Genomic DNA, 144179 nt, shown 5'->3' with positions numbered 1-144179 from the left:
GACTAAGGTGGAAAAAGCAAGAGAACTTAATGTTTATTTGCTAATTAATAACATTGCATGTAATGAACTAACCACTGCATGTCTTGGTTGGTAGTCTCGAGTCATTGAAAACATGCACGCCCACATCTCTTATTGGTTGATATGTCAAGAAACAAGGTGGGAGTTAATGCACCGTGCCTAAGTGTTTTGGGATTATTTGGTTTTCGTAAAGTGACTTATACACTTAGATGGAGGGAGTATTTAACTAATAAAATGATAATGCATTTCACCAAAAATCATATCATTGGATTTGTATTTGAACATAGTTTTTAATGGTATAGTTTTTTATGACATGCATTGACACTTTGTTAGTTAAATTTACAGTCAAAATTTTACACTAAGTACGAAGGGGACCATTAAACTAGGACGGAGGTTTATATACAGGTCAATAAAAAATCATCAACTAATGTAGTTGTAAATGATGAGTGCCCGAAGATTTTTTTCTGAAAGTACTCAATAATGGGCTCGTTTTCCTCAAGAAAATTGTGTTTATGAATGTATTAATTGGAATGCATGCATGAGGAACAAATGACCAGAACTTTTACATGCATTGGTGAGTTATCTCTTAATTCTTGCATGTAATGTTTTAATGAAGCTTGAAATATGAACATGTCAATGGGAGGGAGTAAAAGCCTCATGCATGCATGCAACATGCAACACTCACACGTACACATGGACGCACGCAACACTCACGCACCCATGCGGCACACATCACATGACGCAACACACACGCTCAAGTGCTCAACCTACTCCCTATGTTCGTGAAAGACCGTACATTTAGAGATTTACACATTGACCAGGGCATAATTAATGTCCAAAAGTAGGAGACTTATGTGTGCATGCGACCATTGAGAGAAGAAGATTAAATGAAGGTTGTTGCATGCTGTAACTAAGGATAGACATGTAGCCTATAGAGCACAAGTTGGTGCATTAGTCAATCAATATAGATTTAGATTAAAGGCTAAATGCATTGGAAGTGTAGATGTACACTCTTTGTTTTTTATCTGATGTACACTCTTTGTTGGAAGACCGAGGGAGTACACGTGCATGCACTCACATACAGAGCCAGGGTGGTTCGCACACAAGGGTTGGACTCCTGTGGCGCCTGCGTAAAGTTTTGTTTAACTGATTTTTTTGCTCTGCCAACTGACAGGTGGGACCCAGAAACCAGGTGAGAATTTAACCAGTCAACAAAGTGCCACGTTGACTATGTGGCCGGTCAGTAGGGTGCAATACGGTGCTCTACGATGAGCTAGTGATCGTATAATCACCGCAAAACAATATAGTTATCGTAAAGAGCGTATTGTTACATACGTTGACTGCCAGTGTATTTTTCTCGTTTCAAATTAAGCCATGTTAACCGGAAAGGACGCAATATGGACTAGTACTAGTACCGCTTTGATGTGTCCCGTCAACATGCCGAACGAGGAGAAGCTTGCTTACTATGCCTCTCCCTCGCCCACGCGCGAGGTGGCTCACAGGACGAGGAGAGGGTTTTGACTACATCGCCCTCTCCCCTCCCTCTCGCTCGCCCTCGCGGTGGACGTGCAACAGTTAAATCGGTGTCAAATTGCCAGAAGCATATTGTACTATAGTATCATCATTGTTGGACCTTCCGAAGCGGCGAAGAGCCAAGTGCAAGGTTCACACGAGTACTAACTGTTGAACCTCCTGAAGAGGCAAACATCCAAGCGCAAGGTTTTATAGGAGTTTTCGTCCTAGTAGGAGTATACTACAAGTATAGCGAATGATGCTACTGTATGATGCCGCCACGCCACCTATATCCAAAGCTATGCCACTTTTTTTTCTCAAAGAGCGTGTTAGAGCTCGTGCAACAACCACACAATTTGCACGCACACATAACACATTTACTAGTAATAAATTCTAAAGGACAAATGCCAGTATGCCACACAAATTCATCTCCACTTCATGTGATAAATTTGTGCATGACTAGTCTACATATATTCACAGCGCTACCGTTCACAATTTACCATACTCCACTTACATGTTATAGATGGGCTACATGTCCTCCTCCAGGTTCCAGTCCCAGGTGTTCTTCATGGATGGCATGATCCATAGCAGTGGGCAACGGGAATCATTGTCGCAGCTTTCTAGTCTGGTTCCACATGATGGAGACTCATCCAAGCTGAAGCGGCATAAATCAAGGATAGCGTTTCCCAGCATGTCATTCATCCGGCGGTGCGCACTGAAGACACAACCATGCTTCATGAACGGCAGGCCTTCGGTGTCATGCACAGAAGGTGGCATCCACTTCACAATGGGGTAGCTATCCCCAATGAAAAGCGAGTACTCTCGAAGAGTGTTCCTTGGCACCCACGTAGCATCACGGGGATCGAACTCGACGGCGTTCATCTGGTACACGGGGCATCTCAGATCGGGACACATGGTGACATACATAGTCAAGGTCCATGCATAATAATGTTGTGCTCAAATATGGCGGTCAGTAATACTATGTAGCAAATAGTACTACTCCGGTATAGAGGAAGTAAAATAACCGGCTTATTATATATAGCCACTCTTGGCTACATGGATGAGATAGTAAGACATGGAAAAACAAAAATGGTGGGAGCTAGTGGGTTCAAGTCTTCAAGGGCCTAGCTAGCTATACGCGTCCTCCAAGGTAAAAGTACTCCTACTAGTACTAGTAAGTAGTACAATAATGAAAGAGAAGGCGAGAGGGTTAAAAAATATAATACTAAATGGAATACCTAGGTAGATGGTGACGGTCCGGTCGTTGTAAATTGTGTGACCATGTTGCACATCAATGGTACCATGGGTAATGAATGCTAAGATAGTTGATCCCAATATGCCAAAGTCAGCTACAAGGTTCCAGGTTAGATCGAATAGCAGATGCAAATGCACATCCAGGATCGGTGATCTTATTTTGATCGGGGGATGACTGGTCCCTGCAAAATAATGGAGTACCGTTAGGGATGCAAATGATGGTTTATGCATTCCGTTTGTAATCTCCGTACCGTAGGATGGCAACCAGATGAAACAAGTCTCCTAGCTTGTCATCGCGAAGATGCGGCCTAGATGGCGCACGGTGTTTTCGAATGTGTAGGGGTACAAATCTGCCGCGGCCAACATGCGCCAGCTTCTGCAATTACCGCCTCTTGCATTGATGGCAATCCTTATGTCGAACACCGTGATGAGATAGTAATCGTCGTAGCCACATCGCTTTGTCGGCTGGTCCGCGATTGCTATCTTTGTCAATCTCATGTAGGCATCATCATACGTATTCAAGCCTAGTCAGTTCGGAAGGACGATTCCAATGGTGGAGAAGGGGTCTACGGGAATGGCCACACTGCTGTTGATGTTGTGCAAAATGATGGTGGTATCCGGCCAGAGGTATGCAAGACAATCTTCGTTGGCACCGACCCGGACCTATATATAAGACAGTGGGCAGTGAAGAAATTACGGGATGGAAATGGAATAACTAAGTACTGCATGATCAAACTCCATGTCTGACCTGCTCATCGGACAAAATCCGACTACCTCTCAACATCGGCAACTCTAGCGGAGTCAACATGCAACCATGGCCCGGGAGCGGTGGACTGTTCGAAGGATTGTCCCATAGAAGAACCTTCTCCTCGAGGACGCATGGAAGACCAGCAAGCATGGCCTTTTCCCAAGCCTGTTTCGAAGGAAATATGCCCTAGAGGCAATAATAAAGTTATTATTTATTTCCTTGTATCATGATAAATGTTTATTATTCATGCTAGAATTGTATTAACCGGAAACATAATACATGTGTGAATACATAGACAAACAGAGTGTCACTAGTATGCCTCTACTTGACCAACTCGTCGATCAAAGATGGTTATGTTTCCTAACCATAGACATGAGTTGTTATTTGGTTAACGGGATCACATCATTAGGAGAATGATGTGATTGACTTGACCCATTCCATTAGCTTAGCACTTGATCGTTTAGTTTGTTGCTATTGCTTTCTTCATAACTTATATATGTTCCTATGACTATGAGATTATGCAACTCCCGTTTACCAGAGGAACACTTTGTGTGCTACCAAACGTCACAACGTAACTGGGTGATTATAAAGGTGCTCTACAGGTGTCTCCGAAGGTATTTGTTCGGTTGGCGTATTTCGAGATTAGGATTTGTCACTCCGATTGTCGGAGAGGTATCTCTGGGCCCTCTCAGTAATGCACATCACTCAAGACTTGCAAGCATTGCAATTAATAAGTTAGTTGCGGGATGATGTATTACGGAACGAGTAAAGAGACTTGTCGGTAACGAGATTGAACTAGGTATTGAGATACCGACGATCAAATCTCGGGCAAGTAACATACCGATGACAAAGGGAACAACGTATATTGTTATGCGGTCTGACCGATAAAGATCTTCGTAGAATATGTAGGAGCCAATATCAGCATCTAGGTTCCACTATTGGTTATTGACCGGAGACGTGTCTTGGTCATGTCTACATAGTACTCGAACCCGTAGGGTCCGCACGCTTAAAGTTCGGTGACGGTCGTAATTAGGGTTTTTGTGTTTTGATGTACCGAAGGTTGTTCAGTGTCCCGGATGTGATCACGGACATGACGAGGAGTCTCAAAATGGTCGAGACATAAAGATTGATATATTGGAAGCCTATATTTGGATATCGGAAACATTCCGGGTGAAATCGGGATTTTACCGGAGTACCGGGGGGTTACCGGAACCCCCCGGGGGTTATTGGGCCTACATGGTCCCTAAGGGAGAAGAGGAGGGTCGTCCAGGGCAGGCCGCGCGCCCCTCCCCCTAGTCCGAATAGGACAAGGAAGGGGGGGGGGCGCCCCCTTTCCTCTTTCTCCCTTCCCCCTTCCTTTTCCAACAAGGCAAGAGGGGGGAGTCTGTTAGGGATCGTAGCAGAAATTTAAAATTTTCTACGCATCACCAAGATCAATCTATGGAGTAATCTAGCAACAAGGGAAAGGGGAGTGCATCTACATACCCTTGTAGATCTCTAAGCGGAAGCGTTGCAAGAACGCGGATGAAGGAGTCATACTCGCAGCGATTCAGATCGCAGTTGATTCCGATCTAGCGCCGAACGGACGGCGCCTCCGTGTTCAACACACGTACAGCCCGGGGACGTCTCCTCCTTCTTGATCCAGCAAGGGGAGAGGAGAAGTTGAGGGAGAACTCTAGCATCACGATGGCGTGGTGGTGGAGCTTGTGGTATTCCTGCAGGGCTTCGCCAAGCTCTACGGAGGAGGAGCAAGAGTTGGAGGAGGGAGGGCTGCGCCAGGGAAGAGGTCACGGCTGCCCTCCCACCCCTCCACTATATATAGGGGCAAGGCGAGAGGGGGAGGCACCCTAGGGTTTCCCCTAGGGGGCGGCGGCTAGGCAGATTGGATCTCCCTAGGGAAAATCCTAGGGAGGCTTGCCCCCCAAGCCAAGCAGGTGGAGGCTTGCCTCCCAAGCCAGGTGGAGGCGCCCCAACCCCCCAAGTAACGTGGGAAAGGGTGTGGGGGGCGCACCACCCCTTAGTGGGCTGGTTTGCCCCTTCCACTTTGGCCCATGAGGCCCTCCCACACTTGTCGGGGCTCCCGAAACACCTTTCGGTCATGCTGGCCATAGCCTGATACCCCCGGAACACTTCCGGACTCCAATACCCTTCGTCCAATATACCGATCTTCACCTATGGACCATTCCGGAGCTCCTCGTCATGTCCGGGATCTCATCCGGGACTCCGAACAACCTTCGGTGACCACATACTATTTCCCATAACAACTCTAGCGTCACCGAACCTTAAGTGTGTAGACCCTACGGGTTCGGGAACCATGCAGACATGACCGAGACAACTCTCCGGCCAATAACCAATAGCGTGATCTGGATACCCATGTTGGCTCCCACATGTTCCATGATGATTGAGGGAGTCCTGGATTAGGGGGTGTTCGGGTCGCCGGACTATACCTTCAGCCGGACTCCCGGACTATGAAGATACAAGATTGAAGACTTCGTCCCGTGTCCGGATGGGACTTTCCTTGGCGTGGAAGGCAAGCTTGGCGATGCGGATATTCAAGATCTCCTACCATTATAACCGACTTTGTGTAACCCTAACCCTATTCGGTGTCTATATAAACCGGAGGGTTGTAGTCCATAGGACATCAACTCCATATACAACAATCATACCATAGGCTAGCTTCTAGGGTTTAGCCTCCTTGATCTCGTGGTAGATCTACTCTTGTACTACCCATATCATCAATATTAATCAAGTAGGAGTAGGGTATTACCTCCATCGAGAGGGCCCGAACCTGGGTAAAAACATCGTGTCCCTTGTCTCCTGTTACCATCCGGCCTTGACGCACAGTTTGGCACCCCCTACCCGAGATCCGCCGGTTTTGACACCGACATTGGTGCTTTCATTGAGAGTTCCTCTGTGCCGTCGCAATCAGGAAGGATGCCTCCTCCCGTCTTTAAAGACGGCGCCATTGCTAAGGGAGCCTTGGCTGTCGGCCAAACTCTCTGGCTAGGTGTTTTCCTCATGACCGCCTGTTCGGCTGTTGCGCCGACGGTGACCTCTCGGGTCATCAAAAGCAACCTACACGTCAGCTCGGAGCTCGTCGAGCAGCTAGATCCAATGGAGCTCTCTTCCGTAAACGAGCTCTTGGATCGCATCGCCGCCCTGGGGGTCACTACGGATTACGACCAGGTTGGGCTTAAACTCGATCTAAGAGAAATTAACTCTCCCCAAGTCACCCACCATGTTGCCGTGGTAGAGGCGCAGTGCGGCGACCCTTCATCTATTTTAAGGACTAGCTACGTCCAAATTCCCGACCCTTCCAAGCCGGATACCCGCGGAGAGGAGGATGTAACTCAAGACCTGAGCTTAGGATCAGGCAACGGGATAGATTTGTTGGACAACATCCAAGAATCCGAACTTCAGAGTTCGGAAACTCTTAGGCCTCCGAATCTTGGATTGGGTGAGGTTTCAGATTCAACGACACCCGCCCACCCGAACATAAGCGATCTCTCCCAAATCAGGCAGAGGCCCGAGGAAACAGTACATCATTACTGGGCCAGATTCCTCCTGGTTATGAACATGATAAAGGATTGCCGCGAGGGAGACGCAATCTCAATTTTCTGCAGTAATTGCACGGACGAGGGAATCCTTAACGCCGTAAGTCGTCGTGATATTACACGCTTCGCTGACTTGGCGTCCATAGTACAAAAATACTGTGCGATGGAAAGCGCTTGGAAAACCGAAATAAAATTTTGGGATAATCCGGCCTTGAAGAGTAATCCCGTCCGAACTAAGAGGGTGCATCATCATAGGACACCCGGGATAAACACCAAAAAGCCAAAACCCTCTACAGGGCATGGAACCATACTGGAAAGGTGGCTTGATGGACCCTGTAGAATTCACAGTACAGATGACGCTGCACCAACTCACAACCTTAGAGCATGTTGGATACTCCGGCAGGTGTCCAAAATTGGCGAGGACCTCTTAATTCTGGAGGCCGCAGAAAGCCAGCCCGAGGACACCAGTACCGTTCTCACAGTCTTCGAGACTTTCGCATCAAACAATATGCGAAAAAGAACACTCCGCAGCCTCGCCGAAGTCTATCAAGTTGCAACAATAAATCCATGGAGCGACATTGCTATTACCTTCAACGCAAGTGATGAACCTAGATTCCGAATAGCCCGAGCACCAGCCGCATTGGTCCTCAGTCCCATAGTGGACGGCTTTCGCCTTACCAAGGTGCTCATGGATGGAGGCAGCGGACTAAACCTCATTTATGAGGAAACCCTTCAAAAAATGGAAATAGACTGGAACCGCATCGAGCGAAGCAGCACAACCTTTAGAGGAATAATCCCCAGTCGGGAAGCGCGCTGCACAGGAAAAATCACACTAGATGTGGTGTTCGGCACGCCGGATAATTAAAGGTCCGAAGAAGTCACGTTTCAGGTGGCCCCGTTCAAAAGCGGATATCACGCTTTACTAGGGCGGGAAGCATTCACAATCTTCCAAGCAATACCCCATTACGGGTACATGAAGCTTAAGATGCCCGGGTCGAACGGAATTATCACTCTAGCTAGTGATCCGGACATAGCACTCCGCGCCGAAAACAAGACGGCCGCATTAGCCCTTGAGGCACTATCCGAAGCCTTAGCGGCCGAGGAACTGACTGCGCTGCGCTCCGCGGTTAACAGGGATGATGTGATACTCGACAAGAGATCCAAATCCACATCCTTCAAGCCAGCTGACGAAATAGTCAAATTCCAGGTCCATCCAACGGACCACAATAAAACAGCTTCCATCGGGGCACGACTGAACCCTGATGTAGACGCCGCACTGCGAGAGTTCCTATGAGAGAACTGGGACATTTTCGCTTGGCACCCTTCAGACATGCCAGGGATCCCACGCAGGCTGGCCGAACACAGCTTAAATATCCTAAAAGGATTCAAACCTGTCAAACAAGCCCTTCGGCGTTTTTCCGAACCCAAGAGACAGGCTATGGGAGAGGAGCTAGCCAAGCTATTGGAGGCCAGATTCATTAGAGACATAAAACATCCGGACTGGCTAGCAAACCTGGTGATGGTACCAAAGAAGGATAAATCCTGGCGCCTGTGTGTCGATTTTAAAGACCTTAACAAGGCTTGCCCAAAGGATCCCTTCCCCCTCCCCCGTATCGATCAAATTATCGATGCCACCGCAGGACACGATTCGTTGTGTTTCCTCGACGCATACTCCGGTTACCATCAAATCAAGATGGCAGAATCATACCAAGCCGCAATAGCATTCATCACACCATACGGCCCATTCTGCTTCAACACAATGCCCTTCGGGCTGAAAAACGCCGGCGCAACATATCAGCGCATGATCCAGACATGTCTGGAAAACCAGATCGGCAAAACAGTGGAGGCGTATGTGGATGATGTGGTCGTCAAATCAAGATATGTCAAATCTCTAGTAGACGACTTGAGGCTTACATTCGATAACCTCCGAAAATATGACATCAAGCTCAACCCGGAAAATGCGTCTTCGGTGTTCCAGCCGGAAAGCTCTTGGGCTTCATTGTATCCGGTAGAGGAATTGAAGCAAATCCAGCCAAGATCCGAGCTTTGTCACAATTGGATATCCCAAAGGACCTCAAACAAATACAAAAATTAACCGGATGCGTGACGACTTTAAGCCGCTTGGGAGAAAAGGCACTACCCCTCTATCGCCTCCTTCAGCGTACCGAACACTTCGAGTGGACGGATGCCGCCACGGCCGGACTTGATGAAATAAAAGCCATATTGGCAACAAACCCAGTCCTGGCCGCGCCGAACACCGGCGAACCAATGTTATTGTACATTGCAGCAACACATCAAGTTGTCAGCGTAGTGCTCGTTGTCGAGCGGGAAAAGGATGGACACAAATTCCCCCTTCAAAGGCCATCTACTACGTGTCCACTGTCCTCACTCCATGCAAATCACGGTACCTGCATTATCAAAAGATTGCATACGCGGTATTCATGGCATCCCGGAAGCTACGACACAACTTTCAAGAGTGTTCCATAACAGTAGCCTCGGAAGTACCACTCAATGATATTATCAACAACCGCGATGCAACGGGCCGGATTGCAAAATGGGCCATCGAGCTTCTCCCGTTCGATATAACCTATAAGCCATGGCGAGCTATTAAATCGCAAGTTTTGGCTGACTTCGTCGCAGAATGGACGGAGGCCGAGCTCCCTAAAGAGTACGGCACATATTCAAACTGGATTATGCATTTCGACGGCTCCAAAATGTTGGCCGGACTGGGGGCTGGCGTCGTCTCGACGTCCCCCACAGGAGACACAGTCCAATATGTGCTCCAGATCATGTACACGGATTCCAACAATGCAGCCGAATATGAGGCCCTCCTACATGGTCTCCGGATAGCAGTATCCATGGGTATCTAGCGCCTAGAGGTACGCGGGGATTCAAACCTCACGATATCCCAAATAAATGGAGACTTCAATGCCAAGGACCTAAAAATGGCAGCTTATCGCAACGCCGTCCTAAAAATATCAGCTCGGTTCGAAGGGCTGGAGTTTCACCATATAGCCCGAGAAAACAATCAAGCAGCGGACGTCCTGGCATGCATCGGAGCAAAACGCGATGCAGTCCCCTCAACATTTTTTTGGAAAGATTGTTCAAGCCATCCGTAGCATGGGAGGGGGAACCCACAAATAACAGCCCGGACCCAGCCGCACCACTCGTCGCCAAACAATCTAACACAATTGGAGGCTCTGCCAATGAAATTACACCTTCAGCCCACGTAATAATGGCGGTTATCGCCCCATGGACAGAACCACTCCTAGCCTACCTTACTAGGCAGGAACTCCCGGAAGACCAAAACGAGGCCCGCTGCATAGTGCGGCGATCTAAAGCCTATAGAGTCCATGAGGGAGAGCTTTATAAGAAAAGCACTACCGGAGTGCTTCAAAGGTGCATCTCCGAAGAGGAAGGGCGGAACCTTCTGGCTGAAATTCATGCCGGACTCGGTGGTCACCACGCCGCTGCTCGGTCCCTTGTTAGCAAGGCTTTCCATACAGGCTTTTATTGGCCGACGGCCCGGGCAGACACTCAGGACCTAGTCCAACGATGCGCTGGTTGCCAACTTTTTGCCAACCAAAGCCATATGCCACCCACCGCACTCCAAACTATACCCATCACCTGGCCTTTTGCGGTCTGGGGGCTTGACATGGTCGGACCCCTTAAAGGTGGGACCGATAGGAAAAAATACTTACTGGTCATGGTGGATAAGTTCACCAAATGGATAGAAGCCAAGCCTGTTAAAACGGCCGAATCCGGACCTGTGATAGACTTCATATCCGGGGTTGTACACCATTATGGCGTCCCCCACAGCATCATAACCGATAACGGTACAAACTTTACCGCCGGCGAGGTAAAACTCTGGTGCAAAAACATGGGCATCAAGCTCTATTATGCTTCCATCTATCACCCACAAACCAACGGCCAGGTCGAACACGCAAATGGTCTTATCATGAGCGGCATTAAACCCAGACTGGTGCGGTCCCTCAAGGAATCTAACACACATTGGGTAGAGGAGCTCGACTCCGTGCTATGGGGGCTGCGGACCACGCCAAATCGCACCACCGGATACACACCATTTTTTATGGTGTACGGCGCAGAGGCAGTTCTGCCCTGCGACATAATTCATGACTCACCTAGAGTGCGCATGTACAAAGAAAGAGAAGCGGAGCTCGATCGGCAGGACAACTTGGACGCCTTGGAGGAGGAGCGTGACGTGGCAAAAGCCCATTCCGCATTTTATCAACAGCAGGCCCGAAGATATCAAAGCAGAGAAGTACGGGCCAAAATTACAATGTTGGCGAACTAGTTCTACGCCTGCCGGATAAGAGAAAGGACAAACTCAAGCCCAAGTGGGAAGGTCCATTCATAATCGACCAAGTCCTGACTGGTGGGGCGTACCACCTGCGAGATGCGTTGGATAACCGACTCGAGCCAAACCCGTGGAACGCCACCCGTCTCCGAAGATTCTATGCCTAGCGCCGGACTCTGTGTTCGTCTCCTTCCTCTGTCCATTTTTTGCATTTTTCTGTCTTACATTTCTCTCCTTCCCCTCTTTTCTTTTATAGCCCTTAAAGGCTCATCTAGTGACACGCCACTCGCGCTCATTAAACCTGGGGGCTTCTTTAACAGAAGCTTATTTATACGGGCTTCACGCCCAACACATGCGTCAAACTTCTGCATGTACCTTTTTCTTCACCATTATATGCATCGATATGACTTAAGTTTTGGCCAAGCTGGGTTGCCTGGCTCCTGTGCTTACCCCTACATTCCCGATTGTTCGGCTAGGCGGTAAAGGGAGCACCTCTGCGATTGTTACCGTCGGGTCAGCCGGATGTGTACCTCGGACTGGGTGAAGCCGAAAGCTAGCGTTCTTAAGGGAATATTCGGTCGATGAAATAAAAGATGATCTTTTTACTCATTTTATGCGCCCCCAGATGCTTTTTTCTGCGTCTTCACGCAGTCCGGACATGCACTTTAGGGCATGCCTCCCAGCGAAAGGAACCCCTAACGGAACTATTCTCTCTGGAAGATGTTTCTTACTAACCATGTAATATAACATAACTAGTTGGGCACTTGTCTGATAAAGCACTAATGACCCCTACGCCTGGTCTCCACGCATACCCCGGTTCTTTTATAACCGCTATGGTATTCGGACACACTCCGGACCGTCAGGTCCCGAGGTTGAAGCGAAAAGGTCGGCAACGACAAACGATCTACAATCCGGCTAGAAGGCTGTCTAATTTACAGTCCTGCTGGGAATACTTTGTGGCCAACTCTACTTGGCCATATACTAAGCTTACAGGGATCTCCTTCCCGTCAGGCCCCACTGGTCCGACCTCGGCCATGTGGTTTGGGTCAGACTTCGTAAAACGGGTCTTCACCATGGCCCAGGCCTCCCTAGCGCCTTGTCGGCAGGCCGATATCTTCCACAACCGGAAGCGCCGCCGAGCTCCCTTCAGCTTCTCCGCAAGCTCTCCAAGGCCCTCGGGCATGGAGTGGGCAGGCCATAAGGCTTGGGCAATGCTTCACATCACCTGCCGAATTCGCTCGTGCAGTTGCAAGAGTTCAGGAAGAAGGTCACCCGTAGAACTGGGCATCTCCTCTGCAGGACGACCTGTGAGCATACCTACAGACATTACTCTGTTAGTCGACTTCCTCGCCGAACTCTTTTTTCAAAGTTCGTTCAAGCACTTATTAAATATGCCGCGTCGAAGCCGCCGATTCTCCTTCGTGGAGTCCGACAGCTGGCCACGAACATCTTTAAGTTCGACGTCCAGCTTGGTGTTGGCGTCCTGAAGATCATTCTTCTCTCGCCTCACCTTTGTCAATGTACTCTCACCGGCCTTTAGCCGGCATAAGAGTTGTTGCTTTTCCGGATCAAGTCCGGCGCCATCTGCAATATGATTTGTCAGATTTGCACCCACACCGCACAATACTAATCTTTCAAAGTGTATCTTACCTGAGAGGGTCTCTTTGGGCTCCCCTGCTGTGGCTAGTGCGGCCTCTAGTTGGGCCTTGCACTTTTCCAGCTCCTGGGACAGTACGGTATTCTTCTCTGTAAGAACCTTCATATTAAATGATCCTTAAATCAATTGCTCTAACTGTTTCAAGTCTCGGGGGCTACTGGTATATATATATTTGACCAAAAATTTCTTACCCGTATGTCTTTTACATACTGCTCCGTGGCTCTGGCTAAACCATTTTGAGCGGCACGGAGGTACGCATCTCCCGAATTAAAGGCATCTAAAGCCTCTTGGGAGAAACCAGCGTCGCGTAGAACTGTCCGGCGACGCCTGTGGTTCATGGCACTCTCCACTTTAGAATTTGTGGCAGACAGCCTGTCTGCATCCTCTGTCGGAGGAGCATCCGGTGCGTGCCTTGTGCTCGCCTCCGCTTCCTGGCCAGACGTTTGAGCCTGGCTGGTGGAGGCGCGTTTGGCAACCTCTTCGGATGTAGTCCGACGAGGTCTCTTTGTTCTGAAGATAGCACGAACGTTAATATGCCCTGACAGAATAACACCAGGGAAACAGAGGGTGCGCTATACCTTTGCGCCGGCATCTCAGTCCGGACTACATTCCTTTTTGCCCCACGGGGCCCTGCGGCCCCTCGTTGGCTAGCCACCGCAGGTTTGGCCTCTCGCCTCGGAAATCTCCCCTGCAAAACACGGTTGTCGTCAGAAACACCGGAATACGTGAGAATGGAATCTCTCTCAAGGGAATGAGACTCCGGTTCCTGTCACCTGGGAGGCTGGGATTAACCCTGGGTAATCAGCCGTAATGGCTACCAAGGTATTGTCCTTGCTTAGCTGATGGAACACACCATCGATAAGCGCCACCGATATGTCCGGATCCTCTTCGGAGTTCGGATCGAGGGACCGTTCTGGGTTCTCGGGCTGTGGATGGCGGCTGTTTATATCCTTTACCTCCTGTCGAAGTTCCTGCATTGAAGTCGTTAGACTACATATCTAACCATGGGAGTATAAAACAAACGGGCAAGCGCAATTGTTCACTTACCCAACTTGGAGGATCGTACATAGTAAATCCGGCCCGCGGGTTGACGCGGAGGAATTCCTCCTTTTCTCCCTTGTACAAAGAGGATAAAATCTTTACTAGGGCGGCGGCTGAGGCCGGCCCCTTACGACCGTAACGGGTGGTGTCATCCTCCCCGTTGAAATCCCACATAGGGTGGCCTCTATATTGAAGCGGCTGCACCCCCCGCATAATGCATGCGGCCATGACTCCAATCATGGTTAGTCCGGAATGAGCCAACAGTCTTATCCGGCCCATCAGGTAAAGGACGTCTCTGTCACTTTCTCTCTGAGAGCTCCGCGGACGCCAGCTCAAGCGTTTCTTCAATGGAGCACTGTTGAACTCAGGGAGACCGACCCGGATAGGGTCCGGTAGCGGGACGTCATCTATGTAAAACCATTCCGAAGGCCAGTCCTCGGACGCCTTCTTTGGGGTTCCGGATAGGTATCCGGTCCCGGCGATGCGCCATACTTCGGCTCCGCCCACTTGGTATATAGACCTCTCTTGAGAACGGGGCACCAGGCAGAATAACCTCTTCCACAACGCCAAATGAGCCTCAACACCTAAAAATAGCTCGCAAAGGGCGACGAAACCCGCAATATGTAATACGGAGGCGGGCGTGAGATTGTGCAGTTGGAGGCCGTAGAACTCTAGAAGCCCGTGGAGAAATGGATGAATTGGAAATCCCAGTCCCCTTATTAGATAGGGGACGAGGCACACCCGCTCTCCTTTAGAAGGATTGGGGGTGCTCTCTACTTGTTTTCCGCCATTGTAGGTGGCGAGACCGGCTCGGACCGGGACCATGTATGCCTGAGGGAGAAATCCCTTGGCCTGAAGCGACACTAACTCGCTATGCGGGATGGTGCAACTCTCCCAGTCCCCGGGTTTGGGACCGGAGGGGCAAGGGGAGGAGCTACGACGGCTGGCCATGCTGGAATGGACCTTTGCTGGAAGCGCTCTGATGATAACTCACGGAGAGGAGAAGATGTGGTTTGGACCTAAATCCCCATCCCGTTAAATAGGCGGATCGTTTATACGGCTGGGGGTGTCGATGTGAAAACGCCCCGGCTTTTCGCATTCGTTTGACGCGTGGAAGACGGCCATTATTGGGCGTGGAAGCCGAGGAGCACTACATTACAAAAATCGGACATTATTCCTACAGGTACACAGGATTTGGAGAAGAACCCGCCTTGCAATGCCGAACAATCTGTGCGCCGGACTCATCGTCATTGAAGCCTGGTTCGGGGGCTACTGAGGGAGTCCTGGATTAGGGGGTGTTCGGGTAGCCGGACTATACCTTCAGCCGGACTCCTGTACTATGAAGATACAAGATTCAAGACTTCGTCCCGTGTCTGGATGGGACTTTCCTTGGCGTGGAAGGCAAGCTTGGTGATGCGGACATTCAAGATCTCCTACCATTATAACTGACTCTGTGTAACCCTAACCCTATCCGATGTCTATATAAACCGGAGGGTTGTAGTCCGTAGGACATCAACTCCATATATAACAATCATACCATAGGCTAGCTTCTAGGGTTTAGCCTCCTTGATCTCGTGGTAGATCTACTCTTGTACTACCCATATCATCAATATTAATCAAGAAGGAGTAGGGTATTACCTCCATCGAGAGGGCTCGAACCTGGGTAAAAACATCGTGTCCCTTGTCTCCTGTTACCATCCGGCCTTGACGCACAGTTCGGGGCCCCCTACCTGAGATCCGCCGATTTTGACACCGACAATGATCTCATCGGATGAACCACGATGTCGAGGATTCAATCAATCCCGTATACAATTCCCTTTGTCCAGCGGTATTGTACTTGCCCGAGATTCGATCGTCGGTATCCCGATACCTTGTTAAATCTCGTTACCGGCAAGTCTCTTTACTCATTCCGTAACACATCATCCCATGATCAACTCCTTGGTCACATTGTGCACATTATGATGATGTCCTACTGAGTGGGCCCAGACATACCTCTCTATTTACATGGAGTGACAAATCCCAGTCTCGATTCGTGCCAACCCAACAGACACTTTCGGAGATACCTGTAGTGTACCTTTATAGCCACCCAGTTACGTTGTGACGTTTGGCACACCCAAAGCACTCCTACGGTATCCGGGAGTTGCACAATCTCATGGTCTAAGGAAATGATACTTGACATTAGAAAAGCTTTAGCAAACGAACTACACGATCTTGTGCTAGGATTAGGATTGGGTCTTGTCCATCACATCATTCTCCTAATGATGTGATCTCGTTATCAACGACATCCAATGTCCATGGTCAGGAAACCGTAACCATCTATTGATCAACGAGCTAGTCAACTAGAGGCTTATTAGGGACATGGTGTTGTCTATGTATCCACACATGTATCTGAGTTTCCTATCAATACAATTCTAGCATGGATAATAAACGATTATCATGAACAAGGAAATATAATAATAACCAATTTATTATTGCCTCTAGGGCATATTTCCAACAGTCTCCCACTTGCACTAGAGTCAATAATCTAGTTCACATCGCCATGTGATTAACACTCATAGGTCACATCGCCATATGACCAACATCCAAGAGTCTACTAGACTCAATGATCTAGTTCAGATCACTGTGTGATAAAAACTCAAACAGTTCTGGGTTTGATCATGTTATGCTTGTGAGAGAGGTTGTAGTCAACGGATCTTGCCATATTCAGATCCCTATGTATTTCGCAAAACTTTATATCATAGATGCTGCTACCATGTTCCACTTGGAGCTATTCCAAATTATTGCTCCATTGTACATATCCGGTATCTCTACTCAGAGCTATCCGGATAGGTGTTAAGCTTGCATCAATGTAACTCTTTATGTCGAACTCTTTATCACCTCCATAACCGAGAAACATTTCCTTATTCCTCTAAGGATAATTTTGACTGCTATCTAGTGATCCAGTCCTAGATCACCTTTGTACCTTCTTGCCAGACATGTGGCAAGGCACACATCAGGTGCGGTACTCAGCATGGCATACCGTATAGAGCCTATGACAAGAGCATAGGGGACGACCTTCGTCCTTCCTCTTTCTTCTGCCGTGGTCAATCTTTGAGTCTTACTCAACTTCACACCATACAACTCAGGTAAGAACCCCTTCTTTGACTGATCTATTTTGAACTCCTTCAAAAACATGTCAAGGTGTGTGTTCTTTGAAAGTATCATCAGGCATCTTGATCCATCTCTATAGATCTTGATGCCCAATTTGTAAGCAGCTTTATCCAGGTCTTCCTTTGAAAAACACTCTTCAAACAACCATTTATGCTTTCCAGAAATTCTACATTATTTCGGATCTTACAATATGTCATCCACATATACTTATCAGAAATGTTGTAGTGCTCCCACTCACTTTCTTGTAAATACAAGTTTCTAGCAAACATTGTATAAACCTAAAAGCTTTGATCACTCCATCAAAGCATGTATTCTGACTCTGAGATGCTTGCTCTAGTCCATAGAAGGATTGCTGGAGCAAGCATACCTTTTAGCATCCTTAGGATTGACAAAACCTTTTATTGTATCACATACAAACTTTTCTTACGGAAACTGGTAAGAAAACTTGTTTTGGCATCCATCTGTCAGATTTCATAATCGAAAAATACAGCTAATGCTAACATGATTCCGACGGACTTAAGCATCGCTACGGGTGAGAAATTCTCATCGTAGTCAACTCCTTGAACTTGTGAAAAGACTCTTTCCCACAAGTCGCACTTCATAGAAGGTAACATTACCGTCCATGTCCGTCTTCTTCTTAAAGATCCATTTATTCTCAATGGCTTGCCGATCATCGACCAAGTCCACCAAAGTCCATACTTTGTTCTGATACATAGATCCTATCTCGGATTTCATGGCTTCTAACCATTTGTCAGAATACGGGCCCACCATCGCTTCTCCATAGTTCATAGGTTCATTGTTGTCTAACAACATGATATCTAAGACAGGATTACCATACCACTCAGGAGTAGTACATATCCTTGTCGACCTACGAGGTTCGATAGCAACTTGATCTGAAGCTTCATGATCACTATCATTAACTTCCTATTCAACAGATGTAGGTGCCACAGAAAACATCTTTCTGTGTTGCATCATTCTCTGGTTGAAATAAAGGTTCGACAACCTCATCAAGTTCTATCTTCCTCCCACTCAATTCTTTCGAGAGAAACTCCTTCTCGAGAAAGGACCCGTTCTTAGCGACAAACAATTTGCCCTCGGATCTGAGATAGAAGGTATACCCAACTGTCACCTTTGGGTATCCTATGAAGATGTGTTTTTCCGCTTTGGGTTCGAGCTTCTCTGGCTGAAGCCTTAAGCATCGCAGCCCCAAACATTAAGAAACGGCAACTTTGGTTTCTTGCCAAACCAATGTTCATACGATGTCGTCTCAACGGACTTAGATGGTGTCCTATCTAAAGTGAATGCAGTTGTCTCTAACGCATAACCTCAAAATGAAAACGGTAGATCGGTAAGAGACATCATAGATCGCACCATATCTCATAAGGTTCGATTACGATGTCCGGACACACCATTACCCTATGGTGTTCCAGGTGGCTTCAACTATGAAACAATTACACAATGTCTTAAGTGATTGCCAAACTCATAACTCAGAAAATCCCCTTTTGATCAGATCGTAGGAACATGATCTTTTTGTTATGATGATTCTTAACTTCACTCTGAAATCGCTTGAACTTTTCAAACGTTTCAGACTTGTGCTTCATTAAGTAAATATACCTATATCTACTCAAATCATTAGTGAAGATGAGAAAATAGCGATATCCACTGCACGCTTCAATTCTCATTGGATCACACACATCTGCATGTATGATTTCCAACAAGTCACTTGCCCGTTTCATTGTACCTGAAAACGAGGTCTTAGTCATCCTGCCCATGAGGCATGGCTCGCATGTGTCAAGTGATTCAAAATCAAGTGACTCCAAACATCCATCGACATGGAGTTTCTTCATGCATTTTACGCCAATATGACCTAAGCGGCAGTGCCACGAGAAAGTGGTACTATCATTAGTAACTCTACATCTTTTGGCGTGAACATGTGTATTACCACGACCAAGATTCAATTAACCATTCACATAGGGTGCATGACCATGAAAGGTATCATTCATGTAAACAGAATGACCATTATTCTCTAACTTAAATGAATGACCGTATTGTAATGAACATGATCTAATCATATTTATGCTCAACGTAGATACCTGATAACATTTATCTAGGTTCAATACTAATCCCGAAGGCAGATGGAGCGTGCGATGGCGATCTCATCAACTTTGGAAACACTTCCAACACACATCGTCACCTCGCCCTCAGCCAGTCTCCATTTAGTCCGTAGCTTTTGCTTCAACTCACCAATAATAGCAACTGAACCAGTATCCAATACCCAGGTGCTACCAGGAGTACTAGTGAGGTACACATTAATAACACGTATATACTTTGTTGAAGTTTCCAGCCTTCTTATCTACCATGCATTTGGGGTAATCCCGCTACCAGTGACCGTTCCCTTTACAATAGAAGCACTTAGTCTCGGGTTTGGGTTCAACCTTGGGTTCCTTCACTAGAGCGGCAACTGGTTTGCCATCCATGAAGTTTCCCTTCTAGCCCTTTCCCTTCTTGAAACTAGTGGTCTTGTTAAACCATCAACACCTGATGCTCCTTCTTGATTTCTACCTTTTGCGGTCTTAAGCACCGCGAACAGCTTCGGGATCAACTCCATCCCTTGCATGTCATAGTTCATCACGAAGATCTAGTAGCTTAGTGATAGTGGCTAGAGAACTCTATCAATCACTATCTTATCTGGAAGTTTAACTCCCACTTGATTTAAGTGATTGTAGCACCCAGACATTCTGAGCACATGCTCACTAGTTGAGCTATTCTCCTCCATCTTGTCGGCTAAAGAACTTGTCAGAGGTCTCACACCTCTCAACACGGGCATGAGCCTAAAATCCCAATTTCAGCTCTTAGAACATCTCATATGTCTTATGGCGTTCAAAACGTCATTGGAATCCCGATTCTAAGCCGTAAAGTATGGTGCACTAAACTATCAAGTAGTCATCAGGATGTGTCTGTCAGGTGTTCACAACATCCACAGACGACATTGTACGGGTTTGCACATCGAGCGGTGCATCAAAGACGTAAGCCTTCTGTGTAGCAGTGAGGACACTCCTTGGACTACGGACCTAGTCCGCATCATTGCTTACAATATCTTTCAACTTGGTCTTTCTCTAGGAACGTATTGAAACAGGGAGCTACAACGTGAGCTATTTATCTACAACATATTTGCAAAGACAATTTAGACTATGTTCATGATAATTAAGTTCATGTAATCAAATTATTTAATGAACTCCCACTCAGATAGACATCCCTCTAGTCATCTAAGTGAAACATGATCTGAGTCAACTAGGCCGTGTCCGATCATCACGTGAGACGGACTAGTCAACATCGGTGAACATATTCATGTTGATCGTATCTTCTATACGACTCATGCTCGACCTTTCGGTCTTCTGTGTTCCGAGGCCATGTCTGTACATGCTAGGCTCGTCAAGTCAACCTAAGTGTATTGCGTGTGTAAATTTGGCTTACACCTGTTGTATTCGAACGTTAGAATCTATCACACCCGATCATCATGTGGTGCTTCGAAACAACGAACCTTCGCAACGGTGCACAGTTAGGGGGAACGCTTTTCTTGAAATTTTAGTGAGGTATCATCTTATTTAAGCTACTGTCGTTCTAAGAAAATAAGATTTAAAACATGATAAACATCACATGCAATCAAATAGTGACATGATATGGCCAATATCATTTTGCTCCTTTTGGTCTCCATCTTCGGGGCTCCATGATCATCATTGTCACCGGCATGACACCATGATCTCCATCATCATGATCTCCATCATCGTGTCTTCTTGAAGTTGTCTCGTCATCTATTACTTCTACTACTATGGCTAACGCTTTAGCAATAAAGTAAAGTAATTACATGACGTTTATGTTGACACGCAGGTCATAAATAAATTAAGACAATCCTATGGCTCCTGCCGGTTTTCATACTCATCGACATGCAAGTCGTGATTCCTATTACAAGAACATGATCAATCTCATACATCACATATACCATTCATCACATCCTTTTGGCCATATCACATTACACGGCATATGCTGCAAAAACAAGTTAGACGTCCTCTAATTGTTGTTGCAAGTTTTTACGTGGCTGCTATAGGTTTCTAGCAAGAACGTTTCTTACCTACGCGAAAACCACAACGTGATATGCCAATTTCTATTTACCCTTCATAAGGATCCTTTTCATCGAATCCGATCCGACTAAAGTGGGAGAGACAGACACCGGCTAGCCACCTTATGCAACTAGTGCATGTCAGTCGGTGGAACCAGTCTCACGTAAGAGTACGTGTAAGGTCGGTCCAGACCGCTTCATCCCACGCCCAGAACTGCTTTGTGTTCTACTCGTGCATAGAAACTACGCATAGACCTAGCTCATGATGCCACTGTTGGGGATCGTAGCAGAAATTTAAAATTTCCTAAGCATCACCAAGATCAATATATGGAGTAATCTAGCAACAAGGGAAAGGGGAGTGCATCTACATACCCTTGTAGATCGCTAAGCGGAAGCGTTGCAAGAACGCGGATGAAGGAGTCGTACTCGCAGCGATTCAGATCGCGGTTGATTCCGATCTAGCGCCGAACGGACGGCGCCTCCGCGTTCAACACACGTACAGCCCAGGGAAGTCTCCTCCTTCTTGATCCAGCAAGGGGAGAGGAGATGTTGAGGGAGAACTCCAGCATCACGACGGCGTGGTGGTGGAGCTTGTGGTATTCCTGCAGGGCTTCGCCAAGCTCTACGGAGGAGGAGGAAGAGTTGGAGGAGGGAGGGCTGCGCCAGGGAAGAGGTCACGGCTGCCCTTCCACCCCTCCACTATATATAGGGGCAAGGGGAGAGGGGGAGGCGCCCTAGGGTTTCCCCTAGGGGGCGGCGGCTAGGCAGATTGGATCTCCCTAGGGAAAATCCTAGGGAGACTTGCCCCCAAAGCCAAGCAGGTGGAGGCTTGCCTCCCAAGCCAGGTGGAGGCGCCCCAACCCCCCAAGTAACATGGGAAAGGGTGTGGGGGGCGCACCACCCCTTAGTGTGCTGGTTTTCCCCTTTCCCTTTGGTCCGTGAGGCCCTCCCACACTTGCCGGGGCTCCCGAAACACCTTTCAGTCATGCTGGCCATAGCCTGATACCCCCGGAACACTTCCGGACTCCAATACCCTTCGTCCAATATACCGATCTTAACCTCCGGAGCTCCTCGTCATGTCCGGGATCTCATCTGGGACTCCGAACAACCTTCGGTAACCACATACTATTTCCCATAACAACTCTAGAGTCACCGAACCTTAAGTGTGTAGACCCTACGGGTTCGGGAACCATGCAGACATGATCGAGACAACTCTCTGGCCAATAACCAACAGCGGGATCTGGATACCCATGTTGGCTCCCACATGTTCCATGATGATCTCATCGGATGAACCACGATGTCGAGGATTCAATCAATCCCGTATACAATTCCCTTTGTCTAGCGGTATTGTACTTGCCCGAGATTCGGTCGTCGGTATCCCGATACCTTGTTCAATCTCGTTACCGGCAAGTCTCTTTACTCGTTCCGTAACACATCATCCCATGATCAACTCCTTGGTCACATTGTGCACATTATGATGATGTCCTACCGAGTGGGCCCAGAGATACCTCTCCGTTTACACGGAGTGACAAATCCCAGTCTCGATTTGTGCCAACCCAACAGACACTTTCGGAAATACCTGTAGTGTACCTTTATAGCCACCCAGTTACGTTGTGACGTTTGGCACACCCAAAGCACTCCTACAGTATCCGGGAGTTACACAATCTCATGGTCTAAGGAAATGATACTTGACATTAGAAAAGCTTTAGCAAACGAACTACGCGATCTTGTGCTAGGCTTAGGATTGGGTCTTGTCCATCACATCATTCTCCTAATGATGTGATCCCATTATCAACGACATCCAATGTCCATGGTCAGGAAACCGTAACCATCTATTGATCAACGAGCTAGTCAACTAGAGGCTTACTAGGGACATGGTGTTGTCTATGTATCCACACATGTATCTGAGTTTCCTATCAATACAATTCTAGCATGGATAATAAACGATTATCATGAACAAGGAAATATAATATTACCCAATTTATTATTGCCTCTAGGGCATATTTCCAACAGAGTCCTACTCCCAGTGGGAGTAGGACTCCTCCAGGCGCACCCCTTGGGCCGGCCGCACCTCCCCCTCTCCCTTCTTTATATACGAGGGCAAGGGGGCACCCCATGACACACAAGTTGATCTTCGTGATCGTTCCTTAGCCGTGTGCGGTGCCCCCTTCCACCATATTCCACCTCGGTCATATCGTAGCGGTGCTTAGGCGAAGCCCTGCGTCGGTAGAACATCATCACCATCATCACGCCGTCGTGCTGACAAAACTCTCCCTCAACACTCAACTGGATCAGAGCTCGAGGGACATCACCGAGTTGAACGTGTGCAGAACTGGAGGTGCCGTGCGTTCGGTACTTGGATCGGTCGGATCGGGAAGACGTACGACTACTTCCTCTATGTTGTGTCAACGCTTCCGTTGCCGGTCTACGAGGGTACGTAGACAACACTCTCCCCTCTTGTTGCTATGCATCACCATGATCTTGCCTGTGCGTAGGATTTTTTTTGAAATTACTACGTTCCCCAACAGTGGCATCCGAGCCTAGGTTTTATGCGTTGATGTTATGCACGTGTAGAACACAAGTGAGTTGTGGGCGATATAAGTCATACTGCTTACCAGCATGTCATACTTTGGTTTGGCGGTATTGTTGGATGAAGCGGCCTGGACCGACATTACGCGTACGCTTACGCGAGACTGGTTCTACCGACGTGCTTTGCACACAGGTGGCTAGCGGGTGTCAGTTTCTCCAACTTTAGTTGAACCAAGTGTGGCTACGCCCGGTCCTTGCGAAGGTTAAAACAGCACCAACTTGACAAACTATCGTTGTGGTTTTGATGCATAGGTAAGAACGGTTCTCGCTAAGCCCGTAGCAGCCACGTAAAACTTGCAACAACAAAGTAGAGGACGTCTAACTTGTTTTAGCAGGGCATGTTGTGATGTGATATGGTCAAGACATGATGCTAAATTTTATTGTATGAGATGATCATTTTTTGTAACCGAGTTATCGGCAACTGGCAGGAGCCATATGGTTGTCGCTTTATTGTATGCAATACAATCGCGCTGTAATGCTTTACTTTATCACTAAGCGGTAGCGATAGTCGTGGAAGCATAAGATTGGCGAGACGACAACGATGCTACGATGGAGATCAAGGTGTCGCGCCGGTGACGATGGTGATCATGATGGTACTTCGGAGATGGATATCACAAGTACAAGATGATGATGGCCATATCATATCACTTATATTGATTGCATGTGATGTTTATCTTTTATGCATCTTATCTTGCTTTGATTGATGGTAGCATTCTAAGATGATCCCTCACTAAATTATCAAAGTATAAGTGTTCTCCCTGAGTATGCACCGTTGTGAAAGTTCTTCATGCTGAGACACCACGTGATGATCGGGTGTGATAGGCTCTACGTTCAAATACAACGGGTGCAAAACAATTGCACATGCGGAATACTCAGGTTAAACTTGACGAGCCTAGCATATACCAGATATGGCCTCGGAACACGGAGACCGAAAGGTCGAGCGTGAATCATATAGTAGATATGATCAACATATTGATGTTCACCATTGATACTACTCCATCTCACGTGATGATCGGACATGGTTTAGTTGATTTGGATCACGTGATCACTTAGAGGATTAGAGGGATATCTTTCTAAGTGGGAGTTCTTAAGTAATATGATTAATTGAACTTAAATTTATCATGAACTTAGTACCTGATAGTATCTTGCTTGTCTATGTTTAATTGTAGATAGATGGCTCGTGTTGTTGTTCCGTTGTATTTTAATGCGTTCCTTGAGAAAGCAAAGTTGAAAGGTGATGGTAGCAATTACACGGACTGGGTCCGTAACTTGAGGATTATCCTCATTGCTGCACAGAAGAATTACATCCTGGAAGCACCGCTAAGTGCCAAGCCTGCTGCAGGAGCAACACTAGATGTTATGAACGTCTGGCAGAGCAAAGCTGATGACTACTCGATAGTTCAGTGTGCCATGCTTTACGGCTTAGAACCGGGTCTTCAACGACATTTTAAACGTCATGGAGCATATGAGATGGTCCAGGAGTTGAAGTTAATATTTCAAGCAAATGCCCGGATTGAGAGATATGAAGTCTCCAATAAGTTCTATAGCTGCAAGATGGAGGAGAATAGTTCTGTCAGTAAACATATACTCAAAATGTCTGGGTATCATAATCACTTGACTCAACTAGGGGTTAATCTTCCTATTGATAGTGTCATTGACAGAGTTCTTCAATCACTGCCACCAAGCTACAAAATCTTCGTGATGAACTATAATATGCAAGGGATGAATAAGACTATTCCTGAGCTCTTCGCAATGCTAAAAGCCGCGGAGGTAGAAATCAAGAAGGAGCATCAAGTGTTGATGGTCAATAAGACCACCAGTTTCAAGAAAAAGGGCAAAGGGAAGAAGAAAGGGAACTTCAAGAAGAACATCAAACAAGTTGCTGCTCAGGAGAAGAAACCAAGTCTGGACCTAAGCCTGAGACTGAGTGCTTCTACTGCAAGCAGACTGGTCACTGGAAGCGGAACTGCCCCAAGTATTTGGCGGATAAGAAGGATGGCAAAGTGAACAAAGGTATATGTGATATACATGTTATTGATGTGTACCTTACTAATGCTCGCAGTAGCACCTGGGTATTTGATACTGGCTCTGTTGCTAACATTTGCAACTCGAAACAGGGGCTACAGATTAAGCGAAGATTGGCTAAGGACGAGGTAACGATGCGCGTGGCAAATGGTTCCAAAGTCGATGTGATCGCGGTCGGCACGCAACCTCTACATCTACCTTCGGGATTAGTATTAGACCTAAATAATTGTTATTTGGTGCCAGCGTTGAGCATGAACATTATATCTGGATCTTGTTTGATGCGAGACTGTTATTCATTTAAATCAGAGTATAATGGTTGTTCTATTTATATGAGTAATATCTTTTATGGTCATGCACCCTTGAAGAGTGGTCTATTTTGATGAATCTCGATAGTAGTGATACACATATTCATAATGTTGAAATCAAAAGATGCAGAGTTGATAATGATAGTGCAACTTATTTGTGGCACTGCCGTTTAGGTCATATCGGTGTAAAGCGCATGAAGAAACTCCATACTGATGGACTTTTGGAACCACTTGATTATGAATCACTTGGTACTTGCGAACCGTGCCTCATGGGTAAGATGACTAAAACGCCGTTCTCCGGTACTATGGAGAGAGCAACAGATTTGTTGGAAATCATACATACAGATGTATGTGGTCCAATGAATGTTGAGGCTCATGGCGGATATCATTATTTTCTCACCTTCACAGATGATTTAAGCAGATATGGGTATATCTACTTAATGAAACATAAGTCTGAAACATTTGAAAAGTTCAAAGAATTTCATAGTGAAGTTGAAAATCATCGTAACAAGAAAATAAAGTTTCTATGATCTGATCGTGGAGGAGAATATTTGAGTTACGAGTTTGGTCTACATTTGAAACAATGTGGAATAGTTTCGCAACTCACGCCACCCGGAACACCACAACATAATGGTGTGTCTGAACATCGTAATCGCACTTTATTAGATATGGTGCGATCTATGATGTCTCTTACTGATTTACCGCTATCGTTTTGGGGTTATGCTTTAGAGACGGATGCATTCATGTTAAATAGGACACCATCGAAATCCGTTGAGACGACGCCTTATGAACTGTGGTTTGGCAAGAAACCAAAGTTGTCATTTCTGAAAGTTTGGGGCTGCGATGCTTATGTGAAAAAGCTTCAACCTGATAAGCTCGAACCCAAATCGGAGAAATTTGTCTTCATAGGATACCCAAAGGAGACTGTTGGGTACACCTTCTATCACAGATCCGAAGGCAAGACTTTTGTTGCTAAATTCAGAGTTTTTCTAGAGAAGGAGTTTCTCTCGAAAGAAGTGAGTGGGAGAAAAGTAGACCTTGATGAGGTAACTGTACCTGCTCCCTTATTGGAAAGTAGTACATCACAGAAACCAGTTTCTGTGACACCTACACCAATTAGTGAGGAAGCTAATGATAATGATCATGAAACTTCAGATCAAGTTACTACCGAACTTCGTAGATCAATCAGAGTAAGATCCGCACCAGAGTGGTAGGGTAATCCTGTTCTGGAAGTCATGCTACTAGATCATGATGAACCTACGAACTATGAAGAAGCGATGGTGAGCCCAGATTCCGCAAAATGGCTAGAAGCCATGAAATCTGAGATGGGATCCATGTATGAGAACAAAGTGTGGAGTTTGGTTGACTTGCCCGTTGATCGGCAAGCAATTGAGAATAAATGGATCTTCAAGAAGAAGACTGACGCTGACGGTAATGTTACTGTTTACAAAGCTCGACTTGTTGCGAAAGGTTTTCGACAAGTTCAAGGGATTGACTACGATGAGACCTTCTCACCCGTAGCGATGCTTAAGTCTGTCCGAATCATGTTAGCAACTGCCGCATTTTATGATTATGAAATTTGGCAAATGGATGTCAAAACTGCATTCCTGAATGGATTTCTGGAAGAAGAGTTGTATATGATGCAACCAGAAGGTTTTGTCGATCCAAAGGGAGCTAACAAAGTGTGCAAGCTCCAGCAATCCATTTATGGACTGGTGCAAGCCTCTCGAAGTTGGAATAAACGCTTTGATAGTGTGATCAAAGCATTTGGTTTTATGTAGACTTTTGGAGAAGCCTGTATTTACAAGAAAGTGAGTGGGAGCTCTGTAGCATTTCTGATATTATATGTGGATGACATATTATTGGTTGGAAATAATATAGAATTTCTGGATAGCATAAAGGGATACTTGAATAAGAGTTTTTCAATGAAAGACCTCGATGAAGCTGCTTACATATTGGGCATTAAGATCTATAAAGATAGATCAAGATGCTTAATTGGACTTTCACAAAGCACATACCTTGACAAAGTTTTGAAGAAGTTCAAAATGGATCAAGCAAAGAAAGGGTTCTTGCCTGTGTTACAAGGTGTGAAGTTGAGTAAGACTCAATGCCCGACCACTGCAGAAGATAGAGAGAAAATGAAAGATGTTCCCTATGCTTCAGCCATAGGCTCTATCATGTATGCAATGCTGTGTACCAGACCTGATGTGTGCCTTGCTATAAGTTTAGCAGGGAGGTACCAAAGTAATCCAGGAGTGGATCACTGGACAGCGGTCAAGAACATCCTGAAGTACCTGAAAAGAACTAAGGATATGTTTCTCATATATGGAGGTGACAAAGAGCTCATCGTAAATGGTTATGTTGATGCAAGCTTTGACACTGATCCGAACGATTCTAAATCGCAAACCGGATACGTGTTTACATTAAACGGTGGAGCTGTTAGTTGGTGCAGTTCTAAAACAAAGCGTCGTGGCGAGATCTACATGTGAAGCGGAGTACATAGCTGCTTCAGAAGCAGCAAATGAAGGAGTCTGGATGAAGGAGTTCATATCCGATCTAGGTGTCATACCTAGTGCATCGGGTCCAATGAAAATCTTTTGTGACAATACTGGTGCAATTGCCTTGGCAAAGGAATCCAGATTTCACAAGAGAACCAAGCACATCAAGAGACGCTTCAATTCCATTCGGGATTTAGTCCAAGTGGGAGACATTTAAATTTGCAAGATACATACGGATCTGAATGTTGCAGACCCGCTGACTAAGCCTCTTCCACGAGCAAAACATGATCAGCACCAAGGCTCCATGGGTGTTAGAATCATTACTGTGTAATCTAGATTATTGACTCTAGTGCAAGTGGGAGACTGAAGGAAATATGCCCTAGAGGCAATAATAAAGTTATTATTTATTTCCTTGTATCATGATAAATGTTTATTATTCATGCTAGAATTGTATTAACCGGAAACATAATATATGTGTGAATACATAGACAAACAGAGTGTCACTAGTATGCCTCTACTTGACTAGCTCGTTGATCAAAGATGGTTATGTTTCCTAACCATAGACATGAGTTGTTATTTGGTTAACGGGATCACATCATTAGGAGAATGATGTGATTGACTTGACCCATTCCATTAGCTTAGCACTTGATCGTTTAGTTTGTTGCTATTGCTTCCTTCATAACTTATATATGTTCCTATGACTATGAGATTATGCAACTCCCATTTACCGGAGGAATACTTTGTGTGCTACCAAACGTCACAACGTAACTGGGTGATTATAAAGGTGCTCTACAAGTGTATTCGAAGGTATTTGTTGGGTTGGCGTATTTCGAGATTAGGATTTGTCACTTCGATTGTCGGAGCGGTATCTCTGGGCCCTCTCGGTAATGCACATCACTCAAGCCTTACAAGCATTGCAATTAATAAGTTAGTTGCGGGATGATGTCTTACGGAACGATTAAAGAGACTTGCCGGTAACGAGATTGAACTAGGTATTGAGATACCGATGATCAAATCTCAGGCAAGTAACATACCGATGACAAAGGGAACAACGTATATTGTTATGCGGTCTGACCGATAAAGATCTTCGTAGAATATGTAGGAGCCAATATGAGCATCTAGGTTCCGCTATTGGTTATTGACCGGAGACGTATCTCGGTCATGTCTACATAGTTCTCGAACCCTTAGGGTCCGCACGCTTAAAGTTCGGTGACGATCGTAATTAGGGTTTTTGTGTTTTGATGTACCGAAGGTTGTTCGGTGTCCCGGATGTGATCACGAACATGACGAGGAGTCTCGAAATGGTTGAGACATAAAGATTAATATATTGGAAGCCTATATTTGGATATCGGAAACGTTCCGGGTGGAATCGGGATTTTACCGGAGTACCGGGGGGTTACCGGAACCCCCCCGGGGGTTATTGGGCCTACATGGGCCCTAAGGGAGAAGAGGAGGGTCGGCCAGGGCAGGCCGCGTGCCCCCTCCCCCCTACTCCGAATAGGATAAGGAAGGGGGGGGGGGCGTCCCCCTTTCCTCTTTCTCCCTTTCCCCTTCCTTTTCCAACAAGGCAAGAGGGGGGAGTCCTACTCCCAGTGGGAGTAGGACTCCTCCAGGCGCACCCCTTGGGCCGGCTGCACCTTCCCCTCTCCCTCCTTTATATACGGGGGCAAGGGGGCACCCCATGACACATTGATCTTCGTGATCGTTCCTTAGCCGTGTGCGGTGCCCCCTTCCACCATATTCCACCTCGGTCATATCGTAGCGGTGCTTAGGCGAAGCCCTGCGTCGGTAGAACATCATCACCGTCATCACACCGTCGTGCTGACAAAACTCTCCCTCAACACTCGGCTGGATCGGAGCTCGAGGGACGTCACCGAGTTGAACGTGTGCAGAACTCGGAGGTGCCGTGCGTTCGGTACTTGGATCGGTCGGATCGGGAAGACGTACGACTACTTCCTCTATGTTGTGTCAACGCTTCCGTTGCCGGTCTACAAGGGTACGTAGACAACACTCTCCCCTCTCATTGCTATGCATCACCATGATCTTGCGTGTGCGTAGGAATTTTCTTGAAATTACTACGTTCCCCAACATGTTTAAGCATCGTCTTGAAAAAGTTGGTGTAGGAAGCACCGAGTCTTGCGGCGGTGAGGACGTCGAGCAGCGTGCGATTTCTACCAAAGGATCCTCGTCCAAGGTTTCCCAGCCCCGACGAGGAGGAGAACCGTCTGGCGAATCCATGGGAGCAGCGACGAACTGCCTTCTCTTCGGGGGGAGGGGAACTGGCGAGGAGGAGATAAGAGTGTAGTAACCGCAGGGCCTCGCCCCTTCCAACTGTAGCTCCTCGATCGTTCCTTAGAATAGGGGTGAGGCTATTATTTACTACATTCCTTAGAATAGGGGTGAGGCTATTATTTACTACATACTCGTACTGTAGCTACTTGTCTGCAAGGTTTGCTGGCTTGATTGGCACGGCGGTGCGGCGGCTTGCTCGGGCGCGCCGCGCTAAGGCCAGCCATCTGGCTCGAGGGAAGGCCAGCGCGACGGCTTGCTCGCACGTGAGTCACGCTCGGGCCAGCCTGCCATCCCGTGCGGAGGCTAGCGCGGTGTCCGGCCCGTCTGGCGGAGCGGCGGCCAACTCACTCATCACCGGCGCCACCAACGAACACGCATCAGTACTATTTGAAGTAATGTTCAGGAAAAATAATGATTTGAGGGGAATAACAAGACATATGGTCAGATGTGGGTCCCTTGTGTCAATGGTCAAACAAAATGTGTTGGTTTAAGCTGCCTCGTCAGCACGGATGTGTGGGCCAACCCTCGCACTAGGTAGTAGATTTTGGCATGGATTAAGAAAGTTTGGGTATGTTTTTGCTATTTTTTGTACAATAGTTCATTCCTAGCTAGGGCTGGTTGAAAGTGGTAGTTTTTTGTTAAATACTCTACATACTATAAGTAGGAGTGAAAGTTAAGCTTTGGAAGCCAATAAGCAAGGCTAGTTACATATTGCCTATGTGTACGCGATTGAAACTAAATATCAACCATGAGTGACTAATATCTTGATGGAAAACTCGAAACTATGGAAATACTAGCATTCTTTTGCATGGTTGGAAATACTAGCAATGTTCATGTGCCTTGCAACGGATCATAATTAGAATAATACTTATTCACAAACTTGTAAAAAACACTCTAATTTTGATATACATATATCACTAGAGATATATTGTGTTTCAATCAGAATATATTCCTTGGGTTGTTTTGGTGAGGTGAGGGAGGGATGTGGTTGGTTTTAAGATACTAATTATGGGTTTTTCTGCAAATTGGTAGAGAAGTGGGATGTTGGTGCGAAAAGGCAACAACTTACCTCACAGTCGTTAGATGTAGATCTAATGGTCAGAAATGACGGATGCCATATGAAGGAAATATGCCCTAGAGGCAATAATAAAGTTGTTATTTATATTTCCTTATATCATGATAAATTTTTATTATTCATGCTAGAAATGTATTAACCGGAAACTTAGTACATGTGTGAATACATAGACAAACAGAGTGTCCCTAGTATGCCTCTACTTGAGTAGCTCGTTAATCAAAGATGGTTAAGTTTCCTAGCCATGGACATGTGTTGTCATTTGATGAACGGGATCACATCATTAGAAGAATGATGTGATGGACTAGACCCATCCGTTAGCTTAGCACTATGATCGTTTAGTTTATTGCTATTGCCTTCTCCATGACTTATACATGTTCCTATGACTATGAGATTATGCAACTCCCGAATACCGGAGGAACACCTTGTGTGCTATCAAATGTCACAACATAACTGAGTGATTATAAGGATGCTCCACGGGTGTCTCCGATGGTATTTGTTGAGTTGGCATAGATCGAGATTAGGATTTGTCACTCCGTATATCGAAGAGGTATCTTTGGGCCCACTCGGTAATGCACATCACAATGAGCCTTGCAAGCAATGTGACTAATGAGTTAGTCACGAGATGATGCATTATGGAACGAGTAAAGAGACTTGCCGGTAACGAGATTGAACTAGGTATGATGATACCGACGATTGAATCTCGGGCAAGTAGCATACCAATGACAAAGGGAACAACTTATGTTGTTATGCGGTTTGACCGATAAAGATCTTCGTAGAATATGTAGGAACCAATATGAGCATCCACGTTCCGCTATTGGTTATTGACCGGAGATGTGTCTCGGTCATGTCTACATAGTTCTCGAACCCGTAGGGTCCGCACGCTTAATGTTCGATGATGATATGTATTATGAGTTATGTGATTTGATGTACCGAAGGTTGTTCGGAGTCCCGAATGAGATCACAGACATGACAAGGAGTCTCAAAATGGTTGAGACATAAAGAATCATATATTGGAAGGTTCGAGTCATTTCGGATAAGTTTTGGAGTACCGAGGGTTATCGGAACCCCCTCCGGGAAGTTATTGGGCCTAGTGGTGGAAGAGAGGAGGCAGGCCAAGAGGTGGCGCCCCCAGCCCAAACCTAATTGGACTAGGGCTAGGGGGGCTGGCCCCCCTTTCCTTCCTTCTTCTCCTACTTGGACTAGGAAAGGGGGAAACCTACTCCTACTAGGAGTAGGAATCCCCCCTTGGGCGCGCCCCTTGAGGCCGTCCCTCCTCCTCCTCCCCTCCTTTATATACGGGGAATGGGATACCCCATAGACACACAAGTTGGTCTTTAGCCGTGTGCGGTGCCCCCCTCCATAGTTTTCCACCTCGGTCATATTGTCATAGTGCTTAGGCGAAGCCTGCGTCAGTAACTTCATCGTCACCGCCAACACGCCATCGTGCTGATGAAACTCACCCTTGGCCTTAGCTAGATCAAGAGTACAAGGGATGTCACCAAGATGAACGTGTGCAGATAGCGGAGGTGCCGTGCATTCGGTGCTTGATCGGTTGGATCGTGAAGACATTGTACTACATCAACCGCGTCACTTAACGCTTCCGTTTTCGGTCTACAAGGGTACGTAGACACACTCTCCCCTCTCATTGCTATGCATCTCCTAGATAGATCTTGCGTGATCGTAGGAATTTTTTTGAAATAATGTGTTCCCCAACAACATACACACCATGATCACCAACTAAGTCTTCTGTAGGAGTACTAGCAAGGTGTCCGTGCATTGCACGGAACATCAAGATGCATTTTTTTTATATAAAACACTTGTTGTGATTGACCCATGCGGGAGTAATCCCATGTGTAAAAACTAATGATATCTCGAGAAAGAGGAGATACGGTGAAGAGGAGTGGGGCGTGATGGTGATTGGTGGTCGGACTGAGCGGAGGCATGGGGATGGACGACGCCGGTAGCGACCACCATGCCAGTTTGTTCCAGAGGCTTCCTTATTTAATTTCTCAACAATGAGGTTGTTGGAGACAAGGATGAACAAGGGAAGGCCTTGTCTGCAAATGTGGAGAGAGGTGCGGGTATCTTTTAGTTTAATTTCTATGCGTCCGATATAGATCGGACGGTCTATATTGCAAGATGGCACGTGTACCATCATCACCAACTCGGTTTTTTTTATAAGATAAGAAATATAAGTGTGGAGATACAAACGTATTATCGATACTTGTTTCCGTAAACTAGGATCTACATTCTATTCAATGGCTCAGCATGTGGGGCCTTAGCACAATGACTTTTCGACTGTGTAAAACAAAGGTTTTCCCGTCGCCGATAAGGAGGGGGTCACGGCGGCGCGCTTTCATCTTGCTCTAGTCCTAGTAGTCATACTAGGTGGTCTACGCATGTGTAGATTTATTCTTTTTCATGTCTCATGTTCACCGTACTGCCATGATTGCTGATGAATAGACGGTAAGTTATTCACGGGGAAACCCTTGTTGAGCGTGTTTGCGAGAGAGAGAGAGAGAGAGAGTGCGTGTGTGATATGTGTAGAGATTGGGACAATGATAAGAGATTCTTTGTGTCTATGTGTGTGGAGGATAGAGAGAGACATGTACATGGGGCTTTGTGTTGTGTAACATGGAGACACATAGACATAATAAGAGAGTGAGTGTGTGAGATACACATGCGGACATGGGGAGAGATGTGTGAATTAGAGAGATGGAGAATTTTGGTGTGCATCTGAGCTAGGGAGAGGGGGGATATATACATACGTAGAGCTGGAGAGAATATGCAAGGGTGTGTGTCTTAAAAGAAGGATCCAAATAGATGGGTGTTTGTGCGTGTCTATGTGTGTTTGTGCGTGCGTTTGTGTATGAGAGGGAGTGTGTGTATGTGGAGTAGAGAGACCACTAATGATGTAGACCTAGTATAGGGAAGGGGTAATGGTGTGACATGTGTGTCAAAGAGAGACAAAGGCATGCGTAGTAGCGGGATAGCATGGGTGCGGGCGGGGAGCAGACTATTTGGAAGAGACATCGAGTGTGTGTGGGAGAGGGGTGTGAGAGCGAGAGAGAGAGAGAGAGAGCTAGCGACAGATAGAGAGAGAGAGAGGAAGAGAGGGGGAGAGAGAGGGGTCGTTTGTGTGCAGAAGTGGCATATAGATAGGGAGACAATGTTGATGTTGTTCGAAAGTAGCCTATGTATGGAGACGCAAGGGAAGCGAGTCATCGTGTGTGTGATAGGGACTTCATGAGAGATCTAGAATAGATGGTGTAGAGAACAACATGCGAAATTGAGAACGATGATACATTAGGGAGCTATGGAAAGAGTCACGACATATATGTATACAGAGAAGGAGCTGGGGCGGGTCCGCATGTGGGAGAGGTAGAAAGAGGAGAGTGGTGCACAAGGAGACAAAGTGTGCTTGTTTGCAGTGGGGGTGTGATACGTCTCCAACGTATCTATAATTTTTTATTGTTCCATGTTGTTTTATTATCAATATTGGATGTTTTATAATCATTTTATATCATTTTTTGGTACTAACCTATTGACATATTGCCGAGTGCCAGTTCCTATTTTTTCATGTTTTTACATCGCAGGAAATCAATATCAAATAGAGTCCAAATGGCATGAAACTTTACGATGATTTTTATGGGCCAAAAGGAAGCAGATGGGGCATCGCTCGAACTACGCCCAGCCCGGACTAGGGGCTAAGAGCGGGGAATTTTACGTCCCACCCACCACCCACTTCATAGCCACTGTCGAGGACTTAACCGACATGCTCGATTACGGCTCCGAAGACATCGACGGTATGGACGATGATGCCGGAGAAGAGCAGGCCCAAAACACGCCGTTTACCGGACAATGGACGGCCACCTCTTCGTATGACGTGTATATGGTGGATACACCCAAAGAGGGCAATGACGATAACAAGAAAAATCCAATCGAGGATATACCTCCCGAGACTCAAACAAAGCGCTGACGTCAGGGGCGCCGCTCTAAATCACGCCGTGGAGAAGACAACAATACTGGCACCAGAGAGAACAACAGTCCGGATGACGCCGAAGACCAAGAAGATCCTGGCGAGCGAACCTCCGAATAGGACGATGGGGAAGATGAGAAAATTAGCCCTGATGACCAGGCTATAAACAAAGACTCGAAGGATAGTAAACCCTCCGAGGAGGAGGTGAGCCTCGGCGACGAAGACTTTATCGTGCCCGAGGAACCCCTTAAGCAGGAATGCTTTAGGCGCAGGCTAATAGCCACTGCAAGGAGCCTGAAAAAGAAGCAGCAGCAGCTCCAAGCTGACCAAGATCTTCTCAACGACAGATGGACTAATGTCCTGGCAGCCGAGGAATACGGCCTCGAGCGCCCAACCAAGAGTTACCCGAAGCCTAAGCCGCTACCTCAATTCGATGACGAGGCGCTGGAGCCCATACCATCAACACATAATGCAGCCGACCAGTCAACACGTGGCCGTGACAAAACGGCAACTCAAGCTGAACACCAGCCCACACTACCTTGCTGAAAAAGTAGAGACACAACAGCTCGGGGAGATACGTACGATCTATGACAGGACTTGGAAAATAAAGCAGGTCAGATCAAATCAATCTACGGATCACGGGGGAGCGCCTCGACGCGCGAGGATGGCTATCTAGCCGGATGCGACAAGCATAACCACCCCTGAGCTGAAAACCGCAAACGGACTACATCCGAGCTGCGTCACGACTTGGCCCGATATAGAGGCGCCGCACACCCCCTATGCTTCACTCATGAAGTAATGGAGCACAAATTCCTAGAAGGGTTTAAACCCGTGAATATCGAATCATATGATGGAACAACAGATCCCACAGTATGGATTGAGGACTTTATTCTCCATATTCATATGGCTCGCGGTGATGATCATCATGCCATCAAATACCTCCCGCTAAAGCTTAAAGGACCAGCTTGACACTGGTTAAACAGCCTGCTAGAAAACTCCATTGGCAGCTGGGAGGACCTGGAAGACGCCTTTCGCAACAACTTCCAGGGTACATATGTCCGACCCCCGGACACCGATGACCTAAGTCACATAGTTCAACAACCCGGAGAGTCGGCCAGGAAATTCTGGACTAGGTTCCTAACTAAAAAGAACTAGATCATTGACCGCCCGGATGCCGAAACCTTAGCGGCCTTCAAGCATAGCATCCGCGACGAATGGCTTGCCTGACACCTTGGCCAAGAAAAGCCGAAGTTCATGGCAGCCCTTACGGCACTTATGACACGCTTTTGCGCGAGCGAAGATAGTTGGCTAGCCCGTAGTAGCAATACTGCAAGCGAACCCGGCCCCTCAGAAGCTAGAAATAGCAACGGCAAGCTCCGACGCAACAGGCACAAGCGTCGAAACAACAACGACAATATCGATGACACGACGGTCAACGCCGGATTCAGTGGCTCCAAGTCTGGTCAGCGGAAGAAGCCATTCAAAAGAAACAATCCAGGACCATCCATCTTGGACCGAATACTCCATCGACCATGTCAGATCCACGGCACCCCCGATAAACTCGCCAATCATAACAACAGAAGCTGTTGGGTCTTTAAACAGGTCAGTAAGTTCAATACCGAGGACAAGGAGAAGGGGTCACTGTCGGTGTCAAAACCGGCGGATCTCGGGTAGGGGGTCCCAAACTGTGCGTCTAGGATCGATGGTAACAGGAGACAGGGGACACTATGTTTACCCAGGTACAGGCCCTCTCTATGGAGGTAATACCCTACGTCCTTCTTGATTGATATTGATGAGTATGAGTGTTACAAGAGTTGATCTACCACAAGATTGAGATGGCTAAACCCTAGAAGCCTAGCCTATATGACTATGGTAATGAATATCCTTTCCGGACTAACCCCTCCGGTTTACATAGACACCGAGGGGATCTAGGGTTTACATAGAGTCGGTTGCTGATACGTCTCCAACGTATCTATAATTTATGAAGTATTCATACTATTATATTATCCATCTTGGATGTTTATTGGGCTTTACTATGCATTTTTATATTACTTTGGGACTAACCTATTGACCCAGAGCCCAGTGCCAGTTTCTGTTTTTCCCCTTGTTTCAATGTTTCATGGAAATTCAATATCAAACAGAGTCCAAACGGAATGAAACCTTCAGAAAAGTTATTTTTGGAAGGAGAGCAATACAGGAGACCTGGAGTGCATGTCGGGAAAGAAACAAAGGAGGCACGAGGTAGGGGGGCGCGCCCACCCCCTGGGCGCACCCTCCACCCTCGTGGGCCCCTCATGGCTCCCCTGATGTATTTCTTCCACCTATATATCTCTATATACCCAAAAACGATCTGGGAACACAATAGATCGGGAGTTCCGCTGCCAGAAGCCTCCGTAGCCACCGAAAACCAATCTAGACCCCTTCCGACACCCTGCCGGAGGGGGAATCCCTCTCCGATGGCTATCTTCATCGTCCCGGTGCTCTCCATGAAGAGGAGGGAGTAGTTCTCCCTCGGGGCTGAGGGTATGTACCAGTAGCTATGTGTTTGATCTCTCTCTCTCTCTCTAGTGTTCTTGAGGTGGCATGATCTTGATGTATCGCGAGCTTTTCCATTATAGTTGGATCTTATGATGTTTCTCCCCCTCTACTCTCTTGTAGTGGATCGAGTTTCCCCTTTGAACTTATCTTATCGGATTGAGTCTTTAAAGATTTGAGAACACTTGATGTATGTCTTGCCGTGCGTATCTGTGGTGACAATGGGATATCACGTGATTCACTTGATGTATGTTTTGGTGATCAACTTGCGGGTTCCGCCCATGAACCTATGCATAGGGGTTGGCACACGTTTTCGTCGTGATTCTCCGGTAGAAGCTTGGGGCACTCTTTGAGGTTCTATGTGTTGGTTGAATAGATGAATCTGAGATTGTGTGATGCATATCGTATAATCATACCCACGGATACTTGAGGTGACATTGGAGTATCTAGGTGACATTAGGGTTTTGGTTGAGTTGTGTCTTAAGGTGTTATTCTAGTACGAACTCTAGGGCTGTTTGTGACACCTATAGGAATAGCCCAACAGATTGATTGGAAAGAATAACTTTGAGGTGGTTTCGTACCCTACCATAATCTCTTCGTTTGTTCTCCGCTATTAGTGACTTTGGAGTGACTCTTTGTTGCATGTTGAGGGATATTTATATGTTCCAATTATGTTATTATTGTTGAGAGAACTTGCGCTAGTGAAAGTATGAACCCTAGGCCTTGTTTCCTAGCATTGCAATACCGTTTATGCTCACTCTTATCATTTGCTACCTTTCTGTTTTTATATTTTTCAGATTACAAATACCCATATCTATTATCCATATACCACTTGTATCACCATCTCTTCGCCGAACTAGTGCACCTATTCAATTCACCGTTGTATTGGATGTGTTGGGGACACAAGAGACTCTTTGTTATTTGGTTGAAGGGTTGCTTGAGAGAGACCATCTTCATCCTACGCCTCCTACGGATTGATAAACCTTAGGTCATACACTTGAGGGAAATTTGCTACTGCCCTACAAACCTCTGCAGTTGGAGGCCCAACAACGTCTACAAGAAGAAGGTTGTGTAGTAGACATCAAGCTCTTTTCTGGTGCCGTTGCCGGGGAGGTGAGTGCTTGAAGGTATATCTTTATACCTTGAAATAGAATCTTTTTGTTTCTTGTTTTATCACTAGTTTAGTCTATAAAAGAAAACTACCAAAAAATGGAATTAAGGGTACCCCATATGCTCCATCTTTTTGATATCTATCATGAAAATAAGGATTCTAATAATTGTGCTCAAGTGCTAGAAGAAGAATGCATTAGAATGTTTGGCACTAAATCTTTGAATGATGAGCATGATTGCAATGTTGTTAGTATGAATTCCTTGAATATCCATCATGCTAATGATATGCAAAGCCACAAGCTTGGGGAAGCTATGTTTGATGAAGATGATATTTTTTGTCCCCCAAGTTGTGATGAGCAAATTTATTATGATGAAAGCATGCCTCCAATCTATGATGATTATTGTGATGACACATATGCTTTAAAGAATAATGATAACAATGGAACTTGTCATCTTGATTTCAATTTTCAATCCCATGATAGTTACTTTGTTGAGTTTGCTCCCACTACTATTCATGAGAAGAAATTTGCTTATGTGGAGAGTAATAAAAATTCTATGCTTGTAGATCATGAAAAGAATATTTTAGGTGCTGGTTATATTGTTGAATTCATTCATGATACTACTGAAAACTATTATGAGGGAGGAATATATGCTTGTAGGAATTGCAATAATATCAAGTTCCCTCCCTATGTGCTTAAAGTTTTGAAGTTATGCTTGTTTTGCCTTCCTATGCTAGTTGATTATTGTTCCCATAAGTTGTTTGCTCACAAAATCCCTATGCATAGGAAGTGGGTTAGACTTAAATGTGCTAGTCATATTCTTCATGATGCTCTCTTTATGTTACAATTCTTATCTTCTATATGGGCATCATTGAAATCATCATGCCTAGCTAGGGGCGTTAAACGATAGCGCTTGTTGGGAGGCAACCCAACTTTATTTTTGTTCCTTAATTTTTTTTTCCTGTTTAGTAATAAATTAATCATCTAGCCTCTGTTTATATGTGGTTTTATGTGTTTAATTAGTGTTTGTGCCAAGTAGAACCTTTGGGAAGACTTGGGTGAAGTCTTTATGATCATGCTGTAAAAAACATAAACTTTAGCGCTCATGAGAATTGCTGCCATTTTTTTATTGGAGAGTGATATTTAGTTAATTCTTTTTTCAGATGATTAATATATAAATTCCTCACGTCCAGCAATTTATTTGAGAATTGTATTAGTTCCAGAAGTATACGTTTTATTCAGATTACTACAGACTGTTCTGTTTTTGACAGATTCTGTTTTCATCGTGTTGTTTGCTTATTTTGATGAATCTATGAGTAGTATCGGAGGGTATGAACCATATAGAAGTTGTAATACAGTAGATATCACACCAATATGAATTTAGAATGAGTTCATTACAGTACCTTATGATGATGATTTGCTTTCTTATACTAACGGAGCTTACGAGTTTTCTGTTAAGTTTTGTGTTGTGAAGTTTTCAAGTTTTGGGTAAAGATTCGATGGACTATGGAATAAGGAGTGGCAAGAGCCTAAGCTTGGGGATGAACAAGGCACCCCAAGATAATATTCAAGGACAACCAAGATCCTAAGCTTGGGGATGCCCAAGGCAGCCCAAGGTAATATTCAAGGACAACCAAGATCCTAAGCTTGGGGATGGCCCGGAAGGCATCCCCTCTTTCGTCTTCGTTCATCGGTAACTTTACTTGGAGCTATATTTTTATTCACCACATGATATGCGTTTTGCTTGGAGCGTCAATTTATTTTGTTAGGATTTGCTTGCTGTTATTTAGAACAATGTTTTGCATCTTTTATTTCAATAAACGTGGCATTGATAGCCTTTACTATACCCATTTTACAAGCCTTCATGTTGCTGTTTGAAAACAGAAAGTTTACCGCTGTTGCAATAATTCCCTAGAAAATTCAGAATGTGATAAAATGTTGAAACCTTTTGCATATTAAGATCTGATAAATTTACTACAGTGGGAATTTTCTTTCACAATTTTTGGAGGTAGGGAAGTATGGATCTTGATGCACTCTTTACAGACTGTCCTGTATAGGCAGATTGCTGTTATGTTTGCATTGTTTTCATATGTTTGCTTCTTTAATGATTCTATTTGAGAATAGGACTATTAAATATGCAGAAGCATTTAGTATGCAATGTTGAATAATAATTTTAGTGATTTGCTATAGTATAGTATGATAAGGTTTTTGCAATGGTTTATACTAACTTATCTCACGAGTCCTTGTTGAGTTTTGTGTGGATGAACTTTTGAGATTTAGGGAGACCATGATATGAGAGGAATTAAGGAGACACAAAAGCTCAAGCTTGGGGATGCCCAAGGCATCCCAAGATAATATTTCAAGAAGTCTCAAGCGTCTAAGCTTGGGTATGCCCCAGTTGGCATCCCACCTTTCTTCTTCAATAACTATCGGTTAGTTTCGGTTGATCCTAAGTTTTTGCTTCTTCACATGATCTTTGCCATTCTTAGAATGTCATTTTATTTTGCTTTGCTTTCTGTTTGAATAAATTATCAAGATCTGAAATTATTAAATGATAGAGAGTCTTCACATAGCTACATAATTATTTAAACTACTCATTGATCTTCACTCATATCTTTTTGGAGTAGTTTGTCATTTACTCGTGTGCTTCACTTATATCCTATGAGTAAATAGTTGAGTGAGCGAATATCATAAATCTGAAATTATATATGTTTCATATGCTTATCCCATGGGGAGTGATGACTTCACATATAAGAAGTAGAAGTGGTAAATTTATTGAAGGTTAGCAAACATTGTATTGGTCACTTGAACAATTCATGAAAGAATATTGAAGGAAGAGAGATTTCACATATAAATATACTATCTTGGACATCTTTTGTTGTTGTGAGAACTCATTAAAATATGACATTCTAAAAGGTTGAGGTTGGACAAGGAAGACAACATAATGGGTTATGTTTTCTTATATCTGAAATAAAGTATATTTGTCATGGATCATCCAACATGTTGAGCTTGCCTTTCCCCCTCATGCTAGCCAAATTCTTCGCACCAAGTAGAGATACTACTTGTGCTTCCAAACATCCCTTAAACCAGTATTGTCATGAGAGTCCACCATACCTACCTATGGATTCAGTAAGATCCTTCAAGTAAGTTGTCATCAGTGCATGCAATAAAAATTGCTCTCTAAATATGTATGATCTTTTAGTGTGGAGAAAATAAGCTTTATACGATCTTGTGATATGGAAGCAATAAAAGCGACGGACTACATAATAAAGGTCCCTATCATAGGGGACAATAAAGTGACCTTTCTTTTGCATTAAGATTTTATGCATCCAACTATAAAAGCACATGACAACCTCCGCTTCCCTCTGCGAAGGGCCTATCTTTACTTTTATCTTCTACTCTTATGCAAGAGTCATGGTGATCTTCACCTTTCCTTTTTACATTTTATCCTTTGGCAAGCACATTGTGTTGGAAGTTCTGATATATATATCCAATTAGATGTAAGGCATCATGAACTATTATTGTTGACATTACCCTTGAGGTAAAAGGCTGGGAGGCGAATCTATAAGCCCCTATCTTTCTCTGTGTGTGATTAAAACTTTGAACCCATAAATATCGCGTGAGTGTTAGCAATCGTAAAAGTCTACATGATAGTTGAGTATGTGCGGTTTGCTAAATCAAAGCTCTGACATAGACTCTTCCTGAAAATAAGATGAATTGTAATTGTTTGATGACTGATAACATGGTTTGTTAGTTTTCAAGAAAGTTTACGATCTATACTTTAACATGTGAATAGCGTATTACTTGATCATGAGAAGCTTTATGAGATGAACTATTGTTATGATATAATGATGCTAGAAAAGGTGATTGAAATTATCATTGATCAAACTTGTGCACCTGCTTGCATTCACACTTCATAAATTATATCTTTTATCATTTACCTACTCGAGGACGAGCAGGAATTAAGCTTGGGGATGCTGATACGTCTCCAACGTATCTATAATTATGAAGTATTCATGCTATTATATTATTCATCTTGGATGTTTATTGGGCTTTACTATGCATTTTTATATTACTTTTGGGACTAACCTATTGACCCAGAGCCCAGTGCCAGTTTATGTTTTTCCCTTGTTTCAGTGTTTCACGGAAAAGGAATATCAAACGGAGTCCAAACGGAATGAAACCTTCGAAAAAGTTATTTTTGGAAGGAGAGCAATACAGGAGACTTGGGGTGCACATCGGGAAAGAAACGAGGGAGGCAAGAGGTAGGGGGGCGCGCCCTCCACCCTCGTGGGCCCCTCGTGGCTCCCCTGACATATTTCTTCCACCTATATATCTCCATATACCCAAAAATGACCGGGGAACACAATAGATCGGGAGTTTCGCCGCCAGAAGCCTCCATAGCCACCGAAAACCAATCTAGACCCGTTCCGGCACCCTGCCGGAGGGGGAATCCCTCTCCGGTGGCTATCTTCATCATCCCGGTGCTCTCCATGACAAGGAGGGAGTAGTTCTCCCTCGGGGCTGAGGGTATGTACCAGTAGCTATGTGTTTGATCTCTCTCTCTCTCTCGTGTTCTTGAGGTAGCATGATCTTGATGTATCACGAGCTTTGCTAATATAGTTGGATCTTATGATGTTTCTCCCCCTCTACTCTCTTGTAATGGATTGATTTTCCCCTTTGAAATTATCTTATTGGATTGAGTCTTTAAATATTTGAGAACACTTGATGTATGTCTTGCCGTGCGTATCTGTGGTGACAATGGGATATCACGTGATTCACTTGATGTATGTTTTGGTGATCAACTTGCGGGTTCCACACATGAAGCTATGCATAGGGGTTGGCACACGTTTTCGTCGTGAGTCTCCGGTAGAAACTTTGGGGCACTCTTTGAGGTTCTATGTGTTGGTTGAATAGATGAATCTGAGATTGTGTGATGCATATCGTATAATCATACCCACGGATACTTGAGGTGACATTAGAGTATCTCGGTGACATTAGGGTTTTGGTTGATTTGTATCTTAAGGTGTTATTCTAGTATGAACTCTAGGGCTGTTTGTGACACCTATAGGAATAGCCCAACAGATTGATTGGAAAGAATAACTTTGAGGTGGTTTCGTACCCTACCATAATCTCTTCGTTTGTTCTCCGCTATTAGTGACTTTGGAGTGACTCTTTGTTGCATGTTGAGGGATAGTTATATGTTCCAATTATGTTATTGTTGTTGAGAGAACTTGCACTAGTGAAAGTATGAACCCTAGGCCTTGTTTCCTAGCATTGCAATACCGTTTATGCTCACTTTTATCATTTCCTACCTTGTTGTTTTTATATTTTCAGATTACAAATACCCATATCTACTATCCATATACCACTTGTATCACCATCTTTTCGCTGAACTAGTGCACATATACAATTTACCATTGTATTGGGTGTGTTTGGGACACAAGAGACTCTTTGTTATTTGGTTGCAGGGTTGCTTGAGAGAGACCATCTTCATCCTACGCCTCCTACGGATTGATAAACCTGAGGTAATCCACTTGAGGGAAATTTGCTACTGTCCTACAAACGTCTACACTTGGAGGCCCAACAACGTCTACAAGAAGAAGGTTGTGTAGTAGACATCAGTTACATAAGAAGGAATCTTCATAGTCGGTCACCAAGCTTGCCTTCCACGCCAAGGAGAGTCCAATCCAGACACAGGTACAGTCTTCGGCCTTCATGTCTTCACAGCCCATCAGTCCCGCCCAATAGATAACAGGCCGGACGCCTGAGGACCCCTTAGTCCAGGACTCCCTCAGTAGCCCCCGAACGAGTCTTCAATAGCGAGGTGTTCGGCACACAAATTGTCTTCGGCATTGCAAGGTGGGTTCCTCCTTTAATGATCTCCAAGTGATGTATTCGACCATTGATTCCATGTCGCTCCCCTCGGCTTCTGCGCATTAAATAACTTCGCCTCCCACGTGTCAAGCGAAGGTGGAAGGTTAGGGTATTTTTGCAGATAACACCCCACCCATGCAAGGAAGAGCACCTATTATAGAGATTGGATCCTAGATCCATCCGAAACAACACAGAGGAAATCCCCAGAAACTACTTGGGAGAAACCATTCCAGCATGGCTAGCGCCCCCAGCTCCTCCACCCGTTTCGGCCCAGAGAAAGGCCAGTGGGAGAGGTGTTCTGTGTCCCACAGTCAATTGACGAAGCTGCAGACGCAGGGATTTCTTCCCCCCGCAGATCTAGTTCCCGTTCAAGCGGGGCTAGATTCCTTCAACGGTGAGATTCAGGCAGAGGACTTCCCTAATCCATTCGGGGGAGAGCGAGTATGTTTCGTCCCCTACCTGCTAAGGGGCGTCAGATTTCCCATTCATCCGTTCCTCCGAGGGCTTCTGGAATACTATGGCCTCTAGTTACACAACTTCACCCCTGCCTCTGTTCTGCACATTGCGGGTTACGTCGCTATATGTGAACTATTCCTGGGTATCGAGGCTCACTCCGAGCTGTGGAGGAAGTTGTTCTGTCTTGTCCCATGTAATCACGAGGGGTCAATATTTGAAGTGGGCGGAGCCGAACTATGGCGTGTCGCTGATACCGAATATCTGTCCGGCACACCAAGGAAGGCATCTGAAGAATGGCCTTCCGAATGGTTCTATATTGAGGACGCCGTGCTTCCCGACCCAGTTCGAAAGGGACTTCCTGAATTTGCAAGCGTCCCGCTGAAGAAACATCACAGTTGGCATCCTCTGAGTCTTGAAGAGGACGACAGCGTAGAAGTTTGCCAGCTTATGTGAAAGATAAGGACGCTCGCTCAGTCCGGACTCACAATAATCGAGGTAATGGCGATCTCCATAGTGCATGGGGTTCAGCCGCTACAATACAGAGGGCTGCCCATGTGGCACTATAATGGAGAGGATGACGCCTCCCGCTATGGCCGGAAGGGTCCGGATACCCCCAGCGCTGTGGCCAAAATATTGGTCGAGCTGTTTAAAGGGGAGGAAGAGGAATTTCTTCGTATTAAGCACATATATGGATATTCTCTGTATAATCCTCCCAGTTGGGTAAGCTTCGACCCCTCGATTTCACTCATTCCCCTTCCGTATTACTTTTGATAAATTTCAAGTCTGTTTGTTATGACAGCACTGGCGGAAGGTCACCGAAGGACTTCATAGTCCAGCCCCCACAACGAGAGATCCACAACCGGGAACTAGATCCTGGGTTTGAAGAGGATCCGGATATATTCGTGGTGCTCGCGGGGGGAGTGTTCTACCAGACAAGCTATGACGGCACCAAAATGGCCATCACCGCCGACTACCCTGGCCTTCTTCCTGCTTCACATGTAAATAATTAAGAAACACCTTCTCTAAAAGAGTGCTCTTACGCCGTCTCACCCACTGCACTGTATCGTGCTTCACAGGGGAGACGTTCGGCGATTTCGAAGAGATCGGTTCCCGCGCCGGACAAGCCTTCCAAGAGGAAAGTAAACAAAGACACGACCGTGCCTTCATCAAAGAGGTATGAATTCACCAACCTGCACCTGAGCAGTCACGTCCAATCGTGACCTTCCCGTTTGCCATGTGTCAGGAGGAAGGCGCGCCGGACTATATCCGGAGGTCCGAGCGGCCGTACTTCCCATAGCCAGGGTTCAAATCCTGCCGTGAAGACGGGGGCTGATGCAGGGGCGACGCCGGACTGTCCTCCAGCCGAGGACTCGGACGATGTATCCGTCACCAACTCAGAAGTGGAGAGTGCTATGAATCATCAGCGCCGCCGGGCCATTTTACAAGACCCTGGTTTTTCAGAAGAGTCGTTTAACGCCTTCAACTCAGCCGATGCATACATCCGGGCTGCTCGAGATGGGATTAACAGGGCCACAACGCAACATTTGAAAGATGTGCAGGTAAATTCGCTTTGTCTGACTATGATAACCATATGCCAGTAGCCCCCGAGACTTAAAGGGGTTGAAACAACTGATTTAAGGATCAATGTATGACCAGGTGCTTACGGAGAAGAATACCCGGCTAGCTCAGGAACTAGAAAAGTGTCAGCGGCACCTGCTTGCTGCCAATGCCGAACTAGAGAAATACAAGGCATCTCCCGGTAATAGTTTCCTCTATCGAAAACTCATAATGATACACCAATAGTGTGAATCTGGGTTCTAATCTTTATGTTGGGTCGTTAGACCAAGTACGAGAGCAACTGGACGCCGCTCGAAGCGAAGAACACGGAGCCAAAAAGCTACTAGCAGCGGGCGAGCGTGTATTGACAAAAGTCGTTGAAGAGAAAAAGAAACTCTAGGATTCGAACACCAAACTAGGTGAAGAACTGAAAGATGTGCGAGCGCAGCTAGCCGACTCTGTGAAGGAGAACAAGAAGCTGCGAGGCGGCATATTCAGTACGTGGCTGCTTTTATCTTATAGCAGTTTGGAGGTAACGATAGCTGATATAGTTGTAATTGCTGGTGTTTTGACGAACCGCCCCGAAGAGGAAGTGTCTGGATCATCAAGTGATCTTCTGCAAGGGCTGTCGCAGTTGCACGAGCAAGCTCGGCAGGCTATGCGGAGGGTAGCCAAGGCTTTATGGCCATCCGACTCCCCTCCAGGAAGCATGGAGAAGCTGGTAGAGCTGTTCAAGGGAGCGCGGCGGCGTATCCGTCTGTGGAAGATATTCGCCTGCCGAGAGGGTGCGCGAGAGGCCTGGGCCATGGTGAAGATGCGCTATACCAAGCTGGATCCTAATCACATGGCTCGTGTCGGGCCGGTTGGGCCTAATGGGGAAGAAATTCCTATTAGTATAGTGTATGACCAAGTAGAGTGAAAGTGCGTTATATCGACTAGAGGGGGGTGACTAGGAGATTTTTATGAATTCTTCACTGAGGAATTTACCGGTGAGGAAATTCCTTAGTGAAGAACTACTAGCAGTGGAATAAGTACTCAAAAGTAAACATAACAAAACACAAGCATAGTCATCATCATGAAATGAAGACAGGCACAGAGTACATGAAGCGTAAGCACAGGATAACATAGGATGAAGACAGACAGACTAAAGAAATTGAACTGAGGAAATTGAGAAAGTCTTCAGTCAAAGTCTTCAAACACAGATATGAACAATAGCACAACACAATTATGAGGAAATGAAAGAGTTGAGGAAATAAAACCAGTAGGCTTGGTGAAGACAATGATTTGGTAGACCAGTTCCAACAGCTGTCTCAGTTGTACATCTGGTTGGAGCGGCTGAGTATTTAAACTCGAGGACACACAGTCCCGGACACCCAGTCCTAAACACGCAGCTCAGGACACCAAGTCCTCACCGTATTCTCCTTGAGCTAAGGTCACACAGACCTCGCCCAATCACTCGTGGTAAGTCTTCAGGTGACTTCCAAACCTTCACAAACTCGGTCACTCGGCGATCCATAATTCCTATTGGATGCTCTAGACCATGATGCCTAACCGTCTGGAAGAAGCACAGTCTTCAAAGGTAACAAGCATCGGATCCACGCAGGATCAATCTCTTCAGTGATGCTCAATCACTTGGGGTTTGAAGGTGTTTGGTTTGGGTTTTCCTCACTTGATGATTTTCGCTCAAAGTCCTCGGAGGATGGGTTGCTCTCAAATGACAAGTGTCAGTTTCTCTCGGAGCAGCCAACCAGCTAGTGGTTGTAGGGGGCGGCTAATTATAGCCTAGGGAGCAGCCCGACATGATAAGACATAAATTCCCTTCAATCATATGACCGTTAGGTGGGTAGATATTTTGGGACAGCTGGCGCATAGCACAGCAACGGTCGGAATTTTGAGTAGCAAAATCCTCAGGGCTATCATGTTCCTCACTGTGTAGGCAATCCGCACTGGCGAATTCCTAACTCCTCAGTCAGAACAAATTCCTCAGAGACCAGAAGAACTTCGTCTCTGTCACTAAAGAAATTGACTGAACTGTATGAGATTTCCAATGGCTTCACTCGAAGGGATTGGTAGGTGTAGGATTTTGAGTTGAGCATCACATGGAAATTTTTCCTTAGTATTTCCTTGACCCCCTTTAACAGTACGGTGTTTCCTATGACTCAAGAAAGAGAAAATGAAACTACGAAAACAAAAGTCTTCACGCTTCATGTTCCTCGAATGAATACCAAGTCTTCAAGGTCACACCAATTTCTTCACTTTCAAAGTCTTCAGAAAGTCTTCAGAAATCCAAAGTCTTCAGTCAAAGAACTTCATTTTTAGGGGTCGACTTTCTCTGTAAATATCAAACTTCTCATAGACTTATAGACCCGTGTACAACTCACAAACGCATTAGTCCCTTAACCTATAAGTCTTCAATACACCAAAATCACTAAGGGGCACTAGATGCACTTACAATCTCCCCCTTCTTGGTGATTGATGACAATATAGGTTAAGTTTTCAATGGGGATAAACATATGAAGTGTAAATACTGATATTGAGGAATTTGATTGCAAGATATAGAAGAACTCCCCCTGAATATGTGCATGGTGAGGTATTTGCTTTTCAAGCATTGCACATTTGAAGAGTAGAATCAAGGAGATCTCCCCCTATATCTTGTAATTCATACACGCATTTGACATATCACAATGAAGAATATGAAATGCATGATGAAATATGGTGACTGATGTAATTTAGCATGCGTGCATTAACATAATTGAGGAATAAGCATGCAGAAAAACATATCAAAAGTATCAGAGCACCATCGGGTTTAAGTTTACAACTCGACCCAATAAAGTTTCAGAAGAACGAGAGTTGTAACTTAGCAAAAAACGCCCATATAAGATAGACCCTGTCGGTGTCAAAACCGACGGATCTCGGGTAGGGGGTCCCAAACTGTGCGTCTAGGCCGGATGGTAACAGGAGGCAAGGGACACGAAGTTTTACCCAGGTTCGGGCCCTCTCGATGGAGGTAAAACCCTACGTCCTGCTTGATTAATATTGATGATATGGGTAGTACAAGAGTAGATCTACCACGAGATCGAGGAGGCTAAACCCTAGAAGCTAGCCTATGGTATGATTGTTGATGTGTATGCTGTCCTATGGACTAAAACCCTCCGGTTTATATAGACACCGGATAGGGTTAGGGTTACATAGAGTCGGTTACAATGGTAGGAGATCTACATATCCGTATCGCCAAGCTTGCCTTCCACGCCAAGGAAAGTCCCTCCCAGACATGGGACGAAGTCTTCAATCTTGTATCTTCATAGTCCAGGAGTCCGGCTGAAGGTATAGTTCGGCTATCCGAACACCCCCTAATCCAGGACTCCCTCAGTAGCCCCTGAACCAGGCTTCAATGACGATGAGTCCGGCGCGCAGATTGTCTTCGGTATTGCAAGGCGGGTTCCTCCTCCAAGTACTTCATAGAAGATTTTGAACACAAAGATAGTGTCCGGCTCTGCAAAATAAGTTTCCACATATTGCCATAGAGAGAATAATATTTACACCAATCTAATCTGCTGACGTATTCCATAGCGTGACACACCACGACCAAGCCTTTATCCGAGTCGTTTCATTATCCCACCTCCGCACGTTATGCGAGGCGGTTTCCTTGGCACGTCTTGTTAAAGCAGAGATCGTGTCCCCTTATCCCGGGATTCTCATCAATACGGGTGTGGGTAACCCAACCGCGCCATTGATTACGGCACTTGGAGATAAGCGAGTTTTACCAGGCTGGTGGGGACATGTAGTTGCGTCCTATATAAGGGGATAAGGATCCACCTTTTCACCTACGCCTTCTTCCTCCTTCGCCTATCCATTCTTGCGCACTCGAGCTCCAGCGCCCAAGTCCGCACTCCCCACCTCAACCTCCTCCAGCCATGTCCGGAGCAGGAGGCAAGTGGATGGTCTCCTCCGTCACGGAGGGACACATCAAAAAGCTGAGGAAGGCCGGATACCTGTCTAACGACATCGCATACCGGCTCCCCGAAAAGGGGTAGCTCATCCCCACCCCTAGGCCCCATGAGAGGGTGGTGTTCCTCCCCCATTTCCTCCGCGGACTGGGCTTCCCTCTCCACCCATTTGTCCGGGGGCTCATGTTCTACTACGGCCTGGATTTCCACGATCTGGCTCCGAACATCGTCCTCAACATCTCGGCGTTTATCGTCGTGTGCGAGGCCTTCCTCCGCATCCGCCCCCATTTCGGCCTATGGCTCAAGACTTTCAACGTCAAGCCCAGGGTGGTGCGCGGAAACCAGGCGGAGTGCGGAGGCGCCATGGTGGGCAAGATGGCCAACGTCCTATGGCTCGAGGGCTCCTTTGAGGAGACCCTGAAGGGGTGGCAATCGGGGTGGTTTTACATCACCGAGCCGCGCGATGCCGAATGGGTCGCACCCCCCGAGTTCCGATCCGGCCCCCCTACGTGGCTCACCTCCTGGAAGGAGACGGGCCTGTCTTGGGGTAAAAAAGGAGAGCTGACCGGACTCCAAACGTGCATCCAAACCCTGGCGGACAAGAAGCTCAAACTTGTCAACGTAGTCCAGGTTATGCTCATCCGCCTGATCCTCCCGTGTCAACAACGGGCTTTCAACCTGTTGGAGTTTGACCCGGCGCGGCACCAAACTCTGAGCAGGCTCTTCGACATGACGTACGAAGATGCCTGGAAGGTGCTTTTCAAAGGCGCCGAGGCTCCCGCATCCGCTACCAAGGATCGCGGATTCAGTGCGCAGCGTCACGCTCTTGCGGTAAGCTGTTTTTTTCCTTTTACAGGGTATCAATTTTTCATAGTTTGACTCCATGCGGGATCTAAGCTCCCTTACCTTTGACAGGATTGGCAGATGACGTCTGGACAGATCAACTGTCCGGCTCCTTTGCCCAAAGGCCCAGCGGACGCTCGCTTGGCGAAGCTGCTGGTTCTGGCACCCTATGTGGTGCCGGAGAAGAAGGCCGCGAAAAAGGCCGCGGGGACTCGAAAGAGTGCCCAACGCCAGGAGGTGTCGGATCCATCATCCGATGGTTCCGAGGCGCATTCCTCCCGTGAAGACGAGGAGGAAGAAGAGGAGAGCTCTCCCCCTCCAGCGGGAGGAGAGAAGAAAAGGAAGGCCGCCCTCTCTGGGGAGGCCGAAGGGTCCAAGAAGGGGAAAACCCTTCCTCCGGACTACTCCACCGACGCTGACGGCGGAGAGGAGTGGCAGCCCAGGGCCAAGCCCCTGGCAAAATCGTAAGTATCCGGATACCAGAGTAATTCATAGTATTCGTTTATTGCACAACTTTCCCTTATGTCGAATATGTTTATGCAGCCCACCCAAAGACCAGCTCGACGCGTCGTCGAGCGGCTCACTGGACTCGTCGGATGTGAACTCGCTTCCGACAGCTTCCTCCCCCCGCCCTACGGACGACGCCGAAGTGTTGTCCCAACTGGTTCCAAGCCAGGAGGGGGTGGTCCTGGGGGCGTCGCAAGGCGACCTCCCGGACTCCAGGAGTAAAGGGGATGAAACCCCTCAGGGCTCCAAGTCCGGCTCTAGGCCGGACATTGCCCCAGAACCTTCAAAGGTTCCAGAGTCGGGCGGGGGACCTCCTTCCAAGAGGATCAAGTCCACCGTGCCGGCGGCCCCCGTCCAACCGGAGGCGCCGGACAATATGTTGGAGGCGCTCCAAGGCGCCTCCATCGACGAGGAGCACCGCACTATTATGAGTGCGGTGGTCCAGAAGGTTCAGTCCGCCAAGAGCGGACTGACTGAAGCTTGTACTAGCCTTTTGACAGGCTTTGAGGTAAGTAAAGAATGTGTAAATAATAGTACCGCATAGGCAGTAGCCCCTGATGCTCTGTTTGGCGTTCGGGAAGAAAAGCCAAATAGAGGATCAAATAGAATTCGCAGGAGTCTAACAAAAATGAGTCAATATGCATATGCAAGCTTCCCTGCTTGCGCCCGCCACACTGACTGCGGAAGTGGACATGTTAAAGCAGAACCTCGAGCGGTCCGAGCAAGAGCTCGGGCGCGCCAAGAAGCAGCTCGAGGACAATGAGGGTAAGAAATACCATGTTTTTAAATATATATAAAAAGGTGCAATTGCAAAGAATGATAGGATTATCGTGGCTATTTTAGGGGCCATGTCTGAAGTGGCGACCCTTAAGCAGGCACTGGTCGAGGCCGAGAAGAGGGCGGCCTCAGAGCGCACCGAGCGGGAGAAGTATGAGGCCGAGGTTGGCAAGGTGCGGCAAGAGCTCCAGGCTGTCATGGAAAAACATGAGAGTTTGGAGCTTGACTCAAAGACGTGAGCGTCCGAGCTCGCGGTGGCTATTGAAAACGCCAAGTCTGCCAAGGCCGAATCCCAGAAGACCCTCCAGGAGTTGGATGAGGTGAAGAAGATAGCGGCGGGTAAGGCATTCTTTATGCAAAGCAAACACATAAGCGTGAGTTACTTGTTACTTACCCGAATCCGGAGCTCTCCAGGAGCGTTCGTAGATCTTCCCCGGAGTGTATCCAATGTCGCCGCATTCTACCGAGCCGAGGAGGGCAGCTCGACAGAGAAGGTGTTCTGTTCTCAGTATACTGAGGCCGGACACCCCATGCCCCTGAGCGACCAGCTGAAGCAACTAGTTGAGCTCCACAAGGCGGCCGAATAGGCCATGAAGGGCCTCATTGTTCGGCTGTGGCCTGGAGGGGCTCTGCTTGGGAGCTATTTCAGGCTGGTGCGGCGGTTGGTGGAGGCCTGTCCAAGGCTCGAAGTCATCAAGCGCTCCGTCTGCATTGAAGGTGCCCGTAGGGCCCTTGCCCGTGCTAAGGTGCACTGGGGCAAGCTGGATGCTGAGAAGCTGGTGAAGGACGGGCCACCGCCGGGGAAAGAGCATCGCAAGCCCGAGAATTACTATAAGGATGTTCTGAAGGGTGCCCTCCTTGTGGCGAATGAATGTTCTAGGGATGTAGTTTTTGAGTGAAACTTGCTCATTTTGTCCTGTGCGCTGAAAACTTATTTATATGCGCTAAGCAATGCTGTTGGAATTTAAAATATTACCTTTTGTGCGGCTGTTTATCAATTCTGAGAGATGGCGAGTCGTCGGCTTCTGCCACCGTGCCGCTAGTGCTCGGGTGTCCGGGGATAAACCTGAGCGCTCTTTTCCCCATGTTTGGGTCCTTCGTGGGAGGCGCTCAGCCCAACGAACAAGGCAATTGGACTATAATGCGTGAACACTCTCACTTAGCCATAGAATTCTATAATTTTAAATTTCGGTGAAGCCCCTGGTATTCGGAAGACCGAGTTCGGGGCGCTATCCACGCCTTGGCTGGACAGAGCCGGCTCCTCGCCCTAAGCGGCATAAGTCTTTAGGGACTCGAGAAACCTCTCAAACAGCGACCAGCGCTCGCTTCATCATGACAATCAGTTTTAGCTTTCTCCACTGAGGTGCTCGACCCAGATCAACTAGGGCACAATCACAGTGGTTCTCCTAGTGCTACCTTAGCCGATATAGCGGAACGTAAGGCACCAAAACATAGGAGCCGGACAAACCCTACTATTGACCCAAGACATGATTCGGAGCCGATGCATATAATTCTATAAGTTCGGGGTGCCGCACTTGTTAAAGTGTTTGGACTTCTCACACCATATTGGGGGGTACTAAAGCCCCTGGCGTATTTTGGCCGTACCAATGTGTACGGGTGCAACATGTCGCTAAGGAACATACATAAAAAGAAAAAAGGTAATGCAAAAATAGACGAAAGCTATGCATTGTTTATTAAAAAGTGCTGCGATCAAAGCAGAACAATACAAATAATGCGATAAGTGGAAGGTTGGACTAGTTAACATGTCCGTTCCAGGGGCAAGCTGCGGAATAGTATGCGGAACAAGTATACTGCTCGTGATAGAGACCACCTGGCAGTTCCGTACTGCGGCGTGGCTTGTCTGCTTCCCTGGTTCTTGCATCGTTTGTGCGGCAATTGAACTGCCGAACAGGCCTTCCGAAGGATGGAGTCCTGAAAGTAAGAGAAAAATAATAAAAATAAAAACATCAGCAGCCCTTGGTATGGTTTAAGCCGTATTTTTGGGCGTGCCGTGATGGTGCCCCTCCCCCTGTACCCATGGTATGTCTAGGGCGTAGTTATGGACGCAAAGTACTGGCGTCGCCTTTTTGCGAGGGTTGGGGTTGGGGCCGCATTGCTACGCCTGCTTAGATCGTGCCAGGCGGTCTTGTTGTAGGTTACGCCGGGCGTGCTTGACGGTGTCCGGTCGTTTAGTGGCCGGACTAGAGAACTGCCTGGAGAGGCTGCTTTGTACTTCCGCTGCAAGGGCCGCCATGTGCTCCTCCATTCGGAGGGAGCGTTTGGTGTTTCCATTGACCGTAATTACTCCTCGAGGGCCTGGCATCTTGAGCTTAAGGTATGCGTAGTGCGGTACCGTATTGAACTTAGCGAATGCGGTTCGCCCGAGCAGTGCGTGATAACCACTATGAAACGGGACTATGTCGAAAAGATTAACTCCTCGGTTCGGAAATTATCCGGAGATCCGAAGACCACTTCATGTGTAACTGAGCCTGTACAGTTGGCCTCTACACCTGGTATTACGCCTTTAAAGGTCATTTTGGTGGGCTTAATCCTCAAGGGACCTATGCCCATTTTCCGCACTGTATCCTGGTAAAGCAGGTTTAGGCTGCTGCCGCCATCCATAAGGACTCTAGTGAGATGAAATCCATCAATGATTGGGTCTAGGACCAATGCGGCGAATCCGCCATGACGGATGCTAGTGGGATGGTCCCTTCGATCAAAGGTGATCGGGCAGGAGGACCATGGGTTGAACTTTGGGGCGACTGGCTCTACTGTGTATACATCCCTTAACGCGCACTTCCGCTCCCTTTTGGGGACGTGGGTTGCGTATATCATGTTCACCGTCCGCACTTGTGGGGGAAAACCCTTCTGTCCACTGTTGTTCGGCCGCCGGGGCTCCTCATCGTCATCGCTATGCAGCCCCTTGTCTTCATTTTCGGCGTTTAACTTGCCTGCCTACTTGAACACCCAACAATCCCTGTTAGTGTGATTGGCCGGCTTTTCAGGGGTGCCATGTATCTGGCACAAGCGGTCGAGTATTCGGTCCAAACTGGACGGGCCCCTAGGATTCCTTTTGAATGGCTTTTTTCGCTGACTGGATTTAGAGCCTCTGAATCCGGCATTAAATGTCGTATCCTCAGCATTGTCGCCATTAATGCGGCGCTTCTGCTTGTTGCAACGCGACCTGCCACTACTATCCCTGGTGTCCGAATTACCAGGGTTTTTGGTCATATTGTTGCTACGAGCAAGCCAGCTGTCTTCTCCGCGCAAAAGCGGGTCATGAGTGTCGTGAGTGCTGCCATAGATTTCGGCTTTTCCTGTCCAAGGTGCCGGGCCAGCCATTCGTCACGGATATTGTGTTTGAAGGCTGCTAGGGCCTCATCATCCGGACAATCGACTATTTGATTTTTCTTTGTTAGGAATCGTGTCCAGAATTGCCTGGCCGATTCCTCTGGCTGCTGAATTACGTGACTTAGGTCATCGGCGTCTGGGGGTCGCACATAAGTGCCCTGGAAATTGTCGAGGAATGCGGCTTCCAGGTCCTCCCAACAACTGATTGATCCTGTTGGCAAGCTGTTAAGCCAATGCCGAGCTGGTCCTTTAAGCTTGAGTGGGAGGTATTTGATGGCGTGGAAATCATCGCCGCGGGCCATGTGGATATGAAGGAGATAATCCTCGATCCATACCGCAGGATCTGTTGTGCCATCATATGATTCGATGTTTACGGGTTTGAAACCCTCGGGGATTTGATGATCCATTATTTCGTCTGTAAAGCAGAGTGGGTGTGCGGCGCCTCTGTACTGGGCTATATCATGACGTAGCTCCAAGTAGCCTTGTCTACTGTGTTCGGCCCCGCCGAATTTGTGGCCGGCGTGACGGTTACTGTCTCGAGCCATGGTCGCCCACATGATCCGTAGATCGATCTTGTTTGCCTTGCCTTGTCCTCCAACATGTCTTGTAAGTCCGGCGCATATTCCCGTGCCTTGGTATGGGGTGCGGCTTGAGTGGAGGGCCGAGAGGCCTCTCTATCGCGACCACGAGGTGGCCGGTCGGCCGCATCAAGTGCTTCCTCCTCTAATCGGGGTAGCAACCTGCGCTTTGGGTAGCTCTTGGAGGGGCGTTCGAGTATATGCTCTTCGGCCGCAAGGACTTCAGTCCATCTGTCGACTAGCAAATCTTGATCGGCTCTAAGCTGTTGCTGTTTTTTCTTGAGGCTTCTTGCCGTGGCCATAAGCCTGCGTTGAAAACGCTTTTGCTCGACGGGATCCTCTGGCATGACGAATTCGTCGTCGTCGAGGCTTGCCTCGTCTTTGGAGGGAGGCATATAATTATCGTCCTCGACCTCTCTGTCTGCCGCTCTCTCATGAGGGCTGGTTTCTCCATCCTCCTATGCTAAATCTTGCTGGAGGGGGTTTTCTACGGCGCTTTCCGGAGTATTATTATCTCCCGTGCTGGAATCACCTTGTTTGTTTTGGCGGTATTTTGAGCGGCGCCGCTGACGCCGGCGCTTAGGCTGTTTCTTGGAGGGGTCATCCTCCGCTGTTCCATCGCCATCTCCCTCTTTTGGGGTATCCACCATGTATATGTCATACGATGAGGTGGCTTTCCAGGGCCTAGTAGGCGCTGGTTCTTCATCATCTCCTTCATCAGCGTCCATACCGTCGATGTCTTCGGAGTCGAAGTTGAGCATGTCGGTTAAGTCGTCGACAGTGGCTACAAAGTGGGTGGTGGGTGGGCTTTGAATTTCCTCATCGTCCGTACCCCAACCTTGCTGACCGTAGTCCGACCAGGGCTCTCCTGATAAAGAGAGAGACTTCAGTGACTTCAGGATATCGCCGAAAGGCGAGTGCTGAAAGATGTCCGCGGCAGTGAACTCCATGATCGGCGCCCAATCGGATTCAATCGGTAGGGGCGCGGAGGGTTCGGAGTCTGGAGAGGAGTCCGGCTCCTTGGAGTCACGAGTGTCGCAGAGTACGTGGCTGGTGCTTGTTCGATCGCCGTTGGGGTCGCAGCCCCCGAGGTGGCGTCCAACCACCCATCCTCAATCGGCGCAGTTGGCTCCGAATTAAGGGTCGGAGCCGATGCGGGTGCGGCCTCCAGGGCACTGTTCGGTGGCAGAGCTAGATCATGCTCGTCGTGACAATGCCGCGCGCTCGGCAGTGGCTCGAATCCGTCGAAGATCAAGTCCCCGCGGATGTCAACCGTGTAGTTTAAACTTCCAAATCTGACCTGACGGCCAGGGGCGTAGCTTTCGATCTACTCCAGACGGCCAAGCGAATTGGCCCGCAGTGCGAAGCCGTCCGATGCTATGTTCAGAGGGATGGTCACATCCTCTCGCGGGTGGGCATCCGGCTCTTCCTGATCGGCGGTCCGATCATAGCCCGTCTTCGTTATAGATGAAGACTCGCCGTCCTGCTCCATGACTACTGCAATCTGGTGGGTGACCGGTAGGGTCTCGATTTCTCCTTGATCGGTTTTAGGCCCGACCCTTTCATAGTCTGTGGCTATTCCAAAAGCAGCGATGCGATCTAGGAGTTCGTTCAAAGACGAAAACTCTGTCAGATCCATCTGCTTGGAGTGCTCGAAGTTGATGCGAAGGGGGTTTTCGATGGCCCGAGAGGTCATCGTTGGCTCAACGACCGAGCGGGTGATCATAGTGAAGCCGCCCAACCGGGGGGTTTGGTCCGGGGCCAGAGCTCCCCCGGAGGTGATTTTGTATTTAAGGACGAGGCAAACCATCGAGCCTTTCATCGATGACACAGTAGAACTCTCAATGAAAGCACTAATGTCGGTGTCAAAACCGGCGGATCTCGGGTAGGGGTCCCGAACTATGCGTCTAGGGACACTATGTTTACATAGGTTCGGGCCCTCTCTATGGAGGTAATACCCTACGTCCTGCTTGATTGATATTGATGAGTATGAGTGTTACAAGAGTTGATCTACCACGAGATCGAGATGGCTAAACCCTAGAAGCCTAGCCTATATGACTATGGTAATGAATATCCTTTCCAGACTAACCCCTACGGTTTATATAGACATCGAGGGGATCTAGGGTTTACATAGAGTCGGTTACATAAGAAGGAATCTTCATATCGTTCGCCAAGCTTGCCTTGCACGCCAAGGAGAGTCCAATCCGGACACATGTACAGTCTTCGGCGTTCATGTCTTCACAGCCTATCAGTCCGACCCAATAGATAACAGGCCGGAAGGCCGAGGACCCCTTAGTCCAGGACTCCCTCAATTACCAAGCAAAGACGATGACGAGGAGCCCCCTCCACTGAACATAGGGGGACAAAAGAAATCCCCCCAAGTCAAAACGGTGAACATGATATACGTCACTCATATCCCCAAGAGGGAGCGCAAACGCACGCTCAGGGACGTCTACGCGATAGAGCCAGTCGCCCCAAAATTCAGTCCATGGTCATCTTGCCCGATCACTTTCGATCGTAGGGACCATCCGACCAGTATTCGTTATGGTGGCTCAGCCACACTGGTCCTTGACCCAATCATTGATGGATTCCACCTCACGCGAGTCCTCATGGACGGTGGCAACAGCCTTAACCTTCTATATCGGGACATAGTCCGCAAGATGGGCATCGATCCGTCAACGATCAAGCCCACCAAAACTACCTTTAAAGGAGTAATACCAGGTGTAGAGGCCCGCTGCACGGGCTCAATCACATTGGAAGTCGTCTTCGGATCGTCGGACAACTTCCGAAGCGAAGACTTGATCTTCGACATCGTCCCCTTCCGTAGTGCTATGGGCGAACCACATTTGATCGCTTCAATGTGGTGCCACACTATGCCTATCTCAAACTTAAGATGCCCGGGCCACGCGGTGTCATAACAGTCAACTGAAACATGGAATGCTCCCTCCATACCGAGGAGCACACCGCGACCCTGGCAGCGGAAGTACATGGCGGCCTTATCAAGCAGAACATCAATTCTGCGGCCAAGCCCCCGTACACTATTAAACGAGTCCAGATTACTCCGCAGCATGACAGCCCGGCTCGTCAGGAGTTGGACTAGCAATTTAGCCTTTGTCTCAGTCCCGACCGAACTGCGGCGTATGTACTGCGCGTACATAACTATGCACTAGAAATACCATGGGCAAAGACGGAGGTATAACTCGATCATGGCCCACAATACGGCTCAACCTTATCCGGGTACTCATACTTTCCCTTTTTTCTATCCTTTTTCAGGTTTCTTTTCCACAGGCCCCTCACGACGGCCTCATCATCGATCCTTTCGAATGATAAACACACCAAGGAGGCAAGCATCATAGACGTGTGGTAGAAACATCTAGATGATCTTTTTGACGATCACTTTGCATGTTTGAAGGTCCTGCACGCAACTTCCCCTGGTTCTCGGCATGTTAAATAGCCCTGTTGCTTATCACATTATTTGTACAAATACACTTTGACGTATCAATCATATTATAATGGAAACAGTTTGCGGCCCAATATATGTGGCACTGGCTTACTCCTTCATCATATTTAAACTTTTTTTAATTGCACCCGTACACTTTGGTACGACTTAACCCGCCAGGGGCTCCTTTGCGCTCCATATGTTGGCAACAAGTCCGAACACTTTTTACAGTACAATTCGGCGCCCCGAATATTGCATTATATGCATCGGCTTTGAATCATGTCTTTGGTCAATAATTGGGTTGCCCGGCTCCTGTGCTTGCTACCTTACGTTCCGTTTTATCGGCTAGGGTAGTAAAGGGAGAACTACCGCGATTGTGTTTCTGGTTTATCCGGATAAACACCTTAGTAGAGAAAGCCAAAAACTGACTGTCATGATACGGCGAGAGCTGGTCAGCTATTCGGTGGCTAAAATATCTTGCGATTTTTTCTGCATTACGCGACTGATCGGCTTCCACCCGATCAGGTGTTTACAGCCCCTAGTCCGGATAAACAAATTAGGGGTTGCGCCTATACTCCTATTTGTCAAACTCCTATGGCTAAGTGAGGGTGATAAAGCCACATAGTCTGATTGCCTGGTTCGATGCACTAAACACCTCCTTCAAGGACCAAACTCTTGGGTCAAGTGTGTTTAGGTTCCAATCCGAACACCCCCATACTATGTACGTGGGGGCTAAAGCCGACGACTGGCCAACTCTCAGATTTAAATAAACGACCGCACAGGAGGAAATATTTTCAAAAAATAATAAGCAATATATTACATATAGGCTTTGTTCCATAATACAGGATTGGATAAACACAAATACATTCATTCAAAGATAATGTCCTTCGCACACTGTCCTGCTACAATGCGGGATCCTTCCAGGACGTCATCAAAATAGCGCTCGGGCGTGCGGTGCTCTTTGCCCTCAGGCGGCCCCTCGGTCGCAAGCTTGACAGCGTTCATCTTCGCCCACTGCACCTTGATGTGGGCGAAGGCCATCCGCGCACCTTTGATGCAGACCGATCGCTTTATGGCATCAAGACGAGGGCATGCTTCGACCAGCCGCTTCACGAGCCCGAAGTGGCTGCTGGGTATGGCTTCGGTAGGCCATAGACGGATCATAAAATCCTTCATGGCCAATTCGGCCACCCTATGCAGTTCGGACAGCTATTTCAGCTGATCGCCGAGGGCCACCGGATGCTCCAGCTGTTTCAAGTTCTTCGATGAGTTCCCCTCCTTGGCTCGGAAGAACTCCGTAGCATCAGCCACACTGCGAGGCAAATCCGCAAACGCTCCTAGAGAACTCCAAATCTGGGTCAGTAAGAGGTACCTTTTCTTCACAAATTTGCTATGCATAATAAAGGTCTTACCCACCGCAATTTGCTTGGCCTTCTGGACTTCCCGGAAGGCTCCTTGGGCTTCAACCCGGGCCTCTTGTGTGCTTTGGCGGGCCTTAGCAAGTTCAGACTCTTGGCCCGCAATCTTGTGCTCCAAGGACTCGCACTTCTTTACGGCGTCCTCGAGCTCCTGCTGAACCTCCCCGACCCTTGACTCATGTTTCTTGCAGGCGGCTTCTTCCTGCTCCACCCTCTTCTGGGCCTCTCTCAGAGCTTTTTGGAGGGACTCCACCTCGGCCGTAGCTCCTATGAAGTATCATATTAACGTGATCAACACAAACAATTCTTATCACTTTTAAGATCTGAATAGGCCATTGCGTAGCTTGCTTGTCCTCAAGCTATTTTTTGACACGGTCGAGCTCTTCATCGGCCTGCTCCAGCCTCTGCTTCAGTTTGGCTACTTTGGCAGCATGGGAGGTCGAAACCAGCATCGACGCCTGCTTATTCACATAGACATATATGATTAGTATCCTGCGAATTATTCGATCCTCTGTCCGACCTTTCTTTTCGAACACCGGACAGAGTCTCAGGGGCTACTGTCTGTACTACGACATTCTTTTTGCATAATTGTGTCACGTACCTCAAAGCCTGTTAGAAGGCTGGCACAGGCTTCGGTTAGTCCGCTCTTAGTGGACTGAACCCTCTCAACCACCATACCCATAAGGATACAATGTTCTTCTACGATGGAAACACCTTGGAGCGCTTCCAGTAGAGTGTCCGGTGCCTCCGAATGGACAGAGATCACCGGCGGAATAGGTGCACCTCCTTGTTTCAAAGGAGGCTGCTTACCTAATTCCGAAGCTGTACAGGCCTCTGGAATAGTATTCAGCTAGGGGCGGAATTGGGTATGGCCCCCATCACCAGTTTCTAGGAGAATTTGCTCCCCCATGTGTCCAGCGTCCGAGGTATCACCCTCTGCCACCACCTTGACGGCCTCCTGTACCTCTCCCTGGAAAGGGAGGGTCCTTCGGGACAACACTTCGGCGTCTTCCGTAGTCTTGGGGGAGGAGGCCGGCGGAAGCGACCCACAGTCCATCACATTTGGATCCAGCAAATTCCCCGAAGATGAGGATCGCTGGAGGTGGATGAGAGCCAGAATGCAGCGCATGGTTCAACATATTAAAACCACGAAGTAAAGGAGCTGGATATATATGTATGTAAGTGCCTTTAAGTACTTACGATCCGGCCAGGGGCTTCTTCCTGGGACGCCACTCAGGGCTACTATCGGTGTCAGATTCGGAATCGTCCGCAAGGGAGACTCTCCCTCTCTTGGACGCCTCCGCCCTTCCTCCAGATCCGTGGAGGCCGCCCTTTTCTTCCTTCCCCCTCGAGGGAGAATTGCTTTCCTCCTCCTCCTCGATGTTCTTGGCGGGGGAGGAGTGGGTTTCGGCGTCTTCGGATGTTATGTCCGAAGTGTCTTTACGGCGGAGGCTGCTTCTTGTCTCCTGGCCCTTCTTCTTGGCCTTCTTCTCCGGTGCCTGATAGGGTGCCGAAACCAACATCTTTGTCAGGAGCGCAATAGCTAGGTTTTCGGGCAGCGGAGCCGGACACTGGATCCGCTCCACCTTCTTTGTCCTGCTCTAAAAAGACAAATGGAGTAACTTAGACATCTTCCTTGAATGCACAGGAAGAGATACACCTTGAAGTATGAAGAACTTATCGGACTGGCTAGATGGGCCAGGTCGTATCTGCGGTCCTCAGACATCTGCGACCACATTTGATTGGCCTTGAAAAGCACCTTCCAGATATCTTCGTGCGTGGAGCCGAAGAACTGTCGCAAGGTCTGGTGCTTGGACAGATCAAACTCCCACAGATGGCAAGTCCGGCTTTGGAAGGGAAGTATTCGGCGAAAAAGCATCACCTGGATCACATTGACGAGCTTGATGTTCTTGTCTACCATGATCTTGACGCGCGCCTGTAGCGCTGATATCTCGTCTGACGACAACCAGTCCAACCCCTTTTTAGCTAGGAGGTAAGCCGCATTGGGGGCTTGGACTTGAATTCGGGAGCCGCGGCCCAGGTGGTGTCGCAGGGCTCAGTGACATAGAACAACTACTTTTGCCACCCCTTGAGGGTTTCCATGAAAGTGCCGGTGGGCCATGTGACATTGGATAGTTTGCTCACCATGGCACCTCTACACTCAGCATGTTGACCATCCAGCACTTTCGGCTTAACATTGAAGATCTTCAGCCATAACCTGAAGTGGGGTGGGATGCGGTGGAAGGCCTCGCACATGACAATGAATGTCGAGATGTTGAGGAAAGAATTCGAGGCTAGATCGTGGAAATCTAGCCCGTAGTAGAACATGAGTCCATGGACGAAGGGGTGGAGGGGAAATCCTAACCCGTAGATGAAGTGGGGGATGAATACTGAGGGAGTCCTGGATTAGGGGGTGTCCGGATAGCCGGACTATACCTTCGGCCGGACTCCTGGACTATGAAGATACAAGATTGAAGACTTCATCCCATGTCCGGAAGGGACTTTCCTTGGCATGGAAGGCAAGCTTGGCGATACGGATATGTAGATCTCCTACCATTGTAACCGACTCTATGTAACCCTAGTCCTCTCCGGTATCTATATAAACCGGAGGGTTTTAGTCCGTAGGACGAACAACAATCATACCATAGGCTAGCTTCTAGGGTTTAGCCTCTTTGATCTCGTGGTAGATCTACTCTTGTACTACCCATATCATCAATATCAGTCAAGCAGGATGTAGGGTTTTACCTCCATCAAGAGGGCCTGAACCTGGGTAAAACATTGTGTCCCCTGCCTCCTGTTACCATCCGCCTAGACGCACAGTTCGGGACCCCCTACCCGAGATCCGCCGGTTTTGACACTGACATTGGTGCTTTCATTGAGATTTCCTCTGTGTCATCACTTTTAGGCCCGATGGCTCCTCCGATCATCAACAGCGATGCGATCCAGGGTGAGACCTTTCTCCCCAGACAGATCTTCATATTCGGCGGCTTTGCACTACGGGCCAATTCGCTTGGCCATCTGGAGTAGATCGAAAGCTACGCCCCTGGCCATCAGGTCAGATTTGGAAGTTTGAGCTACACGGCCGAGCTCCGTGGAGACTTGATCTTCGACGGATTCGAGCCGCAGCCGAGCGCGCCGCACTGTCATGATGGGCATGATCTAGCTCTGCCGCCGAACAGTGCCCTGGAGGCCGCACCCGCATCAGCTTCGACCCTTAATTCGGAGCCCACTTCACCAATCGAGGATGGGTGGTTGGACACCGCCTCGGGGGCTGCAATCTCTACGGTGATCGAGCCGAACACCAGCCCTTTTCTCTGCCAAGCCCGTGACTCCAAGGAGCCGGACTCCTCTACAGACTCCGAGCCCTCCGCGCCCCTACCGATCGAACCCGATTGGGCGCCGATCATGGAGTTCACCGCCGCAGACATCTTTCAGCACTCGCCCTTCGGCGATATTCTGAATTCACTAAAGTCTCTCTCTTTATCAGGAGAGCCCTGGGCGGACTATGGTCAGCAAGGTTGGGATGCGGATGATGAAGAAATTCAAAACCCATCCACCACCCACTTCGTAGCCACTGTCGATGATTTAACCGACATGCTCAACTTTGACTCCGAAGACATCGATGGTATGGATGCCGATGCAGGAGACGATCAAGAACCAGCGCCTATAGGGCACTAGAAAGCCACCTCGTCGTATGATATATACATGGTGGACACCCCAAAAGAAGGCAATGGCGATGGAACAACGGAGGATGACCCCTCCAAGAAGCACCCTAAGCGCCGGCGTCAGGGGCGCCGCTCTAAATCCCGCCAAAGCAAAAACGGTGATTCCGGCACGGGAGATAATAACACCCCGGACAGTGCCGAAGACAACCACCTCCAGCAAGATTCAGCATAGGAGGATGGAGAAGCCAGCCGTCATGAGAGAGCGGCAGACAGAGAGGTCGAGGACGATAATTATATGCCTCCCTCCTAAGATGAGGCAAGCCTCGACGATGACGAATTTGTCGTGCCGGAGGATCCCGTCGAACAAGAGCGTTTCAAACGCAGTCTTATGGCCACGGCGAGGAGCCTCAAGAAAAAACAGCAACAGCTTATAGCTGATCAAGATTTGCTAGCCGACAGATGGACTGAAGTCCTTGCGGCCGAAGAGTATGAACTCGAACGCCCCTCCAAGAGCTACCCAAAGCGCAGGTTGCTACCCCGATTAGAGGAGGAAGCACCTAAACCTACATCACCAGCGCATGATGCGGCCGACCGGCCACCCCGTGGCCGCGACAGAGAGGCCTCTCGGCCCTCCACTCAAGCCGCACCCCGGTGCCGCTCAAAAAATACCAAGGCACGGGAGAATGCGCCAGACCTGCGAGATATATTGGAGGACAAGGCAAGGCAAACAAGATCGATCTACGGATCGCGTGGGCGCCCCACGGCACGAGACAGTAATCGTCACTCCGGATACAGTAAATCTGGCTGGGCCGAACATAGTGGACAAAGCTTGTTTGAGCTGCGTCGTGATATAGCCCAATACAGAGGCGCCACACACCCACTATGCTTCACAGATGAATTAATGGATCATCAAATCCCCGAGGGTTTCAAACCCGTGAACATCGAATCATACGATGGCACAACAGATCCTGCGGTATGGATCGAGGACTATCTCCTTCATATCCACATGGCCCGCGGTGATGACCTACACGCCATCAAATACCTCCCACTCAAGCTTAAAGGACCAGCTCGGCATTGGCTTAACAGCTTGCCAGTAGAATCAATTGGTTTTCGGGAGGACCTGGAAGCCGCATTCCTCGACAATTTCCAGGGCACTTATGTGCGACCACCAGACGCCGATGACCTTAGCCAAATAATTCAGCAGCCAGAGGAATCTGCCAGACAATTCTGGACATGGTTCCTAACCAAGAAAAATCAAATCGTCGACTGTCCGGACGCAGAGGCCCTAGCAGCCTTCAAGTATAACATTCGCGACGAGTGGCTTGCACGGCACCTAGGACAGGAAAAGCCGAAATCTATGGCAGCCCTCACGACACTTATGACCCGCTTTTGCGCGGGAGAAGACAGCTGGCTAGCTCACAGCAATAACATGACCAAGAGCCCTGGTAATTCGGACACCAAGGACAACAGTGGTAGGTCGTGTCGCAACAAGCAAAAGCGCCACATTAATGGCAACAATGCTGGGGATACGACAGTTAATGCCGGATTCAGAGGCTCTAAACCCGGTCAATGGAAAAAGCCATTCAAAAGAAATACTCCGGGCCCGTCCAGTTTGGACCGAATACTCGACCGCTCATGCCAGATACATGGCACCCCCGAAAAACCAGCCAATCACACCAACATGGATTGTTGGATGTTCAAGCAGGCAGGCAAGTTAAATGCCAAAAGCAGAGACAAGGGGCTGCATAGCAATGACGAGGATCAGCCCCGACCGCTGAACAACAGTGGACAGAAAGGTTTTCCTCCACAAGTGCGGACGGTGAACATGATATACGCAACCCACATCCCCAAGAGGGAGCGGAAGCGTGTGCTAAGGGACATATACGCGATGGAGCCAGTCGCCCCAAAGTTCAACCCATGGTCTTCATGCCCGATCACTTTTGATCGAAGGGACCACCCCACTAGCATCCGTCATGGAGGATTAGCCGCATTGGTTCTAGACCCAATTATTGACGGATTTCACCTCACTAGAGTCCTTATGGACGGCGGCAGTAGCCTGAACCTGCTTTACCACGATACAGTGCGGAAAACGGGCATCGATCCCTCGAGAATTAAGCCCACTAAAACGACCTTTAAAGGCGTCATACCAGGTGTAGAGGCCAACTGTACAGGCCCAGTTACACTTGAAGTGGTCTTCGGATCTCCGGATAATTTTCGAAGCGAGGAGTTAATCTTCGACATAGTCCCGTTCCACAGTGGCTATCACGCACTGCTCGGGCGAACCGCATTTGCCAAGTTCAATGCGGTTCCGCACTACACATACCTTAAGCTCAAAATGCCAGGCCCTCGAGGAGTCATTACGGTCAATGGAAACACCGAACACTCTCTCCGAACGGAGGAGCAAACGGCGGCTCTCGCAGCGGAAGTACAAAGCAGCCTCTCAAGGCAATTCTCCAGTCCGGCCATTAAACGTCCGGACACTGCCAAGCGCGCCCAGAGCAACCCACAACAAGACCGTCTGGCGTGTTCCAAGCAAGCGTAGCAATGCGGCCCCAACCCTAGCCCTCGTGAACTTGCGAAACCAGTGTTGCACGTACAAAACTACGCTCTGGAAATACCATGGGCACAGGGGGAGGGGCACCATCACGGCACGCCCGAAACGCGGCTTAAACCGCACTAGGGGCTAACGACTTCTTCATTTTCTCTTATTTTCAGGACTCTATTCTTCGGAAGGCTTGTCCGGCAGTACAATTGCCGCATAAACGATAGAACCAGGGAAGCAGAAAGCTACGCCACACTACGGAACTCTAAGGTGGTCTCTATAACGAGCAGTATACCTGTTTCACATACCATTCCGTAGCTCGCCCCTGGAAAGGACATCTTAAATAGTCCCATCTTTTGCTTATTGCACTATTTGTATCGTTCTGCTTTGATCGCAGCTTCTTTTTAAATAAACAATGCATAGCTTCCATCTACTATTGCATTACTCTTTTTTACAAATATATGTTCATTAATGACATGTTGCACTCGTACACTTTGGTATGGCCAATACGCCAGGGGCTTAAGTACCCCACAATACGGTGTGAGAAGTCCGAACACTTTCACAAGTGCGGTACCCCGAACTTATAGCATTATATGCATCGGCTCCGAATCATGTCTTGGGTCAATAGTTGGGTTTGCCCGTCTCCTATGTTTTGGTACCTTACGTTCCGTTATATCGGCTAAGGTAGCACTAGGAGAACTACTGCGATTGTGCCCCAGTTGAGCTGGGCTAAGCACCTCAGTAGAGAAAGCTAAAACTAACCGTCATGATGAGGCGAGAGCTGGTCGCTGTTCGAGAGGTTTTCGAGTCCCTAAATACTTATGCCGCTTAGAGCGAGGAGTCGGCTTTGTCCGGCCTAGGCGTGGATAGCGCCCCGAACTCGGTCTTTCGAACACTAGGGGCTTCGCCGAAATTTAAAATTATAGAATTCTATGGCTAAGTGAGAGTGTTCAAGCATTATAGTCTGATTGCCTTGTTCGTTGTGTTGAGCGCCTCCCTCGAAGGACCCAAGAATGGGAAAAAGAGCGCTCATGTTTATCCCGAACACCCCAGCACTCGTGGCATGGGGGCAGAAGCCGACGACTCGCCATCTCTCAAATTTGATAAACGACCGCACAGAAGGTAATATTTTAAATTCAAAAGCATTGCTTAGCGCATATGAACAAGTTTTCAGCGTACAGGATCACAAATGCGAGTTTACTCAAAGATTACATCTTGGGAGCATTCATCCGCTATAAGACGGGCACCCTTCAGGACACCCTCATAATACGCTTCCGGGACACGATGCTCCTTGCCCGGCGGCGGCCCGTCCTTCACCAGCTTCTCCGCATCCATCTTGCCCCAGTGCACTTTAGCACGGGCAAGCGCCCTACGGGCACCTTCGATGCAGACAGAGTGCTTGATTACTTCAAGCCGTGGACAGGCATCCACTAGCCGCCTCACCAGCCCAAAGTAGCTCCTAGGCAGAGCCTCTCCAGGCCAAAGCCGAACTATGAGGCCCTTTATGGCCTGTTCGGCCACCTTGTGGAGCTCGACCATTTGCTTCAGCTGGTCGCTCAAAGGCACCAGGTGTCCGGACTCAGGATACTGAGACCAGAACACCTTCTCTGTCGAGCTCCCCTCCTCGGCTCGATAATAGGCGGCGGCATCAGACGCACTGCAGGGAAAATCTGTGAATGCCCCTGGAGAGCTCCGGACTCGGGTAAGTAACAAGTAATTCACTTTCACGTGCTTGCTTTGCATAATGAATGCCTTATCCGCCACTATCTTCTTCAATGCTGCAATTTCTTGGAGGGCTTTCTGGGCTTCGGCCTTGGCAGACTTCGCGCTTTCGAGGGCCGCCGCAAGCTCGGACGCTTGCATCTTTGAGTCAAGCTCCAAACTCTCGTGTTTTTTTACGAGAGCCTGGAGCTCTTTCTGCACCTCCTCCACCCGCGCCTCCTACTTCCCTCTCTCTGCGCGCTCCGCGGCCACTCTATTTTCGGCCTCGGACAGCGCTTTCTTAAGGGTTGCCACCTCGGTCGTGGCCCCTATAATAGCATGTTGATCCTGTCATTTTTTGCAACCACATCTTCTCTATATACTTGCGCAAGGTATTACTTACCTTCCTTCTCCTTGAGTTGCCTCTATGCATGGCCGAGCTCGTTCTCGGACCGCGCGAGGTTTTGCTTCAGCGTATCCACCTCCGCAGTCAGGGCGGCGGAGGCCAGCAACAAAGCCTGCATACGCATATTGACTTGATTATGTTAGACTCCTGCGAATGTTATTAGATCCTCTATTCGACTTTTCTTTCCGAACGCCGAATAGAGCATCAGGGGCTACTGTCTATGCGGTAATATTTTTACATATTCTTTACTTACCTCAAAGCCTGTTAGAAGGCTGGCACAGGCTTCAATCAGTCCACTCTTGGCAGACTGAACCTTCTGGATCACCGCACTCATAACAGTGCGGTGCTCCTCGTCGATGGAGGCGCCGTTAAGCACCTCCAGCAATTGTCCGGTGCCTCCGGTTGGACAGAGGTCACCGGCTCGGTAGGCCTGCTCCTCTTGGGAGGAGGCTGCCTACCAGAGTCCGGAACCGTTAACGGCGCGGTGTCCGGCTCAAGGCCGGACTCGGAGCCCTTGGGGGTTTTATCCCCTTTACGCCTGGAGTCCGGGAGGTCACCTTGCGGTGCCTCCAGGACCACCTCCTCCTAGCTTGGAACCTATCGGGACGCCACCTTGGTGTCGTCCGTAGAGTGGGGGGAGGTAGCCATCGGAAGCGAATTCACATCCGGCGAGTCCAGGGAGCCGCTCGACGACTCGTCGAGACCGGCCTTGGGCGGACTACATAGTCATATTCGGCGTAAGGAGGAGCTGTGCAAGAAAGGAACACTATGAATTGCTCTGGTGTCCGAATACTTACGATCTCGCCAGGGGCTTGGCCTTGTGCGGCCATTCCTCTTCGCCGTCGTCGGCGTTGGTGGAGTAGTCCGGATGAAGGGTCTTCCCCTTCTTGGACCCTTCGGCCTCCCCAGATGGGGCGGCCTTCCTTTTCTTCCCTCCCCCCGCTGGAGGGGGAGAGGTCTCTTCTTCCTCCTCCTCGTCTTCATGAGAGGAGTGCACCTTGGAGTCGTCGGATGATGAATCCGACACCCCCAGGCGCCGGGCACTCTTTCGAGTCCCCGTGGCCTTCTTCTCCGGCACCACGTAGGGTGCCGGAAGCAGCAGCTTCGCCAAGTGAGCGTCCGCTGGGCCTTCGGGCAAAGGAGTCGGACAGTTGATCTGTCCGGACGTCTCCTGCCAATCCTGTCAAAGGTAAGGGAGCTTAGATCCCGCATGGAGTCAAACTATGAAAAACTAATACCCTGTAAAAGGTAAAAACAGCTTACCGCCCTAGCGTGACGCTGCGTGCTGAATCCGCGATCCTCGGTAGCGGATGCGGGGGCCTCGGTGCCCTTGAAAAGCACCTTCCAGGCATCTTCGTATGTCATGTCGAAGAGCCTGCTCAGAGTTCGGTGCTGCGCCGGGTCGAACTCCCACAGGTTGAAAGCCCGTTGTTGACACGGGAGGATCCGGCGGATGAACATAACCTGGACTATGTTGACAAGTTTGAGCTTCTTGTCCACCAGGGTTTGGACGCATGTTTGGAGTCCGGTCAACTCTCCTTTTTTACCCCACGACAGGCTCGTCTCTTTCCAAGAGGTGAGTCGTGTAGGGGGTCCGGATCGGAACTCGGGGGTTGCGACCCATTCAGGGTCGCGCGGCTCGGTGATGTAAAACCATCCCGATTGCCACCCCTTTAGGGTCTCCACGAAGGAGCCCTCGAGCCATAGGACATTGGGCATCTTGCCCACCATGGCACCTCCGCACTCCGCCTGGGTGCTGCGCACCACCTTCGGCTCGACATTGAAAGTCTTGAGCCATAGGACGAAATGGGGGCGGATGCAGAGGAAAGCCTCGCACACGATGATAAACGCCGAGATGTTGAGGACAAAGTTCAGGGCCATATCGTGGAAATCCAGGCCATAGTAGAACATGAGCCCTCGGACAAATGGGTGGAGAGGGAAGCCCAGTCCATGGAGGAAATGGGGGAGGAACACCACCCTCTCATGGGGCCTAGGGGTGGGGATGAGCTGCCCCTCTTCGGGAAGCCAGTGTGCAATGTCGTTAGACAAGTATCCGGCCTTCCTCAGTTTTTTGATGTGTCCCTCCGTGACGGAGGAGGCCATCCACTTGCCTCCCGCTCCGGACATGGCTGGAGAAGGTTGAGGTGGGGTGTGCGGACTTGGGCGCTGGAGCTCGAGTGCGCGGAAATGGATAGGCAAAGGAGGAAGAAGGCGTGGATGAAAAGGTGGATCCTTATCCCCTTATATGGGCGGACGCGACTATGCGTCCCCACCAGCCTGGTAAAACTCGCTTATCTCCCAAGCACCGTAATCAATGGCGCGGTTGGGTTACCCACGCCCGTATTGATGAGAATCCCGGAATAAGGGGACACGATCTCTGCTTTGTCAAGACATGCCAAGGAAACCGCCTCGCTAAACGCGCTGAGGTGGGGCAGTAAAACGATTCGAATAGAGACTTGGCCGTGGTGTGATGTCACGCTACAGAATACGCCAGTAGATTAGATTTGTGTAAATATTATTCTCTCTATGGATATATGTGGAAACTTATTTTGCAGAGCCGGACACTACCTTTGTGTTCAAAATCTTCTATGAAGTACTTGGAGGAGGAACCCGCCTTGCAATGCCGAAGACAATCTGCGCGCCGGACTCATCGTCATTGAAGCCTGGTTCAGGGGCTACTGAGGGAGTCCTGGATTAGGGGGTGTCCGGATAGCCGGACTATACCTTCGGTCGGACTCCTGGACTATGAAGATACAAGATTGAAGACTTCGTCCCGTGTCCGGAAGGGACTTTCCTTGGCGTGGAAGGCAAGCTTGGCGATACGGATATGTAGATCTCCTACCATTGTAACCGACTCTGTGTAACCCTAGCCCTCTCCGATGTCTATATAAACCGGAGGGTTTTAGTCAGTAGGATGAACAACAATCATACAATAGGCTAGCTTCTAGGGTTTAGCCTCTTTGATCTCGTGGTAGATCTAATCTTGTACTACCCATATCATCAATATCAATCAAACAGGACGTAGGGTTTTACCTCCATCAAGAGGGCCCGAACCTGGGTAAAACATTGTGTCCCCTGCCTCCTATTACCATCCACCTAGACACACAGTTCGGGACCCCCTACCCGAGATCCGCCGGTTTTGACACCGACAAATACCACCCTCTCGTTGGGATCTGGGTGGGGACAATCTGCCCCTTGGCCGAAAGCTGGTGGGCGATTCCTTGGGCCAAGTACCCCGCTTCCCCAAGCTCCGTGATGTTCCCCTTGGTGACGGAGGAGGCCATCCACTTGCTCTGCATTCCAGATCCGGACATGGTTGGAGTGCTTTTTGGAGGAGGAAAGGATGGAAGCTTGGGCGCTGGAGCTCGAGAATGGATGGGTAGAGAGGAAGAAGGTGTGCGCGAAAGAATGGATCTTTATCCTCTTATAAAGGCAGCGAATATCAAGCACCTCCCCACTCGCCTTAAAACTCGCCTATTCCCCAAGGATCATGCGGACGGCGCGGTTGGATTACCCACGCCTCCCGCGATAAGGGGACACTATATCTGCTTTGATAAGACGTGCCAATGAAAACCGCACCTCGAAATATGGAGCGGGAGGCTAAAAAACGGTTCGAAATAATGACCGGGCAGGGACGTAACGTCTCACTACAAAAAGTTGTCAGTAGACGGGACTTGTGAAATATTATACTCTTTGCGGCTATGTGTGGCGCCTATCTTGCAGAGTTGGACACATTTTCTATGTTTGAGGACTACTTTGAAGTATTCGGAGGAGGAACCAGCCTTGCAATGTCGAAGACAATCTACGCGCTAGACACATCGTCATTGAAGCCTGGTTCAGGGGCTACTGAGGGAGTCCTGGATTAAGGGGTCCTCGGACGTCCGGGCTATGTGACGTGGGCCAGACTAATGGGCCATGGAGATACAAGATATAAGACTTCCTCCCGTGTCCGGATGAGACTCTCCTTGGCGTGGAAGGCAATCTTAGCGTGTGGATGTGAACATTCCTTTCTCTATAAACCGACTCTGTACAACCCTAGCCCCCTCCGATATCTATATAAACCGGAGAGTTTAGTCCGTAGAGGCAATCATAATCATACAGGCTAGACATCTAGGGTTTAGCCATTACGATCTCGTGGTAGATCAACTCTTGTAACCCCTGTACTCATCAAAGTCAATCAAGTAGGACGTAGGATATTACCTCCATCAAGAGGGCCAGAACCTGGGTAAATATCATGTCCCTTGTCTCCTGTTACCATCAATCCTCAGACGCATAGTTCGGGACCCCCTACCCGAGATCTGCCGGTTTTGACACCGACAGGGGGCACAACCCACCAGGGCGCGCCAGGAGGCCCTGGCGCGCCCAGGTGGGTTGTGCCCACCTTGGGTGCCCCCCGGACCGCCTCTTTGATCTATAAATACCCAAATATTCCCAAAAACCTAGGGGAGTCGACGAAATATTCATTCAGCCGCCGCAGTGTCCAGAAACACCAGATCCAATCTAAACACCATCACAGAGGGGTTCAACACTTCCATTGGTGCCTCTCCGATGATGCGTGAGTAGTTCCTTGTAGACCTTCGGGTCCGTAGTTAGTAGCTAGATGGCTTCATCTCTCTCTCTTGATCCTCAATACAATGGTCTCTTGGAGATCCATATGACGTAACTCTTTTGTGGTGTGTTTGTTGGGATCGATGAACTTCGAGTTTATGATGAGATCTATGTTTTTATATTCATGAAAGTTATTTGAGTTTATTTGATCTCTTATATGCATGATCTCTTATAGCCCCATATTTCATCTCTGATATTTGGGTTTTGTCTAGCTAACTCGATCTATTTATCTTGCAATGGGAAGAGGTGCCCGGTAGTGGGTTCGATCTTATGGTGTTTGATCCTAGTGACAGAAAGGGAACCGACACGTATGTATCGTTGCTACTAAGGATAAAAATACGAGATCTATATCTACCGCCATATAGATAAACGGATCTTGTCTACATCATGTCATCGTTCTTATTGCATTACTCTATTTTTCCATGAACTTAATACACTAGATGCATGCTGGATAGCGGTCAATGTGTGGAGTAATAGTAGTAGATGCAGGCAGGAGTCGGTCTACTGATCTTGGACGTGATGCCTATGTAATGATCATTTCCTGGATATCGTCATAATTATTTGATGTTCTATCAATTGCCCAACAATAATTAGTTTACCCACTGTTTGCATTTTTCTCGAGAGAAGCCACTAGTGAAACCTACGGCCCCCGGGTCTTATTTCTCATATATTTGCCTTGCGGTCTACTTTTTCCTTGCTTTCATTTTCAGATCTATTAAACCAAAAATATAGAAATACCTTGCTACACTTTATTTTATTTGCGATCTATTTATCCAATCTATTACAACCTTTTTACCATCATGCACCAATTTCTGGCGCCGTTACCCGAAAGGGATTGACAACCCCTTTAACACGTCAGGTTGCAAGGTGTTGTTATTTGTGTGGAGGGCTGTTTATGTTGTGTTTCTTGGTTCTCCTACTGGTTCGATACCTTGGTTTCATAGCTGAGGGAAATACTCTACGTCGCTGTGCTACATCATCCTTCCCTCTCTGGTGAAATACCGACGTAGTTCTAGCTGCCATCATGGAGAATTTGTGGCGCCGTTGCTGGGGTGGATCTTCAACGTAACCAGGTTCCTAATCACAATTATCATCTCCTTGCAATTTACATTATTTGCCATTTTCCTCTTGTTTTCATCTCCCCCACTTTACAAAAATTTGCCATTTTATTCGCCTCTCTTTTTCGTTCGCCATTTTCTGGTCAGATCTCATGTTTGCTTGTGTTTCCATGTGTCCTCTATTTTCTTGCATCTTTGCTTACTAAAAATCAATTGTTATGGAACCTAATCCACTTGCTAATCTTTTCAACAGATTCAATTATGATGAACCCACTGCTAGTGAATTGAGGTCACTAGATTATCTTTATGAAGTTTTGCTTGAGATTCATGAATCTGAATATTGTGATGAAGAAATTTATGAAGTGATTCATGATAGCTCCTTGAATGAAAAGCATGATTGCAATGATTTTAATATAAGTTCCATTAATGTCAACTGTGCTAATAATATGCAAAACCCCAAGCTTGGGGATGCTTGTTTTTTCATGTCCGCTACTTATTCCAATGATCATGATTGGGGTGATAATGTTTCTTATGATCCTGAAAATTTATTTAAGCCTCATGTTGAATATGTTTGCGATAATATTGAAAGTGGGTTTGTAAGAGTGTCAACTTTAGATAATAATCCCACATATTTTAAGAGTGTTCAATATTATGAAATTTCTAACAAAAGTGGGTTCGGAGAGGTCATGACATTATTTGATGATAATCCCACTATTTTGGAAAAGTGTCAACTTTAAATGCATGTGGATCATGAAGATAATATTTTATATGATAGCTATATTGTTGAATTTTAGTATGATCCTACATGTAATTATTATGAGAGAGGAAAATATGGTTGTGGAAATTTTCATGTTACTAAATTACCTCTCGTTATGTTGAGATTTTCAATGTTTTATTCCTCTCCTTTGCATATGCTAGATATTTGTTGTCTTGACAATTTGTTTTCCTATAAAATTCCTATGCATAGGAAGTATGCTAGACTTAAATATGTTTGTCACATGTTTCATGATGATCTCTTTGTTTCAATTATTAACTTCGTGTGAGCATCGTTGAAATCTTATGCCTAGCTAAGGGAGTAAAACTATAACGCTTGTAGGGAGGCAACCCAATGAATAAAATTTATTTTTGCTTTTTTCTTTCTGTTCTTGAGTGTTAGCACAATTGTGCTACTGTTATGATTGTGTTTTTTTATGTTTTAATTAGTGTTTGTGCCAAGTAAAGCCTTTAGAATCTTCTTGGGCAATAGTTGTTTGATCTTGCTGAAAAAAACAGAAAGTTTGCCCTCACAAAATTAATTTTCATTTTTTTACCAGGGAGCAATAAAATACCCATTCCACTTGCGGTAGATCAATATATAAATTTCCCAGGTCGTCCTAATTTTCAGAGTTTTTTGAGTTACAGAAGTATTCGAGATAGTCAGATTGCTACAGACTGCTCTGTTTTGACAGATTCTGTTTTCTTTGTGTTGTGTGCTTATTTTGATGGCTCTATGGTTTTCTTTGATGAGTTTTTGCCATAGAAAAGTTGGAATACAGCAGATATAATACTAAAATAAAATATGAATTGGTTTGATACAACACTTATAGTAGTGGTTTATAATTCTTATATTAACGGATCTCACGAAGGCTTTGTTGAGTTTTGTGTGATTGAAGATTTCAAGTTTTGGGTTATCTTACGATGGATGAAGGAAGGATGTAAGAGCCTAAGCTTGGGGATGCCCCGCCATCCCAAGCTATTATCCAAGCATGAGCAACCAATTAAGCTAGGGGATGCCCCAGAGTGGCATCCCCGCTTTCTTCCAACAACTATCGGTATTTTACTCGAGACTATTTTTATTCGTCACATGATATTTGTTTTGCTTGGAGCGTCCTGTATGATATGTGTCCTTGCTTGTTTTATTTTGTGTTTTAAGTTATCAATCCTTGCTGGACACACCTATTTCAGAGAGCAAAAGTTATTTCATGACTTGTGAGAATTGCTCTCTATGCTTCACTTAAATCTTTTATGAGCTAGGACTTGCTCTAGTGCTTCACTTATATCTTTTTGAGCACGGTGTGCTTTGTTATTTTTGAAGAAATGCTCTCTTGCTTCACTTAGATTTATTTGAGAGTTAGTAAAATTTTTAAGAAATTCTCTCTTGCTTCACTTAAATTATTTTGAGAGAAAGAAAATTTGTTATGCTCATGATCTTCACTTATATTTGTTTGAGCTTATGAAAAGCAACACATGTCCCAAAGTGATAGATATCCAAGAAGGATAAAGTAAAAGAAAATGTCATGAAGATCATTGGACAAAATAAACTTGATTCTTAGTAATAGTTTTGAGATATGATGATATGATATGTGAGTTATGTTGATGAGTAATTGTGCTCTAGTAGGAATATTGGTGTTAAGGTTTGTGATTCCCTATGCAAGTAGGAAAGTCAACAGTCATGCAATGAAAATTATATCCTACTTGTGGTGCATTATTCAGTGTTAATTATGCTTAATGCTTTCTTATGAGATTATTCATTTCTTGGTTGGTCGCTTCCCAATCTTTTGCTAGCCTTCCTTTTGCACTAAGTATGACCTCTACTTGTGCATCCAAAATCTATTAAACCAGCTTTGCCATATGAGTCCACTATATCTACCTATATGTGGTATTCTTTTGCCGTTCCAAGCAAATTTGCATGTGCCATCTCTAATTTGCAAAATAAACTTCTCTTTTGTGTGTTTGTTTCGCTCGCGGAGCGGTGAGGGGTGGCTAATATTTTCCATGCTAGATGTGTTATTCTCAAGATGAGTGTTTATTCACTTGTCATTGCATGAGAGTAAGGCAAAGGTATTAGGGATGCCCAGTCCCGAAATGCAAAAACAAAAAAGAATTTACTTTATGTTGTCAAATAATAAATTCCTTGGAAAGTGTTGGTATGGAGGGCACCCGTGGATACGGTTAGCCATGGAAAGTGAAAGTTATGGTGGAAAAAGGAATAAACTTTATTTTCTGTTTGGGAACCACCTATGATATATCTATGCATGGAAAGTATTCGGAACTCTAAGTCATTTTCGTTGGTGGGATGGATACACCTCCCAAAATGTTTTTATCTCAAATTTTTCTCTTTGAGCTCTGGCACCTCTACAAATCCCTACTTCCCTCTGTGAAGGGACTTTCTTTTACTTTATGCAATTTTTATTTTGAAATTTGAGTCTCCATCTTCTCTCATAAAAGCACCAACTAAGAGGCAATATGATCATGCTCAAGTATTGGGTGCAGTTAATATTCGAGTGTGTTTCATGAATGGATCAATGTTTGAGCATGATGGGCTAGGGATAACTTATTTTAGCATTGATATTTTGAAAGACATGGTTGCTTGCTAATATGCTTGAGTATCTAAACTATTATGTCAAAACTAGACTATTGCTTTGAATCACATAAAAGTCCAAATGTCCATGCTATAAAGAAAATAATATGATATGACTTGATGAACAACACTCCACATCAAAATTTTTGTTTTTATCACTTACCTACTCGAGGACGAGTACGAGTTAAGCTGGGGATGCTGATACGTCTCCAACGCATCTATAATTTTTGATTGTTCCATGTTGTTTTACTATCAATCTTGGATGTTTTATAACCATTTTATAGTCATTTTATATCATTTTTTGGTACTAACCTATTGACATAGTGCCTAGTGCTAGTTCTTGTTTTTCCCTGTTTTTTGCATCACAGGAAATCAATATCAAACGGAGTCCAAATGGCATGAAACTTTACGATGATTTTTATGGGCTAAAAGGAAGCGGATGGACCCTGGTTGCACCTGGGGGGGTGCCCCGAGGGGGCACAACCCAGGAGGGCGCGCCAGGAGGCCCTGGAGCGCCCAGGTGGGATGTGGACACCTCGAGTGCCCCCCGGACCGCCTCTGTGCTCTATAAATACCCAAATATTCCCAAAACCCTAGGGGAGTCGATGAAATATTCATTCAGCCGCCGCAGAGTCCAGAAACACCAGATCCAATCTCAACACCATCACGGATGGGTTCACCACTTCCATTGGTGCCTCTCCGATGATGCGTGAGTAGTTCCTTGTAGACCTCCGGGTCCGTAGTTAGTAGCTAGATGGCTTCATATCTCTCTCTCTTGATCCTCAATACAATGGTCTCTTGGAGATCCATATGATGTAACTCTTTTGCAGTGTGTTTGTTGGGATTGATGAACTTCGAGTTTATGATCAGATCTATGTTTTATATCCATGAAAGTTATTTGAGTTTCTATGATCTCCTATATGCATGATCTCTTATAGCCTCGTATTTCTTCTCCGATATTTGGGTTTTGTCTGGCCAACTCGATCTATTTATCTAGCAATGGGAAGAGGTGCCCAGTAGTTGGTTCGATCTTACGGTGCTTGATCCCAATGACAGAAAGGGAACCGACACGTATGTATCGTTGCTACTAAGGATAAAAAGACGAGATCTATATCTACTGCCATATAGATAAACAGATCTTGTCTACATCATGTCATCGTTCTTATTGCATTACTCCATTTTTCCATGAACTTAATACACTAGATGCATGCTGGATAGCGGTCGATGTGTGGAGTAATAGTAGTAGATGCAGGCAGGAGTCGGTCTACTAATCTTGGACGTGATGCCTATGTAATGATCATTGCCTAGATATCATCATAATTATTTGATGTTCTATCAATTGCCCAACAGTAATTTGTTTACCCACCGTTTGCTATTTTTCTCTAGAGAAGCCACTAGTGAAACCTACGGCCCTCGGGTCTTATTTCTCATATATTTGCCTTGCGATCTACTTTTTCCTTGCTTTTATTTTCAGATCTATAAAAATACGAAAATACCTTGCTGCACTTTATTTTATTTACGATCTATTTATCCAATCTATTACAACCTTTTTACCGTCACGCACCAATTTCTGGCGCCGTTACCCGAAAGGGAATGACAACCCCTTTAACACGTCGGGTTGCGAGGTGTTGTTATTTGTGTGCAGGGGCTGTTTACATTGTGTTGCTTGGTTCTCCTACTGGTTCGATACCTTTGTTTCATAACTGAGGGAAATACTCTACCATCACTGTGCTGCATCATCCCTCCCTCTACGTCGGTATTTCTATGCATATACCTTGATGTACCAGAATTACAAACCTAAGATTGGAATTTTGGAATTCGACTCCATCATTAGCTTTTATAATTCATTTAAACAGAGGTACATTTTTAAGCCAGGATTTCATGATTTCAAATTCATATATCAAACCTAGAGATATACACATACGGGCATGTACAAACTTTATAATCATCTACTTTATTAATACACATACACATTTTTGCTTTTGTCACCATATTTAGGATAAACACATTTCGAATTTCATTTGAATTGGACCGTATGCTGGTATTTGCTTGTACTATCTCAATGATCCATATTTTTGAATTGAATGGACAATCTAAAGTTTCGAGTTGGAGACATTGATTTTCAAAACTTGCACTTTTTTGTGTGCAAAACAAATAAATTCTCGACCATGATATCATAGTTGGCCGTACAAGAGCAGAACACTTATAATTTCAGGCGCCAAAAGCTTTCAAACTTCCTGCTCCCATCGAAATATCTCGCGCCCGAAAGTTTAGCCCTATGATATTCCTGTTTTACCCTGCCACATGAACAAAAAAGGGCTGCTTTGGTAACTCCATTGTTTTCCCCTCTTTGCCCCAAACATTCTTCCCGAGAGCCCCTCCCCGACCCCCCAACCATGGCAAGCCGCCGAATCTAGTCCTCCGCCGCAGTGGTGGACCTCACACCCCGCCGGATCTACCTTCCACACCTTGGAACCCCAAACTGCCAACTCACCACTTCACCGGAGCCGCTTCAGCGACTGACTTGTCCACTGCTACAGATCTTCTTGACCGCCATCATGGTCCACCGCACCCGATCTTCTTAACGGACGCCCTCGTCCACCACAGTGTAGGCCCTTCACTGACTCCCTCGTCTGCCCCATCGTTGGCCCTTCATACAAGCCCTCATCCGCCACAACAGATCCGCCTCACCGAAAGCACTGTAGACCACGCCCGCCAAAGCCTTCGTCCACTGCACCGGACCCACTCCACGGACGCCACATTCAACTCCACCGGCCCTGCTTTACTGACGCCGCAGCCTCATCAGGTTATTTCGATTTGTACTCCTTCGGTTTTTCTCTCTTCATCGTGCAACTGTTCACTTACCACATATGAGCTTTCTTGTACGTCGACAGGCGCCGCAACCGAAGCACCGGAGCCGCTTCACCAACGGCGACATCCGACCCAAACTCAACCACAACACGAGCACCATCGACGATCCTTAGCTATCAAGTATGACAACGATACCCATACACCACCGAGAATCAGGTACAATTATCCAACGGTCGGCGCCAACGTTCACTTTCTTAGCATAAGCACCGCACCTTTGAATTTCTTCAGGGCATCATTCAATTTTCATGAGACACGTTATTTTGCTTGCACCTGTAGGGCCATACTTCTGGCAGTGAACATGTTACATGTGCTAAATTACAAACCAGTGCACATATAGTTACAATGCTTTAGTTTTTTCCTAAGTATTACTATACTTCCTAGATATCACTGCCTACTATTTTACTTCTTGCATGCTATATTTATGATAATGGCGTTGTTCTGATGCCACCTGTTGGTTCCATCAGACTGCTTCATGTTCTCTATGCTTAATTACACATCAGCAAACTAGCATGGGGTTCCGCTGCTTTTTGTTTGTTTTACCCTAGATTTTCTGATGCTAGCTATTACATCACTGCTCCGAGCCTCTGGTCATTACTTTCTCGTGTGTTCCTAATCTTCCCAAGTTGCATGACTAATTTGATGCTTCTATTAATTATGGAGTTGCCAACCCCATCAAGCAAAATATTTGTTCTTTTAGGGCTGACACCTCGAACAAGCATAAAAATATAGTGAAGCACATATATTGTCATGTAAGCACACACCCTTCTTTCATTAGTTTAGATGAACCATTGATGATCAATTCAAACCAGTGCATGCGACTAAAATTAATTTTACCTAAATAGAGGGTGTAGAATAAACTACAACAACTAGATTTGCAACCACGGGATGCTGACGATATCTTCAAAGAACATTGCAACAACAGCGAGGCTTCACAGCAACATATGGTAAGCCAGTGTGTTTTAGTACATGTGAAATTTAATGTGTGTGGGCTGCTTTCTTGGCTTGTTCCCTCAACCTGTAATCCTATAGAATTACAAATAGTTCAGTTGTCTGCTTTGCTGTATTGCTTGATTCAAATGCTTGTTTGTTACTTGTTAGGCTATACCTGAGTTGGCCAATATGTCAGCAGTGCCTGATGTACTATTGTAAATAAATGCATGCCTAGTTCATTTGAGTCCTTAACTTTTCCTATGAACTTCATCACAAGACTATCTTCGTAGTTTATATGAGGCCACACTGTTAAGTGCTTTCTTAGATTATTTCAACTACTTAGATGCCTTGGCAACTTAAATATAGCGGTGGTACACTCCCTTTCAACTAGGGATGTCAACTGGGCCCCGTTTAATCCCGATTAAAGTCCACTAGTGGTATGATAGTTCAAAAGAGTTTTTGTTTTTTGAGGAAAATGAACTAGGGAGCTAGCAAAAACTAACTAGATGGGACTGGCGGATGTCGTTTATTTGCCACTTACATCCCTAGTTTCATCTTACCATTTTAATTTCTTTTCGGCTCATGCTGCTTCGAACCATTTTAATATAGCTTGCCATGCTCGGCAATAATTCGGATGTCGTTTACCATGTAAGCTTACTGCCTAGATCATGCGATAACTATCTCTTACTTATGTCCAGCGGAAACCTTTCAGGATGTCGTTCACACTAGGACACAATGCACAACCCCAGAATCTATTTGTGGAAGCAGTGCGCTATCCACCATAGCATATGGTAGTAGTTTACAGGCAACACCACCGGAGAGCAGTCTGAGCACATATATTATAGTTCTTGAGGCTCTACTAGAGGCAGAAAGAGATGGTGTGGCTGCCATGAATGAGGTAATCTTGACCTTGAGGCTGGAAATTATGCAATTAGCTGCACGCATTATGCAAGCAACCAAAGAATTGGAGGAAGTAAGAATGTTGCATTTGAAGACGGAGGAGGTCTTGCTATTTCTGCAATCTGAAGCCCAGGATTATCCCAGTCCTTCTTCAGATACCAGTTGAAATTGTCATTAGATTATTGTACTTGCATGTTGTGTCATGTCTCTGAATGGATTATGTTGTAAGACCCCCTATGTTGTCCATGTGTTGTAATGATCCGAATTTTTTAGGCGAGGTAATCCTCAGTACTTGTATGATTGACATAAGGTGAACTATTTTTCGTGTGAGCATATTGTATTGGAGGAAATAACCGTTTGACCCAAAGTGTATCAAACCTACTAAATTCGAAGATCACGTCATTTCTAAATCATAATCATATATAAAGGTGGAATAAATCTTTGTCGTGGTTTTGAAGAAATAAATAGCAAAATGTAGAATTATCTGTGGATATTTGTAATCGAATACAAATTGGATTTGAATTTAGTTGCCAGGGCCCAGGGCAAACGTGAATGCTAATTCTCCCAAGTTTTGAACGAGGCGGCTAAACACCCACTATCATTTGTCGGCTGCTCGAAGCAAGTGATTGCGAGATGGAAATTACTGTCTACCCCTAACACTAGACATCCTTATCGACTAGATTTACACTGCTATCGATAGGGGTAGACTAGTAACTTCAATCAGACGTGACACGACCGCCTCTGAGCCCATTCAGACACGGTGGCAAAACAAACTCTCCTCATCGGAAATCAATGTAGGCAAATATTTTAAATAGGGGCAGTGTGTAACTTCCCTCAGACGTGACACAACCACCCTACATGTCAGCCTCGTTCATACACCGTGGGCGGCAAAACACCCTCTCCTCGCCCGAAATCACTACCGACAAATATTTGGGAGATGTGAGATTACCATCCTATCTCCAACCGACGTGATGTCCGAAATTTTAAATGGGGGATAAGTTCGTAACTTTCCCACATTTCAGACAAGCGCGTCCCAAAGTTTGAGATCCCCTCCCCCTCCATTTCCCCATTCATACACCATCGGTGCCACAACAACCTCCCCACTGCGGCCAGCCTCCTCCGTCTGCCACCCTATCCTCCACCTTGCTGGAGCCGCTACCCCTACCCCATCGTCCACTGCAAGAGATGGACGTCTCTCATCCATGGCGCCGAACCAGGATCCTTCACGTCCTCTCGCTTCATCTGTGCCGTCGTCCACCTTGTTGTTGCCGCTCCTACGACCGCCTCGTCCACGGCAACATGATTTATCCCCCGACCCGGCCGTCTGCCGTCTAAAGTCTTCTTTCCCGCCGCCGACAGCCATCGCACCCGCAGCACCCTCAACGTATCAGCAGGGGCCTACACGGCGTCGCAAGAGAGGTGGTACTCTTCCATATGTGCTTAAGTTATTGATCTCACCTAGAAAATAGATCGTAAATTGTTTACTGTACTTTTCTTGTCCGTACCAAATCGTAGTGGCTAGTTGAAAGCAAACATTGGTTGCGAAGTAGCTTTGTCCGGTTTGCACCTTCGGATCCGCCATGGCATGGTCAATATACTCGTAAAGCTTATGGTTTCCCCCTTTATATTCACTACCATCATCGTAGGTGCTTCATGTCATGCTAGCACTACTCCTCAAGACCTCAACCCATCAAGCAAAACAACATGACATTCATAATTCCAAAGCTTAGGTGTTGAAATACGAATCTGATATGATGCTCATATTACAAAAACAGAGAACGTTTAATTGGTCACGTAATGTTCCTATATTCGTTTCGAAAAGCATGTGCGCCACCCACTGGTCCAGCTAGTTCCACTTTCCTGATTTTACTCTTGATGCCTAGGGTTTTCCCCTTTTATCTACTCTACTATGATCTACGGAGGTGCTTTTTCTCATACTAGCATTACTCCACCCTTCAAGCTAAACAACACAACACTCAGAATTCCAAAGCTTAGTTCTTCAAATATGATTGTTATATGATACTGATATTAGTTAACATACACATTTAATTGGTTAGCTAAAGGTCCCACTTGAGTTTCCAAATGCATGTCGCGACATATAGAGATACATCAGAATTGCATTTCTTTGTCACTTGTTGACTGTACTTTCTTGTCCATAACAAATCTTAGTTGTTATTTCAAAGCAAACATCAGTTGCTAACTACCCTTTGCGCGGTTTGCAGCTTCAGATCTGCCATCCCACTACCACGGTCAACACTATACTCATCATGCTTACGGTTTCCCCATTTTATGATGACCACGATCAGCCTACGTGGTTCGTGTCGTAATAGCACTGCTCCACCCATTGAGCTAAACAAGCTTAGTTGTACAAATTCAAATATGATATTATGCTGATATTAGTAAAACTGAGAGATGTTTAATTGGTCAGCTAAATGTTCCTACTTTAGTTTCGAAATGCATGTGAGCCACATATGGAGAGACCAGAAGGAATAGTATTTCTCTGTGCACTTTGGTTCATCATGGGTGGGCAACCGACATTGTATAGAAGGACTTGTAATATCTTCAATTTGCTTGCTCTTATGCTCTTCTTTAAGATGACCCTCTTCTTTTCTTTAATAAGTATGTTCCTTGTTGGGAAGAGTAGCAGAGACATTTGCGGTCGACTGGTTAGGTCAAGTTGTTCTCCCTTAGTATATTTTGAATCTGTCAGGTCAGGTCGACTTGTTCTTCTTTACTATATGTTGAAGCTGTCATTATGAAGTATCATCACTTTTGGAGATCTCATATTTTGAGTAGTAGGCCACATTATATTAATGTACACACCAAATTACAGCATGCATGGCATCTCTTAGAAGAATTGCAGAGATAGCACAAAGGGGTTTACATGGAGGCAGTATTTAATTAGAATCACTTCTGCATTACAAACATAATCTCACTTGTTTTTATGTTTTCATGCATGCCAGGTATTGGACATTATCAAAATGAATATGAGAATGGGTGCACGAGAGGAATATTGTGGAACAATCCACCGGCTAACAAACTTGGCATGGTGGAGGATGGCCTATCTTACTCACCCATCAAGGTGCTTACTCTAACTTGGCAAGGTTGTATTGGTCGCACATATTTTGCATCTGACCTCTTGCACTACTTCTACTTTGTTACACCATCTGCTTAGTTTAAGCATCATATATGAGTATATGCCATACCTATCCATTTTCTGTACCTATTCCATGTGTCATCATACTATGTTTTTCTAGTCAAACGTTGTTCTTTCGTAATAGATGTCCAAAAGGAAGAGGGTGAGTGCAGATCCTCAAGGAGTACAAACTAGGTATTTGGAAAAGGTAGTGATACCTGTTAAATCAGATAGATCAGCAACCACAAAAAACACAGGCCCAACTGTACCACACTTTACCCCTACTCCACTGGCCAAACCCCTATTAGAACTATTGAGAGCCCAGCGTCAGGTACTGTCTATGATATTAATTCAAAATTTGAACTCCTAAATTTCTGCATGTGCCTTACCTTCTCTCTTGTATGAAAACTAATTTCAGATGAATCTCCTTGCTCAAAGGATCATAGGATCTCACAACAATACTGGGCTCAGCATTGCTCTTGTCAGTACCTCTTGCCCTTTGTCAGCATACTTACACTCATTGCTGTTTGATTATGTAGCATCACTATAAATGTTCGCTTCATTATCCTCCCTTTGCTTGAAATTATAAGATATATATTTACTCTTAGATAAATGTAGAATTAAGACAATGGTTATGAAGTTTTGGATTGCTCATGTAAGTACCCATTGTCATGTACTCCCTCTGTATCGAATTAATTGTTGATCAATTGGATGTATTTAGAACTTAATAGTGCTAGATACATCCATTTGAGAGACAAGTAATAATGGATGGTGGTGGTATTACTGTACTTGCATCGCAAGATAGTTGATTGTCTAGCATTACTCTGCATCTTATCTGCCCTGCCCTCCACTTTCTCCAAGTTATCATATCTACATTTACTCTTACCAAAATGTTGAATAAAGCCAATGCCACTGCACATGTTGATGCCTGCATTCCTCTTGTTAGTACCTTTTGCCTTGTAACGCTGTACTTAATTAATTGCTATTTGATTATGTATCATCAGTCTACACCTGAGCTTCATTATCCTTTGTTTCTTCCCATTATTTGATCTATATTTACTCTTTGAAAAATGTAGAATAATGGCAACGCTTACAAAGAATTTTCTTTGGGGAATTAATTGAATTATCCTTCCATCAACATGGAGAAGGGTTTTGTCCAGCCCGTGCTAACATGTAATGTAAGTTCATCCTTCTCAAGCCTTCAAACTTTGTTCTAGTATAGATTTGGATAGGCATCATTTCCTCCACTGTTGTTTACTTTGTTGTTTACATCTGATTGGATGTTTGCAACAACTACCAGTTTTAAATTGTAGCTATAAAAACATGTTCCTTATGCAGAACAGATTCATTTATTTGTTTATATAATTGTGAAACCGGTTACGTGTCTCCTTGTTTCTCATTCAAAGTCGTATCTCTTATGCCAGGCAAAACTTTAGGGAAGATAGTGAGCCAAACCATCTTGAGGAGAGCGAGATGACCCCAAAGTCCTGTCTTGATGAAGACAGTGAGTTAAAGCTACTCACCAGCAGGTGTGAGACAACCTCTGTGCAGTCGCTGCCTCAATCAATTCGACTTCTTCAGTCTCAACTTAAAGCGGAAAGGCTTGCTTCATCTCAGCTCTGACTTGAAGTCAAAGATGCAATGAAGATGTCAGAGGACTGCCTTGCGCAATGTGGTGCTATACAGCTAGGGATGGAGCATCTATCATTGACATAACTAAGGTCTCATCAGCTTGTTCGGCTGCTTGTGGGGCCCATCCTGGCCAGTCCTAGTGCCTTCTAAAGCGCTCTCAGTTTTGTATATTCTTTTGTCGGTGCGTTTATATGCACTGGTGGCGACCTTTGATGCCTAATGTATGTAATCCACGGTCACGTTGCGCTTTATTATCATCGGTAGCAAACTTTGATTCCCAGTGGATGTAATATGTCGTAATTTCTTTATTGTATAGTCTAGGTTTATTATTTGGTCGGTATGCTGTAATTTAGGCCGGAATGTTCAGTGGATCTCAGTGTTGTCGGTCTTCAGGCCGGCCCGTTACTCATATGGGCCAAAACATGGGCCTATAATCATCTTGGGCCATTAGGAGGTCTAAACCTATAGTAGTTTCCCGCCTTTAACAAGCCGAGTAAAGTTCTGGGCAGCTGGGCCATAGAATACCATGGGCTTTTAACAAGCTAATACCATGGGCTAGCGTTGCACCGAAAAAATCACGGGCCAATACGGGCCAAAACTGCCTAAGGCCCATGTTTGGCCCAAATAGGAAAAGCAGTTAACAGGCCGAAATATATCTCGGGCCTGCTTGGCCCAATAAAATTATGGGCTTTAGGCAGGCCAGTATCCACGCGGGCCATAGTCCCAAAAGTGTCAGGGGCCATGATAACCCACAAGTATAGGAGATCGCAACAGTTTTCGAGGGTAGAGTATTCAACCCAAATTTATTGATTCGACACAAGAGGAGCCAAAGAATATTCTAAAGTATTAGCAGTTGAGTTGTCAATTCAACCACACCTGAAAGACTTAATATCTACAGCAAAATATTTAGTAGCAAAGTAGTATGGAAGTAATAGTAACGGTGACAAAAGTAACAGTAGTAGTTTTTGTAGCAATCGCAATAGTGGCAACGGAAAATTAACTAAGCAAAAGATCAATATGTGAAAAGCTCGTAGGCAATGGATCAATGATGGATAATTATGTCGGATGCGATTCCTCATGCAACAGTTATAACATAGGGTGACACAGAACTAGCTCCAGTTCATCAATGTAATGTAGGCATGTATTCCGAATATAGTCATACGTGCTTATGGAAAAGAACTTGCATGACAACTTTTGTCCTACCCTCCCATGGCAGCGGGGTCCTATTGGAAACTAAGGGATATTAAGGCCTTCTTTTAATAGAGTACCGGACAAAAGCATTAACACTTAGTGAATACATGAACTCCTCAAACTACAGCCATCATCGGGAGTGGTCCCGATTATTGTCACTTCGGGGTTGCCGGATCATAACACATAGTAGGTGACTATTGACTTGCAAGATAAGATCAAGAACTCACATATATTCATGAACACATAATAGGTTCATAAATCATGGCACTCGGGCCCTAGTGACAAGCATAGCAAAGTCATAGCAACATCAATCTTAGAACATAATGGATACTATGGATCAAACCCTAACAATACTAACTCGATTACATGGTAAATCTCATCCAACCATCACTGTCCAGCAAGCCTACGATGGGATTAATCACACACGGCGGTGAGCACCATGAAATTGGTGATGGTGGATGGTTGATGATGACGATGGCGACGGATTCCCCTCTCTAGAGCCCCGAACGGACTCCAGATCAGCCCTCCCGAGGAAGATTAGGGCTTGGCGGCGGCTCCGTATCGTAAAACGCGATGAATCCTTCTCTCTGATTTTTTTCTCCCCGAAAGTGAATATATGGAGTTGGGGTTAAGGTCGGTGGAGTCCCAGGGGGACCATGAGGCAGGGGGCGCGCCCCAGGGGGCGCGCCCTGCACCCTCGTGGACAGGGTGTGGGCTCCCTGATGCTGAGTCTTTCGCCAATATTTTTCATTAATTCCAAAATGTGTCTCCGTGGATTTTCAGGTCATTCCGAGAACTTTCATTTTTGCACAAAAATAACACCATGGCAGTTCTGCTGAAAACAACGTCAGTCCGGGTTAGTTCCATTCAAATATTGCAAGTTAGAGTCCTAAACAGGGCAAAAGTGTTTGGAAAAGTAGATACGTTGGAGACGTATCAACTCCCCCAAGCTTAAACCTTTGCTTGTCCTCAAGCAATTCAGTTGACAAACTGAAAGTGATAAAGAAAGACTTTTACAAACTCTATTTGATCTTGTTGTTGCAAATATGTAAAGCCATCATTCAAGTTTTCAGCAAAGATTATGAACTAAACATATTCACAATAACATTTAGGTCTCATGTTTACTCATATCAATGGCATAATCAACTAGCGAGCAATAATAATAAATCTCGGATGACAACACTTCCTCAAAATAATCATAATATGATATAACAAGATGGTATCTTGCTAGCCCTTTCTGAGACCGCAGAACATAAATGCAGAGCACCCCTGAAGATCAAGGACTGACTAGACATTGTAATTCATGGTCAAAGAGATCCAGTCACAGTCATACTCAATGTAAATTAATAGCAATGCATGCGAATGACAACGATGCTCTCCAACTTGTGCTTTTTAATAAGAGGATGATGACTCAACATAAAAGTAAATAGATAGGCCCTTCGCAGAGGGAAGCAGGGATTTGCAGAGGTGCCAGAGATTGAGTTTTCAAACAGAGATAAATAATATTTTGAGTGGCATACTTTCATTGTCAACATAACAACAAGAGATCTCGATATCTTCCATGCTACACACATTATAGGCGGTACCCAAACAGAATGGTAAAGTTTATACTCCCCCATCACCAACAAACATCAATCCATGGCTTGTCCAAAACAACGGGTGCCGTCCAACTAACAACAATCTTGGGGGAGTTTTGTTTGCAATTATTTTAATTTGATTTGAGCATGGGACTGGGCATCCCAGTTACCGGCCATTTTCTCATGAGTGATGAGCGGAGTCCACTCATCGTGAGAATAACCCACCTAGCATGGAATATATAGACAGCCCTAGTTGATACATGAGCTATTCGAGCATACGAAACAGAATTTCATTTGAAGGTTTAGAGTTTGGCACATACAAATTTACTTGGAACGGCAGGTAAATACCACATATAGGAAGGTATGGGGGACTCATATGGAAAAACTTTGGGTTTTATGGAAGTGGATGCATAAGCAATATTCCCGCTTAGTACAAGTGAAGGCTAGAAAGAGACTGGGAAGCGACCAACTAGAGAGCGACAACAGTCATGAACATGCATTAAGATTAATCAACAACGGGTGCAAGCATGAGTAGGATATAAATCACCGTGAACATAAATATCGTGGAGGCTCTGTTGATTTTTTTTCAACTACATGCGTGAACATGTGCCAAGTCAAGCCACTCAAATCGTTTAAAGGAGGATACCACCCTATCATACCACATCACAACCATTTTAATAGCATGTTGGCATGCAAGGTAAACCATTATAAACTCCTAGCTAATTAAGCATGGCATGAGCAACTATAATCTCTATTTGTCATTGCAAACATGTTTCATTCATAATAGGCTGAATCGGGAATGATGAACTAATCATATTTACAAAAACAAGATAGGTCGAGTTCATACCAGCTTCTCTCATCTCACTCCATCCATCATATATCGTCATTATTGCCTTTCACTCGCATGACCGAACGGTGTGGATAATAATAATAGTTCACGTGCATTGGACTAAGCTGGAATCTGCAAGCATTTAATACAAGGGAGAAGACAAAGCAATATGGATCTTGGTTAAATCAACAATAATGCATATGAGAGCCACTCAACATTTTCATCATGGTCTTCTCCTCTCGACCCCCAAAGAATAAGAAAAGAAATAAAACAGTTTACATGGGAAAGCTCCCAACAAGCAAAAGAAGAGCGAGAAATCTTTTTGGGTTTTCTTTTAATTTCTACTACTACAGGCATGGAAAGTAAACTAGCTAAAAGCTACAACTATTTTTTTTGGTTTTTCTTAAGTTTTTTCAAACACACAAGAAGAAGGCTTAGAAAAGAAAATAAACTATGAGCACCGACAACTAGAATGAGTGTGTGAACATGAATGTAATGTTGGTGAGAAATACGTACTCCTCCAAGCTTAGGATTTTGGCCTAAGTTGGTCTATTCCCACAGATCGAAGCTACTCTCTCTGGTGTACTGAGGAGGCTCCTCAGGGTGCCGTTGGTTGGCGGTCTCCTCTGGATCCCACTGATAAATAGACTGTCGATAAGGGTCAAGTGGTGGCTCAGGCTCAGGCTCTGGGACTTGTGTCAACCTCTAGTATGCATAAATGGCCTCGGGTAAGATGAGGTAGATGCTTGAAAGTGTGTTAAACAAAGAGGGCGCAAGCAAGGTAATAGTCTCATAGTGAGTTTTATCAAATATCAAATTATACTTAAGCGTCTTCTTCTTATTTTTAACAATAAATTCATGTGCTACCATACTCTTATAATCTAGAAAAATAGGGGGCAACAACTTTTCTCTTTCTCATAATGCCTAATAGGTCTCTCAAAGTGTTTAGCAAGGCGTGAAGCAAAGATGCCTCCGAAGATGGGGCCCTTTGTACGGTTCAGACTTAATCGTTTAGCAACAATAGCGCCTAAGCTAAAAGTTGTATCACGAAACAAAGCATGGCGCAAAATGACAAGATTAGGAGCACTAAGATTTGCACTGTTCCCGCGACCAATTGAGCATCTACTAGCAAATATTGCAAAGTAACGTAGAACAAGAAAATGTATACTAGTAATTCTTGCATCGGAAACTTTCCTCGTTTCCCCTACAACAATTCTATCAATAAATCCATCCACATCACTACGATGTGGTTCCTCGATGCTGCCCACAAAGGGTATCTTGCAGACCCGAAAAAAATCATGGAGTGACATCTCCTTAACCTCATCATATAAGTGAAACTCCACTTAAGGTGGTGATTTCTTAGCATGGAAATAAAAATTTTGCATGAAAATATTAGTGAGTAGGAGATACTATTCGCGCTGTTCGTGGAGGAACTCGGTGAGGTCTACATTCTCAGCCAAGTAATAAAAGTCATCGTAAATTCCGGTGGCTCTCAAGAACGCATCACAAGGCCATTCGCACGACTGAACCTCCGCAGTGCGAGGAAGATTGTATTTGGACTTTTTATTCTCCTCATTCTGCTTATCCTTCGAGCTTTGGCTCGAAGAGCTCCTCAACAATCTCTTCATTATTTTCTTTCTCTGAAAAATTTCTGAAATTTTTTAGTGACTCAAAATATAAGTGAACCAAACTCAACAAGATTGATAGCAACTACTCCCAAAAGTTCCTAGAGGCTATATCATGCATTAAAACTACTTTGGACCACATAAATTTGACATGCAAGCTTAAGAACAGGGTCACCTTGGCAGCAAAAATTTGCAATAAATAAAGCACTAGAACAAAAACTAATTGGACCTTTGGAGGAGTCACATACCGAAGAACAATCCCCCAAAACAGTTTTGTGAATGGAGTTTTGAGCAAAGAGATCGAAAATGGCAGCAAGATGAGCTAGAACACGGGTTTGAGCTATGGGAGGATTTTTTCTGGAGGAAGACGAAGTGAGTGGGTGCTGGAATAAGTGGAGGGGGTCCAAGTGGGGTCCACGAGGCAGGAGGGCGTGCCCCAGGGGTGTGGGCGCGTCCTGTGCCCTCGTGGACAAATGGTGGTTCCCTGGTGTGTTCTTAGTACCATAAATTCTTAAATATTCTACAAAAAATCATATTTTATTTTCAGGACATTTGGAGAACTTTTATTTTCGGGGTATTTTTATTGCAAGGATAATTCAGAAAACAGACAGAAAATACTACTGTTGCTTTATTTAATCTAAATAACAGAAAGTAAAAGGAGGGTATAGAGAGTTGTGCTTTCTAACTTCATCCATCTCGTGCTCATCAAAAGGAATCCACTAACAGGGTTGATCAAGTCTTGTTAACAAACTCTTTTCGAATAACATGGAACCGGAGAATTTTCGATTAACACTAGGTTACCTCAATGGGGATATGCATGTCCCCAACAATAAGAATATCATATTTCTTCTTGACAGTAGGAAGAGGGAATTCAAAACCTCCAATAGTAATCGTTGAGATTTTTCCAATAGAATTGATACTGTGGACTTAAGGTTGTCTCCTCGAAAAGTGTACCGTATGCTCATTACCATTAACATGAAAAGTGGCATTGCCTTTATTGCAATCAATAACAGCCCCTGCAGTATTCAAAAAGGGTGTACCAAGGATAATCGACATACTATCGTCCTCGGGAATATAAAGAATAACAAAGTCTGTTAAAATAGTAATGTTTGCAACCACAATAGGCACATCCTCACAAATACCGATAGGTATAGCAATTGATTTATCGTCCATTTGCAGATATTTCAGTAGGTGTCAACTTATTCAAATCAAGTCTATGATATAAAGAGAGAGGCATAACACTAACACCGGCTCCAAGATCACATAAAGCAATTTTAACATAGTTTGTTTTAATGGAGCATGGTATAGTTGGTACTCCTAGATCTCCTAGTTTCTTTGGCATTCCACCTTTAAAAGTATAATTGGAAAGTGTGATGGAAATTTCAGCTTCCGGTATCTTTCTTTTATTTGTAACAATATCTTTCATATACTTAGCATAAGGATTCATTTTAAGCATATCAGTCAAATGCATATGCAAAAAGATAGGTCTAATCATTTCAGCAAAGCGCTCAACATCCTCATCATCCTTTTTCTTGGATGGTTTAGGAGGAAAAGGCATGCGTTTCTGAACCCATGGTTCTCTTTCTTTATCGTGCTTCCTAGCAACAAAGTCTCTCTTATCATAACATTGATTCTTCGATTGTGGGTTATCAAGATCAACAGCAGGTTCAATCTCTACATCATTGTTATTTCTAGGTTGAGCATCAACGTGAACATCATCATTATCACTAGGTTCATGTTCATTACCAGATTGTGTTTCAGCATCAGAAGTAGAAATATCATTGGGATTCTAAGGTGTGCCAACAACAGGTTCACTAGAAGCATGCAAAGTCCTGTCATTTTTATTTTTCTTCTTCTTAGAAGGACTAGGTGCATCAACATTAGTTCTCTAAGAATCTTGCTCAACTCTCTTAGGGTGGCCCTTAGGATACAAAGGTTCCTGAGTCATTCTACCCCCTCTAGTCATAACTCTAACATCATTATCATTTTTGTTATTATTTAATTCATTGAGCAAATCATCTTGTGCTTTAAGAACTTGTTCTACCTGAGTGGTAACCATAGAAGCATGTTCACTAATAAGTTTGAGGTCACCTTTAACTCTAGACATATAATCACTCAAGTGTTAAACCATATAAGCATTACGTTTCAATTGTCTACCAATGTAAGCATTGAAGTTTTCTTGTTTAACAATAAAATTATCAAACTCATCCAAGCATTGTCTAGCAGACTTATTACAAGGAATATCACCTTCATCAAATCTATAGAGAGAATTTACCTTTACTACTTGTGTCGGGTTATTAAGACCATGTATTGAAAGTGCAACTATCCCTGGGTGGTTTTGGTAATTCCTAACAACATATAGCTCATTGAGCTAACATTATTCCAAGATTAATATTTCAGGAAAGCTCAATGAATGGCATGGCATGGATGAGGAAAGTGGATCCCTCAAAATTCTAAGGACAAAAAGTTCGGCTCAAGCTTGAAGCTCAAGACTCTACATTTTATATTTTAGTGATCCAAGATCACATTGAGTCTATAGGAAAAGCCAATACTATCAAGGATGGATGAGGTGTTGCTTAATGGCTTGCTTGCTCAAAATGCTTAGTGATATGCTCCAAAATCCTCAACTACCTTCCCACATCCACATATGACCTAAACCAAAAGTCAAACTCGGCCCCACCGATTCTTTCTATCCGGCGCCACTGAGTTTCAAATGTCATAGCCACTGCCACAAACCCTAGGCAAATCGGTCTCACTGATAGGGATCTTGGTCTCACCGAGATGGGATTGTAATCTCTCTGTTTCCCTTTGTAACGTTTCGGTCTTACCGAGATGAGCGATCGGTCCCACCGAGATTGCAATGTAAACTCTCTGTTTCCCTTTTGTAACATTTCGGTCTCACTGAGATGAGCGAATCGGTCCCACCGAGTTTACCTGACCAACTCTCTGGTTAGCTTATTACCAAAATCGGTCCCACCGAGTTTGTGTAATCGGTCACACCGAGATTATGTTATGCCCTAACCCTAACCATATCGGTCCTACCGAGTTGCATGTCAGTCCCACCAAAAATCCTAACGGTCACTAGGTTTGCTGAATCGGTCCGACCGAGTTTAACCATTCGGTCCCACCGAGTTTGGCAAATTGTGTGTAACGGTTAGATTTTGTGTGGAGGCTATATATACCCCTCCACCCACTCTTCATTCGTGGAGAGAGCCATCAGAACATACCTACACTTCCAATACACATTTTCTGAGAGAGAACCACCTACACTTGTGTTGAGGTCAAGATATTCCATTCCAACCATATGAATCTTGATCTCTAGCCTTCCCCAAGTTTCTTTCCACTCAAATCTTCTTTCCACCAAATCCAAATCCTGTGTGAGAGAGAGAGTTGAGTGTTGGTTAGACTATCATTTGAAGCACAAGAGCAAGGAGTTCATCATCAACACACCATTTGTTACTTCTTGGAGAGTCGTGTCTCCTAGATTGGCTAGGTGTCACTTGGGAGCCTCCGACAAGATTGTGGAGTTGAACCAAGGAGTTTGTAAGGGCAAGGAGATCGCCTACTTCGTGAAGATCTACCGCTAGTGAGGCAAGTCCTTCGTGGGCGACAGCCGTGATGGAATAGACAAGGTTGCTTCTTCGTGGACCCTTCGTGGGTGGAGCCCTCCGTGGACTCACGCAACCGTTACCCTCCGTGGGTTGAAGTCTCCATCAACATGGATGTACGATAGCACCACCTATCGGAACCACGACAAAAACATCCATGTCTCCAATTGCGTTTGAATCCTCCAAACCCTTCCCTTTACATTCTTGCAAGTTGCATGCTTTACTTTCTGCTGCTCATATACTCTTTTGCATGCTTGCTTGAATTGTGTGGAGATTGCTTGACTTGTGCTAAGATAGCTAAAATCTGCCAAGAACTAAAATTGGGAAAAGGCTAGATTTTTATTTGGTCAAGTAGTCTAATCACCCCCCTCTAGACATACTTTCGACCCTACAAGTGGTATCAGAGCTCTGATCTCCATTTGCTTTGATTTCCATAGCTTTTGGTGGTCATAGCCTTGGTTTCACAACCTAGGAGAGTATGGCGTCTAGCAAGGGAAATTATCACCGTAGAGGTCCTTACTTTGATGGCACTAATTTTGCTAGTTGGAAGCATAAGATGAAAATGCATATTCTTGGACATAACCCCGCCGTTTGGGCTATTGTGTGTATTGGCTTGCAAGGTGAATTCTTTGATGGGAAAGAACCGAACCGTGAAGCCACCGTGGAAGAGTTGAAAATGCTGCAATATAACGCTCAAGCTTGTGATATCCTCTCTAACGGATTGTGCCCCAAAGAATTCAACAAAATCAGCCGTCTTGAGAATGCAAAGGAAATTTGGGATACTTTGATTGATATGCACGAAGGTACCGACTCCGTCAAGGAATCCGAATTGGATGTGCTTCAAAGTCAACTTGACAAGTTCAAAATGAAGGATGGTGAAGGTGTTGCTGAAATGTACTCTAGGCTTGCTCTTATCACAAATGAGATTGCCGGCTTAGGGAGTGAAGAGATGACTGATAGATTCATCATCAAGAAGATCCTAAGAGCCTTGGATGGAAAATATGATACCGTGTGCACATTGATCCAAATGATGCCAAATTACAAAGATCTCAAGCCAATGGAAGTCATCGGAAGAATTGTTGCTCATGAGATGTCACTCAATGATAAAGAGGAACTTCACAACAAATCAAGTGGTGCTTACAAAGCCTCATGTGAAGCCCCCACATCATCGAGTGAGAAACAAACCTTCAATGAAGAATTGAGCTTAATGGTGAAGAACTTCAACAAGTTCTACAAGAGTAGAAGCAAAGAGAAGCTCCAAGTCAAGGTCCTACAATGACAAAAGATCTTCTAGTCGAGAGCGAAACTGCTACAATTGTGGAAGGCTCGGACACTATTCCAATGAGTGTACACCCCCCTATAAGAGAAGAGAAGATTCTCCCAAGGGAAGAAGTAGAGGAGAAGAATCACCATCTAGAGAAAGAAGGAGTAGAGATGATCATTATGAATGAAGACCCTCACGAAGAAGCAAGGATTCGGAAAGAAAGGACAAGTCATCAAGGAGCTACACAAAATGAAGACATCAAGCTCATGTTGGTGAATGGGTATCCAGCTCCGACTCCGACAACCACTCCGAGAGAAGCTATCACTCCGACTCCGAATATACTCAAGATGAAGGTGTTGCCAGTCTAGCACTTGTGACAACCAACTCCTACGACATATTTGACTCACCAAATGAAGGAGTTGGAACATGCTTCATGGCTAAAGGCCCAAAGGTATCACACCCCGAGTATGTTGATTTCAATAGTGATGAAGATGACTTGTTAGGTGATGATGATTTACTTGTTGACAACTCTAGTGATGAATACTGTGATGAAACGTCAATTAATCATGCTAATCAAGATAAAACGATTGACAATGATAAGGAGAAGATTGAGTCTCTAACTAAAGAACTAAACACTCTTAAGTTAGCTCATGAAACTATCTTAGGAGATCATCGAGAACTTTTAAGGACTCATGAGAAATTACGCTTTGAAAAGCTCAACCTTGAGCAAGAGCATGAGTTCTTAAAAGCAATCAATGATGATCTTCATAAGAAAAGTTCTTCTTACATTGCCAAGCGTTTACTCTTACCCACTTACATGCCTCAAGTCAAATCTAGTAACAAGAACAAGAAAGATTCTTCCTCTAGTAGTAATAATAATCATGCTAAATCCAATATTGTTGCTTCTAGTAGTTCTCTTGATTCCACTAATGATTCTCTTAGCCAAGTTACACTTGAGCAAGAAAATAGCTTATTGAAGGGAATTATAGAGAAAGGTGTTTACAAGAGCCTTGCCGGAAGTAAGCAATTCGAGGAAATTGTACGCAAGCAAGGAAGGCACCGGAAGAATCAAGGTGTTGGTTTTGAACAAAAGTTCAATGCCAATGGAGTTGAGTGGGAAGAAGATCAATACCCCAAGACGAAGTTTGTTCCTTAATAAGAGAAGTATGATCCTAGTTCTTTCAAAGGGACACAAGCTCAAGATGATCTTCCACCACAAGACCACAAGCAAAAAGGCAAGGACAAGCTTCAAGAGGAAATTGATGCATTTGAAGAAGCTCCTAAGGCCTTGGTCAAGCGGGTTCCCAAGACTACTTCAAGTTCCACTTCATCAAGTACAACTACAACACCGAGGATTCCCATCAAGATGGTGTGGATCCCGAAGAAGAAGAACTAGAGAGTTCTTGAGGGTGACTCCACCAACATACTTCACTCTTATCATCTTGGCAAGAACAAGTGCAATCAACTTCCACATCTTGCACTAGTTCAAGGAGTCACAAACCCTCTTGTTGGTAAGACAAGGGACAAGGTAACCTAAAAGCTTTCATAGACATCATCTTGTGTGTGCATCACTTTATGTCTATGGATATCCTTGTTTGTTCCTTATGGGACTAACCCGTGTAGGTATTGAAAGTGCAACTCACTCCAATGGATAGCTTCAAATGATCTACATCAACATTGAGCATCCACATCTTCAACATCTACATGAAGTCATCATTGACAAAACCCAAGGTTAGTTCATCCCTCTTAGGGGGGATCTCACATCTAGGGGGAGCTTTACTCTAAGAATTGAGCTAAAGCAACTCTAATGGTGTGAACACAACAATGCTTTATGTAAAAGTGGTAACCCCACTTGTGCTTAAACGATGAGTATGACCTATGACCAAATGTTCTCATTTGACTCCTAAGTCAATATACTCATATATAGATTACCTAGTCATCGCAAATTGTTTGATAGATGCTAGAATTGGTTGTGCATGCTTTGCCACATATTTCAATTGCCATTTTATTGTGTGAGCATGTTGATTGCATATTTTACTCATTCGAGGACATCCACTTGTTGTTTTGATTGTTTGGTTTTCTTTTCTTTTGCCAAGTGGATGGACAAGAATTCCTAAGAACCCTCTCTAGCTATCTATGCTTTTCTTGTCTCAAACTCTATTCATGCTACATCACAAAATTTGATCAAGTCAGATTCGAACCACTCTGTGTTAGGAGCACTCGGAGTCCCCGATTCGTCATAGACTTAAACTTCCAAAACTTCTTTGTGCGCTTCGGTCTGACCGATTCATCCATTTCGGTCATACCGAGATCACTAAGTCAATCTAGGTTTTCAATCTCGGTGCAACCGATTTGAACCTTTCGGTCACACCGAGTTTCAGTAACTAATTGCAGTTATGAATCTCGGTGCCACCGAGTTGTTCCACTCGGTCACACCAACAGGGTCACGCTATATATACCCACGGGTCAAATTTTGGAAAACTTTCCGAACCTCGTCGACCCGCGCTTAGCCCGCTCTGCCTCGAGGGTCTCCGGATCGTCTTCCTCGTCGCCAGTCGCCTCCTGCCGCTGGTCTCCGCCATCGTCAACGGGAATCATCCCCGTCGTTGCCGCCATAGCAAGTTCATCGCCGAACTAGGGTATGAACTTGATCACTGTGCTATCCTCAATCCGATTCCTAGCACATTGTGTTTGCCATGAATCTTTCCATGATTGAAATGATCTTATCAAGTCAAAACACTCCGTAGATTAGAGTTGAATTGAAAATTTAGGGTTAGGTTTCCGCCGAAACCATCTCGGACCCACCGAGTTGTGGAACTCGGTACCACCGATTCGGCTCAGGCCATTGCACATGTAATTTTCGGTCTGACCGAGGATTGCAAATCGGTGTGACCGAGTTCAGGACTTTGTGAAACCCTAGCAGTCTCGGTGTCACCGAACTGTGACTCGGTCAGACCGAGTTCACTAGTTTAGGTTCCAACAGCTGCTTCGGTATCACCGAGTTTACAAATCGGTTGATCCGAAATGCTTTCTGTGGAAAACTAAAACTAAGTTTTCGACTCATTCTTTTGAAAAAACCTCTGCATTTTGTGATGCTCATCCACTCTATCTCATCTATATCTATTCACAGGGTCTGCTGTCAGTGTTTGCAATATGTTTGATCAGAGTGACAGCCAGAACAGGTCAGAGGAGCAGGTTCACCTGAGTGAGGGCACTAGTCCCTCTAGCAGTTCAGATGATGGTAGCAGGAGCACCCCAAGCAACTTACCCAAAGCTGCCACCAGGGCTAGAAAGAAGAAGACCTCTGAATCTGAGGATGAAGACTAGGTGGCAGTTGAGGATGAGGCCACTTCCAAGAAGAAAGTGGTTAAGAAGGAATATAGCACTGCTGCTGCCACCAAGCCAGGCATGAAGCAAAAGGTTCCTGCAAAGAGAATTCCAATGTCTAAGGCCAGAGCATCTACTCAAGTCCCTTTGGGATCTGAACCCAAATAGGCTATTGCAGAAGGGAAGAAGAGGAGGAGAGGATCAAAAAGACCACTACTAGAGTGCTTGGGAGATCCTCAATCATGAGAGATTCTGAAGAGGACGAGGAAGAAGAGGTTGCTGCACCAGCACCCAAGGCACAAAAGCTGATGGGTGATGCTATAAAGTCAGGGGCTATTAACATCAAAGCCCAAAGAAGCACCAAAGCAGCCTCCAAGCCCAAGAGTGAACCTAAGGGGAATACCAGGAGTATACCAGCTGCTGAGAAAAACAAGGCCCCAGTGCCTGAAGTTGCTGCTGATGAAGATGATGAAGGACAAGTCCTGAGAAAGCTCAAACCCAAGATCCTAGATCACAATGATGCTCATCCAGTAGCTGAGAACATGAAGATAAGGAAGGACTCAGGTTTGAGGCTATGGAGAGAGTTAGATCCATATGCCACCAGGAGAAGGACTGCTATTGATTACAGGTTCCACACAAAGGAACAACATGACTTCTATGAGACAGTGTTGCTTGACAAGAAGCCCATAGTGTGTGACATGAGATGGGTCGACTGGGACTACATCAAGGAGAATGAGGATCACTATCCAGGTGTACATGATAGTTTCAAGGCTTGTGGAGTCGATGAGTTTGTGGCTCAGAAGCTCACAAAATGGAATGATGAGCTCATCATGCAGTTCTACTCCACAACTCATTTCTACCCAGATGGAAGGATTGTCTGGATGTCTGAAGGTACGAGGTACCAGTCCACGGTTGCTGAATGGGCGAAGTTGATCAATGCCCCAAAAGAGAGTGAAGATGACTTGAATGTCTATGCCAACAGGAAGAAGGATCACAACACAATGGCACACATGTACAAGGAGATCCCAGATGCTGCTCTTGAGACACATAAGTTTGGATCTGTACATTACCTTCTGTCAGGCTTGCCAACCATTAACTGGATCCTCAGGCACACTCTCTTGCCAAAGTCAGGTGATCACAAGATGATCAGAGGCCATGCATTTAACTTGCTTCACATCTTTGATGTCCCACAGAAGTTCAAAGTCATGAGCCTAATAGTTGAAACTATCAAGAGGACAGCTGCAGATCAGAAGAGGAGTTGTGGGTATGCCCCACAGATCCAGGAGCTAATCAACTCCAAGATGGGCACTGGTACATATCTGCTGGACAAGGAGCACATGCCTATCTATCCAGACTTCGAGGACAACGTTGTGGTTATGAATGAGGATGAACCATCTTCTGTGCACACACAAGCCAAGAAGGAGAAGGCAAAAGCTGAAAAGGCTGCAAGGATGCCAACTACTGAAGAAGCATCTCAGTATCTCCTGAAGAGCAAGCAAGATCAGCTTGGCTACCTGATTGCATCCACTCTGAGGATTGAGAAGGGACTGGCCACCCTGACTCAAAACCAGGAGAGCTTGGAAAGAATCGTGGAGCAAAAATTCTATGACTTGGATGTGAAGGTAACTGAGATTCAGTCAGTTGTGGAGCAGCTACAGGATGACATGCAGGAGAGGAAGGGTAGAACAACCACTGATGCATTTGCCAGAGTGCCTAGAGCTCAGAGGTCAACTGCAGTACCAGTACCAGACACTAGAGCCACTTCATCTGCACCAGCTACAGCTTCAGCGCAACCAGCTCCAGCACCAACTCCTTCAGCTCCATCTACTTCGACTGAAGCCTTCGTTCTTGGAGTCATCTGGACACCACCACCTGAAGACCAAGCTTGAGAGACGTTTTAGTGCTATGCATTTTCTATGAACTTTTTGGTAACTTGTTGCCAATGGGGGAGAAACATGTATAGATCATAGGCTTTGAGAGAGAGTGTTGCTTTTTATTCTCTCTTGCATTGGTGGTTGAACTTTGTTTACTTTTGATTGCTTGAGATACTATGCTATTATCTATGAGACATTGATGATCATGTGGTTGATCATAAGCTACACTTATGCTTGTTAGATGATATTATCTTACTTATCCTTATATGATCATTCACTTTGCTTGGTGATGAGTGCATGTATTCAATCTTTATTATTTTGAGCGCTCCACCAAAATGTATGTGACATGGAAGAGTAACCCATGATCCTAACTCATTGTGCATTTGTAGTCCAAAGCAAATCTTAAGATATGCACAAATTTAGGGGGAGCTCTTGCTTTTCACATACTTCTCAAAGCGATAATATCTTTCACTCTTATTATCATTTGTCGAAGCTTTGATCTATATGTTGTCATCAATTACCAAAAAGGGGGAGATTGAAAGTGCAACTATCCCTGGGTGGTTTTGGTAATTCCTAACAACATATAGCTCATTGAGCTAACATTATTCCAAGATTAATATTTCAGGAAAAGCTCAATGAATGGCATGGCATGGATGAGGAAAGTGGATCCCTCAAAATTCTAAGGACAAAAAGTTTGGCTCAAGCTTGAAGCTCAAGACTCTACATTTTATATTTTAGTGATCCAAGATCACATTGAGTCTATAGGAAAAGCCAATACTATCAAGGAGGGATGAGGTGTTGCTTAATGGCTTGCTTGCTCAAAATGCTTAGTGATATGCTCCAAAATCCTCAACTACCTTCCCACATCCACATATGACCTAAACCAAAAGTCAAACTCGGCCCCACCGATTCTTTCTATCCGGCGCCACTGAGTTTCAAATGTCATAGCCACTGCCACAAACCCTAGGCAAATCGGTCTCACCGATAGGGATCTCGGTCTCACCGAGATGGGATTGTAATCTCTCTGTTTCCCTTCGTAACGGTTTGGTCTTACCGAGATGAGCGATCGGTCCCACCGAGATTGCAATGTAAACTCTCTGTTTCCCTTTTGTAACATTTCGGTCTCACCGAGATGAGCGAATCGGTCCCACCGAGTTTACCTGACCAACTCTCTGGTTAGCTTATTACCAAAATTGGTCCCACCGAGTTTGTGTAATCGGTCACACCGAGATTACGTTATGCCCTAACCCTAACCATATCGGTCCTACCGAGTTGCATCTCAGTCCCACCGAAAATCCTAACGATCACTAGGTTTGCTGAATTGGTCCGACCGAGTTTAACCATTTGGTCCCACCGAGTTTGGCAAATTGTGTGAAACTGTTAGATTTTGTGTGGAGGCTATATATACCCCTCCACCCACTCTTCATTCATGGAGAGAGCCATCAGAACATACCTACACTTCCAATACACATTTTCTGAGAGAGAACCACCTACACTTGTGTTGAGGTCAAGATATTCCATTCCAACCATATGAATCTTGATCTCTAGCCTTCCCCAAGTTGCTTTCCACTCAAATCTTCTTTCCACCAAATCCAAATCCTGTGAGAGAGAGTTGAGTGTTGGGGAGACTATCATTTGAAACACAAGAGCAAGGAGTTCATCATTGAGGGAGTCCTGGATTAGGGGGTGTTCGGGTAGCCGGACTATACCTTCAGCCGGACTCCTAGACTATGAAGATACAAGATTGAAGACTTCGTCCCGTGTCCGGATGGGACTTTCCTTGGCGTGGAAGGCAAGCTTGGCGATGCGGATATTCAAGATCTCCTACCATTGTAACCGACTCTGTGTAACCCTAACCCTATCCGATGTCTATATAAACCGGAGGGTTGTAGTCCGTAGGCAATCAACTCCATATACAACAATCATACCATAGGCTAGCTTCTAGGGTTTAGCCTCCTTGATCTCATGGTAGATCTACTCTTGTACTACCCATATCATCAATATTAATCAAGCAGGACGTAGGGTTTTACCTCCATCAAGAGGGCCCGAACCTGGGTAAAACATCGTGTTCCCTGCCTCCTGTTACCATCCGGCCTAGACGCACAGTTCGGGACCCCCTACCCGAGATCCGCCGGTTTTGACACCGACATTGGTGCTTTCATTGAGAGTTCCTCTGTGTCATCGCATTTAGGCCCGATGGCTCCTTTGATCATCAACAACGATGCGTTCCAGGGTGAGACTTTGCTCCTCGGACAGATCTTCGTCTTCGGCGGCTTCGCTCTGCAGGCCAATTCGCTCGGCCACCTGGAGCAGATCGAAAGCTACGCCCCTGGCCATCAAGTCAGGTTTGGAAGCTTAAACTACACAGCTGACATTCGCGGAGACTTGATCTTCGACGGACTCGAGCCACGGCCAAGCGCGCCGCACTATCTTGAGAGGCATGATCTAGCTCTGCCCCCGGACAGTGTCCTGGAGGCCGCACACGCATCGGTTCCGACCCCTAACTCAGAGCCTATTGCGCCAATCGAGGATGAGCGGTTGGACGTCACCTCGGGGGCTGCGATCCCAAAAGCGATCGAGCCGAACGCTAGCCCCGCACTCTGCACGACCCGTGACTCCGAGGATCCGTACTCCTCCCCGGAGTCCGAACCCCCCGCGCCCCTGCCAATCAAATCCGATTGGGCACCGATAATGGAGTTCACCACTGTAGACATCTTTCAGCATTCGCCTTTTGGCGACATCCTGAATTCTCTTAAGTCTCTCTCTTTATCAGGAGAGCCCTGGCCGGACTACGGTCAGCGAGGGTGGGATACAGACGATGAGGAAATTCAAAGCCCACCCACCACCCACTTTGTAGCCACTGTCGATGATCTAACCGACATGCTTGACTTCAGCTCCGAAGACATCAATGGCATAGACGACGATGTAGGAGATGAACAGGAACCAGCACCTGTAGGGCGCTGGAAGGCCACCTCGTCATGTGACATATATATGTTGGATACTCCAAAAAATGGAGATGGCGATGGAACAGTGGGGGATGACGCCCCCAAGAAACAGCCAAAGCGCCGGCGTCAGTGGTGTCGCTCTAAATCCCGCCAAAGCAAAAACGGTGATTCCGGCACGGGAGATAATACTACCCCGGATAGCGCCGAAGAACACCCACATCAGCAAGATTCGGCACAGGAAGATGGAGAAGCCAGCCCTCATGAGAGAGCGGCAGACCGAGAGGTCGAGGATGATAACTGCCCTCCAAAGATGAGGCAAGCCTCGATGACGACGAATTCGTCATACCACCAGACCCCGCCGAACAAGAGCGTTTTAAACGCAGGCTTTTAGCCACGGCAAGCAGCCTCAAGAAAGAGCAGCAACAGCTTAGAGCTGCCCAAGATTTGCTAGCTGACAGATGGACTGAAGTCCTTGCGGCCGAAGAGTATGAACTCGAACGCCCCTCCAAGAGTTACCCGAAGCGCAGGCCGCTACCCTGATCAGAGGAGGAAGCACCTACATCACCAGCGCATGACATGGCAGACCGGCCACTTTGCGGCCGCGACAAAGAGGCCTCTCGGCCCTCCACCCAAGCCATGCCCCGACGCCGCTCAACTAAGGCATGGGAAAATGCGCTCGACCTGCGAGACATACTGGAGGATAAGGCAAGACAAACAAGATCGATCTATGGATTCGCAGGCGCCCTATGGCATGTGACAATGATCTTCACTCCGGATACAACAAATCCGGCCGGGCTGAACACAACAGACATAGCTCTTCCGAGCTGCGTCGTGATATAGCCCAGTACAGAGGCGCCGCACACCCGCTATGCTTCACGAATGAAGTAATGGATCATAAAATCCCAGAGGGTTTCAAACCCGTAAACATCGAATCATACGATGGCACAACAGATCCGGCGGTATGGATCGAGGATTATCTCCTTCACATCCACATGGCACGCGGCGATGATCTACACGCCATCAAATACCTCCCGCTCAAACTTAAAGGACCGGCCCGGCATTGGCTTAACAGCTTGCCAGCAGACTCAATCGGTTCTTGGGAGGACCTGGAAGCCGCATTCCTCGACAACTTCCAGGGCACTTACGTGCGACCGCCGGATGCCGACGACTTAAGCCACATAATTCAGTAGCCAGAGGAATCGGCCAGACAATTCTGGACACGGTTCCTAACAAAGAAAAACCAGATAGTCGACTGTCCGGACGCAGAGGCCCTAGCAGCCTTCAAGCATAACATCCACGACGAGTGGCTTGCTCGGCCCCTGGGACAGGAAAAGCCGAAATCCATGGCAGCCCTCACAACACTCATGACCCGCTTTTGCACGGGAGAAGACAGCTAGCTAGCTCATAGTAACAACTTATCAAAGAACCCTAGTAATTCGGATACCAAGGACAAAAGTGGCAAGACACGTCGGAATAAGCAAAAATGCCGCATTAACAGCGACAGGAATGAAGACACGGCAGTCAATGTCGGATTCAAAGGCTATAAATCCGGTCAGCGGAAAAAGCCATTCAAAAAGAATACTCAGGGCCCGTCCAGTTTGGACCGAATACTCGATCGCTTGTGCCAGATACATGGCACCCCCAAAAGGCCAGCCAATCACACTAACAGGGATTGTTGGGTGTTCAAGCAGGCAGGCAAGTTAAGGGCCGAAAACAGAGACAAGGGGCTGCACAGCGACGATGAGGAGCCCAAGCCGCCGAACAACAATGGACAGAAGGGCTTTCCCCCACAAGTGCGGACGGTGAACATGATATACGCAACCCACATTCCCAAGCGGGAGCGGAAGCGTGCGCTACGGGACGTATACGCGATGGAGCCAGTCGCCCCAAAGTTCAACCCATGGTCCTCCTGCCAAATCACTTTTGATCGAAGGGACCATCCCACTAGCATCCGTCATGGCGGCTTCGCCGCATTGGTTCTCGACCCAATCATCGACGGATTTCATCTCACAAGAGTCCTCATGGACGGCGGCAGTAGCCTGAACCTGGTTTATCAGGATACAATGCAGAAAATGGGCGTAGATCCCTCAAGGATTAAGCCCACAAGAACGACCTTTAAAGGCGTTATACCAGGTGTAGAAGCCAACTGTACAGGCTCAGTAACACTTGACGTGGTCTTCGGATCCCCGGACAATTTCCGAAGCGAAGAGTTAATCTTCGATATAGTCCCGTTTCGCAGTGGCTATCACGCCCTGCTCGGACGAACCGTATTCGCAAAGTTCAATGCGGTGCCGCACTACGCATATCTCAAGCTCAAGATGCCAGGCCCTCGAGGAGTAATTACGGTCAACGGAAACACTGAACGCTCCCTCCATACGGAGGAGCACACGGCAGCTCTCGCAGCGGAGGTACAAAGTAGCCTTCTCAGGAAATTCTCCAGTCTGGCCATTAAAAAGCCAGACACTGCCAACGCGCCCAGAGTAACCCTCAGCAGGACCGCCTAGCACACTCTGAGCAAGCGTAGCAATGCGGCCCCAACCCCAGCTTTCGCGACATAGCGAAACCAGTACCTCGCGTACATAACTACGCCCTTGAAATACCATGGGCACAGGGGAAGGGGCACAATAACGGCACGCCCAAAATACGGCTTAAAACGTACTAGGGGCTGCCAGATTCTTTTTTTAATTTTTTCTTACTTTCAGGACTCCATACTTCGGACGACCTGTTTGGCAATTCGACTGCCGCACAAACAATGCAAGATCCAGGGAGGCAGACAAGCCATGCCGCATTATGGAACTCCCATGTGGTCTCTGTTACGAGCGGTATACCGGTTTTAAATACAATTCCACGGCCTGCCCCTGGTCAGGACATACTGAATAGTCCAATATCTTTTGCTTACCGCACTATTTGTATCGTTCGGCTTTGATAAATAGCCTCTCTATAAACAATGCTTAGCTTCTTGTCTATTTTTTGCATTATCTTCTTTTCACATTTATGTTTATTAAATGACATGATTGCACCCGTACACCATGGTACGGCAAACACGCCAGGGGCTTCAGTACCCCTCATAATGGTGTGAGAAGTCCGTACACTTTCACAAGTGCGGCACCCCGAACTTATAGCACTATATGCATCGGCTCCGAATCATGATTTGGGTCAATAGTTGGGTTTGCCCGGCTCCTATGTTTTGGTGCCTTACGTTCCGCTCTATCGGCTAAGGTAGCACTAGGAGAACCACTGCGATTGTGCCCCGGTTCAGCTGGGTTAAGCACCTCAGTGGAGAAAGCTAAAACTGACTGTCATGATGAGGCGAGAGACCGGTCGCTGTTCGAGAGGTTTTTCGAGTCCCTAAAGACTTATGCCGCTTCGAGCAAGGAGCTGGCTTTGTCCGACCAAGGCGTGGATAGCGCCCCGAACTCGGTCTTCCGAACTAGGGGCTTTGCCGAAATTTAAAATTATAGAGTTCTATGGCTAAGTGAGAGTGTTCAAGCATTATAGTCCGATTGCCTAGTTCGTTGTGCTGAGCGCCTCCCTCGAAGGACCCAACTATGGGAAAAAGAGCGCTCAGGTTTATCCCGAACACCCCAGCACTAGTGGCATGGGGGCAGAAGCCGACGACTGGCCATCTCTCAATTTTTTGATAAACGGCCGCACAGAAAGTAATATTTTAAATTCAATAAGCATTGCTTAGAGCATATGAACAAGTTCACAGCGCACAGGATAAACACGAGCGAGTTCATTCAAAAATCACATCCTTGGTACATTCATCTGCCACAAGGCGGGCACCTGCAAGAACATCCTAGTAGTAGTTCTCGGGCTTGCGATGCTCCTTCCCCGGTGGCGGCCCGTCCTTCACAAGCTTCTCACCGTCCAGCTTACCCCAGTGCACCTTTGCACGGGCAAGGGCCCGACGGGCACCTTCGATGCAGACGGAGCGCTTGATGACCTCAAGCCTCGGACAGGCCTCCACCAGCCGCCGCACCAGCCCGAAATAGCTCCCAGGCAGGGCCTCTCCGGGCCACAGCCGAACTCTGAAGCCCTTCATGGCCTGTTCGACCGCCTTGTGGAGCTCGACCAGTTGTTTCAGCTGGTCGCTCAAAGGCATAGGGTGTCCGGCCTCAGAATACTGAGACCAGAACACCTTCTCCGTCGAGCTGCCTTCTTCAGCTCGGTAGAATGCGGCGGCATCGGATACGTTGCGGGGAAGATCTGCGAATGCCCCTGGAGAGCTCCGGATTCGGGTAAGTAACAAGTAGTTTACTTTTATATTTCTGCTTTGCATGAAGAATGCCTTACCCGCTGCTATCTTCCTCATCTCCTCCAACTCTTGGAGGGCCTTTTGGGTTCGGCCTTGGCAGACTTGGCAGTCTCAAGGGCCGTCGCGAGCTCGGATGCTTGCGCCTTTGACTCAAGCTCCAAACTCTCATGTTTTTTCATGAGAGCCAGAAGCTCTTGCTGCACCTCGCCGACCTGAGCCCCAAGTCTGTCTCGCTCGGTGCGCTCCACGGCCGTTTTCTTTTCGGCCTCAGACAGCGCCTACTTAATGGTCGCCGCCTCAGTCGTGGCCCCTACAATAAGCAGTACAATCATGTTATTTTTTTGCAATAACGCCTTTTTATAGGCACTTTTTCTGTAAGGTATTTCTTACCTTCTCTCTCCTCGAGCCGCCGCTTGGCAAGGCCGAGCTCTTGCTCGGTCCGCTCGAGGTCCTGCTTTAGGACACCCACCTCCGTAGTCAGTGCGGTGGTGGATAGCAGCGAAGCCTGCATACGCATATTGACTCTTTTTTGTTAGACTCCTGCGATATTTAATAGATCCTCTATTCGGCTTTTCTTTCCGAACGCCAAACAGAGCATCAGGGGCTACTGTCTATGCGGTAATATTTTTACATATTTTTACTTACCTCGAAGCCTGTTAGAAGGCTAGCGCAAGCTTCAGTCAGTCCGCTCTTGGTGGACTGAACCTTCTCGATCACCGTACTCATAATAGTACGGTGCCCCTCGTCGATGGAGGCGCCGTCAAGCACCTCCAGCAGATTGTCCGGCACCCGCGGTTGGACGGAGGCCGCCGGCTCAGAAGGCTTGCTCCTCTTGTAAGGAGTTCGCCTACCGCGGTCTGGAACTGTGGAAGATTCCGGCGCGGTGTCCGGCACAAAGCCGGACTTGGAGCCCTGGGGGGCCTTATCCCCTTCACTCCTAGAGTCCGGTAGGTTGCCTTGCGGCTCCTCTGGGACCACCTCCTCCTGCCCCGGAGCTTGTCGCGACGCCACTTCGGCGTCGTCTGCAGTGCGGGGGGAGACAGCGGGCGAAACTGAGTTCACGTCCGATGAGTCCAGGGAGCCGCCCAACGATTCGTTGAATTCAGCCCGGGGTGGGCTACATAATTACGTTCGACATTAGGGAAAGCTGTGCAACAAAGGAACATCATGAGTTACTCTGATATCCGAACTTACGATTTCGCCGGACGCTTGGCCCTGTTTGGCCACTCCTCTCCGCCCTCTTCGGCGTCGGGGGAGTAGTCCAGCGGAGGGGTCTTCCTTTTCCTAGACCCCTCGGCCTCTCCCGTTGGGGCGGCCTTCCTCTTCTCTCCTCCCTCCGTTGGGGGGGAGAGTTTTCTTCTTCCTCCTCCTCGTTTTCACGGGAAGAGGGCGTCTTGGACTCGTCGGATGACGAGTCTGACACCACCACGTTGCGGGCACTCTTTCGAGTCCCCGTGGTCTTCTTCTTCTTGGCCTTCTGATGGGGAACGTAGCAGAAATTCAAAATTTTCCTACGTGTCACCAAGATCTATCTATGGAGAGACTAGCAACGAGGGGAAGGAGAGTGCATCTACATACCCTTGTAGATCGCTAAGCGGAAGCGTTCAAGTGAACGGGGTTGATGGAGTCATACTCGTCGTGATTCAGATCACCGATGATCCTAGTGCCGAACGGACGGCACCTCCGCGTTCAACACACGTACAGCTCGACAATGTCTCCCACGCCTTGATCCAGCAAGGAGAGAGGGAGAGGTTGAGGAAGACTCCATCCAGCAGCAGCACAATGGCGTGGTGGTGATGGAGGAGCGTGGCAATCCTGCAGGGCTTCGCCAAGCACCTACGGGAGAGGAGGAGGTGTCACGGGAGGGAGGGAGGCGCCAAGGGCTCAGGTATAGATGCCCTCCCTCCCCTCCACTATATATAGGGGCAAGGGAGAGGGGGGAGGCGCAGCCTTGCCCCTTCCTCCAAGGAAGGGGTGCGGCCAAGAAGGGGGGGAGGAGTCCATCCTCCCCAAGGCACCTCGGAGGTGCCTTCCCCCTTGAGGACTCTTCCCTATAGGGTTCCCTAGGCGCATGGGCCTCTTGGGGCTGGTGCCCTTGGCCCATGTAGGCCAAGGCGCACCCCCTACAGCCCATGTGGCCCCCCGGGGCAGGTGGCCCCACCCGGTGGGCCCCCGGGACCCTTCCGGTGGTCCCGGTACAATACCGATGACCCCGAAACTTGTCCCGATGGCCGAAACAGGACTTCCTATATATAAATCTTTACCTCCGGACCATTTCGGAACTCCTCGTGACGTCCGGGATCTCATCTGGGACTCCGAACAACATTCGGTAACCACATACAAGCTTCCTTTATAACCCTAGCATCATCGAACCTTAAGTGTGTAGACCCTACGGGTTCGGGAGACATGCAGACATGACCGAGATGTTCTCCGGTCAATAACCAACAGCGGGATCTGGATACCCATGTTGGCTCCCACATGTTCCACGATGATCTCATCGGATGAACCACGATGTCAAGGACTCAATCGATCCCGTATACAATTCCCTTTGTCTAGCGGTATGGTACTTGCCCGAGATTCGATCGTCGGTATACCGATACCTTGTTCAATCTCGTTACCGGCAAGTCTCTTTACTCGTTCCGTAACACATCATCCCGTGATCAACCCCTTGGTCACATTGTGCACATTATGATGATGTCCTACCGAGTGGGCCCAGAGATACCTCTCCGTTTACACGGAGTGACAAAATCCCAATCTCGATTCGTACCAACCCAACAGACACTTTCAGAGATACCCGTAGTGTACCTTTATAGCCACCCAGTTACGTTGTGACGTTTGGCACACCCAAAGCACTCCTACGGTATCCGGGAGTTGCACAATCTCATGGTCTAAGGAAATGATACTTGACATTAGAAAAGCTTTAGCATACGAACTACATGATCTTGTGCTAGGCTTAGGATTGGGTCTTGTCCATCACATCATTCTCCTAATGATGTGATCCTGTTATCAACGACATCCAATGTCCATGGTCAGGAAACCGTAACCATCTATTGATCAACGAGCTAGTCAACTAGAGGCTTACTAGGGACATGGTGTTGTCTATGTATCCACACATGTATCTGAGTTTCCTATCAATACAATTCTAGCATGGATAATAAACGATTATCATGAACAAGGAAATATAATAATAATCAATTTATTATTGCCTCTAGGGCATATTTCCAACACGGGGCAGGTGGCCCCACCCGGTGGGCCCCCGGGACCCTTCCGGTGGTCCCGGTACAATACCGATGACCCCGAAACTTGTCCCGATGGCCGAAACAGGACTTCCTATATATAAATCTTTACCTCCGGACCATTCCGGAACTCCTCGTGACGTCCGGGATCTCATCCGGGACTCCGAACAACATTCGGTAACCACATACAAACTTCCTTTATAACCCTAGCGTCATCGAACCTTAAGTGTGTAGACCCTACGGGTTCGGGAGACATGTAGTCATGACCGAGATGTTCTCCGGTCAATAACCAACAGCGGGATCTGGATACCCATGTTGGCTCCCACATGTTCCACGATGATCTCATCGGATGAACCACGATGTCAAGGACTCAATCAATCCCGTATACAATTCCCTTTGTCTAGTGGTATGGTACTTGCCCGAGATTCGATCGTCGGTATACCGATACCTTGTTCAATCTCGTTACCGGCAAGTCTCTTTACTCGTTCCGTAACACATCATCCCGTGATCAACCCCTTGGTCACATTGTGCACATTATGATGATGTCCTACCGAGTGGGCCCAGAGATACCTCTCCGTTTACACGGAGTGACAAATCCCAATCTCGATTCGTGCCAACCCAACAGACACTTTCAGAGATACCCGTAGTGTACCTTTATAGCCACCCAGTTACGTTGTGACGTTTGGCACACCCAAAGCACTCCTACGGTATCCGGGAGTTGCACAATCTCATGGTCTAAGGAAATGATACTTGACATTAGAAAAGCTTTAGCATACGAACTCCATGATCTTGTGCTAGGCTTAGGATTGGGTCTTGTCCATCTCATCATTCTCCTAATGATGTGATCCTGTTATCAACGACATCCAATGTCCATGGTCAGGAAACCATAACCATCTATTGATTAACGAGCTAGTCAACTAGAGGCTTACTAGGGACATGGTGTTGTCTATGTATCCACACATGTATCTGAGTTTCATATCAATACAATTCTAGCATGGATAATAAACGATTATCATGAACAAGGAAATATAATAATAATCAATTTATTATTGCCTCTAGGGCATATTTCCAACAGTCTCCCACTTGCACTAGAGTCAATAATCTAGTTCACATTGATATGTGATTAACACTCAAGGTCACATCCCCATGTGACTAACACCCAAAGAGTTTACTAGAGTCAATAATCTAGTTCACATTTACCATGTGATTAACACTCGATGAGTTCTGGGTTTGATCATGTTATGCTTGTGAGAGAGGTTATAGTCAACGGGTCTGAACCTTTCAGATCCGTGTGTGCTTTACAAATCTCTATGTCATCTCCTAGATGCAGCTACCACGTTCTATTTGGAGCTTTTCCAAATAACTGTTCTACTTGGAGCTATTCTAAATTGTTGCTCCATTATACATATCCGGTATCTCTACTCAGAGCTATCCGGATAGGTGTTAAGCTTGCATCGACGTAACCCTTTACGACGAACTCTTTTACCACCTCCATAATTGAGAAAATTCCTTAGTCCACTAGTTACTAAGGATAACTTTGACCGCTGTCCTGTGATCCATTCTTGGATCACTCTTGTACCCCTTGACTGACTCATGGTAAAGCACACTTCAGGTGCGGTACACAGCATAGCATACTGTAGAGCCTATGACTTAAGCATAGGGGATGACCTTCGTTCCTTTCTCTCTATTCTGCCATGGTCGAGCTTTAAGTCTTAACTTCATACCTTACAACTCAGGCAAGAACTCCTTCTTTGACTGATCCATCTTGAACACCTTCAAGATCACGTCAAGGCATGTGCTCATTTGAAAGTACTATTAAGCGTTTTGATCTATCCTTATAGATCTTGATGCTCAATGTTCAAGTAGCTTAATCCAGGTTTTCCATTGAAAACACTTTCCAAATAACCCTATATGCTTTCCAGAAATTCTACGTCATTTCTGATCATTAATATGTCAACAACATATACTCATCAGAAATTCTATAGTGCTCCCACTCACTTCTTTGGAAATACAAGTTTCTCATAAACTTTGTATACACCCAAAATCTTTGATCATCATCAAAGCATACATTCCAACTCCGAGATGCTCACTCCAGTCTTCAGAAGGATTGCTGGAGCTTTGCATACTTATTAGCATATTTCAGGATGGACAAAACCTTTCGGTTGTATCACATACAACCTTTCCTCAAAAATCGTCGAGGAAACAATGTTTTGACATCCTATCTGCAAGATTTCATAAATAATGCAGTAATTGCTAATATAATTCCAACAGACTCTTAGCATCGCTACGAGTGAGAAAGTCTTATCGTAGTCAACTCCTTGAACTTGTCGAAAAACATCTTAACGACAAGTCGAGCTTTCTCAATGGTGACACTTACCATCATTGTCTGTCTTCCTTTCAAAATCCATATGTACCTAATAGCCTTACGACCATCAAGTAGTTTTTCCAAAGTCTACACTTTGTTTTCATACATGGATCCTATCTCGGATTTTATGGCTTCTAACCATTTGTCGGAATTTGGGCCCACCATCGCTTCTCCATAGCTCGTAGGTTCATTGTTGTCTAGCAACATGACTTCCAAGACAGGATTACTGTACCACTCTGAAGCAGTACGCATCCTTGTCATCCCACGAGGTTTGGTAGTGACTTGATCTGAAGTTTCATGATCACTATCATAAGCTTCCACTTCAATTGGTGTAGGTGCCACAGGAACAACTTCCTGTGCCCTGCCACACACTAGTTGAAGAGACGGTTCAATAACCTCATCAAGTCTCCACCATCCTCCCACTCAATTCTTTCGAGAGAATCTTTTCCTCGAGAAAGTACCCGATTCTAGAAATAATCCCTTATTGCTTTCGGATGTGAGACAGGAGGTATACCCAACTGTTTTGGGTGTCCTATGAAGATGCATTTATCCGCTTTGGGTTCGAGCTTATCAGCCTGAAACTTTTTCACATAAGCGTCGCAGCCCCAAACTTTTAAGAAATGACAGCTTAGGTTTCTCTAAACCATAATTCATATGGTGTCATCTCAACGGAATTACGTGGTGCCCTATTTAAAGTGAATGTGGTTGTCTCTAATGCCTAACCCATAAACTATAGTGGTACTTCGATAAGAGACATCATGGTATGCATCATATCCAATAGGGTGCAGTTATGATGTTCGGACACACCATCACACTATGGTGTTCCAGGCTGTATTAGTTGTGAAACTATTTCCACAATGTCTTAATTCTGTGCCAAACTCGTAATTCATATATTCATCTCCATGATCATATCATAGATATTTTATCCTCTTGTCACGACGATCTTTCAACTTCACCCTGAAATTACTTGAACCTTTCAATAATTCAGACTCATGATTCATCAAGTAAATGTACTCAACATCCACTCAAATTATCTGTGAAGTAAGAACATAACAATATCCACTACATGCCTCAGCACTCATTGGACTGTACACATCAAAATGTATTACTTCCAACAAGTTGCTATCTTGTTCCATCTTACTGAAAACGAGGCTTTTCAGTCATCTTGCCCGTGTGGTATGATTTGCATGTCCCAAGTGATTCAAAATCAAGTGAGTCAAAACGGTCCATTTGCATGGAGTTTCTTCATGCATATACACCAATAGACATGGTTCGCATGTCTCAAACTTTTCAAAAGCGAGTGAACCCAAAGATCCATCAATATGGAGCTTCTTCATGCGTTTTATACCGATATGACTTACGTGGCAGTGCCACAAGTAGGTGGTACTATCATTACTATCTTTTGGCATGAACATGTGTATCACTACGATCGAGATTTAATAAACCATTCATTTTAGGTGTAAGACCATTGAAGGTATTATTCAAATAAACAGAGTAACCATTATTCTCCTTAAATGAATAACCGTATTGCGATAGACGTAATCCAATCATGTCTATGCTCAACGCAAACACCAAATAACAATTATTTAGGTTTAACACCAATCTCTTTGGTAGAGGGAGCGTGCGATGCTTGATCATATCAAGCTTGGAAAAACTTCCAACACATATCGTCAGCTCACCTTTAGCTAGTCTCCGTTTATTCCGTAGCCTTTTGTTTCGAGTTACTAACACTTAGCAACCGAACCGGTATCTAATACCCTGGTGCTACTAGGAGTACTAGCAAAGTACACATTAACACAATGTATATCCAATATACTTCTATTGACCTTGCCAGCCTTCTTATCTACCAAGTATCTAGGGTAATTCTGCTCTAGTGGTTGTTCCCCTTATTACAGAAGCACTTAGTCTCGGGTTTGGGTTTTACCTTGGGTTTCTTCACTAGAGCAGCAGCTGATTTGCCGTTTCATGAAGTATCCCTTCTTGCCCTTGCCCTTCTTGAAACTAGTGGTTTCACCAACCATCAACAATTGATGCTCCTTCTTGATTTCTACTTTCGCGGTGTCAAACATCGCGAATACCTCAAGGATCATCATATCTATCCCTGATATGTTATAGTTCATCACGAAGCTCTAATAGCTTGGTGGCAATGACTTTGGAGAACCATCACTGTCTTATCTGGAAGATCAACTCCCACTCGATTCAAATGATTGTTGTACTCAGACAATCTGAGCACAAGCTCAACAATTGAGCTTTTCTCCTTAGTTTGCAGGTTAAGAAAGTCATCGGAGGTCTTATACCTCTTGACATGGGCACGAGCCTGAAATCCCAATTTCAGCCCTCAAAACATCTCATATGTTTCACGATGTTTCAAAACGTCTTTGGTGCCTCAACTCTAAACCGTTTAACTGAACTATCACGTAGTTATCAAAACGTGTATGTCAGATGTTCGCAACAACCACAGACAACGTTCGAGGTTCAGCACACTGAGCGGTGCATTAAGGACATAAGCCTTCTATGAAGCAATGAGGACAATCCTCAGTTTACGGATCTAGTCCGCATAATTGCTACTATCAACTTTCAACTAATTTTTCTCTAGGAACATATCTAAACAGTAGAACTATAGCGTGAGCTACGACATAATTTGCAAAAACCTTTTGACTATGTTCAGGATAATTAAGTTCATCTTATGAACACCCACTCAGATAGACATCCCTCTAGTCATCTAAGTGATTACATGATCCGAGTCAAACTAGGCCGTGTCCGATCATCACGTGAGACGGACTAGTCATCATCGGTGAACATCTTCATGTTGATCGTATCTTCTATATGACTCATGTTCAACCTTTCGGTCTCCGTGTTCCGAGGCCATGTCTGTACATGCTAGGATCGTCAAGTTAACCCTAAGTGTTTTGCGTGTGTAAATCTGTCTTACACCCGTTGTATGTGAACGTTAGAATCTAACACCCGATCATCACGTGGTGCTTCGAAACACGAACTGTCGCAACGGTGCACAGTTAGGGGAGAACACTTCTTGAAATTGTTGTAAGGGATCATCTTATTTACTACCGTCGTTCTAAGCAAATAAGATGTATAAACATGATAAACATCACATGCAATCAAATAGTGACATGATATGGCCATCATCACTTTGCTCCTTTTGATCTCCATCTTCGGGGCTCCATGATCATCATCGTCACCGGCATGACACCATGATCTCCATCATCATGATCTCCATCATCGTGTCTTCATGAAGTTGCCTCGCCAACTATTACTTCTACTACTATGGCTAACGGTTAGCAATAAAGTAAAGTAATTACATGACGTTTAAGTTGACACGCAGGTCACAAATAAATTAAGACAACTCCTATGGCTCCTGCCGGTTGTCATACTCATCGACATGCAAGTCATGATTCCTATTACAAGAACATGATCAATCTCATACATCACATATATCATTCATCACATCCTTTTTGGCCATATCACATCACATAGCATACCCTGCAAAAACAAGTTAGACGTCCTCTAATTGTTGTTTGCATGTTTTACGTGGCTGCTATGGGTTTCTAGCAAGAACGTTTCTTACCTACGCATGAACCACAATGTGATATGCCAATTGCTATTTACCCTTCATAAGGACCCTTTTCATCGAATCTGATCCGACTAAAGTGGGAGAGACAGACACCTGCCAGCCACCTTATGCAACTAGTGCATGTTTGTCGGTGGAACCGGTCTCACGTAAGCGTACGTGTAAGGTTGGTCCGGGCCGCTTCATCCCACGATGCCGCCGAATCAAGATAAGACTAGTAACGGCAAGCATATTGAACAATATCGACGCCCACAACTACTTTGTGTTCTACTCGTGCAAAGAATCTACGCAATAAACCTGGCTCTGATACCACTGATGGGGAACGTAGCAGAAATTCAAAATTTTCCTACGTGTCACCAAGATCTATCTATGGAGAGACTAGCAACGAGGGGAAGGAGAGTGCATCTACATACCCTTGTAGATCGCTAAGCGGAAGCGTTCAAGTGAATGGGGTTGATGGAGTCGTACTCGTCGTGATTCAGATCACCGATGATCCTAGTGCCGAACGGACGGCACCTCCGCGTTCAACACACGTACAGCTCGACGATGTCTCCCACGCCTTGATCCAGCAAGGAGAGAGGGAGAGGTTGAGGAAGAATCCATCCAGCAGCAGCACAACGGCGTGGTGGTGATGGAGGAGCGTGGCAATCCTGCAGGGCTTCGCCAAGCACCTACGGGAGAGGAGGAGGTGTCACGGGAGGGAGGGAGGCGCCAAGGGCTCAGGTATAGATGCCCTCCCTCCCCTCGACTATATATAGGGGCAAGGGAGAGGGGGGAGGCGCAGCCTTGCCCCTTCCTCCAAGGAAGGGGTGCGGCCAAGAAGGGGGGGAGGAGTCCATCCTCCCCAAGGCACCTCGGAGGTGCCTTCCCCCTTGAGGACTCTTCCCTCTAGGGTTCCCTAGGTGCATGGGCCTCTTGGGGCTGGTGCCCTTGGCCCATGTAGGCCAAGGAGAACCCCCTACAGCCCATGTAGCCCCCCGGGGCAGGTGGCCCCACCCGGTGGGCCCCCGGGACCCTTCCGGTGGTCCCGGTACAATACCGATGACCCCGAAACTTGTCCCGATGGCCGAAACAGGACTTCCTATATATAAATCTTTACCTCCAGACCATTCCAGAACTCCTCGTGACGTCCGGGATCTCATCCGGGACTCTGAACAACATTTGGTAACCACATACAAGCTTCCTTTATAACCCTAGCGTCATCGAACCTTAAGTGTGTAGACCCTACGGGTTCGGGAGACATGCAGACATGACCGAGATGTTCTCCGATCAATAACCAACAGCGGGATCTGGATACCCATGTTGGCTCCCACATGTTCCACGATGATCTCATCAGATGAACCACGATGTCAAGGACTCAATCGATCCCGTATACAATTCCCTTTGTCTAGCGGTATGGTACTTGCCCGAGATTCGATCGTCGGTATACCGATACCTTGTTCAATCTCGTTACCGGCAAGTCTCTTTACTCGTTCCGTAACACATCATCCCGTGGTCAACCCCTTGGTCACATTGTGCACATTATGATGATGTCCTACCGAGTGGGCCCAGAGATACCTCTCCGTTTACACGGAGTGACAAATCCCAATCTCGATTCGTGCCAACCCAACAGACACTTTCAGAGATACCCGTAGTGTACCTTTATAGCCACCCAGTTACGTTGTGACGTTTGGCACACCCAAAGCACTCCTACGGTATCCGGGAGTTGCACAATCTCATGGTCTAAGGAAATGATACTTGACATTAGAAAAGCTTTAGCATACGAACTCCATGATCTTGTGCTAGGCTTAGGATTGGGTCTTGTCCATCTCATCATTCTCCTAATGATGTGATCCCGTTATCAACGACATCCAATGTCCATGGTCAGGAAACCATAACCATCTATTGATTAACGAGCTAGTCAACTAGAGGCTTACTAGGGACATGGTGTTGTCTATGTATCCACACATGTATCTGAGTTTCCTATCAATACAATTCTAGCATGGATAATAAACGATTATCATGAACAAGGAAATATAATAATAATCAATTTATTATTGCCTCTAGGGCATATTTCCAACACCTTCTTCTCCGGCACCACATAAGGCGCCGGAACTAGCAGCTTCACTAGTAGAGCTGGGGCTGGGTCTTCGGGCAGCGGAGCCGGACAGTTAATCGGTCCGGACATCGCCCGCCAAGCCTGTCAAAGGTAAGGGAGTTTAGATCCCGCATAGAGTCAAACTATGAAGAAAGCTTAACATCCTGTAAAAGGTGAAGATAGCTTACCTCGCTAGCATGACGGTGCGAGCTGTATCCGCGGTCCTCGGAAGCGGATGCGGGAGCCTCGGCGCCCTTGAATAGCACCTTCCAGGCATCTTCGTACATCGTGTCGAAGAGCCTGCTAAGGGTTTGGTGCTGCGCTGGGTCAAACTCCCACAGATTAAAATCCCGTTGTTGGCACGGGAGGATCCGGCGGACAAGCATAACCTGGATTACATTAACAAGCCGGATTGGCTTGTTCACCAGGGACTGGATGCATGTTTGCAATACGGTCACCTCTTTTTCGTCACCCCACGACAGGCCTGTCTCTTTCCAGGACATAAGCCACGTGGGGGTTCCGGATCGAAAGTCGGGGGCTGCGGTCCATTTCGGATCGCGTGGATCGGTGATGTAAAACCACCCAGATTGCCACCCCTTTAGGGTCTCCACAAAAGAGCCCTCGAACCATAGGACGTTGGCCATCTTGCCCGCCATGGCGCCTCCGCACTCCGCCTGGCTGCCGCGCACCACCTTGGGCTTGACGTTGAAGGTCTTGAGCCAGAGGCCGAAATGAGGGCGGACCCGGAGGAAAGCCTCGCACACGACGATAAACGCCGAGATGTTGAGGATGAAGTTCGGGGCCAGATCGTGGAAATCCAGGCCATAATAGAACATGAGCCCCCGGACAAATGGGTGGAGTGGAAAACCCAGTCCGCGGAGGAAGTGGGGGAGAAATACTACCCTCTCATGGGGCCTTGGGGTGGGGAGAAGCTGCCCCTTTTTGGGAAGCCGGTGCGCGATGTCCTTGGACAGGTATCCGGCCTTCCTTAGCTTCTTGACTTGGCCCTCCGTAGCGGAGGAGACCATCCACTTGCCTCCCGCTCCGGACATTGCTGGAGAAGGTTGAGGTGGGAAGTGTGGGCTTGGGCACTGGAGCTCGAGTGCGCAGGAGATGGATAGGCAAAGGAGGAAGAAGGCATAGGTAAAAAGGTGGATCCTTATCCCCTTATATGGGCAGATGCGGTTGTGCGTCCCCACCAGCCTAGTAAAACTCGCTTGCCTCCCAAGCGCCGTGATAAATGGCGCGGTTGGGTTACCCACGTCCGCATTGATGAGAATCCCGTAAAGGGGGTACACGATCTCTGCTTTGACAAGACATGCCAAGGAAACCGCCTCGCAAAACATGCTGAAGTGGAAAAGTAAAAATGATTCGAGTAAAGGACTTGGCCGAAGTGTGATGACACACTGCGGAATACGTCAGCAGCTTTGATTTGTGTTAATATTATTCTCTCTATGGCGATATGTGGAAGCTTATTTTGCAGAGCCGGACATTACTCTTGGTGTTTACAATCTTCTATGAAGGACTTGGAGGAGGAACCCGCCTTGCAATGCCGAAGACAATTTGTGCGCCGGACTCGTCGTCATTGAAGCCTGGTTCAGGGGCTACTGAGGGAGTCCTGGATTAGGGGGTGTTCGGGTAGCCGGACTATACCTTCAGCCGGACTCCTAGACTATGAAGATACAAGATTGAAGACTTTGTCCCGTGTCCGGATGGGACTTTCCTTGGCGTGGAAGGCAAGCTTGGCGATGCGGATATTCAAGATCTCCTACCATTGTAACCGACTCTGTGTAACCCTAACCCTATCCAGTGTCTATATAAACTGGAGGGTTGTAGTCCGTAGGCAATCAACTCCATATACAACAATCATACCATAGGCTAGCTGCTAGGGTTTAGCCTCCTTGATCTCGTGGTAGATCTACTCTTGTACTACCCATATCATCAATATTAATCAAGCAGGACGTAGGGTTTTACCTCCATCAAGAGGGCCCGAACCTGGGTAAAACATCGTGTTCCCTGACTCGGATTACCATACGGCCTAGACGCACAGTTCGGGACCCCCTACCCGAGATCCGCCGGTTTTGACACCGACAATCATCAACACACCATTTGTTACTTCTTGGAGAGTGGCGTCTCCTAGATTGGCTAGGTGTCACTTGGGAGCCTCCGACAAGATTGTGGAGTTGAACCAAAGAGTTTGTAAGGGCAAGGAGATCGCCTACTTCGTGAAGATCTACCGCTAGTGAGGCAAGTCCTTCGTGGGCGACAGCCGTGATGGAATAGACAAGGTTGCTTCTTCGTGGACCCTTTGTGGGTGGAGCCCTCCGTGGACTCGCGCAACCATTACCCTCCGTGGGTTGAAGTCTCCATCAACGTGGATGTACGATAGCACCACCTATCGGAACCACGACAAAAACATCCGTGTCTCCAATTGTGTTTGAATCCTCCAAACCCTTCCCTTTACATTCTTGCAAGTTGCATGCTTTACTTTCCGCTGCTCATATACTCTTTTGCATGCTTGCTTGAATTGTGTGGAGATTGCTTGACTTGTGCTAAGATAGCTAAAATCTGCCAAGAACTAAAATTGGGAAAAGGCTAGATTTTTATTTGGTCAAGTAGTCTAATCACCCCCCTCTAGACATACTTTCGATCCTACATGTATTTCTTCAATAGGTGGTAAATTCTTAAAATCTTCAGCTTTGATACCCTTTTCTTTCATAGATTTCTTTACCTCTTGCATATCTTCAGGACTGAGATATAGAATACCCCTTTTCTTCGGAGTTGGCTTAGGAGTTGGTTCAGGAAGTGTCCAATCCTTATCATTACTCAATACATTATTCAATAGCAATTCAGCTTGCTCAACAGTTCTTTCCCTACAAACGCAACCAGCACAACTATCCAGGTGGTCTCTGGAAGCATCGGTTAGTCTATTATAAAATATATCAAGTATTTCATTTTTCTTGATAGGATGATCAGGCAAAGCATTAAGTAATCAGAGAAGCCTCCCCCAAGCTTGTGGGAGACTCTCTTCTTCAATTTGCACAAATTATATATTTCCCTTAAGGCAACTTGTTTCTTATGAGCGGGGAAATATTTAGCAGAGAAGTAATAAATCATATCCTAGGGACTACGCACACAACCAGGAGCAAGAGAATTAAACCATGTTTTAGCATCACCCTTTAAGGTGAATGGATATAACTTAAGGATATAGTAGTAACGTATTTTTTCCTCATGAGTGAATAGGGTGGCTATATCATTCAATTTAGTAATATGTGCCACAATAGTTTCAGATTTGTAGCCATAAAAAGGACCAGATTCAACCAAAGTAATTAACTCAGGATCGACAGAGAAATCATAATCCTTATCAGAAATACAGATAGGTGAAGTAGCAAAAGCAGGGTCATATTTCATTCTAGCATTCAAAGACTTTTCTTTCAGCTTAGTTAATAGTTTCTTAAGATCATATCTATCTTTGCAAGCAAAAAGGTCTCTAGCAGTTTCTTCATCCATAACATAACCCTCAGGCACATCAGGCAATTAATATCAAGGGGGAGAATCTTCATCATCGCTTTCATCAATATTATCTCTTTCAATAATTTCATTCTCTCTAACCCTAGCAAGTTGTTCATTAGGAAATTCACCTAATGGCACAGTATTATCAAGCATAGAAGTAGTTTCATGATAAGCATCATGCATAGCAGAAGTGGCATCATCAATAACATGAGACATATCAGAATCAATAGCTAGTGTAAGTGTCGCAAATTTACTCATAACAGAAGGTGAATCAAGTGCAGAGCTAGATGGCAGTTCCTTACCTCCCCTTGTAGTTGAGGGAAAAATCTTGGTTCTTTCATCTTTCAAGTTCCTCATAGTGATCAACAGATATAAATCCCAAGTGACTCAAAGAATAGAGCTATGCTCCCCGGCAACGGCGCCAGAAAATAGTCTTGACAACTGTAACATCCCAAATTTTCAATTTGGAATGTTATACATAGATCATCCATGCATATCATGATTTGCTGCATTTCCGTTCCGCAATCCTCGAAATCCTAAGCAACTCAAGGACCCACGAACAGAGTTGGGGATTTTTTTCGGTTTTCATATTTGATTTTTATCAGAATAATGGAACAAGGATTTTGATTTTAATAATCTTTCTCTCCGAAGAATATTTCATATTAAATCAAATGAGTGGAGATAATATGACTTCTCCAAAATAATTGAAATATTGGAGGAAAAACTATTAAAATCATTTATTGGATTTTATTTGGTTCTATTTGGATTTTATTTGCATTAGAAAAATTGCATGTTTTCAAAATTTTATTTTAGGGCCAAGAAAATGTTCAACTCGTCCTAAAACCCTCGAGTCGTATGCTTTCTGATCACTCTCCTATGCTGGTTACTTTTCTTTCAAACGTTACGTCGTTGCAGGTCCTCGCCCTTCAAGTTAAAGGAGATGTGTACTCGACTTCCTTTAAGTAAGTGGTGGCCCATAATAGTAGAGATGTATAACAACAGTAGCTTAACCAAAGGGATAGACTTGAACTCTTCCACACCCCCTTGCCAGAGGTTTTAAGAGAATATTTGAAAAAAGATGAAATTGACTATTTCATTTAGACGGTGAAAATTTGTTTTGGCATTTTTAGATTTTTATTTATTTATTTAGGATTTTATTCCGGTCGGCGAAGTTTTTTTTAAAAAAAGGGGTTCCCGCGCCGAATGGGCCTAAGGCCCAGCCGCGCCAGGCCGCCGCCGCCGCCTCCTGCGCGCGCGCGCGCGCCGCCACCACCACTCGGACCGGAGTCCGAGTTGGACTCCGCCTCTGCCGCGCCTTGCCCCCTACTCCAAGTCGCCCTGCCCCGTCCTTTATATACGCCGCCACCCCTGCCCCCGACACCTGAACACACCACCGCCGACCGCGCCGCGCCAAGCCGCCGCCGCCGCCGCCTGCCGCACCGCTGCCGCAGCAGCCGCCGCCCCTAAGCCGCCGCCCCGCCGGACTTCTCGCCGGAGGTAGCCGCCGCGCCCCGCCGCTGGTTTTTTTAAAAGACCGTTCGGTTTTTTTTGAAACCCTAGATCCGTTTTTTTGGCATTCACCGGTTTTTTCCCGTTCTTCTAGTTAGTGGACGTTCGTCTGAACGTTCGTTTTAACAAACGGTTCCTCGCCCGTTAGAAACAACTAACGAACGCTCGTTCGTTAGTCTGTTCGTGAGTTTTTTTGTATCAGATTTATTCCACGATTTTCTCTGATCGCGATTTCTGATCCGATCTTAGATTATGTTTATCTTTTCGCTCGTTTAACGGAATCAGGCGATTCAAGCGCCTGTAGTTTCGTCTCAAAACCCTATTTCCGGTTAATCAACTCAAACAAGTTTTCTGTACTGTAAAATTTGACCTAGTTTCAGATTAGTAAACGAAGCTTCTTTCTTTCGCCGTTTGACTTTTGTTGCTTCGTTCGATTTGATTCTTTTTGCATACCAGAGTTCTTAAGTTGAACTTTCTGGTCAACCTCTATTATTTGAGTTTTGCTTGTGCATCGTTGCTCGTTACTTATGTATGTTATTGTTTGCTTGCGATAGAATTCCCGGAGTGCGAAGCATGTTACTATGAGTCTCTAGGATTCACGGATCGTCAGCAAGGCAAGTAACACTTTGATCATATCCCATTATTACCCAGTTTTATGCATTAGTTCCAATCCTCAAACATTGCATGATTAGGATGTCATTAACTTGTGGGTTGGGAAGTAGTTGCTGAGGTAGAACCTATTGCCCTATTACATTCAAACCCTTGGGAGTTACTTCTACGTATTGCTTATATTGCTATGCTATGCTCATAGACGTGGTTTGGGTTTGAGTGAAATTCATGTCAGATGTGAGATTGTTAATTAATGGTTCAACTTAAGGTGGCAACTTAATCAAAAAACTGGGTGGATTGAGGCACCTGGGGAACCCAGTGTTGTCTGTTTTTTTGGAAATCCTGGGGTACCCGTGTGATCTTCCTATGGACCGCCACCCAGGCTCAAAGGGAACTGAGATGATTCATGCTAAAAACTTCCGTGTGCAGCCACAAGCTATTATGGGCTCTAGCATAGTTGAGTAAGTTACGTGAAGCTTTTGAAGAGGTAGATCAGCAGGTAGTGGGTTTTGTAGGTTTGGTATGGTCTACCCGGAGTAGAGAGTTAACATTTCTGAAAGACTGTGTCTCAGTCATCCGTTTCTCAAACACCTTATAGTGCGAGAAATCCAACGGAGGCAATCGAGTCTTGTGGGGAAAAGTGCACAAACCTCTACAGAGTGTACAATCTAATCATGGTTAGCCGTGTCCCCGGTTATGGACAATTCTTGAGTATCTAGTACTTGGGTTATCACATGTATCTCACCATGTTTAAATAATACTGTTGGGTTGTTAATCACTTTAATTGGGATTGAGTTGGGGTTACCTTCTCAATGATGTTTCAACCACCATGATAATAGAATTAAAATTTATTCCATTGCTGTAGGGAAAAATTGGCTTTTCGCAAAACTATAACCATAGAGCTTTCCACCAGCCATATATGCATATAGTGATAGCATTATTCTGTTTCTGCTCTACTTTGTTATATTGCCGGCATATTCCATGTGCTGACCTGTTTTCAGGCTGCAACATATTATGTTGCAGACTTTTTAGACGAGGAGTAAGGTTCGTTAGGTCGTTGCCGTGCAGCTCAGCTATGCCGTTGGAGTTGATGGACTCACCTTATCTTCCAAGCCTTTCGCTATTATCGCATTAGATGGCCTTAAGCCATATTCTTGTAATAAGTTCTCTTTGGAGACATTCGATGTAATAAGTGTGCGATTTCTACTCTGTTATAAATCCTTCGAGTACTGTGTGTGTCAGCATTACCGATCCAGGGATGACACTGAAGCACAGAGACTTGACCATCTGAGGTCGGGTCGCTACAAGATGGTATCAGAGCACATGCTGAGTGTAGGACACGACCACTAAGATAAACCCTAGGTCACACTTGTCTTCTCATTTCTGACTCCTCTCCATTTTCTACTCTTTAGGATGACGGAGATGAAGAACAAGTTTGCACAACCGGATGGAGACACACCTTTTGGACGTCACTTGAAGGAAGTCACTAGGTACTTGAACATTGGAATACCAAGCTTCACCGGGACATACAACGCCACTTTACCAGAAGAAGAGCACTAGACGATTCAAGTACAAGTTCCAGGAAGGACATTCTCGCCAACCTCTAAATCCATAGAATTTTCTTTCGAGGCACCCACCTGGAGTCTAGGCAAGAGCATGGCAGCCCACATTACCATGGGACGCATTGGAAAAGTTTACAACAGGGAGCTTAAGGACACTATTTACCAAATATGTGGGCGCCGAGACGAGCAATGGGAAGTAATCAGCACCAGGAAGGATAGATCCATTGCAGCTTTCATCCAGGAGTTAAACCAGCACATTCGACGTCAGCAGAACCAGATGTGTGCAGACACGATGGACTTAAAGAAGGCAAAGACTAGGATCATCGAGCTAGAGGAAGAACTCAAGTTTACCCGCGATGGATATGAGGAGGAAATCAAGACCCTACTAGAGAAGAATGACGACTTAGTCAATAAGATCGGAGTATTCATGGGAGGACCAGCACCAATAGAAGAAGAAGAACCCAAGGAAATACACCCCGAGGACTACATCATCATCGACGACACCAATTCCGATCCTAGTGATGATGACTATAAAGACGAAGCTGGAGCAGACGTCATGGAGTCTTCCACCGATCAAAACTTCTAGATGACCACCAACTATTAGTTGTATTTTCCCCATGTATTTAGTAGTAGTTGAGCACTTGTGCGATAGTTCTAGATCGTTGGTATGCCCTTGCTTGATTGATTGAGTGAAATGACTGTGTTTGTCTCATGTGCATATGGGTAGTGTTTTCTCATTAGACCTCTTCTATTCTAAATCTCTCCCATCTAAACCCCTCAAATGCCTCCGAGACGTGACCCCGGTTTTGCTTTCCCGCCGGAGCTCACCCAATTGATCCAGCAGCAGAATGCCTTGATGCAATTGCTAGTACAGAACCAGGGCAACAACAACAACAACAACAACCCACCGCTAGTGGACAACCTAGCCCGTTTTCTAAGGTTATAGCCACCGGTGTTTTCCAGTAGCACCGAGCCTATAGTTGCCAATGATTGGCTACGCCGTATTGGAAGGGAGTTGACCACCGCAGGTTGCACAGATGCTGAGAGGGTGCGCTTTGCCGCATATCAATTGGATGGACCAGCAGCCTCATGGTGGGAGAATTACACAACCACTTTTCCTGTAGCCAACGTCACTTGGGACCAGTTTCAGCAAGCTTTCCGCACCGCCCATGTCTCAACTGGAGCTATGCAGATGAAGAAGCGGGAGTTCCGCAACCTACGCCAGGGGAACCGTACTGTGGCTCAGTACGTGGATGAGTTTAGCAAATTATCATGCTATGCCCCTGATGATGTGGCCACAGATGCCGCGAAGCAGGAGAAGTTTATGGAAGGGCTGAATGATGAGATGAGCATGCAGTTGATGGTAGCAACCTTCAACAACTACTAGGAGTTGGTAGATAAGGCTCTTATGATTGAAGGGAAATAGCAGGAGATGGAGAGCCGCAAGAGAAAGTATGGACAAGGGAAGTATAACTCAGGAGCTCAGCAGAAGCCTCGCCTAACCCCGAACTCGGGAGGACTTGTTCACAACCATGGAGGTCACAACCACACTGGAGGAGGATCACATAACCACAGTGGTGCTAGGAATGGGAATGGGAACGAAGCTAACAACAATCAGAACTGCTCCAACCCGTCCACTCCCGCCAAAAGAGACTTAAGTCAGGTTACCTGTTTTAAGTGCGGGAAGACAGGGCACTATGCCAATGATTGCCCCGAAGGAAGGAATGGAAACGGAAATGGAAGCGCTGGGAAGAAGCCCAATCCATTCAACAAAGGACAAGTGAACCACGTTAACGTGGAGGAGGTTGAAGAGCAGCCGAACGCGGTAATAGGTAAGTTTTTGGTTAAGTCATTTACCGCTCTTGTTCTTTTCGATACTGGTGCATCACATTCATACATATCAAGGGGATTCATGGATAAGTTTAAACTACCAACCCAAACCCTTAGGACCCCTCTTTTAGTGAGTTCACCCAGAGCAGAATATATGGCTAGCCGATGGTGTGATCAGATACCCTTAACCATTAGCACACATGTGTTTCCGTCCGACCTAATTATCTTGGAGTCGCAAGGATTGGATGTGATATTGTGTATGGACTAGATGTCAAAGTATGGAGGAAGCATTGACTGTGCGAGTAAGTCGATTTATCTCACCACCCCGGAGGGAAAAAGGATTAAGTATGTGTCTAGGCATGTGCCAAAAAGGAGCCGAGTGAATGCCCTTACGGGAGTTGTTCAGGAGGAAGTGCCGGTAGTAAAGGATTACCCGGATGTTTTCCCAGAGGAGTTACTAGGCATGCCACCGGACAGAGACATTGAGTTTTTGATAGAGCTGATACCAGGAACTGGAAAAATATCCAAGAGACCCTATCGGATGCCCGCAAATGATCTGGAAGAAATTAAGAAACAGATCAAGGAGTTATTGGAGAAAGAATACATCCGAAGAAGTTCATCACCTTGGGGAGCCCCAGTACTTTTGGTTGAGAAGAAGGATAAATCCCTAAGGATGGTTGTTGATTATCGAGCCTTGAATGAAATGACGATAAAGAACAAGTACCCACTACCGATGATCAACGATCTATTTGATCAGTTGCAAGGAGCTAAAGTGTTCTCAAAGATTGATTTACGATCAGGGTATCATCAGTTGAAGATACGAGAGAAGGACATACCAAAGACGGCATTCACAACGCGATATGGATTATACGAGTACACAGTCATGTCGTTTGGACTGACTAACGCCCCAGCCTATTTCATGAGCATGATGAACAAGGTGTTTATGGAGTATTTGGACAAGTTTTTTTTGGTGTTTATTGATGATATCATGGTATACTCAAAGAGCGAGGAGGAGCACAAAGAGCATTTGCATTTAGTTCTCGAGAAGCTCAGGGAACACCTATTATATGCTAAGTTTAGCAAAAGCGAGTTTTGGCTGAAGGAAGTCGGATTCCTTGGACATGTTATATCAGGAGAAGGTATAGCAGTAGACCCCAGCAAGGTTCAGTCAGTCACTGAATGGTTGGCACCCATTTCAGTTAGCGAGATCCGCAGTTTTCTTGGACTCGCAGGATACTACCGGAGAATCATTGAGAATTTTTCCAAGAGTGCAAAACCAATGACTGAACTGTTGAAGAAGGATACCAAGTTTAAATGGACAGAAGATTGTGAAGCAAGTTTCCAGGAGTTGAAGAAACATTTGACTATAGCCCTAGTGCTAGTACTGCCAGATATACATAAGGAGTTCCAAGTGTATTGCGACGCCTCTCGCTTAGGACTTGGATGTGTGCTTATGCAGGACGGAAGAGTTGTTTCGTATGCCTCACGACAACTAAAACCTCATGAGTTGAATTATGCCACACATGATTTGGAGCTAGCAGCCGTAGTGCATGCATTGAGGACTTCGAGACATTACCTTATTGGAAACCGTTGTGATGTGTACACGGATCACAAAAGTTTGAAGTACATCTTCACCCAGAAGGAGCTGAACCTTAGGCAGAGGAGATGGTTGGAGCTTATAAAGGATTATGACATGAAGCTACACTATCATCCAGGAAAGGCCAATGTCGTAGCAGACGCATTGAGTCGGAAGAGTTATGCTAATATCCTTGAAAGTAAAGGACTGCTGAAGGAATTAGCAAAGGACATCATGGAACTTCGATTAGAGATTGTACCTAGAAGGTTCATTGCCACAATGGAGGTTCAGTCGACATTGCTGGATAAGATTCGGGAAGCCCAGAAAGATGATAAAGAGATTGCCGAGATAAAGGAGAAGATGGGCAAAGGAAAGGCCAAAGGTTTTCGTGAAGATGAGCACGATACCCTATGGTTTGAGGACCGAGTTTAGTTGCCCAACAACCAGGAGATCAGGAAATTAATACTTCAAGAGGCCCATGACTCACCATACTCGATACACCCCGGAAGCACCAAGATGTATTTGGATTTGAAGGAACGTTTCTGGTGGACTGGTATGAAGAAGGATATTGCCGAGTATGTAGCCGTATGTGATGTATGTCAGAGAGTTAAGGCAGAACATCAGAAGCCAGCAGGACTGTGACAGCCTATTTCCGTTCCGCAATCCTCGAAATCCTAAGCAACTCAAGGACCCACGGAGAGAGTTGGGGATTTTTTTCGGTTTTCATATTTGATTTTTATCAGATAATGGAACGAGGATTTTGATTTTAATAATCTTTCTCTCCGGAGAATATTTCATATTAAATCAAATGAGTGGAGATAATATGACTTCTCCAAAATAATTGAAATATTGGAGGAAAAAATATTAAAATCATTTATTGGATTTTATTTGGTTTTATTCGGATTTTATTTGCATTAGAAAAATTGCATGTTTTCAAAATTTTATTTTAGGGCCAAGAAAATGTTCAACTCGTCCTAAATATTTTATTTAGATGATGAAAATTTGTTTTGGCATTTTTAGATTTTTATTTATTTTTTTTAGGATTTTATTTCGGTCGACGAAGTTTTTTTTAAAAGGGGTTCCCGCGCCGACTGGGCCTAAGGCCCAGCCGCGCCAGGCCGCCGCCGCCGCCTCCTGCGCGCGCGCGCCGCCGCCACCGCCACTCGGACCGGAGTCCGAGTTGGACTCCGCCTCCACTGGGCCTTGCCCCTACTCCAAGCCGCACCGCCCCGTCCTTTATATACGCCGCCACCCCATCACCGTCCAGCAAGCCTACGATGGGATTACTCACGCATGGCGGTGAGCATCATGAAATTGGTGATGGAGGATGGTTGATGATGAAGATGGCGACGGATTCTCCTCTCCGAAGCCCCGAACGGACTCTAGATCAGCCCTCCCGAGGAAGATTAGGGCTTGGTGGCGGCTTTGTATCGTAAAACACGATGAATCCTTCTCTCTGATTTTTTTTCTCCTCGAAAGTGAATATATGGAGTTGGGGTTGAGGTCGGTGGAGTCCCAGGGGGCCCAAGAGGCAGGGGGCGCCCCAGGGAGGCGCGCCCTGCACCCTCGTGGACAGTGTGTAGGCCCCCGTATGTTGATCCTTTCGCCAATATTTTTCATTAATTGCAAAACGTGTCTCCGTGGATTTTCAAGTCATTCCGAGAACTTTTATTTCTGCACAAAAATAATGATATCTACTACACAACCTTCTTCTTGTAGACGTTGTTGGGCCTCCAAGTGCAGAGGTTTGTAGGACAGTAGCAAATTTCCCTCAAGTGGATGACCTAAGGTTTATCAATCCGTAGGAGGTGTAGGATGAAGATGGTCTCTCTCAAGCAACCCTGTAACCAAATAACAAAGAGTCTCTTGTGTCCCCAACACACCCAATACAATGGTAAATTGTATAGGTGCACTAGTTCGGCGAAGAGATGGTAATACAAGTGGTATATGGATAGTAGATATGGGTATTTGTAATCTGAAAATATAAAAACAGCAAGGTAACTAATGGTAAAAGTGAGCATAAATGGTATTCCAATGATAGGAAACAAGGCCTTGGGGTTCATACTTTCACTAGTGCAAGTTCTCTCAACAATAATAACATAATTGGATCAAATAACTATCCCTCAACATGCAACAAAGAGTCACTCCAAAGTCATTAATAGCGGAGAACAAACGAAGAGATTATGGTAGGGTACGAAACCACCTCAAAGTTATTCTTTCCAATCAATCCGTTGGGCTATTCCTATAGGGGTCACAAACAGCCCTAGAGTTCATAGTAGAATAACACCTTAAAACACAAATCAACCAAAACCCGAATGTCACCTAGATACTCCAATGTCACCTCAAGTATCCGTGGGTATGATTATACGATATGCATCACACAATCTCAGATTCATCTATTCAACCAACACAGAGAACTTCAAAGAGTGCCCCAAAGTTTCTACCAGAGAATCAAGATGACAACGTGTGCCAACCCCTATGCATAAGTTCATGGGCGGAACCCGCAAGTTGGTCACCAAAACATACATCAAGTGAATCACGTGATATCCCATTGTCACCACAGATACGCACGGCAAGACATACATCAAGTGTTCTCAAATCATTAAAGACTCAATCCGATAAGATAACTTCAAAGGGGAAACTCAATCCATTACAAGAGATTAGAGGGGGAGAAGAAACATAAGATCCAACTATAATAGCAAAGCTCGCGATACATCAAGATCGTGCCAAATCAAGAACACAAGAGACAGAGATCAAACACATAGCTACTGGTACATACCGTCATCCCCGAGGGAGAACTAATCCCTCCTCGTCATGGAGAGCGCCGGGATGATGAAGATGGCCACCGGTGATGGATGCCCCCTCCGGCTGGGTGCGGGAACGGGTCTAGATTGGTTTTTGGTGACTACGGAGGCTTCTGGCGGTGGAAGTCCCGATCTATTTTGTTCCCTGGTCGTTTTCGGGTATATGGAGATATATAGGTGGAAGAGATATGTTAGGGGAGCCACGAGGGGCCCACGAGGGTGGAGGGCGCGCTCAGGGGGGTGGGCGCGCTCCCTACCTTGTGCCTCCCTCGTTTATTTCCCGACGTGCACTCCAAGTCTCCTGTATTGCTTTCCTTCTGAAAATAACTTTCCCGAAGGTTTCATTCCGTTTGGACTCCGTTTGATATTCCTTTTCCGCGAAACACTTAAACAAGGGAAAAAAACAGAAACTGGCACTGGGCTCTGGGTCAATAGGTTAGTCCCAAAAGTAATATAGAAGTGCATAGTAGAGCCCAATAAACATTCAAGATGGATAATATAATCGCATGAATACTTCATAAATTATAGATACGTTGGAGACGTATCAGCATCCCCAAGCTTAATTCCTGCTCGTCCTCGAGTAGGTAAATGATAAAAGAAATAATTTATGAAGTGTGAATGCTAGTAGGCGCACAAGTTTGATCAATGATAATTTCAATCACCTTTTCTAGCATCATTATATCATAGCAATAGTTCATCTCATAAAGCTTCTCATGATCAAGTAATAAGCTATTCACATGTTAAAGTATAGATCGTAAACTTTCTTGAAAACTAACAAACCATGTTATCAGTCATCAAACAATTACAATTCATCTTATTTTCAGGAAGAGTCTATGTCAGAGCTTTGATTTAGCAAACCCCACATACTCAACTATCATGTAGTCTTTCACAATTGCTAACACTCACGCGATATTTATGGGTTCAAAGTTTTAATCAGACACAGAGAAAGATAGGGGCTTATAGATTCGCCTCCCAACCTTTTACCTCAAGGGTAATGTCAACAATAATAGTTCATGATGCCTTACATCCAATTGGATATATATATATCAGAATCTTTCCAACACAATGTGCTTGCCAAAGGATAAAATGTAAAAAGGAAGGGTGAAGATCACCATGACTCTTGCATAAGGGTAGAAGATAAAAGTAAAGGTAGGCCCTTCGCAGAGGGAAGCAGAGGTTGTCATGCGCTTTTATAGTTGGATGCATAAAATCTTAATGCAAAAGAAAGGTCACTTTATTGTCCCCTGTGATAGGGACCTTTATTATGCAGTCCATCGCTTTTATTTCTTCCATATCACAAGATCGTATAAAGCTTATTTTCTCAACACTAAAAGATCATACATATTTAGAGAGCAATTTTTATTGCATGCACCGATGACAACTTACTTGAAGGATCTTACTCAATCCATAGGTAGGTATGGTGGACTCTCATGGCAATACTGGTTTAAGGGATGTTTGGAAGCACAAGTAGTATCTCTACTTGGTGCGAAGAATTTGGCTAGCATGAGGGGGAAAGGCAAGCTCAACATGTTGGATGATCCATGACAATATACTTTATTTCAGATATAAGAAAACATAGCCCATTATGTGTCTTCCTTGTACAACATCAACCTTTTAGCATGTCATATTTAAATGAGTGCTCACGACAACAAAAGATGTCCAAGATAGTATATTTATAGGTGAAATCTCTCTTCCTTCAATATTCTTTCATGAATTGTTCAAGTGACCAATACAATGTTTGCTAACCTTCAATAAATTTACCACTTCTACTTCTTATATGTGAAGTCATCAGTCCCCATGGGATAAGAATATGAAACATATATAATTTCAGATTGATGACATTCGCTCACTCAACTATTTACTCATAGGATATAAGTGAAACACACGAGTAAATGACAAACAACTCCAAAAAGATATGAGTGAAGATCAATGAGTAGTTTAAATAATTATGTAGGTATGTGAAGACTCTCTCTCATTTAATAATTTCAGATCTTGATAATTTATTCAAACAGCAAGCAAAGGAAAATAAAATAAAATGACGCTCCAAGCAAAACACATATCATGTGGTGAATAAAAATATAGCTCCAAGTAAAGTTACCGATGAACGAAGACGAAAGAGGGGATGCCTTCCGGGGCATCCCCAAGGTTAGGCTCTTGGTTGTCCTTGAATATTTCCTTGGGGTGCCTTGGGCATCCCCAAGCTTAGGCTCTTGCCACTCCTTATTACATAGTCCATCGAATCTTTACCCAAAACCTGAAAACTTCACAACACAAAACTTAATAGAAAACTCGTAAGCTCCGTTAGCGAAAGAAAACAAAACACCAATTCAAGGTACTGTAATTAACTAATTCCTTATTTATATTTGTGTTAAACCTACTGTATTCCAACTTCCCTATGGTTTATAAACTCTTTTACTAGCCATAGATTCATCAAAATAAGTAAACAACACAATGAAAACAGAATCTTTCAAAAACAGAACAGTCTATAGTAATCTGTAGGGTGTCGACCACTTTTGGAACTCATAAAATTCTCAAATATATTGGTGGACCTCAGGATTTGTCTAGTAATCATCTACAAAAAGAATCAACTAAATAGCACTCTCTAGTAAAAAGGTTTAGCTAATCTCGTGAGCGCTAAAGTTTCTGTTTTTACAGCAAGATCAAAAAGACTTTCCCCAAGTCTTCAAAAAGGTTCTACTTTGCAGAAACACTAATTAAAACATAAAAACACATCTAAACAGAGGCTATATGAATTATTTATTACTAAACAGTAACAAAAAGCATGGAACAAAAATAAAGTTGGGTTGCCTCCCAACAAGCTCTATCGTTTAACGCCCTAGCTAGGCATGATGATTTCAATGATGCTCACATAAAAGATTAGAATTGAAACATAAAGAGAGCATCATGAAGAATATGACTAGCACATTTAAGTCTAACCCTCTTCCTATGCATAGGGATTTTGTGAGCAAACAACTTATGGGAACAATAATCAACTAGCATAGGAAGGCAAAACAAGCATAACTTCAAAACTTTAAGCACATAGAGAGGAAACTTGATATTATTGCAATTCCTACAAGCATATATTCCTCCCTCATAATAATTTTCAGTAGCATCATGAATGAATTTAACAATATAACCAGCACCTAAGATGTTCTTTTCATGATCTACTAGCATAGAAATTTTATTACTCTCCACATAAACAAAATTCTTCTCGTTCGGAATAGTGGGAGTATCATAAGAGACTTGAATACTATAAATTGTTTCCACATTAGAAGAGTAATGTTCAGAAAAAGGGTAATCATAATCATGACAAGTTTTATAAATATAATCATCACTACTTCTTATAGCAAAAGTTTCATCACAATAATCATCATAAGTAGCAACTTTGTTCTCATCATAATCAATTGAAACCTCTTCCGAAATAGTGGATACATCACTAAATAAAGTCATGACCTATCCAAATCCACTTTCATAAATATTATAAGGTTCAACATCCTCCAAAATAGTGGGATCATTACTTCCTAAAGTTGACACTCTTCCAAACTCACTTTCATCAATATAATCATCATAGGTAGAAGGCATGCTATCATCATAACAACTTTGCATATCAAAACTTGGGAGGCTAAAAATGTCATCTTCATTAAACGTAGCATCGCCAAGCTTGGGACAAACATTAATTGCAACAAATATATTCTCAAAAACATCATCTTCATCAAACACAGCATCCCCAAGCTTGGGCCTTTTCATATCATAAGCATAATCGCTCTCATCATTAATAGTATGGATAGCACCAATAGTATAGCAAACATTATTATCATATTCTTCCAAGCAAGTGCCAAAAATATTTTCAAGATCATAAGAAGTATCATTATCTTCCCAATCATAATCATCACAACAAGCAATAGGCATAACGAGATCATCATCAAGTGCATCATCTTCCACAATTATTTTTGATTTATTTTCATGAGGCACAACAATAATGGGAGCAACATTATTTGGGAGAGATATATTTTTACCTCTCTTCCTTTTTCTTTTCTTCTTCTTCTTCACCTCATGTGTGGGTTCAATCCTCTTTTTGGAGCTCCTTATTAATGAGTTGGTTGAATAGAAGGCTCCTCCTCGTTACCTAATTCATCATAAGAAATAATAGGAGAATATTGGGATGTCTCTTCCCTTTCGTTAGTATTCTCTTCATCCTCTATTTGTTTTCTTTTATTTATGTAATTGGCAATATAAGGATTTTCAATGCAATTCACCGCACAATACATATAAATTTCCTCTAGATCAAAACCAAGAAGTTTATAACGGGAAAATTCTGGAAGATGCTTAGTTATACGTTTCATTTCTTCATAACTCATAAGCAAACTGAGTTCATTATAATGTGCAAGGGAAATCAAGTCATCACAATTTTTGGACACGATTAGATCATGAAACAATTTGCATCGGATAGCTAAATGACCCTGTTCATTGCAAAGTCCACAAGCACGGCCAAGAAATTTAAATTTTCAGCACAATCATCTAGCCTTTCTTGCAACGATTTAGTTTCTAAGTACTTATGCCTCTTGCAATATCTATCTTCCCTATTTGGTGTGTACTTGCAAACCCAATGCACTCCACAAAAATTGACATGTTTATAGGAGACATTTTCATCATAACTAGTGCAATCATCATTAGTACTATGGGTATTCAAGGAGTTCATACTAATAACATTGCAATCATTCTCATCATTCAAATATTTAGTGCCAAACATTTTAATGCATTCTTCTTCTAACACTTTGGCACAATTTACCTTTCCATCATACTCACGAAAGATATTAAAAATATGAAGCGTCTGAGGCAAACTTAATTCCATTTTTTGTAATTTTCTTTTATAAACTGAACTAGTGATAAAACAAGAAACTAAAAGACTCGATTGCAAGATCTAAAGATATACCTTCAAGCACTCACCTCCCCGGCAACGGCGCCAGAAAAGAGCTTAGTCGACGGGGTGCGAGTGCCGCTTACCTAGCCTCCCCGGCAATGGCGCCAAAAAAGAGCTTGATGTCTACTACACAACCTTCTTCTTGTAGACGTTGTTGGGCCTCCAAGTGAAGAGGTTTGTAGGACAGTAGCAAATTTCCCTCAAGTGGATGACCTAAGGTTTATCAGTCCGTAGGAGGCGTAGGATGAAGAAGGTCTCTCTCAAGCAACCCTTCAACCAAATAACAAAGAGTCTCTTGTGTCCCCAACACACCCAATACAATGGTAAATTGTATAGGTGCACTAGTTCGGCGAAGAGATGGTAATACAAGTGGTATATGGATAGTAGATATGGGTATTTGTAATCTGAAAATATAAAAACAACAATGTAACTAATGGTAAAAGTGAGCACAAACGGTATTGCAATGATAGGAAACAAGGCCCAGGGTTCATACTTTCACTAGTGCAAGTTCACTCAACAATAATAACATAATTGGATCAAATAACTATCCCTCAACATGCAACAAAGCGTCATTCCAAAGTCACTAATAGCGGAGAACAAACGAAGAGATTATGGTAGGGTATGAAACCACCTCAAAGTTATTATTTCCAGTCAATTCGTTGGGCTATTCCTATAGGTGTCACAAACAGCCCTAGAGTTCATACTAGAATAACACCTTAAGACACAAATCAACCAAAACCCTAATGTCACCTAGATACTCCAATGTCACCTCCAGTATCCGTGGGTATGATTCTACTATATGCATCACACAATCTCATATTCATCTATTCAACCAACACATGGAACCTCAAAGAGTGCCCTGAAGTTTCTACAGGAGAATCAAGACGAAAACATGTGCCAACCCCTATGCATAAGTTAATGGGAGGAACCCACAAGTTGGTCACCAAAACATACATCAAGTGAATCACGTGATATCCCATTGTCACCACATATACGCATGGCAAGACATACATCAAGTGTTATCAAATCATTAAAGACTCAATCCGATAAGATAACTTCAAAGGGGAAAGTCAATCCATTACAAGAGAGTAGAGGGGGGGAAGAAACATAAGATCCAACTATAATAGCAAAGCTCGCGATACATCAAGATCGTGCCAAATCAAGAACACAAGAGAGAGAGAGAGAGAGAGAGAGAGAGAGATCAAACACTTAGCTACTTTTACATACCCTCAGCCCCGAGGGAGAACTACTCCCTCCTCATCATGGAGAGCGTCGGGATGATGAAGATGGCCACCAGTGATGGATGCCCCCTCTGGCAGGGTGCCGGAACGGGTCTAGATTGGTTTTCGGTGGCTACGGAGGCTTCTGGCGGCGGAACTCCCGATCTATTCTGTTCCCCGATCGTTTTAGGGTATATGGAGATATATAGGTGGAAGAGATACGTCAGGGGAGCCACGAGGGGCCCACGAGGGTGGACGGCACGCCCAGGGGGGTGGGCGCGCCCCTACCTCGTGCCTCCCTCGTTTCTTTCTCGATGTGCACTCCAAGTCTCCTGTATTGCTTTCCTTCCAAAAATAACTTTTCCGAAGGTTTCATTCCGTTTGGACTCCGTTTGATATTCCTTTTCCGCGAAACACTAAAACAAAGGAAAAAACAGAAACTGGCACTAGGCTCTGGGTCAATAGGTTAGTTCCAAAAGTAATATAAAAGTGCATAGTAGAGCCCAATAAACATCCAAGATGGATAATATAATAGCATGAATACTTCATAAATTATAGATACGTTGGAGACGTATCAAATAACACCATGGTAGTTCTGCTGAAAACAACGTCAGTCCGGGTTAGTTCCATTGAAATCATGCAAGTTAGAGTCCAAAACAAGGGCAAAAGTGTTTGGAAAATTAGATACGTTGGAGATGTATCAGGCCATTATCAGATGGGCTGTAAGCAGGCCGGATTCAACTCGGGCTGTAATTTGGCCCAACTGTTACACGGGCCATTAACAGGTCGATAGGCCAGTTGGGCTGAAATTTATCCATGAAGACTACGGGCCGTTAAGAGGCCTAAAGTTACTTCGGACAAGAAATAGCCTAGTTTATGCATGGGCCGTCAAATGGCCTGAAGTTAAACCAGGATGACAATGTCCCAGATGCACCATGAGCTGCTAACAGGCCGAAACTATTATCGGGCCGAACTGTAAACGGGCATTTAACAGGCTGAAATACAAACTTGTCTTAGAATGGGACCAAAAGAACAATGGCCTGGTAACGGGTCTGATCCGATATGGGCTGTAATTTGGCCCAAAACACGGCAGGCTGTGAATAGGCCTGATCTGGTATGGGCCTCAATTTGACCCAAAACATGGCAGGCTGTTAACGGGCCAGCCCACGAGTGTCTAAAAAACATGGTGGGCCTTTAGCTAAGCCGGCCTTTTTACCTAAAATTGGCCACTGTTGGGCTGTGCCACATGTCGACATATCATATGCGTCTTTCGTCCACTGTAGGAATGACATCTGTCCCAACGATTAGCTCACACGTGCATTATCCAGCGAATGCGAATTTTACACGTGGAAAATCCCCATTGGTCGGGGCTGTTAATGGGTTATCGGATCCAAACCGGAACCCGATAGCTTAACGGTGACCTGTTACGATGGATGCCACGTGTCGGTCACCCTTGACGAAAGCACTTCCATGACGCGCGATTTATCGTCATGGAAGTGGACACTTCCGTGATGATAATTTTGGTAATGTCATGGAAAACTTCTACGACAGCACATGT

The sequence above is a fragment of the Triticum dicoccoides genome, chromosome 4A (assembly GCF_002162155.2).
Source record: "Triticum dicoccoides isolate Atlit2015 ecotype Zavitan chromosome 4A, WEW_v2.0, whole genome shotgun sequence".
Taxonomy (NCBI): Eukaryota; Viridiplantae; Streptophyta; class Magnoliopsida; order Poales; family Poaceae; genus Triticum; species Triticum dicoccoides.
This window is presented reverse-complemented; position numbering follows the sequence as displayed.